This window comes from Globicephala melas, chromosome 1 (genome assembly GCF_963455315.2).
Source record: "Globicephala melas chromosome 1, mGloMel1.2, whole genome shotgun sequence".
Classification (NCBI taxonomy): Eukaryota; Metazoa; Chordata; class Mammalia; order Artiodactyla; family Delphinidae; genus Globicephala; species Globicephala melas.
Window position 1 is genome coordinate 67,358,217 of NC_083314.1, and position 121,896 is coordinate 67,480,112.

The 121,896-nt window shown below is 44.4% G+C and overlaps 1 protein-coding gene across 2 annotated transcripts; it reads left to right on the forward strand.

Moving 5' to 3' along the window:
• The first annotated feature begins 13,777 nt into the window (after positions 1-13,777).
• Positions 13,778-116,834, forward strand: RXRG (retinoid X receptor gamma). Of its 2 annotated transcripts, none has more exons than XM_060286201.1 (10): positions 13,778-13,825; positions 89,167-89,414; positions 97,573-97,717; positions 99,885-100,064; positions 105,873-106,033; positions 106,150-106,279; positions 107,579-107,711; positions 108,893-108,984; positions 110,251-110,356; positions 116,627-116,834. In XM_060286201.1, the coding sequence occupies exons 2-10, from the start codon at positions 89,196-89,198 to the stop codon at positions 116,772-116,774; spliced, it is 1,314 nt and encodes a 437-aa protein (XP_060142184.1). In that variant the 5' UTR covers positions 13,778-13,825; positions 89,167-89,195; the 3' UTR covers positions 116,775-116,834. The 2 variants fall into 2 exon arrangements, with proteins under 2 accessions (XP_060142184.1, XP_030704103.1); XM_030848243.2 differs by lacking the exon at positions 13,778-13,825 and adding an exon at positions 72,611-73,015.
• Positions 116,835-121,896: the final 5,062 nt, after the last annotated feature.

The window sequence follows — 121,896 nt, forward strand, 5'->3', positions numbered from 1 at the left end:
AGGCAAACCTTCAACTACATTTTCTCCTTTCCTTAATAGTTTTATTTTTTATGCTAAATTCTTTAATCCATCTGAGATTTATTTTGTTTTATGGCATCAGGTGAAGGGTCTAGATGACGTTATTCCCAAATAGTTTTCCTACCACCATTTATTGCTTGACCAAAGGCAAATAACTTAACCTCTTTTAACTTCCATTTCTTTATTTAGAGAGGATAAGATAAATCCTACCTTGAAGGGTTAGGTTGAAGAAAAAAATGAGGTCATGGATATGAAAGCATTCTATAAATGCTATAGAAATGTTGTTTTTTCCAGTCGTTTTAAGAAAATAATGCGTGAATGAATGCTTGCTTGTTTGGTGTAGTCTTGTCCCAGTGCCCTTATGAAAACAATATCCCCACAGGGCTAGCTCCCTAGATCCCAACAAACCCAAGACTACTTGGACCCACAGAAAGGTTTCATTATGCCACAGCTGAGTTCAATGTAAGCTGTTTATAGTAAGGCCAGCTCAAGAGCACATATGTTTAGGGGTCAGGTGGGAAGGGGTGAGATTGGGGTGGTGATCAATCAGGGAAAGTGGCCAATGCCTTGCATGAGTTGACAGTATCTGATGAGGGAAAGCACTTGGTTATTCTTCTCTGAAGTCGTAAGGGCCACAGAGAGGGTGGCATTTCAGGAATTCCTTAAATGATAGGAGACACATGGCTTGGCATGGTGAGAGGGAGGGTTTTCCAGGCGTGCCATGCTGTCTTGGAGTTGGCTAGTAGAAGTTAGGCTCAGAAGCGTGAGTTGGACGGTGCTATCTTGGCCTGGCCACGACTTCAACTCTTCATTGAGACAGGAAGAGAGATGTCTTATTTCTCATCAGAGAAAGAGATGCAAAAGAAGTTTTCTGGCAGATAGAACCAATTCTTAACCACTGAGGAAAGAATAGCTGTAGACCTAATATTATAAAAAAGTCTCTCAAAATGTAACCATTTCACCTCTGAAGCCAAATTATTAATATTTCCTGACTTTTTTTCTTCTTTCCTCTCTTTTAAAATCTATTATTGTGATTAAAATGTGTTTAATAGGGAAGAGCTACAGAAAGTCTGGAATTTGATGAAATCCCTAAAAGCATACTGTCCTTAAGAAATGGTGGGGATTTCCCTGGCGGCACAGTGGTTAAGAATCTGCCTGCCAATGCAGGGGACACGGGTTCGATCCCTGGTCTGGGAAGATCCCACATGCTGAGGAGCAACTAAACCCGTGCGCCACAACTACTGAGCCTGCGCTTTAGAGTCCGTGAGCCATGACTACTGAGCCCGCGCGCCACAACTACTGAAGCCCACATGCCTAGAGCCTGTGCTCCACAACAAGAGAAGCCACTGCTATGAGAAGCCCGTGCACTGCAACAAAGAGTAACTCCTGCTTGCCACAACTAGAGAAAGCCCGCGCAGCAACGAAGACCCAACGCAGCCAAAGATAAATAAATAAATAAAATTATATTAAAAAAAAAAAGAAATGGTGGAAGATAGAGAAGTATGGAAGAAAAAAAATGAGATAAAAATATGTTCTTTGAAATTAGGTATTATATCTCCTTCATTCTTTAGTGATTTAGGGAGTTTAGTATAAAGAGTAGGACATAGTGGGTGTACAATTTATACTGGTTGGTTGAATTAGGTAAAGCACAGACTAGGGAAATAGCCTTTGGTTAACCAAGAGTTAACATGGTGCTCTTGAAGAGTCGTTGGTGGTGGTTGCGTTATGTAATACTATGCATTCCCTGCTAAGTGCACATTTCCTGTTCAGGACATGGATTTGACGGGGCCTCTTAAATGTAGGTGACTTGGACAGCTCTTTTTAGTGGGGAAAAATGAAGATAATTTGGTCTGGCTTTGGAACCTACTTTTTCCTTGTTCCTCATCACAGGGCCTTCATCCTAGCCAGGCAAGTCTATTCATTATTCTCTAAATCTAAATAGGTGGTGCAGATCCCGCCTCTTCGCCTGCATTTACGCTGTTGCTTCAAGACCAAATTCTAGCTTCTTTTGTAAAGCTGCCTTGAAAACCCTTCCAACTTTCCTCCTTTTTAGAGTAATCTCTCTCTATCTGAATTTTTCCCTTAACTATTGTGTCTATGTAACTCATTTGGTATTCATATACCCTAATGTTAATTAGTGTTTTATATACATATATTTACATCTCCAAGTAGATAATATATTTCTTGTTGTCTGAGACCTAGTTTTATATTTCCTTATTAACTTACCCCAACCCCCCACAATAGTGCCCAGTACAAATCTGGACCCATACCAGGTACCCAAAGGTTACTTGATAATGCGATGATTTCAGAGGATTCCATGAAGCTCATTTCCAGGTAAATCATGGCATCTTACTCTCTTTGTGATGCTAATAAGGCAGAAACAAAGACAATGCTGGATTTAGCCTTAGCACACTGAGAGTACTTTCAAGGGGAACAAAATAGTTGCTGTGAGGGTAGAAAAGCAGCTGGTCAGTGTTCCTCCTCTAGAATTCTACTGCCAAAACTAGCTCTATGAATGCAAAATCAACCGAAGCTTGACCCTGTCCTCTTTGCACAGGCTAAGTGTGGGAGACAATAAGGACATTGATGACTATGAGACAGTGTGGTAAATATTATGATAGGGACATGAATAGGGGACGTGAGAGCCCAGAGAAAGGGCATTAAAATGAGCCTGGGTTAGGTGGTCAGGGAAGACTTCCTGGAGGAGACAGTGGTTGACCTGAATTTAGACACCGAAGAGAGGGAGGAAGAGATTTTGTTGACCATCACAGCCCAAGTCAGGAAAGGGTGTTTGGAGAAATGTAAAAGAGAACTTTTCTAAGATAAAGTTATTTTACAAAGAAGCACTGGGAAATCAAGGGATTTAATTACAACTGCCTCACGAGCATGATTTGAAAAGGAGTGGGAGGCTCATGGAAACCTTAATTGCTGAGAAAAGTTAAGAGGAGAAATATGACAGAACTAATGGGTCTGTATGTATGTCATGTCTGATTTGTCATTTTTCTAGACAGGCACTCTGCCTCCTGCCTTCTTCTCAGTTAGAGAAAAAAAGATCCTTCAGCTAGTAAGGTAGAGATATCATTTAGGATGCAGAAATGGGACCTGGAAATATTCCTTACTCCTTTTAGGGAAGAAAAGGTCCATCTCAGGTTACCTGATTGTTAAGAAAAATAATGTGTTTGTTCAGCGATAATAATGTGTGAGGTGCCTGAAAGAGGCCTGAATCAGGCTGAATAATTTCTTCCTTCCTTTAGAAAATAAAAAACAGCTTGCTTGGTTTCTCTTCCAATTTATTCTTGTGGTCTTCCATTCCTTTGGAAATTTAGGAGGATGCTTATTTTATGAGCTTTTGTAGACCAACCCTTCTATATTCAGAGAGGGTGTCCTTGTGTGCATTAAGCTGGATCTTTAAGATTAATGCAATATGCAGGAAAATGTGATAAATGATACAGCATTAGCAGATTTTTGTTTGTAAAGTGGCTGCATATTGAAGGCATCTGAAAAAATTGTAACTCACATCATGGTCAGAGCATAACCGACAGATGCCAAGGCAGAGAAATGGTGAATTGAGAAGGATGGAACTGCACCCAGCCTCCTGGTTTGTCCACACAGGGATTGATAGAGAGAGGGCAGGATTTAAGGATGAAGTTCTTATAACTCTTATAAAGTTGCTAGAAGGAAAAAATCTGTTGGTATACACAAAAGAGAATCAATGTGGCTGAGAAAAGAAGAGGTTCCATACACAGGTAGAGGATAGATTAGACCATTTTCAAGGTTCTGTCCAACTCAGACTTTGATCTCATGACTCTCTGAATCAGGACTCAATGAGATGTTTTTCATAGGCTCTACTATCTCATAGACCAAGGGAGTCCTTGGGGGTGTATATATATATATATATTTTTTAAAATATATATATATATATTTCTTATATATACATTTTTCTTTTCCCCCTGAGCTTTAATTATTCTCACTTGTGCAGCACTTTACAGTTTGTGGGAGCCTCATTTCACAGACTCTATTGGTTATCTATTGCCACATGATGCTGTGTAACAAACAACCATGAAATCTCAGTGGCATACAAAAATAAGTGTTTACTGCTCACATGTCTGGAGGTTTGCTAGGTGGCGCTGCTGATCTTGGCTAAGCTTGCTCATATAGCTGGAGGTCAGCTGTCTCTTAGTTGATGTAGGATGGCTTCAGCTGAAATGACTTGGATGCCTCAGGCCTGATCCATGTCTCCTATCTTCCTTCAAGCTAACCCAGATACGTTCTCATGGTGATGAAAGAGGTGGTAGGACTTCTCTGGTGGTGCAGTGGTTAAGAATCCACCTGCCAATGCAGGGGACACAGGTTCAAGCCCCCGTCTGGGAAGATCCCACATGCCACAGAGCAACTAAGCCCGTGCGCCACAACTACTGAGCCTGCGCTCTAGAGCCTGTGAGCCAAAACTACTGAAGCCTGTGCTCTGCAACAAGAGAAGCCACCGCAATGAGAAGCCCGCGCACCGCAACGAAGAGTAGCACCCACTCGCCGCAACTAGAGAAAGCCCACACGCAGCAACGAAGACCCAATGCAGCCAAAAATAAATAAATAAATTAATAAATTAAAAAAAGAAGAAAGAGGTGATAGAGGAGGCATAAGAGAGTAGGCAGAAACATGCAAAGCCTCCTATACTGGCCAAAAGAAGTCACGTGGATGTCAGTGCCAAGGTGTGGGGAAATGTACTCCACTCCTTTTGTTGGAGGAACTGTAGAGTCATCTGGCAAAGGGTGTAGATACATGGAAGGGAAAAGCATTGGTGAGATTACAGCAATCTAACACACAGATAATTGCCTTGCTTAATTCTCATAGTGTAATCCGAAGATTGGTACTACTGTCCCTTCCTTTATAGATTAAAAAAACGGACACCAAGAAGGTAAAAGATTTTCTGAGGCCACATGACTGATTGGTAGCATCTCAGAAGCTGAAATATTGGTCTTTGGATTACAAATACAAGGCACTTTCCATTGTACTGTACCATGTTGACTTAAGAGCACGAATCCTAGGAGTTTTGTCAGGAACTCCCAAGAGGTAGATTGGTAAAGTAATGCATGTGACCCTCAATGTTGTATGAGTTGGAGAATACACAAAATTTTACTTATTTATTCTGATAGTCCTATTTCTGAAATTCCCAGCAGTTGTATAAAATATAATATTTTCACATAATATATCAATCCAAGGAATTCGCTAGTTATCTAAAAATTAGTTTATTTGTAGCTAGGTAGTTACTTAATGTATATTTGTCAGGGTAGACTAAATGCTGTGACACATACTCCTAAATCTTAGTAATGGAGAACAATAAAAGTTTATTTCTTGCTCATTGTCCAGAGCTCAGGGACATGGCCACACCTAACAGCAAGGGAGGCTGGAAAATATAGTTTAGCTCTGTGGAGAAAAGAGGATATTGAAAAACTCTTAGTAAGACCCAAAGGAATGGACCATAGTATAGGTAAGTTTTTCAGGGAGACTAAGAGGTATGTATTAGGTGATAGAGGGTATAGGGCAAAGGAAGATGGAAGAGAAGAGCTTGAAACTCTATCCAAGGAAATCGTAGACCCTTGAGTCTAAGACATTAGGCATAATATACTCTCTACTCAAGAGGCAGGATGATCATTATGAATTATGAATTTAGGAACTTAAACCTGATTACGTCACTCCTCTGCTTAAAAACCTTCAGTGTCTACCCTAAAAATAAATGTTTAATATGGGTTACACAGTCTTCCAAAATGTATCCTCTGCCTGTCTGTCCAATCTCATCTACTGTACTTTCCCATTCACTCTTTTTACTTAGCTGTAATAGTCTGTTTTATTTGCCCCAAATGTGAGGATCTCTCCTCACCTCTTGCCATTAATCATGCTATTTCTTCCATCTCCTCAGAACCCCCTTTTGTGAAACACTTCTCACTCTTTCTTTTTCTGACTAAGACCTACTCATTCTTCAGTTCCTAGCCTGAAAATTACACCTTCATGGTAGCTAAAGATCAGTCTAAAATTAAGACACCAAACCACAGATCCAAGAAGCTCAGAGAACACCAAGCAGGATAAATACCAAAATACACAGAAACACATACCTAGGCATATCATTCAAACTGCTGAAAGCCAAAGGTGGGAGATATTCTTGAAGGCAGCTAAGGAGAAAAGATACACTGCATTTAGAGGAACAAACGTATGAGTTAAAGCAGACTTCTTGTCAGAAACTATTCAAGCCTGAAGACAATGGAGTAGCATTTTTATTTATTTATTTTTTTGCGGTACGTGGGCCTCTCACTGTTGTGGCCTCTCCTGTTGCGGAGCACAGGCTCCGGACGTGCAGGCTCAGCGGCCATGGCTCACGGGCCCAGTTGCTCCACGGCATGTGGGATCTTCCCGGACCGGGGCATGAAGCCATGTCCCCTGCATCAGCAGGCAGACTCTCAACCACTGTGCCACCAGGGAAGCCCAATGGAGTAGTATTTTTAAAGCACTGAAAGAAAAATGTTGTCAGCCCAGAATTCCATATCCAGCAAAAACATTTTTCCAAACTGAGGGAGAAATAAACGTCTTATAACACAAATAAAAACAAAGAATTTACTTCGAGCAGACCTAGAACTACAAGAAATGTTAAAAGAAGTTCTTCTGGTATCAATAAAAATGATACCAGACAGAATCTTGGATCTATACAAAGAAATGAAGCACTGAAAATGGAATGAATGAAGATAAATTTAAAGGCACTATTACTTTGAATATTTTTCTACCTTGCTTTCTCTTCTTCTGGGATTCCAGTTACATGCATATTAGACTGATATTGTCCCACAGTTCTTGGGTGCTCTATTCTGTTTTTTTTTTTTTTAACCCACTCTTTATTTTTCTCTCGGGTTTCAGTTTGTGTTGTTTCCATTGACCTATCTTCAAATTGACTTATTCTTTCCTTGGCTGTTTGAAATCTGTTGATGAGCCCATTGAAGGCATTTTTTATCTCTGCTACCGTGTTTTTCATTCTAGCATTTCCATTTGATTCTTCCTTATGGTTTCTCTCTCTTTATAGAAATTACTCATCTCATCATGCATATTTCCCACCTTTTCCACTATGGAGAAGAGCCTGTGAGAGTGTGTATAATCCTCCTTTGTCTGTGTTTCCAGGGGTTCTATATTTCTTGTCAGCCTAAAGCCAGGCTTTAGCAAAGTGTTGAAAGTTTTAGTTGAATTATTCTTATCTGGGTCTAGTGGTGTTTGCTCCAAATTATCAAGTGCTCGTGTTTATCTCTTTTGGGAGATGCCTGTAGTTTACTTAAATTTTGGGTTAGTTCGTCGCCCATCAGTCCCAGCTTTCTGATGGGTTCAAGAAAAGTTGTGGATTTGTAGATTGTCCAACATTTTTTTCTTTTTGGTGTAAGGAGTGATTTTTTCCCCCAGTTTTCTACATCCTAAGTGGGAAGCTTCTTAAAAATATTATCAATTTTTTCCATTTTACAAAGGTGTTGAACAGTATTTCCCTTAGTGTCATTCCCAGACCATCTGTATCAGAATGGTAAGTTTATTAAAAATGCTGATTCTGAAGCCAAACTCTAGGCTTATAAATCTGAAAATTTAAAGGGTATTTATCTTATCAAGTTCCCCAGGTGATGCTTATGCATCTTAAAGTTTGAGATTGTTGGATTCAAAGTCAGCAGCAAACATTCATTAGCACTTATGATGTACCAGGCACTTTTTCAAAGACTGTCCTATTTATATCTCACAGCAAACCTATGACATGGGCACTTTGATTATCCTCTTTCCAGACCATGCTACTGGGTCTCAAAGAGGTAAATTAACGTGTCCAGGGTAGCACAGCTAGGATGTGGAAGGGGCCAGATTCAAACTCAGATGGTCTGATTCTAAACACTAAGATCTTTTAAAAATTGAGATATAATTTGCATCTCCATCTTATTAAATGTACAACCAGTGGGTTTTAGTATATTCACAAGATTATGTAGCCATCACTGCTATCTAATTCTAATTCCACATTTTATTATCATTCCCCCTCCCCCGCAAAGAAACCCCATACCTACTAGCAGTCATGCCCCATTTCCTCCTCCCTCCGTCCCTGGCAACTACTAATTTACTTCCTGTCTTTGTGGATTTGTCTATTTGGGACATTTCATGTAAATGCAATCATACAGTATCTGGCCTTTTGTGTCTGCCTTCTTTCACTTAGTAAAGCCAGATCTTAACCACTATGTCAGAAACTTAGAAACGGGCTTTTTGTCGCTTAGACAAAAAGGACTAACACCTGTCAGCTTGCTAGTGCAGGAGGAGACAGGATAACCATGAAAACAAAGACAAGCATTCCATTCAATGTAATAAAAGCTTATTGAAGACCCCGGGTGTGCCGGGCCACACGATGTGCCCCTCGAGGGGAGGTTTCGCGCGGGGAGCGGAGTTTCTGGGCTGCGGTGTGGAGTGGGGAGCGGGGGGTCCATTGCCTGGTTCTGCTCAGGGTGCGTTTCTCCATCCTATTCCCGCCCCAGGTCCGCCGCGTTACGGCCGGGCTCCATGCTTCCCGCGGGAGGCCGAGGAGCGGGGGAAGCTGGCGAGCGGCGGGAAGGGATGGGAGGACACGATGGTCCTCACGGAGCATCGTACCAGCGTGTCTGAGCTCCACGCCGCGCAGAGGCGCCAGAGCTCCCGGTGCAGGCGAACCCGGCCAAAGCGTGGAGGGCCAGCTGGCAGAGGGGGCGCTGCTGAGCCCGGACGCCGCAGCGCGGAGCTCGCGGCGGAAATTAAGAAGGGCTCCCGCGCGATCTCAAATTCCCGGAACCTCAAGAGGGGATAGAGGAGCTGAAGAAGTAATACTTCTTTTAAGGAGGCTTGGGCAGGCGTTCTCACGCTGAGCCTTTAGTCCCTGGTGATGTTAGAGCATTGATCGTGGGGCAAGGCCAAACGTCAGGTATGTGGCTGAAGGCATGGTTACTTCCCCTCCAGAAATGACGGTTCGGTGGTGAGCAACCCTTTACAAGGCATTGCAAAAGTTCGTGGATTTGCTTTGTTTCCTGAAAGGGGAAGTAAAGTGAGTTTAAGAAAACACAAAAAACTTATCGAGTACTTCCCATGAGCAAAGCACAGGGCTGGATACTCTTAGTATTGGTGCATGTCAGAATTGCCCCTTGAGTGACATAAAAATAAATTTCTGGCTTTCACTCCCAGAGATTCTGATTCTGGGGTCTGAACAGGGCCCCATGTCCTATATTTCTAATAGGCATCCTCAGGTGATCATGATGTAACTGGTCGGGGACAGGCTGGCAAGCACAGCTGGAGGATGATACTTCTCAACTTTTAATGTGCATATGAATCACCTGAGGATCTGGTTAACATTCAGAATCTAATTCATCCAGCAGGTCTGGGATGGGGCCAGAGAGTCTGCAGTTCTAATCACGTCCCAGGTGGTACTGACGTGCTCTTCTGGGGACCACCTTTGCGTGGCAAGGCTGTAGGGACTATAAGGTCAAGGATAAAAAGCCCTGGTTTCCGCGTAAGGAGCTTACTGTGGCCCTCAGAGAGACCTGCATACAGCTGCCTCTAAGTCAAGGCGAAGCGGGCTGTCCCAATAAAGACCAAGATATGCTATGGATGGAGAGCCCTCCCACCTGTGCTTCAGGGCATGTTCATGAGGAGATATCCAGGTAAAATGGTGTATGCAGTATCTGATCAACTGTTTAGCAAGATAGGAAAGTATATTACATATCTGACACATATTTCCATCCCAAATGGTTAATATCTTCAGAAAAAATATTGATCCTAAAGAGGTAAGGCCTAATTTTCCAGAACATTCACTGATGTGGAAAACCTCATTTCCTGATAACGCTGGGTAAATCTGTGTTTTGTAGGGGGCTCCATATGTTGTCGGTGCTCGTGAATTGTTCAGTTTTATTATCCTCATTAACAGGGATAATGCTTTGCTTTTTAACAATCATGATCACCATCTGGAGCCTGGAAAACCACAGTCTGAGGCTCACGTAGAAAGAGGAGACCGTCCTGACTGGGTCCCAGCCCAATTATTTCCCCACTGCCCCAGCGCTGTGTTTGTCCAATTGCTTGGCTGCCAGGTACACGAGAACCATACAGACAGATGTGATGTTAGTTCCGGTTCGAGAGAAAACAGAAACCCAGCAAAACAGAACAAAACTCAGAGAGTGCAGGGAACATTGGCTCTGACTTCACTGTCTAATCTCATTCTATCTGAACAAATATTCATAAAGCAGCTTTCCACGTGTGTTCCCCTCACAGCACTGGTGACCCCTAACTTGGCTGTTGGCATGTGACAGGTGGACTGATGTGACTGTCATTGCTCTCCCAGCTCTTGGGGTGAATTGGGTTTGAGCCCCTGAGCGTCTTCTCTTTGTGCTTCGCAGAGAAAGATTGCCTTGTCAGGAGGAGGTGGATAGTCCTCCAAAGCTGCCTGGTAACCATAGCAACCACGCACACCTGCCCTGGTGGGTTCTTTAAGGCACCTCTCCAGACCTTTCCCAGACTGATCTTTTCAAGCTCTCCCAGCCTGTAACAAAGCAGCATTCTGAGACCATCACAGCCCTAACATGTAGGGGCAGTTCAGGAGTACTGATCTGCCTGCTTTTTCCTGGTACCTAAACAATCATCACCTCGTGCGTTTAGCAGAGGATCTGGAAGAACTGGGAAAGTGATGAGGGAAACATAAGCCAAAGCCTACTAAAGAAATAAAAGAACTGCTTTAATCACTAAAATCAGGAGAAGATAAAATGCTCATGTTCGAGAATCACTCAACCCACTGTAAGAAATTATGCCTAAAAGTTTGCTCAGGGATGGCAGGTAGGCAGTTTAGCCAGAGATATTTTTCTAGAGAAGGCAAGTTTCTAAGGGTGGAAAGGGGCAAAGCTTGATGGCGACGAAAAAGGGAATGTTAATAGTTCCTTCTGGGGGGTTATGTATTTTTCCAGGGGCATGGAATGGGGGGGAGGGTACTGTGAGGAAGAGTGAATGGAACGGGGCATTGGAGCCAGATGGCTGAGGTTTGCAGCCCTAATCCATCATTAGAAACTCGGCCAATTCCAGAGTAGGCAGACAACAAAACAGAAACCAGGCTTCCCCAGGTTCTGTCCTCCCTGCACTTTCCAGCCTTTCTTCCCACCCTGCACCCCCATTACCCTCCATGGCAGCCTTTTCCTTGCATGTAACTTCTAAAACAGCGGTGCCTTTCCATCAATTGCTTCCAGATTGAAAAGAGGTCGAGACCTGATGCTGACTTTGCATTGATGCTTAAAGCACTATTGGGGATCAGCCAGACCAAGTATTTGTGGTTTCTTGACCATTTCTCTGCTGACATGTAAACACAGTGAAAGTTTACACTAAAAATGTGGGAGTATTCTAGCTGACCTTCACTTCACCTCCCCCTGCCATCTCCTACACATTCGGGTTTAGCAGTGACCATGGAGCAAACTGTTATGGCTTAAGTATAAGGAATGTTTTACCACAGAGGGTGTAAATAGTGATGTTTCCAGTCCCCGTTACTAAGATGGAAAGGGTAGAAATACGCAGTCTGGTTTGCACTACTTGTTCTCTGGGGGATGTACACATCACATTAGACCTCCCTCAGTTGCATTTGGTCCTGATTGTGTGAGATATAATCCTGTCTTCTCTAGGTGGAAGGGGACTGTGATACTTTCTCATGGATCCCATGTAACTGTTCTGTTACTTATTGGGTGACTTTGAACACTTCACTTAGCATCTCTAGGCCCTGGTTTCCTCAGCTCTAAAATGAGAGGATTCGGGATGGAAGGAATTAGACTAAATGTTATTAACATCCCTTCTAGTTCTAACCCTCGATGACTTTCTTGGTTGCTAGGCAAGGATCAAGTTCTAATCATAGAAATGCTTGTGAGCCCTTTCAGTCACAGATATTAGCTCCATCCTCTGTTGCTCTGGGTGAAAGGTGATATAAATTCTTGGTAGGAACCATGGGCACATGTCTAGTTGCATCCCTGGGATGTGCAAGGCCTCAAAGTACCCATGACGTAGCATGAGGGGCAGCAAAGGAGTTCCCTGAGAGCAAGGATGATTTATATCAGATAAAGTGTAGCTATATAATGGGAAATTTAAAATAACTGTCTTAAAGCAGTGGTTCTCCAATGTTTCTGGGCCAGCAACATCAGCATCACTTGGGAGCCTATTAGAAATGTAAATTCTGGGCTTCCCTGGTGGCGCAGTGGTTGAGAGTCCGCCTGCCGATGCAGGGGACACGGGCTCGTGCCCCGGTCCGGGAAGATCGTACATGCTGCAGAGTGGCTGGGCCCGTGAGCCATGGCCGCTGAGCCTGCGCGTCCGGAGCCTGTGCTCCGCAACGGGAGAGGCCACAACAGTGAGAGGCCCGCATACTGCAAAAAAAAAAAAAAAAAGAAATGTAAATTCTTAGGCCTCACGCACACGTGAAGAATCAGAAACTGGGGCCCAGCAATCTATGGTCTAACCAGCTCTTCAGGTGATTCTGATGCATGCTGGATTTTTAAAAATTAACTAATTGATTAATTAATTAATTTTTTGGCTGTGTTGGGTCTTCGTTTCTGTGCGAGGGCTTTCTCTAGTTGCGGTGAGCGGGGGCCACTCTTCATCGCAGTGCACGTGCCTCTCACTGTCGTGGCCTCTCCTGTTGCAGAGCACAGGCTCTGGACGCGCAGGCTCAGTAGTTGTGGCTCACGGGCCTAGTTGCTCCACGGCATGTGGGATCTTCCCAGACCGAGGCTCGAACCCGTGTCCCCTGCATTGGCAGGCAGATTCTCAACCACCGCACCACCAGGGAAGCCCCTGCATGCTGAATTTTCATAACCCCTGGCCTAAACACACAAGGATGATTCTATCATGGAAAAAGAGGTCTGGAGGAAGGCCACCTTGGGCCGATAGAATGTCACCAGAAACAGAAATTGATCATCCACCTACTTTCCCAGACTTGGCTCTGAATCACTTTGGCTTTTCTTAGAAAATAACTTGCACTCTCCAAGCAAAAATACCCAATGGCCATTATGGATGTTTAGTACTATTTGGTCCACCTACTGAAAAGAATTTGGTTCACCTATTGTCATTTTGAGCAATGACACCATTGTTGCGCTAAATGCTTGCTAAGGTGAGGTACCACTCACATAGATATAGTCTTTGGTGTGTTTATTTAAAAATTAGCCTCATTAATTCATGTGTCTTACCAATACAATAATTTTATAAGGCCGTATCTTATGATCCTTTAGTATCCCCCTCATAACAGATTGCTGATCACTGAGTAAGCTTTCAGTAACCAATGATTGAATTAAACTGATGACTTCATAAGAGACCAAGGCAAGACACAGTTTGGGAAAGGTGAAATCAAGAATCAGACTCTTATCTGGATAACTAGGTCAGTGTAGACAGCAATTCAAGATATTTAGAATATCAAGCATTCGGTTCTCAATGGTAGATTTTTAAAAAATAATATCTTGGGTTGTATTGATTTGAGCACTGCACTGGGAGCTGAGATCCAAATTTTAGTCCTAGCCTTGCCTTTCGAAGTAGACTGGTCAATTAACTAATTTTGCATCTCATTTTCCTTGCTTTATAGGGAAGGAGTTTTTACAAAGACTGGACAAGAGGAGCTCGTCCATGAATCTATCTTTCTGCTCCTGAGGGAATATGTATGCAGGACTTTCCTTTAGGAGAGAATCCGTGCATCAGGTACCTATACCCTCGACTCCATACCCCATCAGATGAAACTGCTTTCCATCAGTCTGTGTGACTCTGTGGGTGGAAGAATCATCGGGTGAGTCTGAGGTCAGAGAATGACACATTGAGTTTTCATTTCTAATCCAACTGAGAAGTCTTGGTGGTTTAGAAAATTGAAATGACTTTCTTTCATTTTCACATGTAGCTGTGGTTTCCAAGAGAAAATATCAATGTTTCTGACCAATTCTTAATTCACAAAAAGTAGAAGGATCATGCCTATTTGCTTTGCCCCGTACCATGGAGCAGACTAGAGAAAGCCTGTTGGTGCAAGCAGAAAGTAAAGCCACTTCTAGATCAGACCTCCTGGCTGCCGACAATCAGGTGAAACCAACAGCCTTTAATGAACTCCTCCCAGGGATGGTGCAAGGTGCTCCAGACAATTACCAGGTGGTGTAGCTGACACTGCAGGTGGTCTTCCCAGCATTCATTCCTTCTTCTTCCCAACCAACAGAAATGTATCACTGAGAGCAGCAATGTGCCCAGTTAAAAACACTTCCTAGCTTTCCTTGCACCTATGTGTAGCCTGTGACCACACTCTAGTCATTGATATCCAACTGTAACCTTTGCATGGATCTCCAGGAGGGCTATTTAAAGATAGCTGATTCAGCTGGGAGTGGTGCCCATTTTTATCCTTCTTGCTTTTCTCTTTCCTGCTGCCTGGAATTTGAATGTGGTATCTGGAGCTTCAGTGGTCATCCTGGACCATAAGTGTGGAAGCCACACACTGAGAATGATGGAGCAGGAAGTGGGAAGGAATCCTAGCTCCGGTTGATTTCATATCAATCCTAGTCTGCATCCCCACAGACCTCTTTTACATGGGAGGATAACTTTTTTTGTGTTTAAGTCTCAGTTATTTGGGGCTTTCCATTATATGCTGCTACATCTAATCCCAGTTGTTAAAGGTGGTCCATGTTCTCAGGAGACTTCATGCCTCTGGGTGCAGTGTAGTCTGGCACATTCAGGTAAGTTCATGTGGTCCCTACCATAGAGTTTATCAGTCTCCGGGCAGAGTCACAGGGGACTGGAGCTGATGGCTGGGATTATAAAAAGGCTCAGCAGGTATTTTGATGATTAGGATTTGAGGCATCCTTAGCACACATGAGATGTTAATAGTGACCTGGTTTAGTTCCTCCCATCCCACCTGCCCCTCTACATTTTGGGCCCAAATTCAGAATCTGGTACATGTGAAAAGGAGAACTCAGAGCAATCCCAGGGTTTGTTCTGGGACCTGGAAGGAAACCTTGGACCACGGAATCAACAGCTCTGCTTTAATCATGAAGTGGAGACAGGACTACATGGGTGATAATCTCTCAGAAGTGACTTTGTACTTGTTTGGATTTCAACTGCTGAATGTAGCCCAAGGAACTTGGTTCAGACTTGGCTCTTAGGATCTGAGTGTTCTGTTTGCACATATACAGGAAGTTTTAATTAGCTGCACCAGGCTCAACTGAAGTTAACCATGGATCCTAGCTTATAATTCCAACTAAGCATGTGGTTGTTTTCTCTTGAATTTACATGCACTGAAATTCACCTTTTGGAGTATAAAGTTTTATGGATCATAACACATGATAAAGTCTTGTAATAACCACCCCAGATAGGATACCGAGCAACTGCAACCTCTCAGTGAATTCCCTCAGGCTACATATAGTTGTTTTTTTTTTTTAAAAAAAAAAACAGCTTAGTTAAGGTATATCACATACCATACATTTAAAGTGTGCAATGTAATGGCTTTTCACAGATATGTGCAACCATCACTAGTCAATTTTAGAACATTTTCATAACCACAAAGAGATCCCCCCTTACCCTTTATATCATCCACCTATCCTTCCATCTTTCCCAGCCCTAAGCAACCACTAATCTACTTTCTGTTTCTATAGGTTTGCCTGTTCTGGACATTTCATATAAATGGAATCATATGACATGTTGTCTATTGTGACTGGCTTCTGCTTTTTAGCATAGTGTTTTTAAGGCTTGTCCACGCTGTGGCACATATCACTACTTCACTCCTTTTTATGGCCAAATAGTATTCCACTGTATGGAAATACCACATTTTGTATATCTATTCATTCACTAGTTAATGGACATTTGGATTTTTTCCACTTTTTGGTTATTGTGAATAGTGCTGCACTTGGTATGAGTTTTTATTTGAACACCTGTCTTCAATGCTTTTGGGTAAGTAGGCAGGGCAGGAATTGATGTGTCATACAGTACTTTTATGTTTAATTTTTTGAGGAATCACCAAATTGTTTTCCATAGTGGCTGAGCCATTTTACATTCTCACCAGTCATAGAGTACTAATTTGTCCATATCCTCACCAACTCTCGTTACTTTCTATTTTTTGCTTATCACTGTCCTAGTGGGAATAAAGTTACATGGTAGTGTTTTTTTTTTTTTTTTTTTTTTTGGCTGTAGTATTCTCATAGCCTAAGTGGAAATGTGGAGATTTTGGTCCTGTTTTTTGCCTTTAGTTGATCCAAACAACTGAAGTGAAACATAGACTTTTAGAATAAGAGCTATAAAGGGGGGTTGGCAGAGAAAATAAATCAAAAAGATTTGTCTAATAAATCAAAAAGAATTGTCTAATAAACACAATACGAGGAAGAGCAAAATGTTATGAAAATCATGGGTCCAGTGTACACTTTAGTCAATACATATTACTTGTTACTATTGTGTGCCAGGCTCTGTGCTAGGCAGTGCGGGCTAAAAACTAGTTAAACAGGAATAGAGCCTTCTTACTGAATGGAAGGGGTACAGAGAGGAGGGGTCCTTCACACAGTCAGGGTATCAGGAAGTCTTCCTGGAGGTACAGGGATGAAAAGCAAAGAAATTCTCATCAGGTAATACGGGACACTAGAAGTATTTGGGGAAAAAAACTATGCTGGAATATCTGGGAAATATGCTCTGGATGGCCTATTTTTCTGAGGCCTTTAGGTTACAGTCTTGATTAGAGTCTGATTTCTTTTATTTCCCAATTTGCAGTTGGTGGGTGTAATTCTTTCTTGAGGAAAATAAATCATAGCTAAGACTTTTGTAAATACTGCTAGCTTTTGATTATTTGCACTAATTAAAGGGGAACATATAATTCAGGATGGCAACAATCTAAACAGAGTTTATATTGACTTTGGAATATGTTTCTTCTGTCGATTCCCAGATGTTTCTGTGCCTGATGTTCTCAGAATGTACACATCCAACTAAATCATGAAGCCCTAGGAAATGGAGTCTGTAGACTTTCAGGATGATGCATTGTCCTAAGCAGGACACTTCTCTTTTGAAATCGCTTCTGGTTCACACCTTTCTTGTGGTGGGATAGAATTGTCTGGGTTTTAGGTTTTCTGTCTCTTGATTTTTGCTAAACAAGAAGAATAATTCTGAAACCTTTTGATGTACTTTAGAGGTGGCAAAGATCCTCAGAGTTTACCTATGCTGCCCATTCACTCTTGGTACCATAAAAAATTTTGCCCAATTCTTGGGAGGCAAATAAGCTCTTCTGATAAGATCAATTCTTTTGGTGAGACTCTGTAGCTTTTAAAATCAGCACAAATAATGTTAATTCATGACCCAAATAGCCTAGATATCATCATAAAATACATACAAACATATAATAGACCAGATTTTAGATGACATTTCATTTTTTATATATATATATTTTTTTCAGATTAGTTTCCTTTATAGGTTATTACAAAATATTAAGTACAGTTCCCTGTGGTATACAGCAGGTCCTTATTAGTTATCTATTTTATATATAGTAGTGTGTATATGTTAAGCCCAAACTCCTAATTTATCCCTCCTCCTTAGATGAGGGGCCAAAATGGAGAAAAGACTCTAATCCCAAATAAGTAATATTATCAATTGGTCAAAGTAAGAAACAGACTCGCATAAGTACAGTAAAACTTGAAACTCATTCGGGCCAATTATGGGGAATTAGCAACAAGTCTTTATCAAATTTTTTTAAAGTTTTGGAAAATAAAGATATTTGAGTATGTGGTTTGAATGAATGATAAAAAGTAATTTGTAATGAGCACATCAGTTATATATTTGTTGTCTATTGCTATATGGCAAATTATTCCCAAACTTAATGGCTTAAAATAACAATAAATATTTATTACCCTACACGGTTTCTGTAAATGGATTAGGTGAGTGGTTCTGGCTCAGGGACTCTCATGAGACTGCAGTCAAGATGTCAGCTGAGTCTGCAGTCATCTGAAGGCTTGACTAGGGCTGGCAAGTCTGCTTCCAAGATGGCACACTCACGTGGCTGGAAAGTTGGTGCCTCAATCCCTCCCAGTGGAATTCTCCATAGATCTGCTTGAGTGTCCTCACAGCATGGCAGCTAGCCCCTCTCAGAACAAGCATCCAAGAGAGTAAGGCAGAAGCAGCAGTGTTCTTTATGACCTAGTGTAGGAAGTCACACATTATCAATTATGCCTTATTTTAGTGGCCACACTGACCAACCCTGATGCCACGTAGGAAAGGGCTACACAAGGGGGTGAATACCAGGATGTGGGATCACTGAGAGTCATCTTGGAGGCTGACTACCACAAGTTAGTAATACATAAATTGCAAATGAATCATTTTAAAAGGAAGAATTGGATTGAACACCTTTCTATTCTAGAATCAACATCTGACTACAACTGTTATTAAAAAGAATCTAAATGAGTGAAGCCAAATTATGAATTTGAGCTCTTTTAGGGAGGAAGCCTTATGACCAGCATTAAGATGGCTCATTAGCCCAGGGTTGTGGAAGACCATCTAATAATCAGTTTGATGCTACTCTTAGCCATTGTGAACATAGAGCCCTGGGGTCTTGGTACTCTCCCCAGATTCTTTGAAATACAGGCCTTCAACAGCTACTCCATGTCAGCTCTTATGTTATCTCCATGAGGCTACTCATCTCACCTGGCTTGAACAGTGGTTTCCAGCCATTTCCCCCAGTTGACTGATGATGTTCCCTAATGTCAGATGCTACACACTCTTATGGGCAATCGTCAGATCACTGGCTGTTAACCCATTCTTCCTTTTAACTCAAGAAACACATTGGAATACCAGTGCGTGAGAGAAGGGTTATTGTAGGGAGAGACTCAGCTTTGTTCTAATTTATATCATAGATAAAGCATGCATATGAATAGACAAGACATTTGCAAACTTTAGCACATTAACTATTACTAGTAACAAATACCTTGCAGGATGCTAGCGTCTTTACCCTGAGATTGAGGGCCTCAGTGAGGAGGCTAGCTTGGTGAGTCCAAGTTTGAAACCTGGGCTGGCCAATTAGGTCTTCCCTGTTTCATGGCAGGCTTGCAAACATATGCCACTAATTGTAAGATAAAATCGGTAAGAGTATCCGTGTGATTGGCTCCTGTCCTTTTAGACAGATCGGCTGCCCCCAGCAAATAGAATGTGTGAAGTCTTTAAAGTCCAGCTGTGGAGATTGGCTTTCCACCACCAGAATTCTTTTCAGACTTTCTCCTGTTTTCCCGTTTTAACTCACAGTTTTTCTTCTCATATCCCTCGTTCTCCATCCAACACTGTTTTTTTTGTTTTTCTTTATTTGGTACCTTGGCTCTGCTATGCACCAGGCCTCTGTGCTCCAATGATTGGTGTAGACGTGTCTGTTGAATTCACCCTCTGGATCTGGGCAACCTTGGCTGTGCTGTGCTGAAGCACTGCTGTCTTCCCACTGCCCCTTGGTATGAGTCTATCCCTTCAGCCCCAGTGGCTATGGTAGGGATTACACACCCGTTATTCCACACTGGAGGAAAACAAGTCAATGACCATTAGGTGGGACCATTATTGTAATTTTAATTCGTAATTATAAGAGGTAACATTTGTCCCTTAGAGGTTTTTCTATTTCTTTCTTAATAAATGAGTGTTTATTTATTTATTTATTATTTTTTTAACATCTTTACTGGAGTATAATTGCTTTACAATGGTGTGTTAGTTTTTGCTGTATAACAAAGTGAATCAGCTATACATATACATATATCTCTATATCTCCTCCCTCTTGCCTCTCCCTCCCACCCTCCCTATCCCACCCCTCTAGGTGGTCACAGAGCACTGAGTTGATCTCCCTGTGCTATGCGGCTGCTTCCCACTAGCTATCTTAAATGAGAGTATTTAATATGTGGTGAGTTTTCCTTCTCCCATTTAACAAATGAGAAAACCAAGTCTGAGAGAAGGAAGGCCACACAGTTACTGAGCTATGGGGACAGGATTGGAATGTCAGCCTTCTGACTCTTGGTCTGAGGCGTTTTCATTCTGCTACAAATGGTAGTGAAAAATGTCAGAATGGAGATCTACAGACCAAGAATAATTAGTGGATTATTTGATGGGAGTGCATAATGATAAATCTTTTAAGAAAAACTGGACTTTTTTTTTTAAAAGAAAATGTGCAGTGACTTTCACCATAATGATCTAATAGCAGTCTTCAAGTGTTAGAAAATTAAATGCAACTTAGCAAGTTGGATGGAAGGGCAGTGGCAGAAGTATCAGAATTACAGGGTATTTAGAAAGAAGTGCAGTTGTAGTACTCTCTCTTTATGTATCTATTTCAAAGTATAAATAGTGAAGAGCTAAACTGCTAAGAGTGTTTTTATTCTTCAAGTATTTATTGCAAACGTACTGTGGACAAGGCATTTGCCTTGACATGTGAAACCCTGTAGCATCCATATTTTGTAGAACAGTGAAGCCTGAAGGATCCTTTGAGGACTCCCCCAAGAAATGCTCTAGGAAACATTTTTGTATTTAACATGGAGATGTTATGGAGAACATTGTGGGCCATATCATGCTGGATCCCTTTTTAATGACAGAAATATCTTTTAGATCTCAGTATGTTGAAGAACTTCTTGGAAACTGTATATCTCAGAGCCTATTGTGTTTCCTTCTTTGACTTTGTCTTATGGTTTGCATTTCTGTGTCTGGTCTTTACCCCAAAAAGGAAAGGATTCTTTTATCTTACAGAATAAGATAAAAGTAAGGTAGAAGTAAGATTCTGTGTCTTACAGAATTGCTTGGTTTTTATTTCATCTTTGCTCTGATTTTCATCACCTATGTATGTGTATTCTGTGGTTGTACATATTCCTGAAGTGACCCTGAAGTGAACAGGATGCACTTAAAAATTAACTTGGGGAGATATAATAACTTTACCAATATCTACAAAGGGAGTTTTAACAAATGGATGCTATTTATGTTTTGTTTAATGATACTCATTTGCTTAGAAACAATGTGTTATGAATAAAAGAGTGAGTATAAATAGAAAAAAAGAAGAGGATCCAGATCTGGCTGGTGATTTCCCACAGGCTACATTTCCAGTCGGTGGCCAAGTGGAGATCCAGCGAAAGAGCTATGATTCTGCTCTTGGAAGCCCCTCAGTGCTAAGGAATTGTCGAGGCTTCCCAAAAGGCTGGCTGATTGATTGATCTCATGAGGTTACTCAGTATAATTAATGCTTTCATTTAGCATTTTTTTCTGGATTGGAGGAGTATGTGGGGAAGAAGAGAAGGTTCTACCAAGAGTTTTCTCTAGACCCATGATTCTCAATGTGTGGTCCGACACCATCACTATCATCTGAGAATGTGCAAGAAATGTAAGTCCTTTGGCTCCACACAGAACTACTTAATCAGAAACTCTGGGAGTGTGGCCCAGCAGTCTGTGTTTTCATAGGACCTCTAGATGATTCTTCATGCTCAGGTTTGAGAATTTCTGGTTTGTAGAGGCAAAGAGCATGAACTCTGGAGTCAGACTTCCTTTGCTAGAATCCTGGCACTACCACTTATTAGCTGTGTGGCTCTGGGCAAATTGCTCGATCTCTCTGTGCTTTAGTTTCCCCATCTGTAAAATGGACATAATTATAGTACCACCTTCAGAAAGTTGTTATAAAGTTTAAATTAGTGTCTATACTTAGAATAGTACCTGACACATAATAAAAGCTCAATAAATGTTAGCCGTTATTCTCAGGAGACATGTTGTCATGGAAAAATGGGGGGGATTTCTCTCTCCAGCCCTTCTTTCCATGAGAACCCCATGAATCTTTCTAGTGCAGGCTTCCCTGAGGAGCAGCTATAGGCTGGAGTTGCTGGGATAGGGTCGAATGGAGGTATGTTCAAAGCCCTATTTACATGTATCATAAATGTTGCCCTAGAGACAGCCCTGAATTATGGACAACTTAGCTGTCCTTCTTAGCGTTGGTAAGGTCAGTCCTTGACCTGTGGGGCAGAGACTTGATTCCTCAGTTGGTTTTGGGGAGCAACCCTAAGTGTCTAGGGGAACACAAAGATACTGTGAAACTCACACAACAATCTCAAAATAAAATAATCTAAAATTAACTTTAAATATTTAAAAAGAAATTCTATCTTCATTGGATTCTCAAAAATTATGCATATGGGGGAAGAGTCCAGACAGAACCAAATGGCTGTTTGATGTTAACCCCCCTCTAAAGTTTGGGGATGACTGGTGCAACATTGAAATGGATTGTTTCCCCCAACTTTGCTACAGACACACTCATCAACACAGCCTTGAGACCCAGTTTCCAGCTGAGGTAGGCAACCCTGAGATTCCCCTTCTTCCAAGGTCGGAAACTTGCCCAAGATGAGATGCAGCTTGACTGAATTAAACTGTTGTCAATAAGATGAAAAACACCAGATCGATTGGGGTTTTTCTTTTGGCAGCACCAACAGCCAAGCTGTCTCATCTGTATGGCTGATCCACTCAATCATGCAAAAGTAGCTGCTGACATGACCAGAAAAGAGTGATTTGTTTGGGGAAAATGGTTGGAATTGGAACGAGCCGGGATTAAGCTCAGGAGCCCCGAGGTTCCATGCTACGCCTTAGCGGCCTCAGGGATCAGGCAGCTTCCTTTCCTATTCCTAGTAGGAAGAATGGAGGAGAGGACACAACCAGAACAGGCTGGGTCAAGGTCTTTGGAGCCAATACATATTTTTGGCTGAATGTGGAGAGTAGCGTGCAGCATGCAAACTGGTGTTGTGGAAACCAACCTGAGAGTCTAGCATCCTTCTCTCCTCACGCTGCAAGCCTGAGGAACTTCAGAGGCCAACGAGAATGAATTCTAGAGCTCTGTCCTTGGTCTAACAGCCCAAGTGGGAGCATGTGCTGTGGGGATACAGCCCAGCATCCTCCATGTGTTCCTTCCCCGAGGACCAAGTGCTTTTCTAATCTCAGTGCATTTGCCTCCCAGCCCATCCCTCCCACCTCACCATCTCCCCTCATTGAACTTCCCAGTGAATTAGCTTGTTGCTTTGACAACAGTTGGGAAGAGAGGGTGGGGGAGGGTGAAGTGGTGGACTGGAAAATACCGCATCATTCTGGGGCAGGACTGAAGCTGAGACCCAGACAGGAGCATAGCCAGGATGAGACGTTAGCTTGAGGGCTGCAAACAGCAAAGGAGGATGATTTGCCCTGATACGGAGGGGCTTTTCTTACTCCTTCACCTGCCTCTTACAAGCCTCTAGGACTCTGCAAATAATGGATTTATCTCGGGGGATTGAGCTGGTGTCTCGCCAAGAGAAAAGCATATTGATGGCAACAGGTTGAAGCCTCCAGTCGTGGCAAAATTTACGACAGGGGCTTATCAGCCTGAAAGAGGCAGAATGAGGGAGGCCTGGGCGGTGTCTCTCCCCTCTGGAATTTCTGCTTGATCCTTTTGCTACATGAAAAATGAAGTGTGGTGGAGTAGTGGGAAGACCTTGCTACGCTTGGATGATCACATAGATTTAGATATGGAGCCTTGTTTCAGAGCCTAAGAAATACCCGGGCAATACCAGTTAAAGAGTGTAGAGATAAACAATAGGCAACTCCTATAAAAAGGGCAAACATCTGACTTCAGATAACATGTTTCCTTTCTGAGCTGAATTGCCTAGAGTTGAACGAGGGTCAGATTCGCATTCACTTATGTCTCCTTAGCTCAGCTCATAACTTTCCCTGTTTTCTCCCCAGGGTGTATTAAAAACAGAGCTGCTTCCCATGAATGTGATGGTTCCCATTCAGAACTCTGTCACGACTTTGTCTTTTCTCTATCATCTTGAAGGGAAAAATATCTTCCATAGTTTCAAGGTCAACTGCGAGCTATTTGGGTTTGGAAATGAAATGAAGCCCTTGGAAAGCTTATCCCCCTCTTCACTCATATTTTGCTGACGTTTAATAAGACTCAGTCATGCTCCAGCCTGGGGTCAGAGGTCAGGCAGCCATAAACCTGCACAGGGAATTTTATTAGGGCAGTTACTTTTTATCTTTCACTCTCTCTTTTTTTATGCTACAGAAGGAAAGGATTAAAAAAAAGTTGTTTGCTTTTGCTTTGCGTTTTGTTTTTGTGGCTCTTTGGAGCTAGGCTTCTGGCCTGGAGGAGGACCTGGAAATGAATGTGTAAATACCGATGACCTATATGCCTGGCCCACCATCCTGCTTCTTTCATTTTCAGACTCAGCAGCTGGAGTCCCTAACTCCTCAGGGGCAGGCCTAGCCTCACCTTAAGCTTTGAGGTTGATTTTATTCCAGTCCTGACTCGGAATCCAGTGTCCCTTGCTGCTGTCTGATCATGTTCTGACCTACGCTCTCAGTCCCAAACTGGTCCTAATGACCTGCTTTAGTCCTCTTCCCGTTTGGTCTCTCTGTAGCACAGGCCCTACTGTCCATCGCCTGTCCCTCCTTTGGTTTCCAGGCAACCACTTGTTTCCTGGCTCTCTTCCCACTTCTCCTCAAGTCTTCGCAGCCTCCTTGGCAGGCTCTCCTCTGCTGTCCCCTGAAATGTTGACTTTTCCTAGGATTCTCTCATTTGTCTTTTTCTCTTCTCTGGATAATCTTATTTACACCTGTGACCTTAATCACCAAGTCTAGGCCATGGACTCCCAAACATTGCTACTAAGCTCCAGATGTATTTCCAGGACTTTCTGGCCATATCTCCTTGTATGTTCCCTGGTAGCTGAAACTTAACACATTCCTAAAGAACTCATTCTCTTCCCCCTCAAAGTAGATCTTATAGTCTTGCTTTTGATTGGTGGATTACTATCCATCTAGTTCCTCAAGTAAAACATCTCAGAGTCATCCTTGGCTACTTCTTTTCCCACATTCACCATGTCCAATCAATCATATGTTCTGATGTTTTTACTGCAGAAATTTTTCTTGAATCCTGCTTCTCATTTCCATTTTCCATATCCACTGCTGCTACTTTGGTCTAAATTCTCATCCTGCTTCACCTGTAAAAAATTATAATTCGCAAACAAGCATAAGCTCAACAAATATTAGTCGAAAAAAATGAATGAATGAATAATCTATCTAGACCCAGACAGACAACTGTTAATGCTAAATGACACACTTTATGGAAAGCATACTTGGCACAACGATCGGCACATAGTAGGAACTCAGTAAATATGAGTAATTATATGTAAGAAATATTTGAAAGCATGGACTTTGAACCCGGGCTGCCTGGGTTCCAATCCCAGTTCCACATTATACATTTCTCATGTATGTGATCTCTGTGTCTCCATTTTTTCATTTGTAAAATGTGGATGATTACAATAAGGCTATTGTGAGGATTAAATGATTTAATTTATGTAAAGCTTTTCGAACAGTGTCTAGCCTATGGTAAATGCCCAATATGTTAGTTGTTACTATTATATTTTTATTGGTTTCCTACCTCTTGTCTTTCATAAGTCAAATGTTGGGCTTTATTAAAGGAAATGTGCATTGTATGTGGTCTCATGTATGGCATTCTAAAATTACATAGAGGAAAAATCATCACCTCATTTTCACCCAGTAAAAATCATATCTGTCTGCTATGAAATTCATAAATACTGAATCACAGTCTTTTATGTTTTTCTTTTTGCCGTACGTGGGCCTCTCACTGCTGTGACCTCTCCCGCTGCGGAGCACAGGCTCCGGACGTGCAGGCTCAGCGGCCATGGCTCACGGGCCCAGCCGCCCCGCGGCATGTGGGATCTTCCCGGACCGGGGCATGAACTCGTGTGCCCTGCATCGGCAGGCGGACTCTCAACCACTGCAACACCGGGGAAGCCCTGAATCACAGTCTTTTTGTAGCATTTTATTATAGCTCTTTAGGGTGACCCACTGTCCTGGTTTGCCTGGGATTGAGGGGCTTTCCAGGATAGGAGACTTACAGTGCTAAAACTAGATCAGTCTGGGGCAAACCAGGTCAGTTGGCCATCCTGTTCTTTATTTTGAATAGAGTTCCTTTTCTGAAGATCAGCTTCCAAATATGATTCCTCAAGTACATTTCAGAAGTGAAAACGAAATGCATAAATCAAGGTGATGGACTTGAATGTATGGTTGGGAATATGACTGGAGAGCCCTCACGTACCATCTTCTATTCTTACCCATCAAAATGTCCATGTCCTGGGCATTTCTGGGGCACATGATGGCCCTTTCGTAGTGGCGAAAAGGATGGCTTCTGGTTTCTAGCTTTGTTCTTAAAGACTGCAGCTCTCTTCAGCTTAGTCTCTGTACTGAGGATCAAACTGAAAGCCTATTCCTCATGCCCCAAGCCTTGTTCTCGCCAGAAGGACTGCAGGGGCTAGGAGGCCCTGGTGGCAGCTGACCAGTTCTGAGCACGGACATTGCATTGACAGCCCAGGTTGCAGAGAATTGAACGGGGCTGTTACCCTCCACCAAGTCGTGAATGGCTTTTGCCTGCTACACTCCGCAGGGCCCTCCTCCTGTGTCTTTAAATTCCAGTCTCTGTCTTCCCTCATTGGTACCAGATTTATATTCATAGAAAATAAAATCAATTCGCATTATTTCCTCACCCAAGTCTGTTAGTTCTGGAGGTCTGTAAGAGCAGTTCCAAATCCTTAGCTGGGTCTTTCAGGCCTTTCGTAGCCTGGCTCCCAGCTACTCTCCAGCCCCTTCTCCTCACACTTCCTGGGTGACCATTCAGTATCCAGCATTCACCACCATTCCTCCAAGACCACCTCGCCTTTTGGATTAGTCTGCTTGAGCTACTAGAACAAAATACCAAAGACTGGGTGGCTTAAACAACAGACATTTATTTCTCACATTTCAGGAGGCTGGGAAGTCCAAGATCTAGTTACAAGGAGACTCGTTTCCTGGTGAGACCTCTCTTCCTGGCTTGCAGATGGCTGCCTTGTCATTGTGTCTTCACATGGTGGAGAGAGAGTGCTCTGGTATCTCTTTCTCTTCTGAGAATGACACTAATCCCATGGGGAGAGCCCCACCTTCATGATCTCATCTAAACCTATAAGAGCTCGCCCCCTCAGTAAACCCTTCTTTGGCTCCCCTCTGGGTGCCTGCAGCACTTTGTCCATTGCTACTTTGTATGAGAACATGTTTACATGTCCATCTCTCCCTGACGTCTTTGAGTGTCTTGAGGGACTGGACTTCCAGTGTCTTCTTTGAAGTCGCTGTGTCTAGTACAGGTGTGGTGTACGGTCTGTTGAATGACTGAATAGCAGCAGCAACAAAGCCACAACCACAGCAACAACATTTAACCTTGATTGGGAGCATTTATTCTGTGCTGAGTGCTCTGCTAAATGCTCTGCAGGCCTCATCAATCTTCATCCTCATCTCAGTCCTTTAAGGAAAGTGAATTTACTATCCCCATTTTACAAGGACGTTAAGTGTTAATTTGGTCAGGAACTGGAGTTCATCTTTACTCTGTCTAGGCAGCAAGAGCTTATGAGGCTCAGACATATCGTTAACTGGATTTTTTTTTTAAGCTTTAAAATACTTAAGTATTTATCAATCTATTCTAACATGTTGGAGACTCCCATGTATTAAGAATGGATGTGCTGGCCACAAGTTCAGTGGAACCCCTAAGGCAACCTCCAAAAAACCCTATTATATAACATTTTCTTAACCTGATGTCCCTTTTTGTTTGTATCTGAAAGTTATAAAACTGTTTTTCTTTTGCAAGATTCTCGGTTACGGTGTTTAACAAAGCCACATTGGCCTTGCCCTAGTACGTATGAATCAGGCTTAAGTGCCATTCGAGGCTGCGTCTCTTACTTGTTTCCCAGGCAATTTTCACGTTAGGTTTAGCAGATGCCTCTGCTTTGTGCTGTACGCCTGTTTTGGTGCACAATTTGAAGTGAGAAAATCACTTAGTGAAAAATGAAGCCAGCCAACAAAATCAGGCTCCGAACATTTCTATTAGAGGGACAGATTTGGTGATGGTTGCATCATTCTAGATAACTATAAAGATAATAAAAAGAACTGTAATTTCTCGAGAACCTCCTGTGTTCCAGCATTCACACTGCCATAATCCTCACAATAGTCCTATAAAGTCAGTGGACTTTCCCCATCCTAGAGAGGAAGAAACTGAGGATCAGAAAGTTGCATCACTTGCTCAAGTGAGAGGACTTGGGAATTGAACCGAGGTTAGTCTTATATCAAGTCCCACGCTCTTCACCATGAGCTACATAGCCAGACAGCAGTGAGCTACACAGTGTAGCTGCACAGCTGGACAGTGCCAACAGCACAGTGTCTGCAGGCGTCCAACACTCTAATCCAGCTTGTAAAATCACCAGCCTGTGTTCCCCTAATGTGACCTAGTGTGCATTCCTGGCCTCTGTATTTCTAGGGAGGGTTTCATATCCTTCTAGGGAGGGTTACCAGGGTGGGCCTGTCTTGGAAGTAAGACGTGCTCACTCTTCTGTAGGGTTGGAGATTCTTTTGGACGTTTTCCCTGGGCAGAGGCAGTGTGCGGCTAGGGTAAGGACATAGTGGGTGACAGCTGGCATAGTAGCTTGATAGCAGGGACACCCACTGATCTGCTTAGTGGGACATATTTAAACCTGTCCCTGACCTTTCCCCAGGCACTCTGCCTCCATCTTATCTTGTTTCTACTTCTGGTGCGAAGGATCTAGACCAATTTAATGATGAATAATGACAAAACCCAAGAAATATTCTTATTAAGTCTTATTTTTATCTTGAAAATGGGGAGTATGTGGGCAGGAAGAAGCTCTAGGCAAATCCCATATAAAGACCCAGGTGGCCCTCCTCACTCGTTCACACACAGAAAATCTTGGTGGAAAGATTTTACAAAGCTGGAGTGAACTTGAAGATACATAATTCTCTAAGCTGTAAAATTCACTCTGCTAGAATCAGTCTAATCCCTTGAACCAAAGAGCAAACCTTTTGCCAGATGTGGTTTTCCATTGTCATTTCAACCTTCAGGTGGGTAAACAATTGTTTATAAATTTTAATATCGAGAAGCTATGTCTCCATAAGCCCAAAGGAAGTGCAGGTCAGAGCAATTAACTGGACAATTCAGTCTCCAAAACTGGATCTTTCCTGCCCAGAGTGTCTAGACATAACTACATTTATCCTGGTTTTACTTTTGTAGTTTATCAGTGTCCAGAAATTTGGTTTAGTTCAGAATTTTATTTACTTGCTTTTTGAAGCTGGCCTTGAATTAGCGCTTCCTTCATTTTTTTTTTCTCTCCCATTGGTGTGTTCTCCACAGCTGGAATCAGGGGCTGGAGAGTGTTGAAATGCTGGAGCCATCCATCGTGGGTTTCCAGGATGGCTCTGGCCGTGGGAGCACAGTGACCCTGGGAGGCTGAGATGGACTCAGTTCTCCTGACATAACGTGGCTGGAGGAGCCCCAGCTCTGGAATTTTATCATGTTCCTTCACGCTGGGGGTTCAGCCAACCCATGGGAAATTAGACTTGGGCGGGGCCACCTGGCAACAAATCCAAACTGAAATAGGAATTGGCTCTTTAAGTTCGACTGTGAAAATGTACGTGGGCCCACAGCCCAGATGCCTAAAGGACATTGGAAAGGGTGGAAGTGGAATCAAGAAGACTTTTAGCCACACACTGAAAACAACCCTTATTCAACTGGCAGTGCGTTATGCGCACTGAGACTGGACTATGGGAAGGACCATTGAACGCCTTCTCAGGCCCATAAATAATGTCACAGGCACAGCACGTCCAGGAGGTTATTTTGAAAGCTGTTTTAGATTTTTTTGCTTGATTGATAGATATATTCATTTTCTTTTCTTAAGTCTTTTTTTTTTAACATCTTTTTGTATTTATTTTTTATTTATTTATTTTGGCTGTGTTGTGTCTTCATTGCTGCACGCAGGCTTTCTCTGGTTGGGGTGAGCTGGGGCTACTTTTCATTGCGGTGTGCGGGCTTCTCATTGCGGTGGCTTCTCTTGCTGAGGAGCGCGGGCTCTAGGCGCGTGGGCTCGGTAGTTGTGGCGCATGAGCTTAGTTGCTCCGTGGCATGTGGGATCTTCCCGGGCCAGGGCTCGAACCCGTGTCCCTGCATTGGCAGGCGGATTCTTAACCACTGCGCCACGAGGGAAGCTCTAACATCTTTACTGGAGTATAATTGCTTTACAATGGTGTGTTAGTTTCTGCTTTATAACAAAGTGAATCAGCTATACATATACATATATCCCCATATCCCCTCCCTCTTGCGTCTCCCTCCCATCCTCCCTATCCCACCCTTCTAGGTGGTCACAAAGCACCGAGCTGATCTCCCTGTGTTATGCGGCTGCTTCCCACTAGCTATGTATTTTACATTTGGTAGTGTATATATAAGTCCATGCCACTCTCTCGCTTCGTCCCAGCTTACCCTTCCCCCTCCCTGTGCCCTCAAGTCCATTCTCTACGTCTGTGTCTTTATTCCTGTCCTGCCCCTAGGTTCTTCAGAACCATTTTTTTAAAATTTTAGATTCCATATATATGTGTTAGCATACGGTATTTATTTTCCTCTTTCTGACTTACTTCAATCTGTATGACATACTCTAGGGCCATCCACCTCACTACAGATAATTTCATTTCTTTTTATGGCTGAGTAATATTCCATTGTGTATATGTGCCACACCTTCTTTATCGGAATGGTGGCCTTTTGATGAGGCAAAGTAGCTAGCTTTGAGTGTGCTTGTAGGATGTATCAGTCATTGATTACTTACCTCTTCTAATAGCTCAGACACTCCTGGAAGTGAGGCCTCTTAAGCCCAAGAAAAGGCTGGAGCTAGAAAGGGGGTGCCGGGATCACCTATTGCAGTGGTTCTCAACTTGGTCCCATACTGGAATCACATGGGGATATTATAGAAATGCTGGTGCCTGGGCCCCATTCCAGACCAATGAAATCAGAACGTCTGGGGGAGCCACCCTGACATGGATATGTTCTAACACCTTCCTAAGCGTTCTGCTGTGCAGCCGAGGGTGAGAAACACTGAGCTAGATGAATTTTACATATGAAGAACTCGAGGCCCAGAGACACGGAATATCTTGCCCGAATCCTGTAGCTAGTGTCAAAACCAGATTCTTATTTAGCCCTCTTATGTCACAGTAAGTTGTTCCTCTTTATTGTGGTTTCACCATAAATTAAAAGCACACTTCAAAATGTAAGTTTTCAAAATGTCAAGTACTTTTAAGGAATGGATTTCATTTTAAAGCAAAGAATAATTGAATCGCCAATGCACTGATGCTTTTCTATGAGATCGCTTGACAGGTGTGACTCTTCATTGTATTTGGAGCCAGTGAGTCAAACGCTGGCTCCTTGGCTGCTTCTCCATTGTGGGCCCAGAACGCCGGCCTTCTGTTTCTTCCCCAGAAATCTTGCAACTCCTTTGATTCCCTTTGTTAATAGAAAACACTGTCCACAGACCTCTAGCTGGCGATACATATCTACCAGAGAAACATTTCCCATAGAACTCACTTCATTTGGGGACCATGCATCCAGGAGAGCTGTCATTTCTGGCCAAAGGCACATCCAGACACATGTGCCATCGTTACAAGACATCTGCTTACCAACTAAATGACTGCGCTGGACGTTAGCAGCCAGCCCTGGGAACGTACTGTTTTTTTGTCCAGCCCACCATATTTGCCACATTGCAATGAAAATTCATAACCAGGCTTACCAACGATACCATTTAATCACATTTCATAGATAAGATTTCATGGTGTTCTAGTTTCTATACGAAAAGTTTGAATTTCTTCTTGTGTTAAAAAATGGAACAATCTATGATGTAAATTTCAAGGCATTTGGAGAAATTGCCTTATCTAGACTAGTCCTCTCAACGGTGGCCACATCAGACACACCTGGGAGATTTAAAAAAAGTGTCATTTGGGCCCCACCCCAGAGACCCTGATATAATTAGTCTGCACTGGGGCCAAAGCATGAACATTTTCAAATGAAGCTCCGCTGAGGCTCATGTACTGCTTGGGTTGAGAACCACTGCCCCTGATTATAAAAGAGGGCTCTGAGCTCTGAATTTTTCTCTGTGGCCTTAGAGCTATAGCAGTCTCATCTCATTTTATTTATACAACAAATTTATGCATAAGAGGGAAGATGATTTTGAACTACTTTCCCTAGGTTTCTTTTCCTCTAATAGTTCATATACTTTTTTCTTCACCTTTACAACCTCATTATGGCTAACGCAGAGATTTATCACCCCTGGGAAGGAGAGGGTGAGTACTGCCAAGAACGGTGATTTGCAACCCTAGATGCCCTTTAGAACTACCTGGGAAACTTTAAAAAATTGCTGGTGCCTGGGATCCACTCCAAACTAGTTAAATCAGAATTTTGGGGGATGGGCCCAGGGAATACTATAAAAGTATGTGAGGCATAATAGTTTTTCGTTATGCAGCTAAGGTTGAGAATGATGACTCCGGTAAGAAATGCATGACGTGTCAACTGAAAATGAGATTCTTATTTCTTAGAATCTTTCATATTCTAACCTAAACTTTTGAAATCCAGGGGAAAGTGTCTACTTACCTGTAATTGGAAGAGATGGAGGTTAGTTTTATTATTGATGATATGATTTTATGATTTAACCAGTAAATATTTATTGAACAACTACTCTATGCAAGGAAACTGCGATTACAAACACCCCCTCCCCTCACCTGGGAACTTTTTGTTTGTTTACTTTGGGTCAGAAAGGAGTTGAGGGTGGATGTATGTGTCTGGGTCCCAGCATGAGAGAAACGGCACACTCAAACTGGATAACTGAGTAGGATTTCATAAAGGGACTCTTTATCGTTGATATGGGCAGGGTTTAGGGAAAGCAACCAGAAAAGGTGCAGTCTCCTTGGGCTGGCTGGTAACAGTGGAAGCTGTCATCCTTCCCAGGCCTGCAGGGGCTGGTCAGAGTAGCTGTACTGGGAGGGCTGCCTGACAAAGGCAGTGAAATTTTCAAGAGCAGCAGGTCTCATAGGAACCCTTTCCATAGGAGATAATTCTAGTTAATTCCTGTCTCATGTAGCCAATAGTTCTAAGTAATACAGAAACTGGTACTGGGAGTGAGGAGACACAAATGACAGAGCCTACATTTTGAGACTGGATCCATGGAGTAGGAAGTGATGTGGTACACCTACTCCTGGCTTGGAAAGCTGGTAATCCAGTAATTTAACCATGACTGCCTCAATCTCAGGACTCAGCCTACTAGGCTCACCAGGGCTCGAGCTTCTAGCAGCAGCATAGGAAATGTTGACATCATTCACTCATTCATTCATTCATACATTTATTCATTCTATTAAATCAAGAAATACTAAGTGGCTATCAAGTGCCAGGCACTGTTCCAGGCACTGTTAGAGGCTGGCTTCTTACAACAGGGTCTAGAGCAGCAATGGAGAAGCAGCAAAGGATCCTGTGTTTGAGTCAGCTGGTCCCAAGCACAATAACCATTCATGCCTGTCGGGAGACCACAGAGAGGAGCATCAGTGTATTTGTGATTAGATCACCACCTTGAATCCATTGCTTTTTTTCTTTTTTTGCGGTACGCGGGCCTCTCACTGCTGTGGCCTCTCCCGTTGCAGAGCACAGGCTCCGGACGCGCAGGCTCAGCGGCCATGGCTCACGGGCCCAGCTGCTCCGCGGCCTGTGGGATCTTCCCGGACCGGGGCACGAACCCGTGTCCCCTGCATCGGCAGGCGGACTCTCAACCACTGCACCACCAGGGAAGCCCTGAATCCATTTCTTAAAGGTACTTTGTAAACTTGCTTTTTTTTTTTAGCATTTATAAAATAGTTATTTATTCATTTGTTTATTTTGGCTGTGCCGGGTCTTAGTTGCCGCATGCTGACTTCTTTGTTCTGGCGTGCAGACTCTTAGCTGTGGCATGCATGCGGGATCTAGTTCCACAGCCGGGGAGGGATTGAACCCGAGCCCCCTGCATTGGGAGTGTGGAGTCTTACCCACTGGACCACCAGGGAAGTCCCTAAACTAACACTTTGAATTATGCTTTTCATTTATGGTAAAACCACAATAAAGAGAAGGAACTTCATGTGTGGGGTAACAGTGCTAAGTAAGAATTTAGTTTTGACGTTAACTAGCCACAGGGCACCTGACGTTATTTTGGAAATTTCCTTTTTTATTTTCCTAGATGTAGAGATGTGACTTGGGCACTGTCACAGGAAAGACACCACTGAAGAAATTTAGGAGAGGAAAAAGTCCTCTCCTTACAGCCAGGGATGGTCTCCAGAATAAGGAAAAGATCTTAGTTCATTCAAATATGCATTTATTGGATGCCTATCGTGTGCAGATGCAGGGATAGGTGGCAGGGATCCCCAAATAATGCCAGAATCCTTGTCCTTACGGAGACTGGGGTTTCATGGAGATTCAAGTGAGCATAGAGAGGTAAATAAATAGTGACACCATTTACATGGAGGTTGTGGAGTCATCCTTTTGGAATCTCTTGAAAGTGGCTCAGTTGTTTTAAAGAAAAGGAATTGACTACCTGCCAAGTTCTATCCTGAGCATTTGTGATGGTGTACTTTTTGTGCATATGTTCACATCCATGCATGCTTGCACACTCATTCTTCATATAGAAAGAATTCTCTCCTGAGATTAGGTGGGGAGGAAGGAGGGAAAACCGCTAGCTTTTTTCCTAACGTTTTCCTGGTGAAACATAAGCAGAAATCCAAGACAGCACAGCCTGTGAAGGAAGGAAAATTCATCAGGTCTAAACTATCTGCTCTTTTCCGGCTTCAAGCTGACATCAGCAGGATGTGGGGTTTCAGGATGAGTCCTAGAGTCCAGTGAGATGAATTAAACTTCACGACTCCTTGGAACAGGGACCTCTTTTTATGTAAGTTTCCCAACGTCCTTTGGGGGAGCCTGGAAACATACGGGTTTAGCATCTGGGGTTTCTTGTTAGGTTGGCCTTGCTTTGCTAACATCCAGGACTTTTGCCGAAATCTTTGAAGACCGAAAGTTAACCAAAATCCCAGGAGGAAGCAAGTGTCAGAGAACATTCGGAAGCCTAAGAGGTTAATATACTCCTCTCTGCCTCTGTCATAATGAACATGCTTTCAGTCCTGACTTTTGCTAAGTGACCTTTAGCTGAGATGTCAGGGTCTGTTGTTCTTATGTTTGGCAGCCATGGAGATTCATCTGAACAGAGCAACAGTTACAGTTTCAAGGGGTAGGTTAGTTGGCTGAAGCTAGTTTTTAGGAGGGGGGAACAGTATCATGGTGTAGATGCCCCAGTAGCAGGTGTCTTATTGTTCAACCTCACTGGGAACCAGAGACTGAGGTCCCAGAGGGAGGAACAGGGCAGAGGGACTGAAGTCCCTCATTTGTTTAGGGACATTGCAGAGTTGCCTTTTGAGGAGATATTTGAAAGACATCGGAAAGGAGTAGGGATAGACCCCTTTATAACCTGGGGGTTTGGTATTATATCATTTCCTACATACACAAGGGTATCTCATGACTGTGGGTGGATACCCCCTAAATACAGCAAGCTTTCTTTCTGAGTGTACCCATGGCAACTTTGGGGTGTTAAAGTGGCCCCAGAGGCAAGGGGAGATGAACAGTGACCACCCCTTTCAAGGTCATCCTGGCACCTCTAACCCTCCCGTTGTCAAGCCTCTAAACTTGTTCTGTTTCTGACCTGTGTCCTGAACTTCAGGTGACCTATATTTAGATTATGTAAAAAAAGGTTAAAAAGCAAATGGCCTTTTTGCGCTAAGGTCAGAGTTCAGGCCTGCTTGATAATGGTGCTTTGATCTCCAGGACGCTGCCTGTCGAGATCTATGGTGTCTGTCAACTAACTTCGCCCTGCACTTGACCTTTTGCTTGCCTGGACCTGTGGTTACTGCCAAGATTCTGATCTCTCAGTATGTCATCTCTGGCAAAAAAAAAAAAAAAAAAATCCCCCAATCCTGAGATTCAGATATTCCAGATTCTGTTCTGTCCTCTTACAAAGGTATTTAATATGAAGGCCTTTTAAAATTGAAAAAAACAAACAAACAAAAAAACAGAGGGCAAAGAACTGCTTTTAAGAGGAAATTTCAAACAAATTATAGGATCAATGACGTAGGACTCAGTAAGAGAAGTTTGTTTGGCTAGAGTCTTATAGAAGACACTTGGAATCACAACTGAATTCTAATAGATGAGGGTGAAACAGAGATTATTTGCTGCAGCTCCCTGTTTCGGGGCAGGTGACCCTCCAGCGATCAAAGACAGATGCTTATCTCCTGTCCTCTTGAGAATTTCTGAGTGCGCTTTCCTTTGATTTGCTCATTTTGATATTTTATCACCCTGGCAGCCAAAAAGTGCTTCCTCATGTCCAGCTGGAATCTTTGCTACTTAATTTAAAAACCTATTTTTCATCCCTTGTCAATTTGGGTTCTTTTTTATGGATCCCTTCCAGATGTGCACATGGTTTTCACAATGTGGTAAACCCACTTGGACACAATACTCTCCTAAGGGTCTGACTCTCCCCAGGATGTTGGAACCACTGGACTAGGAATCAGGAAGACCCTAGTCCCCTGCCTGCCAAGAACCCACGGTTTGACCTTGGACAAGTCATTTTCCCTGACTGGGCCTCGTGTTCCTCATTTCTAAAGTGAGGGGATCAGACCACACGATTTCTAGGATTTCTTCCAGCTCTGACGGTTGTGTTCAATAATTTTGCTAAAAAAAATATCATGTCTCAAGCAATGAATCTGTGCTTAGCATGTAATAGATACACAATAAATATTTGTCAAACAGAATTAAATCATAGGGGTTTCCAGTGAAGGTTTCTCTTAGCAGTCACTAAACTTTTTAATCACCTGGATGCCCTGTCTCTCCCAGGAGGGATGTCTTTTGTAAAAGTAAGAACCAGAGCAGCTTTCTTCATAAAGTGTTGCGGGGACCTGGCGTAGGAATAGTCAATATTCTCAGGCTCCACAGACAACCAGGCCCAACCTGTTTCTAGTCACTTCTTTGCTGTCATAGCCAATCTATTAAAATGCCTCTGTGATTCCAGAAAAAAAGGAAGTGTCCATGAGGAAGAGGTTATAAATACATCCAATTATAAATATATCCCATTAAAAATAGATATCAACAAGGAGCTCCAGACACAGTTGGGCTCAATAAACTGAGCTGAGGGAGAAAAAGTAGCCTATTATCCAGAAAGCAATCATACTTTCTTAAATGATTCCTTAGTAATATCTTTGGGGTTGCATATGGCTCTTAATTAGCTACTACATAGTGTAGGGTGGCCAGAGAGGGATTCGGCTTGGAAAGTCCAGTAAAAATAGAATTAGGACTTAATAAATATTTTTCTTCTCTATGTCACAGGACTTACTCAGAAACCCCAGTGAAGCATTAGGGGTGACTGTGTTCCTGGAAGGACCAAGATGACTTTTGAAAGAGAGAATGCGGTTCATGCCTGGTCTTTAAAAGCTCCAGGGGAACCCCTTGTGGGTGTGGTAGAAGGAACCCTGGACCTGGAATCAGAGGGCCTGGGCTTCCCACCTGGGCCCAGCATGTCCTAACTGGGTGACCTTGGGGAAACCAATGAACTTCTAAAGCTCAGGTCTGCATTATTAAGTGAGGTGATAGATGAGAAAGCATCTGGAATGTGGGAAGAACTCAAACGTTTGTTTTTTGTAATGACTGTCTGGGGTCAGGACTGATATAGCAACAAAGCAGCAATGACACAAGGCATGTGCTGCAGCTGAGAACCTCCTAGGACACCTCATTCGGACCACGTGATGAGGGCCTTTCCTCACTGTATTAGTTTGCTGGGGCTGCCATGACAAAACATCACAGACCGGGTGGCCCAAACAGCAGAAACCTATTTTCTCGCAGCTCTAGAGGCTGAAAGTCCAAGATGAAGGTGCTGGCAGGGTTGGTTTTCCTCTGAGGGCTCTGCACGTGGCTTGCACATGGCTGCCTCTTGCTGCCTCTTCCTGTGGTCCTCTCCCTGGGCACATGCATTCCTGGTGTCTCTCTGTGGGTCCTAATCTCCTCTTCCTATAAGGACATGGGTCAGGTTGGATTAGAGCCCACCCCAACAGGCTCATTTTAATGTATTCATCTCTTTAAAGGCCCTGTCTCCACAGTCACATTCTGAGGTACTGGGGTTGGGACTTCAACATAGGAATTTGGCAGGAAGGGAGGCAAAATTCAGTCTACAACACCCAGGAACTCACTGAGCCTCCATGAGGAGCTCAAGTCACATGGCCACATGGGTCTTTGCCATCTAGCTCCCCAATGAGATTCTATGCTCAAGATCAATCCTCCCTCCTCCCCTCTCTCCCTTCCTTCTTCTTGGGAGGAAAACTCAAGCTAACACCTCTGTTTTGACAAGTGAATACTTCTCCTTTTCAGAGATTCTTCACCTGTGTCTGCTCAGGTTTATAAGCAAGAACACTGAAGTCTCTGGGTTCTTTGATGAGTCCCTGGGCATCGGGGGGGGGGGGGACTCTTAAAATGACCCTATACAATGGTTTCTTATTGCTAAAGCCCATGCTGTCAGCTGGCCTGTGTAAGGCCGTGAGACAGAATGCCAGAGCCACACCTCTAGGGGACCGAATGGGGCTCCCCCCCCTGTATGCTTTCTCATTTCTTCCCTCAGCACACCTCCTACATTGTGAGTCATCCCAAACTCCATACACCCAGCCAGCTGTTTGGAACACAAGAAATAACCACAGCCAGAGGATCTTGGGCCCAAACTCTCCTCTCTCTCTCTCTTACTCTCTCTCTATCTCCATTTTATTGCTCATTTCCCAAGTAACTTCCCCCACTGCCCCCCATTCTCAATCTTACCCCTTTCAAGGCTTAATTTGGGAATCTGGTCTGGAGACAATACGGGTCTTTATCAGTCAATGTTTGACCTATCAAAAAATGAGCATTACCAAACTAACAGTTCTATCAAAGCCCTTAGGCCCAATCATGTTCGTCTTTTTGTAATTCTTGCCTAGAGTATTAGCTTCTCATGAATGGGACCATATTGTACCCTCCATGACCCTTAGTACAATGCCTTACACATAAGAATAGCCAAAACACTTTTGTAAGAAAGCAATGAAACTTTTAGGCATAATATTACCCTCTGAGAGGTTTAGGCCTACAGCAGCTTTAAAGAAACTACTGTATAGCACAGGGAACTCTACTCGATACTCTGTAATGACCTATATGGGATTCGAATCTAAAGAAGAGTGGATACATGTGTATGTATAACTGATTCACCTTGCTGTACAGCAGACACTAACACAACATTGTAAATCAACTATACTCCGATAAAAATTAATTAAAAGAAAAAGAAACTTGGTAAGCCCCTCAGTGGGCTTACTAAACCATGAGTTGGAGTGTGCTTCCAGTACGGGGTGGGGAGGTGTTAGTTATTTCAGTGATGTAATTTGAATCCCTAAGCTTAGCCATAGGTGTTGTTTATTTAAAAAAAGACAAAGAAACAAACAGCAAGTATGACTTCTTTTGATACAAAAATATAAAGCAGAAAATCATAAAAAGTAGTTTTCATAGACATGAATGCCTAGGTAAAATGCAGCACCTTATTAACAAAATATAATTTTGCCATGTTTATGCGTTAAAAAACTTTTCCCCGGGCTTCCCTGGTGGCGCAGCGGTTGAGAGTCCGCCTGCCGATGCAGGGGACGTGGGTTCGTGCCCCAGTCCGGGAGGATCCCACGTGCCGCGGAGTGGCTGGGCCTGTGAGCCATGACCGCTGAGCCTGCGCGTCCGGAGCCTGTGCTCTGCAACTGGAGAGGCCACAACAGTGAGAGGCCCACGTACCAAAAAAATAGAATATTCTTCTTCTTCCCAACAATGTAACAGATGCTAGCAAGTTTGTTGGACATTCTGGGAAATTTCAGTACAGTGACCTAACAATAGCATTTCTCTTAGTAGCTGAAGGTGAACTTTGAGGAACCTGCAGCTTTGTAGGCTGCCTGAATTAAAGAGATACTGTCCCCCAGAACAGCTTTTTGGAACAATATTTTAAAGGGAAGGAAGAACAATAATGTAAGCATATATTTAAAACTCAAAGCAAAACCTGTGAAGCATATACTATTATTTCCCCTACTTAATAGATGAGAAAACAACTCAGAGACATTAGATAACCTGCCAAGGCCCCACAGCTCGGAAGCAGTGAAGTGATGACTAGAAACTAGGAAACTCCCTGCTCCGGAACTTGTGCGCTTTCCCTCAAATTGTTTTAGGGCAGTAGAACAGCCATATCTACAGCTCCAGAGGGTACAATCACAATACAGCTGTCGTCATGATGACCTGTCAGCACATAGCCGACCTTCCTTTCCCAGCATTCTCAGTGAAGATTCAAGCCACTTCTCTTCTAAACATAAAGGCACCTTTACTAGAGAGTCCAGGGCTTCTGTAGATCAGAAGTTCTCGAAGTCCAAGACTAACAGCAGCACCTAGGAGTTTGCTATAATGCAAACTACTTGGCCTCAGATTACACCTACTGAATCAGAAGCTCTGGGGTTAAGCCCATCCGTCTGTGTTTAACAAGCCTTCTGGGGAATCCTGATGCACTCTGAAGTTTGAGAACCGCTGCTGTACTGAAGTATTTTTACAGTTGAAATCAGGTTAAAATGAACATTAGTAGAAGATTAATGAGAAAAGTCAAAAAAAAAAAAAAAAAAGGTCAAAAAGAAAAAAAAAAGAAGTAGATAGGTAAGAAGTTACAAAAAGCAAGGGAGGAAAGCCAGGATAAACCCTGTGGTGCTAGATTAGAGTCAGCATATCAGTATAAACTCATAGTAATTTAAATATGTATATAAGCAGATAGATAGAACTAATTATAGGTTTGAGTGTATACATGGGTTAGTATACATAAATATATATTCTAGCTCTGCCTACTGAGAGGGCCTAGATGCAGTGACACCCCTATAGCAGCAAGCACACCAAAGGCCGGGTTTTGTCTTCTAATTACCGTTATCCAATGAAAGAAATTTAGGGCCATTTGGAGAAATGACAGATTCTGGGTAGAGTAGGAAAAAAAAAATCTAGATAAGCCCAGAGCATCTTGTCGTTTTAGAAATTAAAGAAGTGCTAAGAAAAAAAAAAAGCATATGTCAAAAAGACACAGAAGCCAACCTGAAAGAGCTCCAGTGGCCATATCTGGAACAATTTAAGCAACAAAATAAATATCAATAGTATTGGATTATGACCCAAAGAATAAAATAAATATCCATGAATCCATACTGATCTAAATAGATAATTGAATAAATAAATGGGGGAGAAGAGACAAGTATTCCTTACAGAAGACTTCTAAATAATTTATATAGACACTTCCCCCGCAGGAAGTGGAGCTTGAATCCCCTTCCCTTGAGTGTGGACTAGACTTAGTGATTCATTTCCAAAGAATGAAGTATGGAAAGGGACTAATAGTAACTCTGTGGAGAAATCTGGCAGACACCATCTTAACTAGTGATGTCATGTGGGTATCACGTGTCTCTGATATGATAATGAGAAGGCCCCACACCTCTGTGGTATTGTTTCCAAAACACACAGCCCCAATCTAGGCATGAAAACCCATCAGACAGAATCACATTGGGGGATATTCTACAAAATATCTGACCAATACTCCTCAAAAGTGTTAAGGTCATGAAGAACAAAGAACAACTGAGAAACTGTCACAGACCAGTAGAAACTAAGGGGATGTGATGACCAAATACAATGTGATACCTTGGGTTGGATCCTGGAATGGAAAAAGATTGTAAGTGAAAAAGCTGGTAAAATCCAAGTAAAGTTGTACTGTGATAATAGTGTTATTCCAATACTAATTTCTTGGTTTTGATAAATGCACCAGGTTATGTAAGATGTTAATATTGAGAGGGGCCAAGTGAAGGGTATACAGGAACTCCCTGTATTATCTTTGGAATATTTTTGTAAGTCTAAAATTATTCCAGAATAAAAATGTTTGAAAAAATAAAGATAACTTGGTGAAGACATATGGTGTAAGGCCCCCAAATTAAGGTCCAATATTATGTGCTGCCTTGACATCAGGTGAAACTGGTAGGGTCTCAAATGGCCTAACTGCAAGTTTCCCTCCCCACTCTGCTACCACAGATAAGGTCTCCTACCCAAATAACCCTCCTTATCCAATGGATTGGGTACAATTCCTGCTTACCCTTGAGTAGCTGGTCTTAGTTTCCTGCCAGCTTTTGGAATTATTAAAACAGGCAATTGCATCCTCCTGTGGGAAGCAGGGGGCACCTCATCCTCTTGACACTACAAAGCTTGCATCCTATAGCGTGCTCACTCTGTTCCTGATTGCAACTCCTGTGTGGTCCTTTGTGGCATGTGGTGTCCTCCCTTCCCAGACTGTGAGTATATGTGATCAATAAACTATCTCATTTGCCCAGTATCAGTTGTCATATGTTCGGTCATCCCTGTAACCTAGGGTGGACTCCCTGCCTTACCAACAGGGTAAATGAGAGGAGATTATAATAAGATGTGTAACTCCTCACCGTGTATGCCCCATGTGCTACAGGGTTCTGTCTCCCCAGAGCTACTCTCTGGGTTGGAGTTTATCTCCTCTTGCTCAGGGTTAGGAGATCTGGGCAGGGAAAGGATAACATGGTGAAAAGCAGAGATGAGGAGGAGGAATATGATGATGAGGAGACAAAGGAAGAAAAACCAGGGAAAGAGGAAAAGGAAGAGATAACATATGTCTAAGGCTCCACCCAGGGCTCAGGATATGCCCACGGAGATTTGGAGGCTTTAGGTCAGAATTGACTGCCTGGCCATGCAATGGGCATTGTGTTGGATGTCACAAGCTTGTGACCTGGCTACCATCCCACCACGTAACTATATGGTCTTGGACAAGTCCTCCAAGTACTCTGAGTCTAGATATTCTCTCTCTTTTTTTTTTTTTAGAGTTATTTATTATTTATTTATTTATTTATGGCTGCATGGGGTCTTAGTTGCGGCACACGGGATCTTTGTTGAGGCGTGTGGGATCGTTCGTTGCGGCACGCGGGCTCTTCGTTGCAGCCCTCGGCCTTCTCTCTAGTTGTGGCATGTGGGTTTTCTCTTCTCTAGTTGTGGCTCACAGGCTCCAGGACCCTTGGGCTCTGTAGTTGTGGTGCACGGGTTCCAGGGCATGTGGACTCTCTAGTTTGTGGTGCACAGGCTCTGGTTGAGGCACGTGAGCCCAATGGTTGTGGCACGCAGGTTTAGTTGCCCCGCGACATGTGGGATCTTAGTTCCCTGACCAGGGATCAAAGAGGTGTCCCCTGCATTGTAAGGCAGATTCTTTACCACTGGACCACAAGGGAAGTCCTGGGTCTAGATATTCTTAACCACAAATGAGACTAATGGGACCTGTGTGCCCTATACTCATCAAACTGGATGAGACTCTAATGTAATGTTCTATGTGAGTGTGCAAAAAGTGTAAAATCATTTTACATTTTATAAACATACTGAGCACATTACTTTAGGAAGTAGGGGGATTATTAGAGAGTATAGGTGTAAGGATGAAAAGGTATGGCTTCTGCTCTCATGAAAGTTTTAACCCAGTAGAAAGTTCCAACACACCCAGAGATAACAACAGTTCCCACACTCATAGGTTACATGGGGGAGGTGTAAACAAAATGCTGTAACAGGGAAGATTTGACCAGGGAGTTGGCAGAGATTCCATGGAGGAGGCATGAGATTTGCACTTGGCCTTGAAGCATGAGTCATCACAAAATATTACATGGAGTGATGGTGGTGTGTTTGGAATCAAAAACTGGTTCAAATACTAGTGTCTATACTTACTAGTTCTGTGACTGTAGGCAAGTTCAAAGCTTTCTGAGCCTTAGTTGCCTTGTCTTCAAAAAGGGGATAATGATATCTATAGTTGTGATAAGAATTAAATGGAGAATATAAGGGAAAGTGCTCCACAGAGTGCCTGCCACATAGTAGGTGCTCAGTTAGCGTTGGCTGAGTCTGAAGCATTTATTGTCCTAAGGCTGGGACCACGTTTCGCTGGGCAGGGGTTGGATCCAAGGAGTGGATAGGAACTTGACCAGCCCCTGGTGATTTCCAAGACACCAACAGCCTTAGTCTGAAAATGCTTCCACAAGGCTGCTTCCTTCCAGTTGGGGACCCAGTGATTCTAGCGTGAAGCTGGTGGATAAACCCTTCTCTTGGGCCATCCACTCTGGGGGCTGGGTAACTGAAGTGGGCATTGATTCTGTGGCCTGGAAGTTATTGTCAAGGATACCCAAGCTGACTTGGGTGGCTTCCTACCTCAACATCTCCACTTGGACATCTAACAGACATCTAAACTCAGTACATCCAGACCCGAGCTCTTGATCTCCAAAACCCACCTGCTCTACCCTCGGGTTATGGCATCTTCATTCTTCCTGTTGCTCAGGCCCAAATCTTGCAAGTTGCCTTGACTCTTCTGTTCTTCTCACAGCTCCCATCCCCCCATCCAACCTCTCAGGAAATCCTATTGACTCTACCTTTAGAATACAGCCAGTATCAACCACTTATTACCACCTCCACTGCCACCCCCTGGTTGGAGACTCCACCACGTTTCACCTGTATTACTGCAGCAGCCTAACCAGTCTCACAGCTTTTGCTCTTGCCAACCCCACTCCCAACCCATACAGTCTATCCCCAGTAGGGCAGCCGGAGTGATACTGCTAAAAATTAGATCCTTTCAGTCCTCTGCTTAAAATTCTTCAAATGCCCCCATTTCACTCAGAGTAAAGGTTAGGGTCCCTACAATGTCCTACAAGACTCTTTGTGAGCCCAGGATCCTGTTCCCTCTCTGACTTCACCTCCTACTACCCCCCACCCCCCTTGCCCTCTGCTGCAGCCACAGAGGCCTCCTCCTGTTCCGTAGGGCCTTTGCTCTGGTTGTCTCCTCTGCTTGGAAAGACTTTCCTCCAGATAGCTCTATGCTAACTCCCTCATTCCTTAAAATCTTTGCTCAAATGTCAACTTCTCAACGAAGTTTGTGACAATCCTATTTAAAATAGGAACGGCACACCTCCCCGTCTTCCCCCAGTGTGCTCCATCCCCGTTACCCTGCAACACTCTTTTCTCACGTAGCACTCATCACCCATCCTACCTCTTCATGTGCTTCTTGATTATGTCCATTTCTGCTTTTTCTGTCTCCCTTTACCGAATACAAGCCAAAAGAAGGCAGTTGGGTTCACTGAGGTACCTAGGCACCTAGAACACTCTGTGGTTGCTGATAAGTGTTCATTTGCTGTTCTCATCCTCGGCCCCTCTCTGCTGCTGGATGGGGCAAGTCTACTGACCTAGGAGCTCATCAGTGGCCTGGGTTGCAGCCCCGGCTTCCCTTTAGGATGGCTGAGTTAGGTTTCAGGAGTGAACTGACTTTCTGAAATTCTCAAGCGGAAGTTGGAGGCTCAGCCTACCACAGACCTCAGGTGAGCTGACTCCAAATGAATCTTTCACTTTTCTGAGGCTCCCAGGTTGAGAGAGATTTGAGGAGGTTGGAGAAGCAAGAAAGGGCTCCTGAGTGGGGCGGTGGCTTAGGTATCCCTGTTTGCCCCGAGTCATGAGTTCATCATCTCTGGAGGATGTGCCCAGGGTTAGCTGTCTCTTTTCAAAACCCCGCCCTCCAAACATGCCCACCAGTTGGATGCGCTTCACGTGGGCATCTCTGATGACTCACTAGCTGAGTGGGGCGGGGGAGGATTTCAGACGTCAGAGTTGAGCTCGTCTGTGGATGGGTCTGGACTCTGAGTTGAGCACGGAGGAAAGGGAGAGCACCATGGGCAGGGAGGTGAGAGCTCTGGGGCCCCCTCCCCCCTACTTCTTAGCCATGGATTTTCCATCTGTTCAAAGGGAACAGTAAACCCTGCCCGTCTCCCTTCCAGCATCTGAGGATCAAGTCAAATAATGTATATGAAAGTGTTCCGAAAATAATAAAGAGCTTTGTCATGGTAAAAAATTGTTTTTATTCCAAATGATAAGTCAGGGTGAGATTTCTAAGAAGTCATTTGTGTGGGCTGTTCTTTTAAATCCTGGTTTTTTGTTTTGTTTTATTTTTAAATAAAAAGCAAATCCTGGCCTGTCCTATCAACGAAGAGTGGAAGCGTGCTGTTCAGAGCACGGCATCACCCATCTCTCTGTGGCTCAGCCCTTCTCTCCCGAAGCAGCTTTTTGCCCTCAGGTGGGACGTGCTGCTCGGCTGAGCCCCCTCCAGCTGGCGCGACCCCTTGCATGGTTTGGGATGGGGCTGTCACCTCGCTGAAACTGGCATCCATGCCTCTTGGTCATGAGGGTGAAACCACTTGCCTCCAGAGCTTCACTGGCACCATTAGGGGTTAGAGGGAAGTTGGGTTAACAGTTTGTTCAGGATCTGAATGGGCAGCAGTAGAAAAAAGAGGAAGGTAACTCGTATTTGTAAGACTTCTCTGCTGAGCCATGGTTACTTCAAGCCTCGCATCACACCTGTGTCTCTCTAAGGTATTATTATTTTTATTTTAAAAAGGAGAAAACTGATGCTCAGAGAGGTTAATAACCTGTCGCAGGCCACACAGCTTAGTAGGTGTTTAGTCAACTTTGGTTTCTTTTCTTTCCTTTTCTCAGTAAATAGCATGTTGTCAGTCTCAGTGTCAGGAAGATAAAGGCTCTGGTTTAACCTCTAAGAAATCTCCTACGATGACATGAAGGTCAGAACATGCACATATCACGAAGAAGCTCCTACACTATAAACACCTTTCCTTCAGAAAAAGAAAGATCAGTGGGTGGCGAGGAGGGGCAGGGGCTGGTGACCTTTTAATCTGAAGCAGCAGAACAAATGCCCTGCTTCCACCTAATGAATTGGTTTGGAGGTGTCCTCTGCCCCAGCAGCTGGACACCTGGGATCCTCAGGCCATGGGACAAATCTGGGCTGTACCCACCTGACAACAGAAGAGCTGCAGAGCTGTGGGCATTTCTGGGGACAGCAGCCTGGTCTTGCCCTCCCCCTGTGCCCACCCCTGTCTTCCCAGTGCTTAGTGACCACCAGACTTTCCCCACCTGGGTCTGTTTTGGTCATGGTCAGCACAGTGGCCCCTGAGGCAGCTATGAAAGCTGTGGCCTTTCTCACCCAGTGCTGGCACAAGGAAGATGGACATGGGTGTGAGTATGGGGGTGGGAGAGAATGTGCATTAAAAAAAATATTTTTGGAGAGAAGGAAAATGGGAGAAGACAGAACAGAAAAGAGAGGTAAAGGCAAAGGCGGAAGGGAGGACAAAGGGGGAAAGGCGAGGAAGGAGGAGAGAAATGTTGGAACAGAGGAGTTTTTTGTTTGTTTTTGTTTGTTTGGTATTTTTTTAATCTGAGAAAGGTTTGAACTGATAGAAAGGAGCCAGTTGAGAGGTAGAGTTTGAAAAGACAGAAACACAGACTGAAGAAAGGCTGTTCACTGGAGCAGAGTGCAGTCTGAGCACCCTTCCCAGTTTGTCCAGGACGAAGGGGTCTCCTGGGCTGTGGGAAGAGGCACACAGAAGAAGGACTTCTCCTGGGACGTCCAGTGGGCCTGGCCAGGCAGTGGCAAAGAGTCGCTTTGCTGGAGAGGAAGGCCAAGTTACTAAGAGCTCACCGCTACATGCGTTCCAAAGCCTTTCAGATGCTGAAACCAGACCGTAACGCGTGTCACCTCCACCTCCCACAAAAGCACGTTCTCCAGGCTGGTGATGTGAAGCTGGAAGTGACCTAACCTTGCTCGTTTGCCTCATATGTAAAACAAGGACGGTGGGTAGGATGATGTCTGAGGATCCTTCCAGCCCCTGTTGAGCATTGTGAGGCAAGGTATGTAAGTGGCTTCAGGCCCCTGAACACTGGGGCCTCCAGGGGAAAATCTTCAGGCTGGGCTGCTTCTGGCTGTCAATGGAAGCCTCTCTCCAATTCTGTCGTGGAGGGCGTGGCTTTGGGACAGTGGGTCCTCACGTGAGGGTAAATGGAGCAGTGAGTGGGTACGTAGAGGCTTGTCCTCCCTCAAGGGTCCCTGCCTCCCAAGCGTGGTCTGGGTTAGCCAGGCACTGGCGCAGCAGCCATCCATCTGTGTGGGGCTCAGTGATTTCATCAGCAGAACCATGTGGCAGGGCCTCCAAGTGACAACAGCAGGAAATGAGGGGGAGAAGGGGGCTGCTGAACTGATCAGATTTCTCAATTATTTCTCTACACTAACCAGCTTGGGCTGAGCGAGCACCTGGGGCTCTTTAGTTTGGGGGTGGAGAGGAGGTCCCAAGAGAGATACTATTGGCCATCCTTCAATTTGGGCAGGTGGGGACCCGAGTGATTAATGCACAGATAAGAAACAGATGTAACTTTATTTTCCAAGCTGGTGGTGCAGGTCATGACAATTACATGAGTTTTTTTCAAAAAGAATCAAAGTGAGAAAAAATAAGATGCATGGGTCTGCGGTAGTGTTCATGGGTGTTGTACGTTGGGGGAGGTGACTGAAATCCCAAATCGATAAGGTAATTGAGTTATTTCCGTCAAGTGTTTAAAGCTATTACTTTAAGTGGACACAGGGTCGTTGGCTGTGTTTCCTGTAATCAGCTTTGGACTCATTGGGCATATTGATCTCCTCCAGCGCTATTTGGTGTTCGTAAAACACCAGCGGAAGTCTTCCCCTTCTCCTCCCCTCCTCTCCTTCCCAAGGCTTCTGAAAAGCAAAAACACACTTCTCTCTGCTGGCTGGGCGGCAAGTTTTCCACTCCACGTCACCATCATTTGTTCTAAAAGCAAAATGCAATTTTCTGAGACTCTTTACACTTCTGTGCACACGCACACACACGCACGCATGCACACACACAGCCTCTGTGCTTAACAATGTGCTTTTTAATCTAGAAAAGGAGCAGAGACAACACATCCACTATAGTCCTGCAATATCCTAGGGCAGGGGAACCATTCCCAGCCCAGCGAGAGACATTGTCCCCATTGAGGCGCCTCTCCAGCTCTGGGCGGCTCACAATCCCAACCTTTGTCACCACCAGAGAATCGCGGCCTGTACCCGTCCCCTCAGACTCCACCCTGCTGGCCCCCAAAGGTCACTGACAGTGATGTCACGGAAAAGCTTGTGGTCAAGAGAGTCTGTCTTTGGAAGGAGGGCTGGAAACTGTGGGCCCATCCCCCGTCCACCCAAACCCCAGATGCTGGCCCTGGAGAATTTCTGCAGCTTGGAAGCAGTGCACTGGGGGAAGCACTCCGTCCAGGCCTGAGTGGCCGGAGTGGGAGAGCCCACTGAGAGGGCTGGGCGCTCTGCCATCTTCTCCGCTCTCCACGTGAGGCACCCAGGCAGGCAATGGAGGACTGAGCAAGGACCTCGATCCCCGCCCCTTGGACCTCCAGCCCCTAATCTACTCTAACCCTCTTCTTGCACAGCTGGATTTGGCACCGCTCCTTTGTGTTCCTTTGCCTTTTGGATTCCCCCTCCTTTCCTTCGTATCATCAGCAGAACTGACATACACAGATACACCTGTACCCACACACACCACCCTGATCGTCCCCATAAACTCACTCTGTAAGTGTCAGCCTCAGTCAACTCAGGCCAGAGAATCCAAGGAAAGCCCCACTGGAGATGTCCCAGAAGTGCGGTTAACTGGAGTCTGCATACATCTCCCTGAAAGTTTGGGGACACAGGACTCACAGGTGCTCTTGGGGAATATAGAGAGGACCCCAAAGAAAGCAACAAAATTGATATTAAAATTGCATTTGCTGGGCTCTGTCTGTGTGTCCTAAGTATTTCACATACATTATCTCCTATGATATTTTCAGCCACGCCAGGAAGGAGGTGCTTCTGTTGCATTTTAGTGCTGAAGAGGCTGAGCCACAGTGGTGACCTGTGACCTTCTGAGTCCCAACCTGTGACATTTTCCCTAACCTCCATCCCCACTGTCTTCCCATAACACTCTGCGCCTCTAACTTTGCATTCCAAGTCTGACCAGAGCTACATTTTAGAAAGATCCTGAACTGGTGGCATGGAGACGTGTTGGATGAGAGGCTAAAGGCTGGGAGAATGTGAGAAATCCACTGCAACCGTGCCAGAGAGAGAGGAACTATGGCGGTGAAGGAAAGAAGGGTTCTGCTGGGTGTGGGGAAGGAGTCTGGACGTTGAGACCACCAGACGTGGAGCTGAGTTTGACTCCAGAGTCAGATTAGGGGAGGTCAGCACCTGCCCAAGGCAGGATTGGGGAAAGTTTTGCCTCACAGCAGGGGACTTTCCTAGAAGACCTTTAGAAGACCCTTTCAACCCTTTAACCGGTTCCGTTATAGCAGTGGCATTCTTTGGGTTGCTCAGAAGGCAGAAGCTCTAAAAATAGAAAGCCTTATTATTACTGATTAAATTTCTTTCCACCTACAGAATTTTCTGAAAGTAATAAGAAAAGGAAGCCTGAGTCTGTGCGGAAGGGTTCAGGGAGCAGAGATGTATTGAGAGGTGATGAGAGAAGAGGGAGGGTGGAAAGAATGTGAGGCCAGGCAGGTAAGGAGTAGGTGAAGGTAAAAACATCACTGAGTGAACACACTGATGGCTGAAGGGACCTTTCAGCAGGCATCGGTGTCCAAGAGGGGTATTAATTGAGTTTTTATCGAGGCCACTGCCTCGGCTAAAGGAGGACAGGGGCCAAGGGTTGCAGGGATTTTGAGCCTGCCTCTGCTTCAGGGCGATGCATGAATGTCCCCACAGCTCTAAAAGGTGTGCGGCTTCTAACCCCTTCACTCTTCTGCCTCCCGATGCATGTCAGTCTCCTAAAAATTCTGAGAAGGGCACCCATGGTGATTAAGCATCTATAAAGTCATATACAGAGACGAGTTCAAAGAAGAGAAATGGAAAATACTATATTTGTACATTTAAATTATTTTTTTTTAAAAGATGATCTCTCCAATTGAATCAGCATCAGCTGATTCAGCTGGATTCACCCGATGTAGCTCTGCCTTAGAATAATTGAGAATGATGTGAACTCCTCTCTCTTATGACGTGAACAGTCCGAGTCCATGTGTTTCCTGTATCTTCTCCCATATGACTTGGTTCAGCGTCCTGGATGCCCTCCTGTGTTGTCCCTGCAGGAGTGTTCTCATCAGCATGGAAAACACCAGGCCTTCGAAGTCAGGCTAGAAAGCTGGCTTTTCTCTTAGATGGCTCGGGCTACTGGCCTCTTAAATGGAATTATTCCAAACTGCCATTTACTCATAGGTAAAAAATGATTGGATAACGGCATTTTCACATGGTTTGACATAATCATTCCTTTGAGTTTCATATTTTCCAAAATGGAGGTGATAAAGGAGTTGTTGTTTAATGAGTATAGAGTTTCAGTTTTACAAGATGGAAAGAGTTCTGGAGATTGGTTGCCCCAAAATATGAATGTACCATTAAAAAACAAAGTTCCACAGAGTAAGTTTTAAAGACCTTATTGGCTTTATTCAGTGATTCATGAATCAGGCAGCATATCCAATTTAGCGAATAGAAAGGAGCTCTGGGGAACTCAGAAATGAAAGATTTTTATAGGAGGAAGGGAGCAGGGACAGGGAAGTTATACTAGGCAGAAAGCAGACTGGTTACTTTCCCTACAGGGCATGGCAGGGGTTCATAAGGCATATTACCTACCTAATGCTAATCAGGTTGGCTGGTTTAAGATTCCATTTCTGGGAGAGTGGAGACTGTAATCGAGTTAAGTCTGGGTTTGGTGACATGGGGCTTAGCATAAGCAACTCCATTTTGGGCCTGTTTTGTTTTTAATAGTACTTAACACGGCTGGGCTGTACCCTTAAGAATTGTTAAAGTGGTATATTTTGTTATGTGTATTTCACCACAATAAAAACAAGAGATAGTAAAGTCTGTCTCACCTGACAGTGGTGAAGATGGGACTAAGAGGATGTGTGTACAGTGCTTTGCACAATTCCTGGCACATGGTAGACACTCAGCTCAATAAATGTTAACTTTTATTAGTAGTATTAGTATTAATAGTTTATAGTGGGGCTTCCCTGGTGGTGCAGTCGTTAAGAATCTACCTGCCAATGCAACGGACGTGTGTTCGAGCCCTGGTCTGGGAAGATCCCACACGCTGCGGAGCCACTAAGCTCGTGAGTCACAACTGCTGAGCCTGCGCTCTAGAGCCTGCGAGCCACAGCTACTGAGCCCATGCGCCACAACTACTGAAGCCCGCATGCCTAGAGCCCATGCTCCACAACAAGAGAAGCCACTGCAGTGAGAAGCCCACACACCACAACCCAGAGTAGCTCCTGCTTGCAGCAACTAGAGAAGGGCCAAGCACAACAACGAAGACCCAATGCAGCCAAAAAGTAAAAAAAAAAAAAAAGTTTGTTGTTACCAACATTGGTATTCTCTTTCCCCAAGCTAAAATCAAATTGTCCCTCTAGTACTTTGGGAAGGAGAAAGCTATAGGGGATGATTACCTAATGGAATCTCCAAAATATTCATTATTGGCATTAGGGTTTCCCTTAAGCTGGAATCTGAATCTCTTTATAATAGTAACAGCTTAGGAAGAACACTCTTTGACATAAATCACAGCAAGATCTTTTTTGACCCACCTCCTAGAGTAATGGAAATAAAAACAAAAATAAACAAATGGGACCTAATGAAACTTAAAAGCTTTTGCACAGCAAAGGAAACTATAAATAAGATGAAAAGACAGCCCTCAGAATGGGAGAAACTATTTGCAAATGAAGCAACAGACAAAGGATTAATCTCTAAAAAATATAAACAGCTTATGCAGCTCAATAATAAAAAAACAAACAACCTAATCAAAAAATGGGCCGAAGACCTAAATAGACATTTCTCCAAAGAAGAGATACAGATGGCCAAGAGGCACATGAAAAGCTGCTTAACATCACTAATTATTAGAGAAATGCAAATCAAAACTACAATGAGGTATCACCTCACACCAGTTAGAATGGGCATCATCAGAAAATCTACAAACAACAAATGCTGGAGAGGATGTGGAGAAGAGGGAACCCTCTTGCACTGTTGGTGGGAATGTAAATTGATACAGCCACTGAAGAGAACAGTATGGAGGTTCCTTAAAAAACTAAAAATAGAATTACCATATGACCCAGCAATCCCACTACTGGGCATATACCCAGAGAAAACCATAATTCAAAAAGACACATGCACTGCAATGTTTATTGCAGCACTACTTACAATAGCCAGGTCACGGAAGCAACCTAAATGCCCATTGACTGAGGAATGGATAAAGAAGTTGTGGTACATATATACAATGGAATATTACTCAGCCATAAAAAGGAACAAAATTGGGTCATTTGTAGAGATGTGGATGGACCTAGAGACTGTCATACAGAGTGAAGTAAGTCAGAAAGAGAAAAACAAATATCGTATATTAACGCATATGTGTGGAATCTAGAAAGATGGTACAGATGAACTGGTTTGCAGGGCAGAAATAGAGACACAGATGTAGAGAACAAACGTATGGACACCAAGGGGGGAAACTGGGGTGGGTGGTGGTGGTGGTGGGATGAATTGGGAGATTGGGATTGACATGTATACACTAATATGTATAAAACAGATAACTAATAAGAACCTGCTGTGTAAAAAAATAAAATACATTTAAAAAATAAAAATAAATAAATAAAATAAAATAATGTTGAAAAACAAACAAACAAAAATAGTAACAGCTGACACTCATTTTAACCTAAATGAGCTCATCTAAGCCACAGAAAACTCTAGGGAATGGGTGTAGTTATTTTCATCACTTGCCTGAAGTGACACAACTAGTAAGTGACAGTCCAGATGAGACCGTCTGCAATTTTGACCACTAAGTTGTACGGCCTACACCCAGCCCACCATTGCTTTATAGAGTCTCTAGCTTAGAGCCACTTTACATGATTGGTTCCTCTTTAGCTGTGGCCAACTAAAATCCTTAGGTCTTATTCTCTGAAATGCAGCCATCATCTCAGATTTGCAAGACGTTTGTATTTCAGATGTAAGAAGGGCACAGCTGGGAAGGGTGCCCACTTTGGGAGGAGTCTGGAGGTGCTCCCTAGGTGGCCCGTTACTCATAAGACTGCTCTGTTCAATGTGCCTTCCCCGAGAGCTCTGAGCTTGACTCTCTCACCCCAGAAGTTCTATTCATTTAGTTTTGCAAGTTCTTCACCCACTAATTAATTAATATAATATATGCACAGAGTAATAACCACTCGAGCAACATAGAACAACAGAAAATGAAAAGTAAGTGTCCTGTCCCTCTCCCTCACCTATGCCTATGTTTAGTTACTTCTGTTTCTAGTTCTTCTGGTGGTTATTTCCAAACTTTAAATGCTTTTACGTCTTTTTCTTGTTTTTCAGCTTGAAATAGTGTTTACTGATTTTTCACTTAAAAGAGGAAGAATATAACTCATTTGCAGTAATTGTATTTCTCCTCCAAATTTTGCTTTTTTGTTGTTCTTTACTTATGTAATTTTAAATTACAAATTGAAATTTTTGTTTTTAAAAGATTATATTTCATGATACCTTAATTTCAGACAATATTTTCTGATTCTGCACTGTAAAATAAGGACTTCACCACCCTCCACGTTCTAACTTCTGTCAGTGTTTTATCACTTTTACGTTGCTGGCATGAAATATTTACATTCTGGTATGTAACCACCATTAGGTCCTCTGTGTTTTGCTTATATGTTGATTTCATAGATTGAAAATCAATGAATATTTACATTATTATTATGTAATTATTATTTTCTTCAGAACCAAGCAATGTGATTAGGCCCATGGAAAAGATGCAATTCTATTGTTGAAGTAATTGAACAAGGAGGCATTAGACCGAGGTGACTCTAATGCTTTGGTGGTCTACTAAGCAAACCAAAGTCCGAGCCAGAGTCAATTCCTGTAAGTGTGCTTGTATCTGAGAAAATGAAATTCAAGGACAACAATCACCATTAACTGGGCTTTTCCAAATAAAGCAACTGTTAGCCAGTCGAATCATTTTCTTGCTTTGCTTCTGTGTCTGCTCTGTAAAAGCCTTTCCCATAGTTCCTGTCGGCCCTGCATCCCTAACCATTCTCAGTTTAGCACTGCCGCATCCAAACTGATATTTCCTCGGATAAACTCTTCAAAAATTTAACGTGCCTCAGTTTACCTTTTTAACACTATGTTGCTAAAATTCCTCCATTCAAAGGAGACCGATCCCAGAATCACTGTCAGATGAATTCTGTTTTCGTACATTCTATCCATGCTCAGAATCATAACATTTTCATTTTTGTATATTTGGATTGTGACTTTCTTCTACACCTCTTTCCTAATTTTATTTTTCCTGGCATTTCTAACTACCTTTCTTTCTTCTTGTTCACAAAATGGTGATACTCTTTTACCTTCTCAATAAGACCATTCAGCTTCTAATTCCAATGACTTGTTAGAGGACATTTCCTTGATTCTTAAAGATATTCTCAAAGTTCTGTCCTCCTTTCCTAATGTGCTTCATTACCTTCTAGGCCCTCTAAAGAACTGTCGCTCTAGGATTTCAATCCATTTCACATTTTACTTCCACTCTTTCTGGGTCCCATGCTCTCCACTCTTAGATTTCTGTTTTGCTTGCCTAGAGTGCACTTTGAAATGATTGTTACAGAAGGGTGCATTGGAAGCCAGCTTTCTGGGCCTTTGTTTGTCTCACCACCCCTACCCCTAGTTCCTAATTTGTTTGGCTAGAATTCTAGGTTTAAGATGATTTTTCTCTCTGCTTTGACCTCTAGTATACAGTTTTACTGATGACAATCTGATATGTGTTGTTTTATAAGTAACCAGTTTTATTTTTGCCTAAACTATTAGGATCATTTTTGTCCTTGGTGTTTCTAAACTTTAACTGGGATCTATTTGAGTGGTGGACCTAGTTTGTAGTTTTTGTAAGCTCCAGGCATCTGTCCTCTTTTCTTTCTTTCTTATATTATTTTCTCCCTTCCATTTTCTCTGTATTCATTTTCTGGAGCTCTCATCAAATGGATGGTTCACTTACTGGATTGAGCGTGTAAGTCTTTTAACTTTTCTCTGATATTTTCCATCTCTTTATCTTTTTTTAAAATTGATTAATTAATTAATTAATTAACTTTTGGCTGCACTGGGTCTTCATTGCTGCATGCAGGCTTTCTCTAGTTGCGGCGAGCGGGGGCTACTCTTCGTTACAGTGCGCAGGCTTCTCATTATGGTGGCTTCTCTTGTTGCGGAGCACAGGCTCTAGGTGCATGGGCTTCAGTAGTTGTGGCTCACGGGCTGATAGAGCACAGGCTCAGCAGTTGTGGTGCACGGGCTTAGTTGCTCTGTGGCATGTGGGATCTTCCTGGACCAGGGCTCGAACCCATGTCCCCTGCATTGGCAGGCGGATTCTTTTTTTTTTAAACATCTTTATTGGAGTATAATTGCTTTACAATGGTGTGTTAGTTTCTGCTTTATAACAAAGTGAAGCAGCTATACATATACATATATCCTCATATCACTTCCCTCTTGCATCTCCGACTGTGCCACCAGTCCCTGTCTTTTTTTTAATCTATGCGCTAGAAAATTTCTTTGAATTTGTCTTCCAGCTACTCTATTGATCTTTTCTCTTTAACAATTGTGCCTTTAATTTCCAATAACTGTTTCTTGCTCTGTGAAGGTTTTATTTTTATAAGAACTATTTTTGTTTTATGAATGTAACATCTCCCTGAATCTCTCTGAACACACTAGTTAGAATTGTTTTAAAAGTTGTTTTCTATCTTGTTTCCTCTGGGGTTTTTAATTTATCAAGCTTCTTTTGTGATGCTGATTTTTTTCAAATACTTAGTGATTCTTGGAAGTCTACTCATATTTTTTGAATGAAAGAGTAAATGTATTAATTTCTGAAGCCAGCACGAATTTCCTTTTTGGGTGTAGAGTCCTGCTTTCTTATCAGGTCTCTTTCCGAAACAGAAGGCAATTAAGGTCAGAGACAAAGTGCCTGCCCCCATGTTAGTTATCCTCTTAGGGATGCAAACATCACATACATAATGCGATAAATAAATATAAATTTTTGATAATATTTGATGAGAATAACAGGGCTTTATGAGGGAGCACACCTGGGAGATCTAATTTAGATTGAAGTTTTAGGGAAGGCTTTTCTGAGGATGTAACTTCCATACTGGGCTCTGAAATGTGGATTGGAGTTGCCAGGCAGAGTGGATATTAGAGCCTTCCAAGCAGAGGGAATGGCATGTTTAATGGCCCTGGAGGCAGGAAAGGGTATGGCATGTTTCAAGCACTGAAGGGAAACCCGTGTATCTACGACACAGTGATCAAGGGCAAGAATCCATGAGTTTAGAGTAAAGAAGTAGCCAGGGGCTGGATCATGGCACCTTGAAGGTCAAGTTATAGGTTATTTTTCAGTGCAATGATAAATCATTGAAAGAGTTTAAGCATGGGAGTAATATGATCAGACTTATGTTAATAAAAACATTCTGGCTGTAGTGTGGCTAATGGAATGGAGAGGGTAACAGTGGAAGAAGGGGAAGAAGAAGAACAGGGGAAGAACAGGGAACAGGGGAAGAAGAAGAAGTTAGGACATTTTTGTAGTGGTCCAGGCAGAAGAAGACGGTAGATCATCATGGGTACATTAGAGATGAGGAGAAAAACTGACAGGATTAGATGGTAGAGGAGATATACAGAGCAAGGGGGAAGCAGATTCATGGATGACTCAGACTTCTGGCATGAGCAAAGTAGTAGATAGAGATGCCATTTGGGGATGAAAGACCCTGGAAGACAAGCAGATTTGGAGGTAAGATCATGAATTTAATTGGGTTATGTCAGGTGTGAGATGTCCAGTAGGCTTCTGAACACTTGAATCTAGAGAGAATGGTGCCACGGAGGCCAAAGGAGCATGCTTCAAGAAGGAAAGAGAAAGGTCAGCGTGGTGAATGCTGTCATGCTGGCCAGAAACAGTAGCTGAGACCTATTAATTCAAATTTGAAACAAAGAGATTTTTGATGACTTTGGAAAGAGTGGTCTTATTAGAGGGGTGGCCAGACTATGTGGGTTGAGAAGCAAGTGAAGGAGAGCAAACGGACGGTGTGGGAGTGGAAGAGGGATGCTTAGATAACACCTTGGAGAGACTGGCTGTGAAGCGGAAGAGAGGACAGAAGCTAAAGAGAAGTGCAGCATAATAGTGTTTCCACATCAGTGTTATCCATTAGACTGTGAGCTCTAGAAGGGCAGGGACCATTTCTCTTTATATTTCTTTCTGTTCTCTGGCCCAGTAGTGGAACATGGTAGCTGATCCAACCAATCTATGAGAATATACAAAGTCTTAGAGAGACTTTCTAAAGAGAACCATTCTAAAACAACCTAAGTGTCCATCAACAGATGAATGAATAAAGAAGATGTGGTATATATATATATATATATATATATATATATATATATATATATATATATAATGGAATACTACTCAGCCATAAAAAAGAATGAAATTTTGCCATTTGCAGCAACATAGATGGACTTGGAGGCATTATGTTAAGTGAGATAAGTCAGACAGAGAAAGATAAATACTGTATAATAACACTTATATGTGGAATCTAAAAAATACAACAGACTAGTGTATATAACATAAAAGAAGTAGACGCAGATATAGAGAACAAACTAGTGGTCACCAGTGTGGAGGAGAGGCAACTTAGGGGTAGAGGAGTGGGAGGTACAAACTATTGGGTGTAAGATAGGCTCAAGGATGTATTGTACAACACGGGGAATATAGCTAATATTTTGTAATATGTGTAAATGGAAAGTAACCTTTAAAAATTACATAAAAAACAATTTTAAAAAAGGAGAACCATTCTAATGTTCCATGGCAGGCAGAGCTGGCTCAACACTTAGCCCCCAGTGCTGTTGCTGAGACTGATCAGAGGTCCACATTAACGACAGACTGTTGACAGCTATGACTTGTGTAAATTGTCTTTATCACCCTGGTCTCTTGGGGGTTAAGCTGCTGAAGGTTCTACTTGGGAAAGATTAAAAGGATCCAGTGGGACTTCTGAGTAACCCCAGGTACTGGTTTTAGAGTTGAACTGTCCTCTCAAGAGAAGAACAGCCATAGATCCTCCTTATTTTTACTGAGTACCTACTATGCAATGATCACTGTGCCATGTGTTTTTACGTGTTCTCTCACCTTTTCACAACTCTCTCATTTTCACAGCTATCATTTACATTTCATAGATGAGAGCATGAAGCCTCAGAGAGAGTAAGTATATCTCCTAAGGTCATATATGTGTTGTAAATAGCAGAGTTAGGATTTGAACCCAGGTCTTCTGATTTCACAAGACACACACTTTATAAAGGCATGTGGAAAATCAACAGGATACAAGAGGAACAAGATGGGTTTTAATGGTCCAAGAATCTTGATGATGTGTCTTTTCAGTGACTCAGGGGACATGAAAAGCAGATGATAATTAAATGATCACAGGTTGGGGGGGTGTCGAAGGGAGAGGAGGGGGAGGGGCAGCTGAAGAGATTGATTCATTAATGGGATGAGACAGTCTAATGTAATTCAGGTGAGGGGACCCCTGAGAGGCTATGCCAAAGGGATGCTCATAAAATGTTGGGTTTGGGCTCAACCCTTGTGGATTTTTTAGGGAGGTAAGCATTCCAGGCTTCTTTTATTTGTTCTGTCATTCCTTAGCTATTTGCCTTATGAAATAAAATGTATGGAGGAAAGGGGCTGTGATTTGTGACATATCAACGGCAAAAACAAATAATTCCGAAGACTAAAGAATATTGTTGTTCAAAATTTTAAAATATTTAAATTATTTTTCTCATTGTAAATGTAATAGGTAATAGGTAAAGGTAATAGAGAACTTGTAAAATATTGAGAGGTATGCAGAAGAAAATAGAAATGGTCTTAAAATACTATGCCCTGGAGTTAATCATTGTTCAAATTCTGCTCTGTTCCAGGCTAAAGAATATTTTTGAAAAAATCCAAAGCTCCTTTAAATTCACATAAAATCTTTAAAGGAATCATAGGCAGTTCCTTCTTTTTCCCACAGGCACATTTGATCTTACACTAATGGAAGAAGGGAAAAGTCTAGTTTTTCTTAAAAATCCATAGAAAAGGAATGTTCTTAGCCAGCCATGGTACTACATTCCAGTGGACCCCACATCCTACTAGCCAGGGAGCTCTTTCAGTTTCCTAATCTAAATCCTGGCTAGTGGCAAGCTTGGCCCAGAACCCAAGATATTGGACTCCCTGGCAGAAGATAGTGTGGGTAAAGTATCCAATCCAACGTCTCATTAGGCATGAATTAGACAACTCATTAGGCATGAATCCCCTTCTTTGCCCATCTAATATGCTTTCCATTGCATTGGCAGCCTTCCATGCTGTGCAGTGTGTCCTCAGGTGGACAGGGTAATCAAGTTTGATGGTATGGACTTCAGCATTGGCACTGAACTTCTATTCACAGTGTACAAACTTTCTGGCTCTCCACATTGGTAGGACTCATGGAGAACATCAACAACCAAGAGGTCATGCCAAGTGGAGTTATAAGAGAATTTCTTAAAACCATCCATTGGAGAATACAAAAAAAAACATTGCATTTCTAATTTTTTGGTAAAATCACTCCAAATCTGGTTTTATCTAGATTTTTGCATATGCCTGTATCTTTTTAAAAACATGTCAGGGCTACCAGCTTAAGCACACAGGGGGATCCTAAATTGCAATAGCAGCAGGAAATCGAAAGATGCTCAAGATGCCCTTCAGCTAGCAGGGCCCAAACAAGAGAGGCTGCCTGAGAGGCAGGAACCACCGGTACTGTTTGTTCGTTCCCTCTGGTGCCTACTCTGTGTCTATCCATGTTTGCATTTTCCTCCACCCCCATCCTGTGTATATCCCCACCCCCTTTTTGCAACTGCAGGCTCCCTATTCTTACCAAAAGGTGCTCTTCTTCTCCAGATCATGTAATGCCCGTTACCATAGCACCCAGTACTTCACATTATTAAAACGATCTCTTTATTAGGAAGCCCGCTCCTCCCAGGAAGCCAGGCGCCTCGGAGCCCATTTGACAAGATGATGAACCTGTGTCTTGGGAGGCTTAGGGATCTGTCAGGGGGCAGGACAGAGAGGCCCAGAGAGCTCGGACCTCACACCCCACTCCTGGGTTGTACCTCGCTGCCTAGAGACGCTCCCAGCCATGTCTCATTTTGTTGCCTTTTCCTTTTCATCATGCACTCATAATAATTATACATGTTATCACATGTCACATTTTACAAAAGGCTTTCAAACACATCCCTTCTTTCAATCCTCACAATATCCCTGTGAACTAAGAATTCTGTGTTCATTTTTAAAGGCTGAGGGTACTGGAAACTGACATTCAGAATGGTCTGACTGTTCAAGGTCGTACAGACACTCAGGGGCAAAGCAAGAACTCAAAACCTGACCCTCTGCTGTCCCTACAACTATTTCACTTACAGTGGATAAACAGGCAGATACACAGATAAACAGGCAAATAATTCTATACCTCTGCAGAAGGGATGCTCAATAATTATTTGTTGATTTTTTGGACTACTGTGTCTGCTTTTGAATCAAATGTGATGTTACTGACCCACCATCACTTGCTTCCTTTCGTTTCCCTTCCTTCCCTTCCTTTCCCTTCCCTTCTTTATCCCCTTTCCTTCCTCTTTCTTTCCCTCTTTCTTTCCTGGCACATACTATGAAAAAGACACAGTTGAAAGTGTTGGTGGAGGACAAAGAGTCTCCTTCATCGACTGTATTCTTAGCCAGTGAAGGGGGGATGAGACGTGTTATACACACAAGCTGTCATCCAGCGTGGCGTGTTATAATCGCCGTTCATCTATTTATTGCCTACCACCTATGGCCCAGGATTCACTGATGAATAAAAGAGACGTGGGCCTTGCCCTCATGGAGCTTCTGTCCATGGAGGGAGGCAGGTGTTAAACAAACAGTACACAATTTTTATTTATTTATTTTTTTTGCGGTACGCGGGCCTCTCACTGTTGTGGCCTCTCCCGTTGTGGAGCACAGGCTCCAGACGTGCAGGCTCAGCAGCCATGGCTCACGGGCCCAGCCGCTCTGCGGCATGTGGGATCTTCCCGGACCGGGGCACAAACCCGTGTCCCCTGCATCGGCAGGCAGACTCTCAACCACTGCGCCACCAGGGAAGCCCCCAGTACACAATTATTTAATAATAACTGTGATATGTGCTGGGGAGGAAGAATGGGTGCACAACAAGAGCATAGAAACGAGGCTCTGACCTTGGCTGGGTGGAAGGATTGGGGGGTGAAACACAGAAAGCTTCCTAAAGAAAAGAATTTGATCCAAAGAGGTGGGGTGACATGCCTTGCCCCCTGGCCCCCCTCTGCCCCAGAAGGAAACTGAGGTCCTGGCCTCATCACAGCTAGGCCAAGTCTGTGGTGGAGGCCGAGGAGACAGTGTGGATTAAAAAGGTGGAAATAAAGGGCATGAGCGATGGGTTTTCAGTAGCAGCACGTTCAGTGGTATCAGTCGGTGGGAATGCTTCACATTGAGAAAATCCAAAGGGACCGAGCTCGTTGTGGATCAGAACCGGGAGGTTCTCAGTGATGGGAGGTAAGGGTGGGAGTTTCAAGGGCAGGGAGAGAGAGAAAGAGATGCAGAGAGACAGACAGAGAGAAGAGAGGGGGAGACTACGAGCTGGGGAGGATCAGAAAGAGGTGGCATTTAGGATAAAGTAGGATTCAGATAAAGGGGATAAGCAGTAGGGACGATGGCGTTGCAGAGGGTGAAGCAGCCAGAGCAGAAGGGGGAACAAAGGAACGTGCAAGGCGTGTTTGGGGAAAGAGTAAGCTGCGCACTTTTCCAGAGTCTGGAATGTGCTCAGTCAAGGGGAATCTGAGGGCTTGGGGAAGTGGGAGGGGACCCAGTGCAGATACCTCTGTGGGCAAAGGGGAGCCATTAAGAGTGTTTGGTTTAAAAAAAAAAAAAGAGTGTTTGGTTTGAGGAGTCACATCAGCATTGCGCATTAGGAGGATTAATCTGCCAGGAGTGCACAGGATGGATGGACAGGGAGGGAGGAAGGTGGCAGCTGCCCCTCCACCTCACTCACGGCGTCTTCCTGGTCTACCGCTGGCAAACTGATCAATAAATGGAAGTTTTAAACCAGTCCTCTGCCAGCCCTCCAATGGAAAGAGGGTGATTCATTTTTAGCACTCATCATGATTGCTTTTCTTAATTACCAGTCATGATGGATCCCTCCCTGAAGCATTGAAAGGGTATATCCCTGCCCCTCAAACAGCTGGGGAAATAATGGATGTTCAAGAACTACTTGTTGGATTTATTGAATTTCCTCCCTTTTTGATTTCACTTGTGGTGGCCTGAAGTCCTCGGGAGATATTTTTACCTGCCAGGATGTTAAGGGGAAGTCCTCTCTGCCGCCGCTGCCTTCTCCATCTCTGATTTCACAATCTTCCCAATCTTGGCTGGCTGAGGCCGGCGAAGGGCTAGGCCCAGTGCATCACCACAGGCCAAGGGGAGAGGGGGTGATAGCAGCTCACACACAGTTCTTGACTCGGCGTCAGAAAGGCTCCAGTCCCTAAATATCTGTGCCCCGGTCTGCTGATGTGTCTGAAATTCCACCTTGAGAGTCACTGATGTTTGGGCGATTTCAGAAATAGCGTTGCACCCTTAACAGCTGCTAATGGGTGAAGTCATAGGGGGCCAGCAAAGCCTTCCTCTCGGCATGCCACTGCATCGGCAAACTGCTTCTAGATCTGCCCCCAATCCCTGCCAACCCTTCAGTTCCTCTAGGTCAGTCTGTCTAACTGGAGATCTTCTGGGATTGTCCTTGCCAGGCGGTACCTCTTTACTCGGCCCTCGGTATACTAAACGCTTCGAACTATTTCTTGTCTCTCGGGCTCATTTCTCCCAACTAAGTCTTTTCAAAACCTGTGGCTGCAGGCCAGCCCCATCTCATTCCCACCTGACCACCATACTCAACCCATTTTTCAGAACCTTCACCTGACCAGACGCTGGGCTTGCTGTTTGCCAGGGATAGAAGTTTGGACAGTTCAAGGATTGCATCTCCAAGGTGAAGTGAAACGTAGTGGAAAAAGCACAAAACTTAGAGTCAAAAGAATTGGTTTCCGAGCTTGATTCCACTACTTAATAACTGTGCCTTTAGGCAATCAGTTAGGTCGTGACAAGGCCTCCATGCTGGCCTGCGGAGGAACCAGGAGGGGCCAGTGAATAATCTCAAATACTGAAAAGTGGCATACATACCCAGTTAAGATTTGGCCTTCTCTAGACACCACTCTGTAAGGCTGTGATTCTCCAATTTCACTGCTCATACGACTCACCTGTGGATCTTGTTAAAGAGACACCGGTCCAGGCCACAGAGATTCCGATTCAGAGGATCCAGGCAGGACCCAGAAGCCTCAGTGTTTAAAAGGCCCCGCACATGAGTCTGATGCAGATGTGCCTGGACTCTCTGAACAACGCTGCTGCAGGCGGAACGTCTCAGACCCCAGCTTCATGGGTGTCCCACGGTTTATACTAGCAAAACCTGGCACTACTATCTCCTCTAAGGCTAATATGATACACTAAATACACCAATTACTCAAACTCTGTCTGATATTGCTAAACGTTCTGACTTTCAAGACCTTCCCTGTGCCACACCCCAGTATCCCCCCTGCCTCCCACCCCCAATCAACTATCTCTCTGTCTTCAGCTATTTCTATTCGCTTTTGCTACTGGACAGAGTTACCTGAATGCTGGTGGTTAAGGCAGCTCTCACACAATTCCTTCTGAAACTAAATTCCTTTTGGATTTTTGGGAACAGCTGCCTGGAAATGGAGGTGGTTATACAGTGTTTGGCTTTTGGCAGTTAGAGGCCTATGTCTCTGCTGGACACAAAGTCAAAAGGCCTTCCCCATTATGGAGAAAATCATTACGGCAAGATACATTCTCATGTCTTAATATCCAACATTCTTTCTGGCTGCAACCCCCTTGGGTTTTGCTTTTAACAGTATTTCGTGCCTGTTTGTAAATAAGCTATAAAAGCATGTTGTAGACTCTCAGGTGTTATACACATGGGAAATTTCAGTACTATTGCTTATATAATTGCAAGATCTTGCTATGATACAAATGCCTGAGATCAGAACAAGGTCAGTTTCGCCTAAATCCTCCTTTGCTGCGTCTACATGCTTTGCTCAGTGGATCTCTGGAGAGGGCAAAATAGTGGTTTTTACTGCCATATAAAGCATATGCCCAAGCACTCCTAACTGAAAACCCAGTCAAATATAACAGACACTTGCCCTTCTGTAAATATAGCTCTACAAGTGGTGGGGCCTTTGAGCTGCGCTGAGGTTAATGGTGAGCTTCCTAACATCCCTGTCTGCCCCGCCCTGCTCAGCTGCCAGCAATGAGCGTCTGCCTCAAGCAGTCACTGGATGGTATATTTAGAGCCTCTTCCCCAAGAGTAAGTGGGATCTGAAAATAGACTGCTTGGCCTGTGTGCGATTGGGTTGCAGCCTCCAGCTCTACACCTGAATACATGTAGGCCGTAGCCAGGTCCACACACATGGGTTCAATAGAATTCAAGCGACAGTGACCTGGTCTCGGGGGCTGGGCTCTGCCTCAGTGCTTTTCCTCCCTCGCAGGGACTTGAACAGGCCTTTCTGAGGTCTAGGGCTGACATCCACCTCTTTGGCTGGGACTCCTTGGATCTGGACCCAGTCTGGATTAGAGTGTCCCATATTCGCATGGCCGGCCTTTCTCTCTGGAAGGGACCAGATGTTTCCCTCTGGTCTCAGCCCTATTCTTCTCTCAGCATGATCACAGTTGTTCTGTATCCTGAGAGCTCCCATGTGCTTTGCAGCTGTGGTTGAGTTGTTTATGACAGGGAGGGTTTTATGATCGTCATTTGACTGGGAACCAAGAGATGGAGGCATCTCTATAAATGTTCCTTCTACCTTGAAATTTTTATGACAATGTTATTTAGTTTGGAGTTAAGGGTCGTTATAAGTTACCCTTAAACTCTCGGCTCATAGCTCCATGAGAGCAGAGACAAAGCCTGTTCTGTTCATAGTTGCAATCTCAGCATCCATTCAATAAGCATTTATTGAGTCCTTAATGTGTACAAAGCAAAATGCTAGATTCTTTGATAATATAAAGATGAATAAGAGGGTCTCCCTATACTGAGGAAGAAGATTCCAGTTTAACAACTAGTTATGACAAAGGGAAATTCAACTAGTGCAGTAATAAATATTTAAGCAAGTTTTTTTTGGAAAGCAATGGAAGTACTATTTGTAAAGGAAGATTGACAGAGGAACCGGCCTTTAGATAGTGTCTTTAACGAGTAAGATTTTGACAGCAGACGGGGTGGGGTGTGAGCATGTCATGCTGAGAACACAGTGCCAGCAAACCTCAAGTCAGTATATGCAAGTCTATGCAGCAGATGGCCTCAGCCACCACATCTCCTGCTAAGCAAGAGCTTCTTGGGTTCATAAGCCCCAGTTGGATATACTAGCAGATGGGCAAAGTGGATCTTATTGGTTCCTTGGAACTATCTTGGGAAGTGCTTTCTCATTTTCTGCTGATGGGTCCTTCTTAGCCTCTTGTTGTAGAAAGCTTCTCTTTCCTTAAGTCAATAGTTCCCAAACTCATCTGCGTGTTAGAATCTCCTGGGATTCTTTGAAAGGTTCCAAAACACAGACCACAGCCCCAGACCAAGTGAATAATCCTGGAGGTAGACAAAAGTATCTGTAATTTTTTAAGCTTCCTGGCTGATTCTAATGCACAGACAAGTTTGGAAATCCCTTCCTTAAGGCACACTTAACTCAGTCAGCTGGTTTTGCCAGTGACTGGAGCAGTTAGCTACAATACAAATGTGACTGGTTGCAAAGCCACGATGACACCTTGTAGATATAGTGCATGCTTTTGGACACATCATGGAAATGTCCCAATTTTTTATGATAACTGAGACAGTTCTAATTTAAAGCTAATCGGCACTCTTTCTGAATTAGGTACTTCATTTCTGTCTTCAGAGGATCTCAGTCACCAAGACTGATGTACTGTTCTAATGCCAGTATGGAGCCTGTCCACATGTGAGTCTGTGATTCCAGAAAAAAAGAGCTCATTAAAATGACATTTGGGCTGTAAAGACTGTTGGGACTTAGGAACACTCATCTCCTCTCGTCCAGTGCCCTGGAGTTGACATCAGGAGATCTCAGCCTAGTCAATGAACTTAGTCATTTGCTAATCATGCATTTACCAGATTTCTATTATGTGTTAGACTCTGTTGTAAAGACAGCTGGGGCTACAAAAATGACTCAGACCAAGTTGACAGTTATTTAAGCTCTGCTGTCTAGTAAGACAGGTTTTCAGTTGCACTCATGATTATAATAACACAAGGAGTTAATAATAATGTCGAGTGACACAAGAGTGGTCCCAACCATAGAACACGGGAGTCTAGGAGAGAGAGTGGTTCAGACAGAGAGCCACATAAAAGGCCTCATGAGAATGGCCTTGGGGAATGGGTGTTATTTGGACAGAGAGCAGAAAGAGGGGAAGGCTATTCTGAGCAGAGGAGCAGAGCGAAGATGGATTGCTGGGGTGGCACCATGCGAAAATGGCAAGTCATCTGAATTTGACCAGCATGTGAAGGAGAGACAAAGCCAGGAAGGTTGTCAGCAGTACACAGTTGACATTGAATTGTGGGTGAGACAGTGGAACGATGGAACTCTTCTAAAGGGGAGACCTGAACATTTTTATTCCTCAACTTCTTGAATGCACTAAGCTCACTTCCTCCTCAGGGTTCTTAGAGCCTCTGTTCCCTCTGTCTGGTACACCTTCCCCCCAACTTCTCTTTTCTCCCCTCGGCTGAATCCTACTCATCCTTCAGATCTGAGTATAACTGTCATTTTCTCAGAGAAGTCTGCCCTGGCCTTTCAATTGAAATCAGATTCCCCTGCTATAGTCTCTCATCTCATCTAATTATTTTCCTTCCTTGTACTTAACTTGGGTTATAATGATATATTTATGTCTGTGACCATTTGTTTGATATCCATCTCTTCCATCCGACTGCATAAGCTCCATGAGGTCAGGGACTTTATCTATCTTGTCCCTTAGAGTATCCCCAGTAACTGACAGGCAAAAAGATCTCGAGAAGTGTTGGCTAAATGATAAGTGAATGAATGAGTGACAGCAAAGAGAGAAAACAATATAAATAGAAACCCCCCTTACATACACACACACACAAAACAAAAACATGTCATTAATAAGAGAAGGATCATGGTCTGGTGCAAGATACATTGGCTAGGACTTAGAGTTGGGGGCCTGGTTTTTACGCTCATTTCTGCCACTACCTAACTGTGAGACCACATCCAACATGCAATTTGTTAGAGTAGCTATTTTTCCTTCTCTGCGGTCACAGCCTTGGTCTCAAATTCCTCATTTATAAAATTGTGATAATACAGCCTGCCCTATTTATCTTCAATATTGGTAAAAGCACTTGAACTTAATATACCGTCATGTAGGTAAAGTACTACACAAATATAAAAATATTAATCCACAGCATCAGTGTGGAGATATTTGCGTCTAAATTGTATATCTAATGTCTATTGGCAATTCGCAAATAAGTGACTTCAGTTTTTCATTCATGTTTGCTGCAAAAATTATTTTCTATCACCATTGGTCAAAAGTAAAAAAAAAAAAAAGTTAAGACCAGTGGTAAAGCTATATCATTTCATTACCAGAGTGACTATGAGATATTATGTCGAGTCTGTGTTGAACATACTAGTGAAAACACATGCCCTTTACATTTACTCAAAGGCACTAATGGCTTTCATAAAAGCAGAATGTATCATTTAAGGGGAATAAATAATTAGCCTTGACAAGAAGTAAGCTCAGGATTCTATGAATGAATTAGCCAATTCCCACTATGGATACTGAGTATTTGGTTTTTAATATTACATCCTAATGAAAATTGAGGACCAGCTGGAGACACTGCAGGGACTGAGACACAGGGTTGTCTGGGAAGGGCTTAAGTTAGGATAAAGTTGTTATATCAACAATGGTCTTAAACAAGGCACAGTGGTGCCAAGCAAAAAATGTGGATTAGAAAGAAAAGCCACATTTGTATTTTTTGTACTTTAGGCTTAGTATTTTATGGCTTGTTATGGAATGTTAAACCATATGGAAGGTATCCCACAAGGACAGCAGGCTGGGATATTTTGGGTCTAATCATATCAAGCATTTTTTAATGCAAAACTATTTATTGAGCATCTATTGTGTGTTCTAACGTTTATGTGAGAAAATTTTATGTGGGGAAACAGTTGGGAGAAGGTAAACGGTCATGAACAACGAACCAGAAGTTGGAATGAACATGTTGTGCTCCCACAGTGAATGAGCAAATTAGCAAGAGCAGAAGGGACCATTGGAGAAAGGGAAGAAAGAAAAGCAAGAAAATATTACTTCCTTGCTTGTATAGAACTTTATAATATGAAACAAACAAACAGACCTAACCCCAAACCAACCCAAAATGTATGCACAATTCTCATCACATTTGATCCACCAAACAAAAACCAAATGCAGAAACCTCAGTGAGGTCGGGGGTATGGGTGTTTGCCCCAGAGAGTAAATGAGCTTGCCCAAGGGCACACAGCTGAATAGCGGGGTGGGGGGGGGACGCCTCACATTACTCTCCCAGAGCACTTTCCTCTGTAGGGCTCAAAAGATAGGATGAGATGCGATGGTGAAGCCTTTCCACGCCAGGCTAAGGAATTTAGTCTTTATTCTGTGAGGAAAATAAGTAGACAGTACACCTAATTTAGCACAAGGAGAAGAAAGCAGAGTTCACCACAAACCACCAACAGGTCATCTTGACATGGACCTTGGACAAGGCTCTATAGAGAGCTTTCTAAAGGATGGTTTTTGAGTGCTTGGAAGAACCCTTGCCAGCACTGGTTCACCGGAAAGCCAATTATGTTTGAGCATCTCATTTTCTCTTCTGACAGGAGTACCATAGAAAATTTAGTTTGTACTTCAATAAGACACTTGTTTCAGATACCACTCTGGAGAAAATGGGCAATTACAGGATGGGTGGTGGATTAATTTGCATTGAATTTTTTTCCACTTTATTTCTTTTAATTTTTTTGATTTATTATTCTTTTATTGAAGTATAGTTGATCTACAATTTTGTGTTAGGTTCAAGTGTACAGTAAAGTAAGTCAGTTATATATATATGTGTATATATGTATACATATAAATATACATATATACATTTATTCTTTTTTAGATTCTTTTCTATTATAGGTTATTATAAGGTATTGAGTATAGTTCCATGTGCTATACAGTAGGTCCTTTTTGGTTATCTATTTTATGTATAGTAGTGTGTATATGTTGTAATTTGCAGTGAATTTTAAAGGTGAAGGGGATTTTAGAACTCATCTAAACTACTCCATCCTTTTAAAAATGAGAAAAAGGAAACACGGGGTAAATCGACTTGCTTTAAGTTATATCATCATCAACATCATCAAAAGCTTACACATACTGAACACTTACTATGTATCTGGCACATTCTAAGTGATTAATATGTATTGGCTTCTTTAATCCTCACAACAAACCTATGTGGTAACAGAGGCTCAGGGAGATTCAGTAACTTGCCAATATCATGAGGTTATAAGCAATGGACCTGGGATTTGCCAGCAAGGCTGGCTTCTGAGTTGGGGCTTTCTCTTTAGGTACACCCTCTCCAGGACATAAAACTAGAAAGTGGGAGAACAAAGTGTCACTGGTACTAATGAATGGACTTTCTGGTGGTATGCTATAAGACGTCCTTGCTATGTCGTTTTCAACATTTTTACCCACAAGTTGGATAAAATATGGAAAGCAGTTCATCAGATCTTCAGAAGTCGTGATATGGGGAGAGGAATAAAAAATACACTGGACAAAAGAAGCAGGATCTCAAAAAATACGGGCTGATGAATGAATCTAAATGTTTTCATTTCAGAGGAATATAGGAAGATATTGCGTGTTGACTCCCAAACCAATTGCCCAAGAATGGGTTGGAGAATATGCATAAAAGAGAATACAACTTGGGGTGTGGGATTTATCAATTCCAACATGAATAAGCATGGGGGGCTGACCAGAAGCTAATGCAAGGAAGCAAATGACATTCTGTGTGTATTTTGCACTGGTCACGTCCATGCTGGTTCTCAGCTGATGCTATGAGACCAGTGACTAGCCAGGCGAGCTCCAGTCACCGAGACTTTTCACAGTGACGGCCTGATCTTTCTTCCTCCTTCCTGACCTGCTTTTGCTCTGGCGTCCATCTTGGCCTCTTCCCCCATTGTCATCCTGACTTTGTTCCTGCCTCTTGCCCTTTATTCTCAGTTTTTGTTCTGGGTTCTCCTAGCATGTGAATCTTGGGGTATTTTTCCCCATGGGGACCTGATTTGACTGCCTCTCTGACTATCAGCCATGCTGCATCAGGAGAAAACCTCTCATCTTTGTTTCAGCCTCTCAGAGCTTAGTCCATGACTCTGACCCCTGGAGGGCGTGCTGATAGCACTCCCATTGCCCTGCCAGTACATACAGCACAAGAAGATTTGGACCATATCTGGAGTATTGTATCCAAGTCTGGCCTACCCCCTTCCCTACCATAAGGGAATCTCTGTAAATTGAAGTATATTCATAGAAAAAGGATAGGCTGTGAATAGTCTTGAACAGTTGGTGATATGTGGAATGAATAAAAGAGGCCAGAATGCCCGGAGAAGGTAGACTATGGGCTTGGGAGAGTTATCTCTGACTTTGCAGAAGATCCTACTGTGAAAGACTGCACAGGTTTCTCTGTGTGGCTCCAAGGAGTAGCCTAGAACCTGTGGGCAGAAGTGGCGGGGAGGAGACAGATTTCAGCTTAATAAAAAAACTTTCTCATGGTAAGAGCTGTCCAGAAATGGAATAGAATGAAATGGTAGTGAGCTCCCCATTATTGGAGGTATTCAAGTATAGGTGGAGCAGTGGCTTGTCAGGAAAGCTGTATAGTAGATCCAAACATCAAAGGGATGCTTAGGCTTTTTCATCTGTGGGTTGGTTGCACCCAAGAGTCTCTGTGCCACTGAGGACTCAATGGTGCTTTTTGAACAGGTGGCCTGATGACAGTGGTATGTAAGGTAAATGCATCTGTCCAGTGAAATATCAGAGAAGGACCACCCCATTTGTCTTTCCTACCTGTATATTTTCTGTGTCAGCGAGCTCTGGCTTCTAACTGCCTTTGTCAAGCTTCTACCTTTAGAGCACAGACAAATGCTTCCGGCCACCAGAACAGGAGGGGCCCACCCCAGATCTAAGGGCCACTCTCGTTTAGTTTTCCAAAGCTGAGGATGGCCTCTCACACTTGGCCAATCTTGTGTTTATGAAAGGGCTCTGTTCTCTCTTGGCCCCTATCCCCACCGCCTTTCCCAGATCAAATACCAAGTGCATTGGATAGATAGAAGCCGCAGTGAGAAAATGCATTTTAATAAAACCCCATTGATTTTGGGGGCTGCAAGTAAAGAAAAGGCACCTAAAGAGTCACACCCCCCCACACTCCCCCGCCCGGCCACTTCCCCCTCCTCTGTCCTGACCTACTCTGGGGCGGTCACACATCGATTGGCTTCCCAGATAATAGATTGTGCCACCACCGGTGGGGACCTCTGGGGACCAGCCGGAAGGTGGAAGAGTCGCACGCAGCAGCCCAGCCCCGACTTAATCAAACTAGCAACAGGATCTCCAGCGGCAGCGCGGCGGTGGCAGTGTGGCAGTGGCGGCAGCGGCGGCGGTATTATGCGTGATTACTGACAGGCACCAGCTGCTGCCGCCACCGCCGGCTCAACGCACGATGTGGACTCTCAGATCGAGAGGCAGATTCCTGACTAATCCCAGAGGGCTGGCCCAGCCCGAGCTGCCCGGGCTGGTAGGAAGCGATGACCACTCTTGCTAGCCCAAGTTGAAGGGAGCCCGGCTGCGCTCGGGAGCCGGGAGAGGCCGAGCGATTGAGCAGACGCGCCCGGGAGGATTATGAACTGAAGAGTCAACATGTACGGAAATTATTCTCACTTCATGAAGTTTCCCACAGGCTTCGGAGGTGGGTATTTCACATGGCTTCACCGTGGGGACCGTCTGGAGAGACGGAGCGGAGATGGGGAGATCCGGATAACTGGATTAGGGTTGAAGTAGGAGGGCATATATGTTTATAGGCATATATAGTGTGTTTCCGTGTGAGTGTGTGAGTGTGTGTGTGTGCATGAGAGAGGGACAGGGGCCGGGAGAGGGAGGGAGCGAGAGAGGGGGAGAGAATGGTCCGTAGGTGAGGATCTGTTTGTACATCAGAATGAGTGAACGGATGGGAGGATATGGGGATATTCTAAGGAGAGCCTCAACCCACATGCTTGGGAATATGTCTGAGACAAAGGTAGACTAAGTGCATTGTTATAACCCGGTGTGTTTGCGTGGGTGTGAAGAGTGGAAAAGGTAGGGGAAATTACTAGGAGGTACCTATTATCCAACTTGCCATGCGGAAAAAAAAAATGTGACTAAAAAGGTTTTGCCTATATTAAGGGTCCCTGGGATACTTCATAACAAGGGACTGATTGTTTTATTTAAAAGCAGATTTCCTTAGAATTGCATTTTTAAAAAAAGAAAACATAGCACTTTAATTTGCCACCCCGTTCTCCTTCCTCTGTTTTCTCCCCTTTTGATTTGCTAATAGCCTCTTGACCCCTCCCCTGCCGCTGCCCCCAATTCCATTTCCAGGGTCGCTGCCATCAGTCGGAATCTGGGAGTGGGTGGAGGGTCTGGGTGGTCCAGGTCCTCATAGCAGAAAACAGGCGAGCTGGAGCTCCAAGTTGCCAAGCCAGGCAGCGCAGCTGGGCGGCACTTCCCGGGGGCTGCCTTCACACCCAGGCACTTTGGTCCCAAGGCTCCTTCCATTCGGTGACAGAAGCAGTACAGTCGCACAGCTTTGGATACGTGGAAACAACAGCTGACCAACTGGCCTCTCACTTGGCAGCTGGTGGCATATAGGTCGGGTTCTTGGGAGCCAAAGGGGAGAGCTTTGGCCCTGCGTATGCTGGCAGGCAAGACAAAGCAGAAACTCTTGTCAGGTCTTGAGAACTGAAAAGTCCCTGCTCTCCCCACCTCCTGTGGGTCATAGGCCATTCATCTGAAGGCTTGGGGGAAAGCTCGCCTACCCCTCTGGGCAGTCCCCTCTATACGGTGTGGTGGGACAAGGCCAGTGGATGGGGTCCCTGTCCTGGAGTCATTAAGCCAGGGGGTTTGCTGATTCATTTGGGGTACATTGGGTGGTTTTGTGGGCCAAGCATGGAGTTAGGCGCTGGTAATACAGATGTGCGTGAGATGTAGTCTCTACTATTTGGACCGGGCAAGCTTGTTATTACCCAGACAGATTGTAATACTGCATGGCATGTGCCCTATCTGTTGCAGGAGGAGGTTGCCACTTGGACACAGCGGGTGGGGGGCCATGGACACACATCCTGGAGGTGGTAATGCTGAAGCTCTTGGGGCCAGTCTTGTGACATGACCCGTTGAGAGTGGTGGCCAAGGCTGTGACCTGGACATCTGATCTCCAGTTTACAGTTGGGTCCTGGGTGTGAAAAGCCTTTTCAGCTCCCATCTTGGTCCCATTCACAACCGAGAAGTACTTTTTCCTTTTCCCTCTGAGTTCAGTTGTCTGAAGAACATGCTTATCCATGAAATTCTTGGGACCCCTGAGGTCTGTGAGGTTATGGCTTCATGACTGCCAAGGAGACCCTCTGCGACAGTTGGGGTGAATAAAAGGATTGAAGGTGGACAAATGTAGGGAGAGAAAGTCTGGAGAAAGAAGATCTAGTCCAGAATTCGCTGGGGGCTGCTGGCTGGAATCTTGGGACGGTAACCTCCTAAGGGACCTCAAAGAGCATCTTAGCCCTCTTATATTATAGATGTGTAAACTGAGGCCTCAATAAAGGCAGGAATAGTTTAAGGTTATGTGGAGTTGAGGGGGAGAGCCCTTCCGGAAAAGCCCCTCACACACACACACAGAAAGAGAGAGAGAGAGAGAGAGAGAGAGAGAGAGAGACAGAACTGAGTTTGGTTTCTAGGTTTTCACTTACTAGCTGTGTGACCTTAGGCAAGTTATTGAACCTCTCTAAGCCTCGTCTCTAAAACGAAGTTTAACATCCCATCCTCAGATCATGGATGTGAGCATTAAACGTGCAAATGCTTGAAAAAGCAGCTATAGAGTGTTGTCTGTATATGTGGTATTTAGTAAAAGTTAATATTTTCATCCCCTCCATTTTGTTCAAGTACTAAAATGCAAATTAATCTAAAAATCAAACATTACTGTAGAATAATGAATTAGGAATCTGGGGAAATAAAATTGAATCCATGAAGACCCACATACGTTGCTGGTTTAAATTTTCATAATTGTGAGAGCTCTGGTATTTAGTGTAATTAGGTTTCAGATAAAAGGAAACACAATTGGCTGGACCATGGAAGAAGTAGGCTGATATAACGTGAGGGGTGGGAGGAGAAAGGATAATCTAGGCTGTTGAAACATCTCCCCCTGATGCTTCTTTTCCTCCCCATTCCTGAGGGAGGAGAACAATTATTTTGTATAGTTCTGCTGAGGTTTTCCATTTTGTTTGCTTTTGCCAGCTAAGAGGCAGAAACACTGAGCAAAGGACAGGGACCCCTTGAAAATGGAGGTCTTCATGAGAACTTGCAGTGGTGAGGGAGGGAGGGAAGGAAGGAGGAGGACCCACCCATAGGCACTGGGGAAACCTGAGGATGAGAGCAGAAATTACCTGCAGCCTCTCACCACCTTTGCCCAAACGCAGCGAGTTGTGCCACACATATGAAGTGATCTAGTGTATAACCCCTGCCCTTTTACATATTAGCAAATGGAACCACAGAGGGCTCCTGGGATTTGTGAGGAGCTCTAGGGAAGCAATGTCACCCTTGGGAACAACACCTGAGGTTTGCATCTGGGCTGTGCTTACCAGATATCAGGCCTTCCCCCCATCTGTGGACAAGACACTGGTCAAAGTGGCCACAGAGTGGGGACTAGTTGGGTTGCAGCAGCCCCACCAGCGTGCCCACTCTCCCAACTCTGGGCCCTGCCATGTGATGAGGTGAGAGCCCTTTTCTTCTCCTTTTCTGCCAAGTCCTGGCTTTGCCAGCTGCCCAGTAAGAGATTTGTTTGCCTGGATGAGACAGTTGCTGCCTCTAAGAAGATGGCAAAACAAAGCCTGTAATCCCCCCTGTCCAATTGTGCGGTAATCCTCAGGGTGAGAAGGAGATCAGGGGAGAGAGGACTTCTCTTGTTTCATTTAACAAGCACGCAGTAGCGCTTACAGCTACCATTGTAAACACTTCACTAGTATTATCTTATTTAATCCTCATGACAACACAGTGAGTAGGTACTATTACTAATAGTATCACATTCCTTTTATCAGCGAGGAAACTGAGGCATTTCAAAGTGCAGTAACTTCTTTTAAGGTCCCATAGCTGGAAAATGGCGCAGCCAAGGCTTTGAATGCAGGGAGTCTGGCTCCAGAGTCCAGGACGTGCTGAGTTGCCTCTCACGGCTTCTGTGGGCCACAGACTTGCTGCAGGAAGCTAAGGCCGCAGTGCCCGCCTTGAGGGGGTGAAGAGCCCTAAGCCAGTCACGGTACTGCCCAATGGTTGCAGACACAGTAGCCTGGCCTTGAGGAATAAAGCGCAGGATAGGTTAGCAGTCACTCAAGAGCAATGGTGGCCTCTGGACAATTAACTGCTGGCTTCTTCTGGGGCCCTACTGATTTGCAAGAGTCCTGCCCTACAGACTCTGACCATCTGTGTAGAATACTCCCCTTCTCACCTAAGAATAACCATAGAGGAAGGGTTGAGTTGGAGGTGCGTGTGTGTGTGTGTGTGTGTGTGTGTGTGTGTGTGTGTGTGTGTGTGGAGGGCAATATGAGGATGTGGGAGGAGGGTGTGTATGTATGTGCGCGCGCCAGAACATATTTTTCCCCTCCAACAAATGTGTGGGTGGCTAATAGGGACCTACCATGGATGTAAGTGGTTAGGGTTTATGTAGGAAGGAATAACTGTTTACGACATTTAGGAAGGAACATATTCAGTATAAACTATCTTCTGAAACATTTACAATCTTACCAAGAGATAGAGAGCCGAATAGCAACTGGGGGAAGAAATTATGCAAAGGGTAATCAAACTTCTCCACCTCTTCCTTCCCTTCATTATGTAGCTTCTGTATCTGCAGAGAATTTAGCCACCAGAGTTGGGTGGCTGGGATGCCAGGGCTCCCAGAGGAAGCTGCTATTTTCTCCTCTTATTTGAAAGTAGAAAACACAGAGGCCCAGGGAATCTAAGAAGTGAACGTTCTAGAATGCCTGGGTTTGGGTGGCTTTCATGAGATTGACCCAGGTCTTGGTTCAGTGATTTTCTCAAAAGAGTGAAAATAATAGCTGACGTTTATTAGACACCTTCCATGTGCCAAGCCCTCTTCCAAGGGCATTACATGCCCCGTCTCATTTAATATTCTCAAGGACCCTAGGAGGTAAGGTACCATTGTTATCCCTGTCCCCATTTTTACTGACAGAAACGTCGAGCCACAAGGAAGTTGGGTAACCTGCCCAAGATCACCCAGCTGGTAAGGAGTGGACCCAGGACCCAAATCCGGGCAGATGTCAGGAGTGTTGCGCTTAACCCTACACTGTGCATATCGCTGGCTGCTTGCTGGGGAAGGCAGAGGGGGTGGGAAGGGTGGAGAGGAGGTGGAGGGGGGCGGGTGTGTGGAGTCCCAGATCCACCCCAAATGGGTGAATTATGTATAAGAACAACAATTAACATATTCAGTTCTTACTCTGTGCTCTTCACAACTTATTTAGGGATCATAATGCTTTTTCTTGAATATGCATACTTGCAGCAAATGAATAAAATGACAGGGGTGGGGGCAGGGGACTGAGCCATCAAAGGTGCTAATAAGACAAAGGTCAAAAAAATTTCCAGGGCTTCCCTGGTGGCGCAGTGGTTGAGAGTCTGCCTGCCAATGCAGGGGACACGGGTTCATTCCCCGGTCTGGGAAGATCCCACATGCCACGGAGCGGCTGGCCCGTGAGCCATGGCCGCTGAGCCTGCGCGTCCGGAGCCTGTGCAATTTCCAGGTGAACCTCACTTGATTTTAATACATGGAACTTGATTTTGTATTTTAGGGGGAGGTTGGCAAACTTCTCCTCTACAGGGCCAGATGGTAAACATTTTAGTCTTGGCTGGCTATAGTGTCTTCCACAACTGCTCAGATCTGTTGTGATGGGGAAGCAGCTGTGGTCAAACGCATAAGCTAATGCACAGGGATGTGCCCTGTTGAGTATGTTTGCCAACCCCTAGGGGATCATTCCAGAGAAGTTTCATTACTGTTTCTGATTGTCCCCCAGTTAGCGTGATTAACAGCACTACCTCTAAATAACTTCCCTGCACCCCTTCCCTTCCCTGCAAGAGCTGAATCTTTTTTTTTTTTTAACATCTTTATTGGGGTATAATTGCTTTACAATGGTGTGTTAGTTTCTGCTGTATAACAAAGTGAATCAGTTTTACATATACATATGTTCCCATATCTCTTCCCTCTTGCATCTGCCACCCTCCCACCCTCCCTATCCCACCCCTCCAGGCGGTCACAAAGCACGGAGCTGATATCCCTGTGCTATGCGGCTGCTTCCCACTAGCTATCTATTTTACGTTTGGTAGTGTATATATGTCCATGTCACTCTCTCACTTTGTCACAGCTCACCCTTCCCCCTCCCCATATCCTCAAGTCCATTCTCCAGTAGGTCTGTGTCTTTATTCCTGTCTTACCCCTATGTTCTTCATGACATTTTTTTCCTTAAATTCCATATATATGTGTTAGCATACGGTATTTGTCTTTTTCTTTCTGACTTACTTCACTCTGTATGACAGACTCTAGGTCTATCCACCTCATTACAAATAGCTCAGTTTCGTTTATTTTTATGGCTGAGTAATATTCCATTGTATATATGTGCCACATCTTCTTTATCCATTCATCCGATGATGGGCACTTAGGTTGTTTCCATCTCCGGGCTATTGTAAATAGAGCTGCAATGAACATTTTGGTACATGACTCTTTTTGAATCATGGTTTTCTCAGGGTATATGCCCAGTAGTGGGATTGCTGGGTCAATCTTTAAAGCTAGAAAAAGGACTTGCTGCTCATCCGTTCTGACCCCTCAGTTACAGATGAGGACACTTGGGAAAGAAGGTGGAGCTTGCCCAGGACCTGTGGCTGTTTACGGTCTTCAAACTGGGTTCCCCTGAGCCCCCTCGGGAGCCAGCTGGGGTGGCAGAAAGAAGAGTAGAGGGAAGCTAAGCCACAGAGAGCCCTCCCCCAACACTTTGGTAAAATAACAGTACTACCAACTACACAGGGTCAGGGTTAACTTTCCACAGTATAGGGGTTCAATAAAATAAAGCCTGGATAATTGTAAACACACAGTAAAAGTTCATTTCTCTTTCCTACTTCAGAAAAGTTGGAGACTATGGTAGTAAGTTCAGCTAAAATTTTGTATGTAGGTTTTTCTTAGAGGAGGTATGCCTGTTCTTAAAATGTCAGACTGTGCAGTAGGAGAGGCTGACAAAATGAAGTAAAGAAGCCATCGATTCTGTGCCAGTTACAGAAAATTGTATTTTAACGAGTTATTCCAGGGCAGACACTCATGAGATCCAGCAGAAACAGAGCAGTGACCTGGGACCTCCCATCCCTATAATCTTCAGGATACCTTCGCCCCAGGCCAGTGTTCTTAACGAGTCATGTTCCCCTGAGTTTCCCCAATTTCAGTTTGCATACCCTGGGGCCCTTGGCTCCCTTATCAGATACTGTAACTGAGAAAGGGGTGAGGGAGAGAGCAAGCGATTCTAGGTTGAAGACCAAACTCAAATTCCTGATGGGATTTCAGAATTCAGCATCTGAACCTAAAAAATGGAAAAGCTTGTGATCTTTGGTTAAAAAAGCATTTACTAAAAGAGGAGCGGCAAAGAAAGTGTTTAATAAATATGTTGGGCTGTTTCTTCTAGGCTGGTTGCCTGAGTTTCATTTCTGTGACTCAGTATCTCTTTTGTCCCTCCTTCGGCTGGTCACTAGTGTCATGAGGAAGCAGTCCCTTGGAAGGCTTGGGGCTCACGGTACCTATGTTTTCTCAGCCCCAGTGACATGGGGAGCAGAGCAAAGGTTAGAGATCTTCAGGAGGGAAAGTATATCCAGACTGCTCCGGGAATGCCTGTCAATCATTCATTTAGCACACCTTGTCTCAGCATCTGGCTTGTGCAAGAATTGTGTGGGACACCGAGAACTAAGACCCATCCTCTGCCCTGAAGGAGTATATAAACCAGTTACAAGCTCTGAAGTCTGCAGAACAGTTAGAGATGAATTATTCCTGGAAACGTTTCTTGGGGCTGAAGTTAAGTGAATAGATTCAAGGAATTTAGGTACCTGGAACCTGAGAACAAATAATACCATGTCCATTACCCAATGGTAACATTGCACTAGGGATATGGTTTGCTGTATTTTAAGACAACTGCTGTCTTTAGAAGACAGTCCATATTGAGAGGCTAAGGAGAGCATATATGTACAAGAAGCCTATATAGACAGAGAAAGGGATTGAGGTCATGGATTCAAGAGCTGGGTGTGGGCAGAACTGGTGTTCAAGGACTTCAGGAACAAGGGGTGAGAGGGAGGCACCCTCAGCAAATGCCTGGAGCACTTTCTGGCATTTGTCTTGGTGGATGGGCTGGTACATGGTGTATCAGTGCATGGAACTTGTTTAAAGGGTTAGACAGCCTGTCCTGGTTGGTGGAGACCCTGCTCCAGTACCCTCTGGTGCCTCGAATGTGTTAGGGATGGCACAATATCCATCTGTACCAGAGAAGTTCAAATTTGGTCCTGGGTGGGAAGGCTGGTTTGCAGGCCAAATGCCGTTAATTACGTGTAGGAAGGTTGACAGAAATAATGCTAGACTCAGATTCTAGGTCTCTAGTAATTCACAATAAGCACTTGAAAATGTCACTTTATCATTCTGAACCTCAGTTTTCTAATCTGCCTAATGGGGATAATTTCTGCCCTTCCAACTCTTCTGAGTCAGTTTGAAGCTTGAATGGAACAGACAGTGGCCTCCAAGGGACTGCTATATCCGTAGTGTCTAGCACAGAGCCTGGCACACAGTAGGCGCTCAACAAATATTTTTTGACTGACGGAACCAATAACTGATATGGAAATACACAGCAGATAATTATAAAGAGTTTTATGAATGTAAGGCAGTATGTAGTGGATGGAATAAGCTTGGACCTGGGAGCAGAAGACCCAGTGTTTTTGTCCTGTGTGGCCTCGACCTAGTCATGCAACTTCTCTGGGATTAGTTTCTCTTCTATAAAATAAGGTGGTTCTTCAAGTCCTGAAAGTCTGGTTTCTACCCCAAAACAATATGGCCTTATTAATTTATGACAGAATTAATTTGGAATGGTGATTAAACTGATCATGGCAGGAGCTAGTTTGTATTTGCTCATTCATGAAAAAATAACAAAAAAGGTTTGTTAAGCAACTAAGATTGTAGAAGTGTTGAGCCTCTTTACGTTACATCGTTTTTCGAGCAATTTAAAAAGCAAGCATAGTAGGAACCCCATTAGCATATTAACGGAGTGTTAATTACAAAAGAGTCTTTTAAAGCAGATTTTATAAAATCCCCACTTAATAACCATTAGCTTGTGGTACTTGAAGAACAAACTCTTCACGTGTGTTACTTAGAAGTATTAAAATCGTAATTTAAAAGTAATCTGCCAACTTGTCATGAATTTAGACTGATTTTTCTCTCAATTGATCCAAATGAGTGAGGTTTTGCTATAATTATATATAATGCTGGTAATAATGAGGCTGATTATTAATCTTTGCCTGCTTTTCACTACCTCCATCATTACAGGTTTTAGGGGAGGGGGTGGGGTGGAGGGAGAAGGGAGGGATGGAGGGGGGAGTGGAGGATGCCAATCTCCCCCTCCCCCTTCTCCAGGCACTAGAAGAAGGAACCTCCAGCCCCTACCCTGAACAGCCAGCCAGCTCTCCTTTGGGGACTGCAGGAATCAGGCAGAGCTACCCTGTGTGAGCCCAGAAAGGCTGGCCAGTTGGCCAGGGCTGCACACAGCCGTGTCAGCCTATCAGCTGCTGTGTTCTCTTATTCCTGCTGAGAGGCCAAGGGGGCTGAGCCTCGGGGGCAGAAGGAATGCCTCTTCTCCCACAGCTCGCTAGCCACTTCCATCACGTTTCTTCATTTTCCCCATCAAGAAAGCCAGAAAGGACATTGGTAGCAGAGAAAGCTTCCTGTTAAGAGATACAGCCTCTACTTCTTCTCACTCCCTGAGAACTAATATCTTGGTGTCCACATCTGTTAAAATGTGGAGCTCAGTGCCTGTAAAATACCTTCCCATCCGGTCTCAGGGTGGCCGTGCGGCTCTGATGTGTGTGTGAAAGGGTTTTGAAAATGCCACAGCAGTTTAAATATAAGAAACGCATATTAGACAGCCCCTGGCATCTGAGTATCCCTTCTGTGGAAGAAAGAGGGAGGAAAAGGTTAGGCTGAGCTGGGACCCCTGATGAAGGAAACCAGAGCTTGCGTTTGATGTGAGAGGCTGGAGGCAGATGGGAAGTGTTCTAGTCAGAAAGTGCCAGGTCATCTACAGACCACTATGTATAAAATAGATCACTAATAAGGACCTGCTGTATAGCGCAGGGAACTCTACTCAATACTCTGTAATGACCTGTATGGGAAAAGGATCGAAAAAAGAGGGGATATATGTATATGTACAACGGATTCACTTTGCTATACACCTGAAACTAACACAACATTGTAAGTCAACTATACTCCAATAAAAATTAAAAAAAAAAAAAAGAAAGTACCAGGTCAAAGTCCTGAGAGAGGCCATGAGTCGGGTTAGGAAGGGCAGAGTTGGGGACAGAAATTGGGTCCAGGGAGGCTTGATGGAAGAGTGGTCCTGAGTAACTGCGATAAGTAGCTGCACAGCTAGTATAGTATATGGTGGGGCTGGGATTAAAATCCAGGTCTGCTGCTTTTCCCCTAGAATCGAATGCCACTTGTATAATTTACTAGCCATGTTCTCTTGGGCAAGTTATTTAATTTCTCTGTCCCCCAGTTTTTGCATTTGTACAATTGAGATGAGAGTTGGTAACCTCAAAGGAATTTGTAGGGATGAGATGAGTCAATATCTGTAAAGTGTTTAGAACCATGTCTGGCTCATGGCAATTGCTTAATAAATATTATCTGTTGTTGTTACTTAGTAGAGGAGATAAAATTTAAGTGTCAGTTAAGTGTCTTCATACAGCAGACCCTGGCCTACCTCTCTTGCAGCCTGTCTGTGTATTACAAGCCAAGCTGGGAAAGGCTGTGTGAGCAAGTTTCCCTTCAACTAGGAAGAACAGGCCAGGTTTCTGAATATTCTATGATTCTTAGGCTTATGTACTACATTCCTCCATTGGAGAAAAGGAGGCAGATCGGGTGTGAGATTGTGCCCACCGTGACAGAGAGTAGAGTGGGGTAGGGCCCTGTGATGTTCCCTGGACTTCAAATGGAGAGTTCTGACTCTTAGAAATAGCAAGTTTTTGCCTCTGTCCCCTTCCCTGTGGATGGGTATTAACCATTATCAATGATTCATCATAAGTTTCCATTCCATCCTGAAGCTGGGACAGTGAATTCTCTACCCAGGTACAGCAGGAAAAGGGTGGAGCACCAAGCCATTTGTTCTCTTGTCTAGCCAATTAGAAAGACTCATGCTTAACATTTTACGTTTATTGGCTGAGGATAAGGTTGCCAAGCAACTTCCTTGCCTTGGTAAGAATTCTGTAGTTCTAAGTACCTGGGCTTCTCTTTCTCAATAAGTACCCCCTCAACACACACATGCAATTTGTTGTCTAGAGATTGCAGGGATTTTGGATTTGGTAAACCATCAGGGACATAGATTTCTTATGCAAATAATTTCTATTGATGAACTCTATATATAGTTGTATACACTAATTAACCAAAAAATCTATTCCATTCATTGATTAGGCAACAAATATTTTTTGAGCATCTAGCATGTTCCAGGCACGGTGCTAGATACCACAATGATAATCGTGGTGAAATTTAAAATATGTGACAGGCAGTAGGTCACCAGGTACTCAGAATGGAAGTTAGCATGGAGGATATCTTTGTGCTGGGATGGATTCTGGGGAGATCTCGAGGGTCCTAGGGGAAGGGTTGGGGTGGCTGGGATAATGGAGGGGCACTCTGTGCTCAAAGGAGTGACTAATACTATAAACAACTGGTATGTATGTACTAGTGTATGGTAGAGACAATCCTTAACACAGCACTTACTATTGACATGGCTTGGGTTAAACCCTTTACTTACATAATCTTCTACAATGGTATTCAAGCCAGACTCAGGTCTCCCTCACCACTTTTACAGTATGGTAAGTAATTGCAGCTGCTACCACTGGGCCAGTCGTCTCAGATGCTCTTAGCAGCCCTGAGATAGGTATGCATGTCTCCATTTATGGCTGAGGAAACTGTGGATGAGAGAGGTCCAGTTCCTGGCTCAACTTAATGTGACTGGAAAGTGGTACAACCTCAATCCAACCTAGGACTTTTGGGCTTCAGAGGCTTGTAATCCACATAGACTGCACCCCTAATGCCCATACAATGCACACACAGGCTTCGGAAATCAATAGAGTGTATGCACCCTGCAGATTTCCAAAGAGCTTTGCTTCCTGGTGACACCAGCAGCATCTCAAAGTGCAGTCTGGAATCCCAAACAGCCTGAAGGGCTAACATGGTCCAGCTGATGATGACAGGGGCCCCTTAGCAAGTGGTCCAGACTCAGACCATTGCAGACCACCACCTGCACTTCTTTTAGATGCCAGTGAGCCATGTGCTACCTACCTCAATGTGCATGGAGCAGCATTGGAAGGGATCTTAGAAGCCATTGTGTGCTGACTCCTTACCGGGGAGAATAAGGCCCGGGAATACGAAAGGCGCTTCTTCAGTCACCAGGAGAGAAGAGAAGCCCCTGAGAAAGTCCTCTCCCATCAGATGAGTTAATTTCTATAAAAATCATGGCTATGCTAAGAGAGTGAACTCTGCAGAGTACGGATTTTGTGTATTTCCTGGGCATCTGACAGTGGGCATGGTGTGAGAGGCTGACAGGGATCAGGAGGGTGTGTGGTCAGGGAGCGAGCAAGGCTGATGGGCTGCAGAGGCTGGAGAACTGGGCTCCCAGCCTCTGCAGAGGAGCCAGGGAGAAGCATTAGAGAAAAACTTGACTTCGGATTTGGACTAGAACCCAGGTTTCTGGAAAACTTGTGCTAGCTGTAATTCCCACATGGCTATGAAAAAAAAAGGAGTGAGAGTGAAAGAGACTGATAAAAATGTCATGGACAGGTATGCTTTAGAGTCTATTTGGGAGAATGGATTAATTTTCCATTGAGAAACACTTTTGTCATTATAGGCATTGTTTTCCACCTTTTCTAAAAGCAAGGCTGTTATTTCTAAGAAACGCTGGGTCATTGTGAGAGGCAAAGAACCAAAATGCATTTGTGTAAGATGTATTTGTCTTTTGGAATTTTACTTTAAAAAATACGGTTATAAAGTAGCCCATCTCTTCTGGGTCTTTGACTCAACAGAAACAAACCACATTTTAAAGGCCATTGTAAATCAAACTTTAACTGTGTTTAATTCTATCTCAGCAATATACCATTGTCATCACTGAGTAGTCAAGCCATATTCTGATTGTCTTAATTTATATTATTATTAAATATAATAAAAACAATGTACTTTTAAATCTCTCTCACATACCATTTTATTCTGGAAGCAATTTGTGAATTTCCCCAAGTCCATATTTTTATATTTTGCACAGTTCATGTTTCTTAAACATCATACCTTTGCATACTATTTTCATGATATCGAACATGTGTTCTTGTACTTAGAAGTGTTCTGAGGTCAATTTACTTTTCTTTTGAAAACTTAAATAGCAATTTTGAGGAACATCATTTTATATAAAAAACGGAAGCAAAGTCACTTGCTGTAAATAGGAGGCAGTGAAAATGAATATAAAACTATTAATATTTTCAAAAGGTTTGCCTACATACCGCTTAAAACACGACCTAAAATGTCCCTTACCACTGGTGTTGCAGTTTCCACACCTTGGGAACTCTCAGGTTGATGAATGTGTGAAGGAAAATCTTGTTCCCGTCTGTCCCATAGCTCTGAGCCTGGTGTAAGGTACTGGGCTTTACCTTGGGGATATAGAAATGAAAGGCATAGTTTCTGAGATCCAATTAAAACAGAATATGCAGGGCCCTTTGGTCCATTTTTGGAAAGCCGACGCTGGAAGGGAAAGTCGGTTTCCCTCAGACGGCTTGGCTGTGGGGAAGGACAGCTGTCATCCCTGCCGAGTTCACGGCTCCTTGCCCATCAAGTCGGGCTGGCTCCTAACTCACCTGTCACATGTTATCTTAGTAACAGGCTCAAGGTGTACATTGGCCTCTTTAAATGTCACAGACTTCCAGCGCCCCAGAAGAGTCTAAAATTGTTCTTTCTAATCAGTGACCGTCTGGGAAGATTTTTGTTTTTTCTGTCTTGAGTTCTTGGAAGGTGCCCCCTTCTCTCTTCTTCAGATGAACTTTCAGCATGAGATCATTTCATAATTGAGTTACCTTGTACTTTGTGATATGATGGCTCTCTGAATCATCTCTGCTATCCTTGACAGAGCACACAGGAGAGAGCGCGGGCTTCAGATTGACAGTTTGAATCCAGGCTCTGCTGCTTGTTTCCCGGCTAATGCCGGTACAGTGCTAGTGGTGAGGATACATAAACAGACACTTTTTTCCCCTCTCAATTTAGTGGAAAATACAAGGAAATACACAAGCTGTTACTTACAAAACAGAAAAGGGCATTAAACCAGAGTAGGAATACCAGGGAAGACTTCCTGGAGGAGGTGATACTTGAGTTAGACCTTGAAAGATGAATCAGAACTTGCTAGACAAAGGAAGTGGGGGTAAGTCATCCCGGAACTGGGAGCAGCATGGGGGTGAGACTGAGCCTAAGTGGTCTCATCTGTAAAAGGTTGAGATGAGGGGCTTCCCTGGTGGCACAGTGGTTGAGAGTCCGCCTGCTGATGCAGGGGACATGGGTTCGTGCCCCGGTCTGGGAAGATCCCACATGCCACGGAGCGGCTGGGCCCGTGAGCCATGGCCGCTGAGCCTGCGCGTCCGGAGCCTGTGCTCCGCAACGGGAGAGGCCACAACAGTGAGAGGCCCGCATACCGCAAAAAAAAACACACACACACACAAAAAAAAAACAAAAAAAGGCTCAGATGATACTCATAGGCCTATTATCAGGATAAAATGAGTTAATGTATGGAAATTGCCTATTCAGGACACATAAGAAGTGTCTCACTTGTTCATTTAAACCCCTTTACCACTACTCTGTGGACCCAGAGCATTTGGTTCACCTCAGTTGTGGTACTTAAAAGATCATGATTGGGATTCATCTGTTTATGAGACAAGACACCCAATAGGCTGAAACTCTTAGGTGGAATCACTAGAAGGGCACAGGCTCCTCAGACATGGGAGTGACCGTCCTCTCCATAAGTAGACCTTAACTAAGTTAGCAGATGCTCCAAGGGCAACTCCAGGTTGACATTTTTCTAGTGGGACATTTATGGTTAAGAATAGCTGCACAGTTATACCTCTGATGCCCCACGCTTCCCTCCAGAATGTGAAGAGAGTACCTCCCTCCCTAAATTCTGTTCCTAATACTATGCTCAGTGCTACTGAGGTCTCCGAAAGGCTTAAGACATGCAGTGCCTTCTCTGCATGTAGAAGGCACTCAAGAGATATTCCTTGAACCAACAGTGAACCACCTAAGGTCAGGCACGTGACTTACTCCCTTCACCATCCTATCTGCCTGGCGTGGTGTTGGGCTCCAGTAGGAAGGGGAGAGAATTGGATGGTTTCTCCAGCAAACCATGCTTACTGACCATCTCTCCCCTTAATCCTCTCATGTCCCATCCACGAGGACAGCATGGGTGCTGTGGTGGGGCCTAACACATGGTTCCTTTGAATCTGTTCTTGCAATGCCAGCCACACAGGGCAGTGGCGCTGTGATTTAGGGTGGGCTTCTCTGTTATTTTCCCAGTCTCTCCTCTGCTGTTGCAGACGCTCAGGCTCACAGCTCCTCTCTTCTGGAGAGAACGTTCCATGCCAAGCTCCTGAGATGACAGTGGGGCACCCTTCTTTTCTTTCATCTTGAGTTGCAGCTAAACTTGGGCTCAACTTATCTGGGGAAAATGGTACCAGGTACCATCTGCCCAGAGCCCATTTCATAGACACTTGTGGCCGCAGCTCCCTATCCCCAGAGGCAGAAGCACTCTGGGCAGTCCTGGCTGCGCTTCCTGGGCCTCTGTGGCCATTGAGCCATGCCCAAGCATCCTGAGTCTTCTTCCCTGAGCACTGATTAACCTTCCAAGAGATCGGCAGGACAGGAACCTTATGGGCATAAAGCTGCAAAAGCTACTGGCCGTCAAGGGCATGATAACAGTCTCTGCCTTCCCCGTGGTCATTACGGAATGTGTTCCCGACGGCAGGAGCCGTGTTCCCTTCGGTTCTGAATCCCTAGCACCTGGTGTAGTTCCTGCACCTTAATAGATGCTCATTACATATGAATGAATGAATTTCTCCCGACTTTATAGGTTCAGCCCTGCCCCAGTTCTCAGAGCAATAGGAATTTGAGGCAGGGAATTCTGGAGCAGCCTGGACACCTGCTCACTCCATCCCCCAACTGGGGGTTTGGTATTGACTCACCTTCCCTGTCTGGCTGGCTCAGGTCACAGTCACCCAGGCCCGGGGACATGTGGGCTATGCCCCTGTGGCCCTGGCTGTTGATCTGACACAATTCAAGGTGAATGTCATGTGGTGCACCAGAGGACTGGCACATCAATGAGTATTTCAGCAGGCCCTTTCCCCTCTCTGCTCTTTGCTTGCCTTTATTCTACCAGCTGCGGGAGTTCACAGGTGTGCAGGTGTGGCTGGAAGGAGGGGAAGGATATAGGAAACAAAAGGAGGGGGCTCTGTCCTAGTGTGCCATCCCTGTGTTCTCATAGCCTCTCATCACCTTTGATCTTCTCCTTACAGGCTCCCCCGGCCACTCTGGCTCCACGTCCATGAGCCCGTCGGCAGCCTTGTCCACAGGGAAGCCCATGGACAGCCACCCCAGCTACACTGACACCCCAGTGAGTGCCCCACGGACTCTGAGTGCAGTGGGGACCCCCCTCAATGCCCTGGGCTCTCCATATCGAGTCATCACTTCTGCCATGGGCCCACCCTCAGGAGCTCTTGCAGCCCCTCCAGGAATCAATTTGGTTGCCCCGCCCAGCTCTCAGGTAGGTGTCTGTCTGTCCTCTCCAGCGTCTTTCCAGACATCCTAAATAGTTTCATCCTGGCACAGAGGCAGCACTCGGCAGGTGCTTAGTGCATGCTTGCAAAGGGATTGGGTTGTCTCTGCAGACTTCTCTCCTGCAGGGCCTTCATTGAGTGTGCCCTCAGGCAGAGCAGCCCCAGAGAACTGATGATGCCTCATGGTCCAGAAAACTGTGGCTGAAAGGGAGCCACCCCTGTGGTTTCAATGGTTCAGCCCTGGCTGTGATTTCAGTGTCTCTCAGGCCTGTTTGTCTTCCATGGGGTGGACCCCCTTGATTCTTCTCAATACTGGGTATTTTTCGAGTCAGTGAAGTGCCCAGTGCTCTATGACATGCTATAGGGCAGCAGTCCCCAACCTTTTTGGCACTAGGGACAGGTTTCGTGGAAGACAATTTTTACACGGATCGGGGGGTGGGAGGGGTGGGGAACGGGGGGATGGTTCAGCGGTAATGGGAGCAGTGGGGAGCGGCAGATGAAGCTTTACTCACTCGCCCACCGCTCACCTCCTGCTGTGCGGCCAGGTTCCTAACAGGCAGTGGACCGGTACCAGTCTGGGGCCCCACCGGATGAGGACCCCTGCTATAGGGGATACCGAAATGATCAGGATGTGGTCTTTGCTCTCCAGGAGCTTACGGTTGAGAGGGCAAATAGGCAGATGTGGCACACGGATAAATAGGCAAACAGGCAGACTGTGTTACCTACATGCTATCTCTGAGATAGAGGTAAAGATTATGGAGACTCGGGGGAAAAAAAACAACCCTCACTTTAATTCCTAGTGCCTTTTGCTACAAGAGAGGCAAGGATGTATATCCATGGTAGATACTACATTGTTGCTCTGAGGAAGCTACAGGATGGCCAGATGCTGTGTACTTCCTTCTAGCAATGTCACACTGAGATTATCAACCTTCCCTTCTTGTAGTGGTCAGTTATTGCTGTAATGATGCTGCATGACAAACAATCCCCATATTGCCACGGTATACAAAAACACACGTTTTTTTCTTACTCACAAGTTTATGTGTTGGCTAGGAAGGCTCTGTTTCAGATGGTGGGTGAGCTGGGCTAGGCTGCAGCCTGGGTGCAGGTCAGCTCCTCATGCCCCAGACTAAAGAAGCGGCAGCTTCTTGGGGCATGCTTTTCTCAAGGTATCTCCCAGGAATGCGAAAGTCTAAACCAAATCAGGAAAATACAGTGAAGTCTCTGCTCACATCATGTCCATTAATATCCCATTGGCCTAAGAAAATTGTGTGACCAACTCCAACATTGGTGGGACAGGGGAATAGTTTGTGCCTGTTTCATTGGGAGGAACTACAAAGACACAATGCAAAGGATATGAAGAATTAGGAGCAATGATCTTATCTACCAGACTCTCCTCTCTCCCTGTTCTGGTATCTCACTATTGGGCCAGGGTCCCTCAAGACATCTAGCAGCAGAATTAGTAGGTCCTGTAGCCTCCTTTGAATTTGTAGTTCTAGGAAGAGGCAGGACTCCCACTGTGTTAGCATTTCTTACTGCTACAAAGAGAACTTCAGAGACTATCCCTAGAGTGCCTTCCAAGACATTTCATGTGCTCAGAGTCTGAAAGCAAAGCCATGTGGAGTCATAGAATTTTACAGCCGGTAAGGACTTCAGTAATTTTTTCATCTATGGATTAGAGAATCTGGAGAAGACCTTAGCGATCATCTAGTGTAGGGATTGCAGGAGCCAGGGGCCAGGCAGGTAACACAGGTAGGTGAATGAGCCTGGTGCGGTCTGTACAAAGCTGCCCTCATACCCTGAAGCCGTTCAAATTCAAAGACTTTAAGTACTCCACGGGCCAAGCAGAGTACTTCTGTGGGTCCCATTTGGCCAGCACTTTGAACCCCAATTTGTAATCTAATGGCTCTCACCTGTAGGATCTTTTTCAGAGTACACATTTCTCCCTTATCCCATATTTTGGCCCTTGTGTGGGTTGTAAAACTCCCACAGAGGATTCTAACTGCCCCACCCCTGCCCAGCTGAGAACCACTAGTTCTAAGTCCTTCAGCCCACATAGGCTCAGTGGGCTCAGGTGATGTGTCCAACCTCACACCACCAGTCACAGCAGAGCCAGGGTTACGCCCCAGATCTCCACATCCCCACTCAATCTTTATGATGCTGCGTTTGCCCACTGCTGTCTTGTATTCTGACTTAACCAGTGACCCCAGGATCTTCCTGTTGGCTGCCAAGGATTAAAAGATGAATAATCGGTGCTCCCAAGGAGTCTTGTGGGGGATGTGCCACATCACGCAGATAAATTGCCACGTTGTACGTGCTGTCGAAGGTGTAGGGGCAGAACCGAAGGGAGCATAGGAAAGGGCCCTGTGAACTTCCGGTTGTGTGTTCCAGATGTCAACCACTCGGATGAGTGGGGACCAGACAGTGGTGGGGAGGGACATGGCTCTATGCCACCCTCACCCACTGTCATCGGCAGAGCGGCTGATGCCATACCCTTTAGAATGTGGGACTTGAAGAGATTGGTTTATTCATTTTCATTCATGTGAACAGATGCCAGGAAGGCAGGTCAAAGTCAATAGGTTAGAGACAGAAAGAGAGGTGGAAGTTCTGGGACAAAAGTGAAATTTTGCAAAGGACATTCACATTCATTCAAATAACTATTTAGCAGGATCTACTCCGTATCAGGCACTATGTGATACCGCCCTAGGTTCTGGGGCAAAGCACTAAATAAGCCTGTACTTTCATGGCAATTACACTGTAGCAGGCAAGACAGACAAAAACGAAATGAATACACCAGGTAGTTTCAAATGGCAATCATTGTATCAGGAAGAAATAAGACAGGGTGAGGTAATGACCAGTGTCAGGGCTTGTGGGTGGGGAAGGGGCAGGGCACCGGCCCTCCAAGCCTGCTTTTAGCCACCACACTCCAGTCTAATTGAGCCAAACCTGGCCAATAAATTCAGCTTCACAGCCATGTGAGTGGCAGGGCCGCTATTCCTGGACCATATGTCTGTACAGAGGGATTGGGGTTGAAAGGTCAGCTGAAAGCTTTGGTCCTGGCCAACTGGGCTGTGTGCAGAGGCCAAGGCCAAGTTTGGCTTTGGGAGCTATATTAAGCTTGCCAGCACTGGTGAAGCTGAGCGGCGTTGGGGCTTGGGTTCTGGAGCCACACGGCAGTGACACTTTGCCCAATTAACTAGATAACACATGATATCTAGTGCTCTTAGTGTTAGCCACGGTGAGCTGGACTCTGGACACTCTGGATAGACGATTCCTATGCATCCTGCCTTTCTTGCCCAGGATTGAGGCTGAGTGGGACTTGTCCGGGAAACATGTGCCTTGTGTGACCTGGGTCTAGGGTAAGTGCAATTTGAGGGTGAAGGGAAGCGCTCAGTGTGGGGGCAGCGGGGGGGGGGGTGTCTCGTTCTGTGCTCTGTCTTCCCGGTGTTTGAGCTTCTTTTTTTTTTTAACTCTTGTTGGATTTTCAGTCTTGAGGAATAAAGAGAAATGAACTGATACTCTGGAGGCAGGAACTGGGTAAACTTTTGCAAACCACTTTAACTTATATTTATCTCAGTTCCCTTTCCTCTATTGTGGGGTAACACATTTTGCCCTGATTACCCTACAGGGATTTTTTATGAATATCAAAGGAGAGGTGGATTTGAAAAATCACTGCTTAAGCACTTATGATACTCTATGGCAATAAGGTGGTGTTATTAATATTATTATTATACCTAGGTGCTATATCATACACCTAGGTGATATATATTATGCAACTGTGTGATCATAGGTTCAGGCATGTGTACTTTGTTGTTGAAAGGTTCTAGAGAAGTTCATTTCAATGATCATTCATTGCACTAAGCACTGGAGATCTAAAAAATGTTTAAGACTCAGTCCCTTCCCTGGGGAGTATCTAAGTGGAGTGAACAATTTCCCAAAACACCAAATATATAATTGAGAAGATATTTATGCAGCTTTCAGACAGAATGATCTAGATCACGTTTTTCTGAGTGTGTGTGTGTGTCTGTGTGTGTGTTTAATGCTGCATTTGTTAAGTGTGATATCTGTTGGCTCGACCCCGAAGCAGGCCCTACCTTTGGAAGGCTCCCGCCTCTTTCTCCTCTCCTGACCCAGCTGCCTGACCTGGGTTCTGTCCCTGATAATTCCTGCCCAGGTAGTGCTTGATAACCAAATTATTATCCTTTCAGATGCTTGCATTTTTACAGAGAATACTTTGATAATAAGAATTGCAAATGTTAGAGCTAGAACAGACCTTAAAGATCATCTGTTTAATGATTTTTTAAAAAGCCATAAAGTCTTTCTTTCAAGTGAAAGTATGTTTGGAAGCCATTACATGTCAAATAAAAACAGGTCTGGTGAACTAGAGGTGGGAGATATGAAGCCTTCTTACTCAACCTTGCCACCCCCCGCCATACACACTCTCTGAGCTCAAAAACCACTGCTGTAGTCTGTGGATGAGGAAACAGCTTCTCTAAATGAAGTCACCCAGTCAAGATCACACAGCAAGGAAGTGGCAGGTCCAGGCTCTGTACTCTTTTAGACAAAGACCCTCACTCGGTTAAAGAAAGGCCACTCTAAGGAGACCACTCATTGGAAGAGGTGCGCCTGCCTGCAGCCTGCTTGTCTGGCCACGTATCTGCCTTGAGTGGAATAACTTGGGCTGAAAGCCGCTCAGAAATGTGGCTCCCAATGTTCTGTGATGGCTCCAGGGCATCTAGGATGCATTCAGTCCGTGGCTGAGAGGACTGCAAATGGAAGACAGGCCAGCCAAGTGTGTTCCTCTCAGGAGCAGCCGGCCGCCTGGTACATCCCAGCTCTAAAGTGCTCACTTCAGCAGAGCTGCTTCTAATGGAACAAGACAGCTGGGGCCGCAGCACTGGGGACCATGCAGCTAATGGGTTTGAGCTCCGGGGGCCACCTTCGATCTCATCTACCATTGCTCAGATCCCACGCAAACCCCAAGCCAGCAAAGAGGCTGATGGAGATGAGGGCATCAACTCACCTGTCCCAGCCACTGCCTCCTAATGCCAGCCCAACTCAGGAAGAGAGGGGGTGTCGGAGAGAGGCTTCCAGGAGAGAGTGGCCAGAAGCAAGTTGGTTCCTCTGGGTGCTCATTGCCAATGAGGTGGGGCAGGAAGCAGTCAGGGCAGGAGCGGTCTGGGAAGCTCCTGCCACACAAGACAGACAATGTGGGGAAGGAGGAATGATGACCTGAGATCCAAGAGCCCGGGGTTCCAGCTCCAACCTGTTAGATCTGGGAAGGCACCTAACATGGTACCTGGGCAGGGGCAATAGGCTTGGTGTCTCTCTCCTTCAGTCTTTCCCCATGCTGCTGCCTCATACTTTGAGGACCTTTTTTCTCTGCTGTAAACCTCATGGCTCCTCATTGCCTCTCAGATTAGATCCACTCTCCTTAGCCAGGCAATCAAGTACAGCCCACCTTCCAGCCTTGTCTCCCATCCATCCACCGGACACAAATACCTGGGCTTCCCTTCAGGCCTTTGTTGGTCAAAACTTTTTGTCCATCACTGGCCCATCCAAATCCTACCCGTTTTTTAACTTTTTTAACATCTTTATTGGAGTATAATTGCTTTACAATGGTGTGTTAGTTTCTGCTTTATAACAAAGTGAATCAGCTATACGTATACATATATCCCCATATCCCCTCCCTCTTGCCTCTCCCTCCCTCCCTCCCCATCCCATCCCGCTAGGTGGTCACAAAGCACCATGCTGATCTCCCTGTGCTCCCCGTTTTTTAAAGCTGTCAAGTCCCAGCTCAAATGCTCCTTCCTTCAGGACATCTTCCCTAATCTCACTTGCTTTCTTAAATTATCCCAACCAGCTTTTAATCTCAGGAATGGTCAGTTTCTTGAGTTAGTGCCTGTGTCTTCTTCCTTTTTGTATCCCAGGATTTCTGAATGAACTTAAGAATAAACCACTTTACAGCTGAATTTCCTCATCTGAAAAATAGGAAAACCTCATAGGGTTGTCGTAAGGATTAAAATAGCTAATTAGCGCTGAGCAAACTTTCCTTGGACGGTAGCACCTACAGTAGCAAGAACAATAATTACTGTTCTGTGATTGCTGTGGGCTGGAGGTGGTGGATCTGGTCCTGTTGGAGATGGGAGTGGGAGAGGAAGGTGGGTGAGGGCCTCCTGAGCCCGAGGTGACGGTGTCCTCCTCCTTATTCCCATGACCTTTCTTATCCATCTGAGGATTTGCAGACAAAGTCATGGTTAGCTAGAGGGCTCTTTTTTTGGGGGTCATCTCTTTCATGGGGTGGAACTAAGTGCTAATAACTATTTCCTTGAGGCACTCAGAATTCCTAGCCCATACTGGCCCTCAGGCCACTTTTGCATGTGGGGCTCTGGAATTAATTTTTTCCAAAGCTCCCAGGTGTACATCTGGGGTTGAGTACCACTGTATTACACCAAAACAAAACAAAATACTGAATATAAGACTTAGAAGTCTTGCCTTAGCCTTGTATAAAAAGGAGGGAGCAGGGGGAGGGGGGAGGAGAAAGAGGAAGAGGAGGGAGAATTCTCTCACCATGGACGTGTTTTCATGCCTCCTATGAATGAATTTTTAAAAATTCCTGGTGACTTTGATTTCAAAGCAAGGCCTTGAAAGCTGTCTTTTCTTTTTTGCATCCCTTGCAGCATTTAACCCAGAGCCTTTGCCCACCTCCTATGCTCAATAAATATTTGCTTAGTGAATTGAAAAGCTAGTAAATTTAGAAGGAACCTAACTCAGGCTCTGTTGTATTTTAGCTTTTATTGATCATTCCTTCTGTCCCAAAGGCCTTGAATAGAGAAGAAAATCCTACCCTTGGTTCAGTTTGGGAATTACAGTCACTTCAGTTAGGCAAAAGTCACATAGACCATGCAGAAGCCAGTGGACCTTCCCTTAAACCCCCAGATATTCACCAGGTGCCTCTACCGGGCACTTAACTCCCACTTACTCAGCACCACTTTTGTTTGAACTTACTTGGAAGTGTTCTTTGTTTGGGGGCACGTTCCGACTCCTCAGTGAGATTTTCATCATTTTTGAGGAATGACACACAGACCTCCGTTTCATATCTCCCTTCACAGTGCCTAGAACATTGACCTGTACCCATGGGTACAGAAACACTGCTGATTGGATAACTGGCTTGTATTTATTTAACTTTTCTTTGAGGAATACAAGACACGTAGAGGCAGCTTCTCAGTCATGTCCCTAAGAGCACCAGGAGACAAGGAAGGGGTGGCGGTGAGGAGTTAATGTTAACTTGTGATAAGGGGTGAAGAAAGGGATACACACATGTTCGTTTATTCAGCCATTCAGTTCTATCAACTCCCTACCACATGCTGGGTTCACGTCAGGCACCCGGAAGACAAGGCAGATGGTCTCTGGCTCTAAAGATTTTATATTTTCATGGAAAGATATTTGTTCCTTAGAGACAAGTTCAAGAACATGATCCGGGACTTTTAACCTAATTTTTGGTGCTATTGCAATGATTTGGGCATTTGGCTTACCATCCTCGGTAGGCTTGTTGAGATGACCACTACACGTATCGTCTCTTCCACGTTACTGTGAACGTCTTAAGAGTGTGCATTTTATTTACCTTTGTATCCCAGAGCCTGGCACAGTGCCTGACATGGTGAGTGCTTGTGAATGACTGTTGGTTCACTAAACGGATGGATTTGCATATTTTCCTTGGTTCTCTCCTAGTCTAAGTCTTTTGCCTGAGGGCCATAGCTCCCCTTGGAATACTGCTGAATAGGCAGGATGTAGTTAATAAAAAATTAAAAAATACACAGAGGACTTGTCCTAAGTGTGCTGTTCAGTGTGGATTTCTAGCTCAAATAAAACATGAGTAAAATGAGTAAAAGCTGAGAGCTCTGATGTAGATGTGTTGTGATTTTCGGTTTAGGTTTTGGCATTTAGAAATGACTTCGTTCCTCTATGCTACTCTTTTTCTCCCTTAAATTCACATCCCTCATAGGCAATTTTAGATACTCTGTACTTGGAAACTACTTCTCGAAATAGAACCCACTTTTTTTCCCTCAAGGATGGCCTTATTGCTTTCTGCCTCAGGGATTGGGTTTACCCTGGCTCTGTGTTTTATTGTATTTTTTTCTCTCGCAGCTAAATGTGGTCAACAGTGTCAGCATTTCAGAGGACATCAAACCCTTACCAGGGCTTCCTGGCATTGGAAACATGAACTACCCATCCACTAGCCCTGGATCTCTGGTTAAACACATCTGTGCCATCTGTGGGGACAGATCCTCAGGTATGTACAGAAGCAGACACTCCTCCCAAGTGCCCCATGCAATGGGGATACCAGAGAAGACACCTCTTCCATTGCCCACTTGGCTCCTTTGTACCCAACGAGAGAAAAAGGGTCTTTGAGGATGGTCCAGCTTGGGGCCCAGGCTGTAAATTTCTGTCACCACAGCCTTAATGAATTTAAAGCATAATTTCATGTGGTGAGATTAGATTTATAGAAAACATTTCAAAAGCCCTTCCCTGGAGTTACTGTGTTGCGTGTGTATCTGGGATAGAGAAGCTGTCGTAATGAGCAAGTATCTCAAGCTAGAGTCTCTTTAATTTTTAAAAAAATATTTTTTTATAATTCTAAAAATAATATCCCAACACAGGAAATGTGGGAGAACTAGAAAAGTACCAGTGAAAACAAAGAGCTATCTATAGTGTTCCTAACAAAATAAACCCTTTGATATTTTAGCGAATTTCCTTCTACAACATTCTAGATTTTTAACATGTTTCCATAGGTGGAAATAAGTGTGTTTTCACTGATTTTATCTTCTTTGATCCTTTTCCATTTTTGCCCAAATTATTTCTTTCCTGACTTGTTTCCCTACCTCTCCATCATTCCTGCCTCCCCACTCCCCATCTCAACAATTTTGATGAATTTTGAATCTCTGATTTGATGAATGAGGAAGATTCTTTTCTATAGTTGTCTATGACGGCTGACAATATTTTCTCATCTTTTTATGGTCACCAAAGTCCCTGCAAAATGTGACTCCACTGAAAGTTCCAGGTGCCTGGAACTTAGCTACACAGCTGATGTTTGCTTGTTCTCAAAAAGTTGTTTCCAAATCATGCAGACTTGACCATTGCCATAGCAACTTAATTCCAGCCCCGCTGATAGAGAGTTTTTTCTGCTATGATTTAATTGAAAGTTGGGCAGTTCTTTCATATATGGAAGAACCACGGGAATGACAAATTGGTCCCATGTTTCTTAAAGACAAATACTTCAGAGCTGAGAGCATTAGGTTCTTTGAGCCCAAGATAAATCCTGTATTTATTATGAGTTCAGGAAATTAGTGTAGTCAACTGATTAGGCACAGACTAAACTTCATCAAGCAGGCTATCTCTAGCCACCATTGCATCTTAGAGTGGCTTCCTCTGAAATGTAAGCTCCTGGGATGCAGTTATTTACACTGGCTAGTTCTCAGGGACTTCAAGTTCACTTCGATATCAGCCTAAATACAACCAAATTAGAACGTCATGTCAGGTCTATAACTAAACAGCATCACATGTCATACTCAAGAATCAGACATAAATATGTTTTGAATGATCTATTTCATTATATTTTTCAAGTCCCACAATTCCAGTCCATTGAGCATAGCTGCATGGTGTGTAGTATTGGGAAGATTTCTACTTAGAAAGAGTATGGTGATTGATTCTTGATGCCTATGTGGGCATGGGTATGGTGGCTCTCCTGACCAAATTAGCCATCTCTGGCTGGAGTCCTGGAAAACTGGATGCATGGAACAGGTAATAAGGGCAATGAAACATGTAACAGATTATTCTGGATCAAGCAAAACTACCTTCCATCAGATCTTTATGTCACATCTCAAGATTATATGTCATATTATGCCATAAAGATCATAGCCAGTTTATTCCTCCAATAGGCAGTAGTATATAAAAAATTTATAACTCAGGTTCTTGTTCATAGTTTATGATAGAGGATAATACTTTTAAGTGAGATTCCTAAGTCCTTGGGCTTCAATTATGGGGAAATATGTGTGAAGCTGAGGTTCTTTTCCTGCTAGATAACACGTAACAAGCATAAATATTTTTATTTCTTATGTATACTGATGTCTTAAATGAAGGCAGAACATTTTGCTTAACTAAACATAAGAGTTGCCCTATTCAATAAATGTAAGCAAGATCTTAGGTCAGGACTTTTCTAATAATGCTCTCTGGAATTGGTGACTCCAGAGAGTCGCTTCCAGAGGGTAGACACGAGGAAGGGCATATTTACTCTGCCTTGGTTTGGTTCCTGTCATCAAGCCTGCATTCCCTGCTTTGCTTTCTGTCCCATTGCCTAGGTGATGCGCCAGTTTCCTAGGCGAGAGCCAAGGGGTTCTTTTGCATGAAAGACCCAAATAAACACAAGAATAACTTATGGAATGTCCTTTTCTTGTGACCAGGAAAGCACTACGGTGTGTACAGTTGTGAAGGCTGCAAAGGGTTCTTCAAGAGAACCATAAGGAAAGACCTCATCTACACGTGTCGGGATAATAAAGACTGCCTCATTGACAAGCGTCAGCGCAACCGCTGCCAGTACTGTCGCTATCAGAAGTGCCTTGTCATGGGCATGAAGAGGGAAGGTGAGGTTCCCCACTACCCCTCCCTCCACTCGGGGGAGAGCAGTTTGCATATAAATGATGGAAACAAGTGCAGGACATAGGAAAGGGTCCTGCTAGGCTGGACTATGTGGAAGAAGTTTGAAGCGGAGCGGGGAATGACTTTGGGTACCATGATTTCTCGGGTATTTCAGTTGAATGCTTCCTGCCCTGGTAAGTGTGTACCCCCGAGCAAAGATAGCAAGAGCATCTTCCTCCTCCATGTTCACCTATCCTCTCCTGGACCTCAGATGATGGTCCAAACTGGACCCTCTCCCTTGCTCTTCCAATAGCCAGACAGCATCAGAACTGAGGTCTCGGGGTCGCTGTATGCTGCCCTGTAATGGGACATCAGTCTGACCTTCTGGGCAGAGCTGACTTCTCCCCTCTAATCCTCACTCTGGGGAAGCTTGCTGGTTTGATTAATCTCTCTGGGCTTTTATAACCTTGGTCTGCTACAAATCCTCTGAGATTGGTGTATTCCAAAGTCGTTGGGGATTATTGGCATTACCAATAATCAGACTTTGCCTTCTCATTCAGAGAGATCGTCATCACGCGTTTTTAAATGTTACATCTTTCAAACTTACGGTGTGGGTGAGCTGGGTTGCTGTAGAAAAAAAAAAATCTGAAAGTGCTTTGTGTTTATGTACAGATCAAAAAGTCTTTCTGTTAAGTAATACAAATAACCTGAATTGGGCAGTTAATTAGCTGGTGAACTCAAGCAAGTACAGGGTGTAAATGGTGAATCTTAATAGATTTCAGAGAAAGGAGGTCCTGCCTCTCTCTCTAGGAAATGGGAACAAGGCGTTTAGCCACTCCCAGGTGGCTTCTTATTCTTGAAGAACTTCTTTTCTGTGAGGAGGGGGGAGGCTGACTAAAAGGACCAATGAAGAAAAAGTTTGAGCCCCTTCTAAGAGAGAATGCTACCAAGAAGGAAAAAAAAAATGATATTCCTAGCATGTTTGAGATGGAGGTGGCCCTTGAGAATAACTTAATAACCCTAACCATTGTACAGCCAAGGAAACAGGCTTGGACTGATGGAGTGAGTTTTCCAAGGTCCCCAAGGTAGGTGATGAACAGAGACTAGGACCGCTTACTCCCAGATCAGAATCTCAAATTGACAGACCCCCAAATCTGTCCTCCTAACCTGTTCATCACACGGTCCTCCCCATTTTAGGAAATAGCCATTTTTCAGTTGCTCAGACCAAAAGCCATTGGACACCTCTTTTTCTTTCATACACCACATTCAATGGGTGAGGAAATCTTCTCTCTTTCTCAAAAGATGTTCAGAATCTTTCCATGTCTACTATTTTTACTGTTATCACCAAGCCACCACTCTTTTTAGTAATAATACAAATAGCCTCCTGAGAAGTTTCTCTGCTTCCGTCTTTATCTTCCTTCGGTCTCTCCTTATCAAAGCAACCTGAGTAAGGCTTTGAACAAGTGGGTCAGGTGAAGCCTTTCCTTCACCAAAACCCTCTGATGCCTTCCCTTCTTACTCAGAAAAGAAAGGCAAAATTCTGGTCATGACTTCAAGGTCATACATAGTCTGGCTGCCCCATGTCTCTCTGCTCCAGCCTTCCTAGTGTCTTTGCTGGGCCATCAGGGGTGCTCTCACTTTAGGGCCTTTGCACTTACTGTTCTGTCTGCTTGGACTGCCCTCTTCCCAGGTACCTGCATGACTCACTTCTCCTCCTTCGTACCTTTACCTGATTGTCAACTTCTTGATAAAGCTTTGCCTGACTACACTGTCTCAGATTGCCCCAAACACCCTCATACTTCCCAGTCTCTTTCCCACAGCACTTACCACTATCTAACGTACTTTAAACTTTTGTCTGCTGTCTGTCTCCAAGAACGCAGGGATATTTTTCCTGCCTTTTGTCCCCCCAAGGCTATATCACCAGTGACTAGCACATAGTAGACATTTAAGAAAAAACTGTTGAGAGAATGGATGAGTGATTTAAACTAAATATCGGAATCATAAGTTTTAGTAATGCAGGAGCTTCTAAAAAGGATTCATTCACTCAGTCATTCATTCATCAAGTATGACTTGAGTGACTACTTCATGCTTGTGTCATACTTGCTGTAGAGGGGTCAACAATTTTCTAGACTGGAGCATGTGATGTGAAAAATCAGCTGGTAGAGACTGTCTCCTCTTCACTGGGATAGAATTGATACTCTTTGTAGCTTCCACCACTCTGATAGTCAAAACATAAAATTAATGCCCCCAAAGTGTGTCTCTCATCAGCATAGAGCATGATTGCTGCAGATTGCAAATCACTTGTACTCGATTCTCCTGCCTCACAGTCTAATTCTGATTCTCAAAACTCAACCTGAGGGCTTCCCTGGTGGCGCAGTGGTTGAGAGTCTGCCTGCCGATGCAGGGGACACGAGTTCATGCTCCAGTCCGGGAGGATCCCACATGCCGCGCAGCGGCTGCGCCCGTGAGCCACGGCCACTGAGCCTGCGCGTCCGGAGCGTGCACTCCGCAACGGGAGAGGCCACAAGAGTGAGAGGCCGCGTACCGCAAAAAAAACCAAAACAAAACAAAACAAAAAAACCCACTCAACCTGAATATTTCTGGCTCAATTAGGGTCAGAGTGGTTCACAGAGCAAATGATGGGAAGCGTGGTTCTTTATTTTAAGTCAAACAGGGACATGTGGATTGTAAGAGCATGGGCAGTGCTTCTTTTAAAACTAGTATTATTTATGATTCTTTCATAGCAAGTAGGGTCCAGTTTTGGTTCCTGCATTAAAAAAAACAAATAATGTGGAGCAACAGGAATGATGAAAAGCTGAGGAATAAAGATTAGGAAGGGGAAAGGGGCTCTCTGAGAAATTGCTAAAGGAATTGATACTATTCGCCCTGACAAAGAGAAGGCAAAAAACGAATCAGTTCCTCATCTCACTATATCGAGGGTTACTTTTAAAAAGTTACTGGACAGCCTTTCCTTCTCCACTATCATTTCTGGCCTTCATTTACAGAATTTGGGGCTCAGTTCAGGCACTTTCTTGAGGACAAGACTAATAAAATCCTGGAACAGATAACTGAGTGATACTATGGAATTTACATTCCTAGAGAGTTGGACAGACAGAGAGAGATGAAATTGGGGTGGGCTCAGAATTCACCTGCCTAAAACCAGGGTACATAATGGTGAAGCTGGAGTGGACATAAAGCTGGAGTGTCTGATGTAACACAGTCATTTCCTGAAAGAAGAAGCAGAGGTTCTGAGAGGCTAGGGGTCTTGCCTAAGCTTACATGGCAAGCTAATGGCAGAGTGGGTGTATCACTGGGACCCTCTGACTTCCAGGCCACCAAACGATCCTCAGGGGTTCTGGGGAAGTCTATTTCCATAATTTTGGATCATATAATGTGGTTTGGGTAGTAAGAGAATGGATTATTTTTGAGGCAATTTGTGGTCGGCACTTGACATTCCTGTGGGTCTATTAATCCAACCAGCCCAGAGCCTTGGAGTCAGGGGTAAGCTCAGGAGGCAGCCAGCCTGGGTCTACATGCTGGCTTCACCACTTCCTAGCTCTGTGACCTCAGGCAGGTTACCTAACTTCTCTGTGGTTCATAGCATTTCAGAGGGTTCTTGTGGGCGTTAATTATGAAAAGTGTTGGGCATAATTCTGACACAGAGAAAGGGCTCCATACATTTTGGCTATTTTAATACATCACAATAAATGTATGTTGGACTAATGGAAAATCCTGTTTTAGGTCCCACTGGCCCCTCAACGTACCCTGATGTACTGAGTAGCTGTAGCTCAAAATGCGCCATAGAAGATTTGCTTCAACAACAGATACATGACTCCTCATTGACGACAGTAAGATTTATGTCACAAAAAGGAGAACTGAATAGCAAAGGATCACTCAGTGAATTGCAAAATTGGAATTAGAATCTAATTCCCTGAAGCCAAGATTATTTTCTTTGGAGCGTGAAGGTTATTTTCCTCTACAAATCTGTAGAAGAAATCAATTGAGGGCCACAAGAGGAATTTGGTTTGCTTTCCCCCATCTTTTCAAATCAAGACAAATAGATGCCCATTAACCTACCTTTAAAAAAAATTAATACAAGAAGCATTCAACTTTAACCAGCAAATCCAACTGATGATAAAAACACATATGAGAGTTTCTGTATGTTGTCAGTGAATGAAGGCTAACCAAATGGACAGAAAGAAAGGATGAGGGGAAAAGAGAAACAGGGAGAGGGAGGAAGAGGCCAACAGCAGGGATAGAGAGAGGACCAGAGCAGAGCCCGAGAGTGTCAAGAGAGGCCAAGGGGAGGGGAAATGCTACTTTTCAAAAAACTTTAAAATAATTGTTTCGTTTAATCTTCATCAAACAATCTCAGGTAAGTACTATAATCCCCACTGTACATATAAGGAAACTGAGGCTTTGTAAGCTGAGTACCATGTCCGACGTTCCTATCTAGGAAGCGGTCGGGCCCATTTTGAAAAAGATTTCTTTGACTCCAAGGTACATGATTTTTGCTCTTCTCGTATTTTGTCCTCTCTGCTCTTTTTCTCGTCCATTTCTTCTTTTTCTTACTCTCCTGCTTTAATCTCTCTTTCCTTTCTTCCTTTACTCCTTCCTTCCTACCCTCCCTCCCTCTCAACCCCTGAATATCATTCTCATCTTGAGGTTTCTTGGTGTGTCTCTATTAGAGACAGTGATGTATCAGCCAGATTTGTGCTGTCAGACCCTTCTCTGACCTACTTTGAGAGATCAATAATATCACTTGCGTGACAAACTAGATGTCCAGCATCCAGTCCCAGTTCATTCCCCAGCCTTGTGGCTCAGAGAGTAGGAGGAGCCTTGGAAAGTGGACAAAGGGGAGGAAAGGAGAGGAGATGAGACGTAGAAGTTGCTCGTGGAATAGCTGTCACCGAGGTCCCTCTGGGCCACTGCTTAGAGGATAATTTTCTCGATTCTTGGGATTTAGAAAATGTGTGCCAATACTGAATTCTGCTTATCGCTACTGGGAATAAGAAGATGGAAACTGAAGCTTTCGAGAGGATGGAAACTAACCCCATAGAGACTGTTCTCCCAGTGAAGAGCACAGAATTGGGAAAGGGGTCTGCCTGACATTCTAATGTATAGACCCAGAGGGTTCTTTGATGAAAACCCTAAACTTGGGGAATCTGAGAAAATTCTAGCCTCCACCTTTGCCTGTGTACCCTTCCCCACCCCCCAAATCAGCTGCTGATTCTGAAATGTCATCTAGGTGACATTATTCCACCCTTTCACTTACTAAATACCCACATGGCTCCCTGAAGATCTTCCCTGACAAGTCAGATCAGGTGATGCTGTGTTCAGGCCGGTGCACTAGGGGCAGACCTAATGGGACGTGAATGCCAAGAATGATGCGCAGGATCTGACAGAGGGAATTTTTAGAGTAATGTGCTCGTTACCTAACTACTGCATGCTCCCGGTTTATTAGAGATAGCAGGTGGAGGAAGGATAGGGGAGACAGCATGCAAGGAGACAGTGGCTCATTAAAAGAAAGGGCAGAATTGGAGGTTATTAAAGCTTAAAAGGCACATTTAGAGTGGTCACCATAATGAACTGGAAAGACTATGGACTGAAAAAACCCATAGTTTGGCACAGGCATAAGAAAACAGCTCAGCTCTGCTTTCTTGGTTTCATCTGTTAACATGACAGCATCTCTGATTCATTGCCACCATGATGCCCATTTTACAGAGGAGGAAAATGAGGCTTAGGGATGTAATTAACCTTCCCACAGTTGTCCTGGGCATATGGTAACGTCTGCACGTCCTTGTCCCTGCCAGCTGTGCAAGAAGAAAGGCAGAGAAGCCGGGAGCGGGCTGAGAGTGAGGCAGAATGTGCCAGTAGCGGCCATGAAGATATGCCCGTGGAGAGGATTCTGGAGGCTGAACTTGCTGTTGAACCAAAGACAGAATCCTACGGTGACATGAACATGGAGAATTCGGTAGGTGGTCTTAGATCTCCATCCATATCCTATTTCTTGGAGGGGGCTGGAGATGGGGAAGGAGTATGTTTGAGTCCTAGAACCTGTCCGTTCAGAGTACTTTGTTCCTTTTTTAGACAAATGACCCTGTCACCAACATATGCCATGCTGCTGACAAGCAGCTCTTTACTCTCGTTGAATGGGCCAAGCGTATTCCCCACTTCTCTGACCTCACCTTGGAGGACCAGGTCATTCTGCTCCGGGCAGGTAAGGGATACCAGGGCTCCTTTCTTCTTGGGTTGCCATTTTGAAATTACCCTTGGGATCCTAAAACAAGTGACCTGATGGAGCCGTAACCCATCCAAGCTGTGCACCTTGCTGAGACAGGATAACCCTATCCGAGGTTGTTCTTTTTTATATTATTGGTAAGCTCTGAAATTTGGATGGCCCGCCCCCAAAACTTTCATTTCCAAATGAAACACTGTTAATGGAGGAGTAAGACTCTTTTTCTTTTTTTTAATATTTAAATTTTCTCTTTTATACTTAATGAAATTTTTATTAGTTTCTACATGCATTTTATTATCAGAGAAAAATAACTTTTAAACACACACATAATTAAAAAAACAAGGCAGGTTTACAAGAAGGTGAGAATTTTCTATTTAATGAGATTTTTCTGTCCATTGGTTCTCTTAAACTGCTTCCTAGAATCCTTTTAGTGACCAAGAAAGGCTCTTTTTCCATGCAAATTTTATGCAGCCTTTATAATTTGCATTTAATCTTCAAAGACAGTTAAACAATTGTTATTCAAGACAATCTGAAGCTGTGCCTCATTAACTATTATGAAATTGGAAAATAGAGATATTCCCATTTCACAGGTGAAATAGGGGAAGCCAAAGATTTTTGCTCAGGCTTTTACTAGAAAGATTCCAGGGTCCCTTCCTATTTTAAGATTCTACATGCTATCATCTCTCTAGCCTCCCATTTCTGGGACACTGTGCAGTTGACACAGGCCAAATCTCCTCTTTGTCATGGAGCCAGCAGGGACATTTCATGAAGATTCGCTGAGCCTGGGGAGCCAGTCCACTTATTTCATCCCTATTAGATAATGAGCGATCCCTGAGTGTCGATGGAAAGCTACATGCCGTGCTGGGTGCTACTAAACAACGCCTAAGAAGTAAAACCAGCTTGTCATGTCCTGGGGGCAGACACTGCAGGGTATACTCGCTTTATCTACCATGGCAGCTAACACAGTGACCGTTACCGTTAAGTGTTCAATGCATATTTGTTGATGGACTGGAGGGAAAAAAAGAGTCCTTGCCCTCAAGCTGCCATTCTGCGCTGCATTGGAGAGACTGTGGGGGAGGAGCAGACCCACGAGTCAGGGGACCCCAGTCTTACCCTTTGTTCCCTCACTAATTAGTGGTGTCGTCTGGAACTAGTTTTTGACCTCCCTGGATTTCTGGTTCTGCTTTTATTCCAAAGGATAACAGTACATGCCTTGGGTGATTATCAATGAAGCAAGGGTGTGGTCAGGTTTCCCTCAAGGCCTCCTTCTTATTCTTGCAGGGTGGAATGAATTGCTGATCGCCTCCTTTTCCCACCGCTCCGTTTCTGTGCAGGATGGCATCCTTCTGGCCACGGGTTTACACGTCCACCGGAGCAGTGCCCACAGTGCTGGGGTTGGCTCCATCTTTGACAGGTGGCTCTATTCTATTTCCGGCGCTTGTATGTGTGTGTGTGTACACATGTGTGCATGTGTGTGTGTGTACCTGTGGGTCGTGCTGGGATGTAGGATGGACAGCCCAATCAGCTGTACTGGCTGGAAGCAGAGACCATTCAGCACATGAAAACATAAACCTGGGGAATGAGAAAGGGATTAAAAGAAACGGTTATCCAAGGAGATGGGGTCAGTCAGAGGCCAACAGAGTTGCTGGCAGATGAAAGACCCTATTATCCCTAAAGGTTTCCAGGGAAGAGACTGTATTGTTGACATTACCTAGTAAGGTGGGAGTGGGGAGTTTGAACTGCTTATCCAAGGGGGCCTGGATGGGAATGAGGGTTTAGGATCTGACTTTAGGAATCTGGGAAAGATGAGCTGAGGTTTTTGCTGGTCTCTGCATCAGGCTCTCTGGGGGAATCCTGCTATAAGAGCAACAGCCTGAGTCTGGGGTTCTGTGCCTTAAATGGTTCTAAAGGAAAATTAAGCCAGGTGATTTAAAGAGATGAGAGATGAATGGGCGGGTGAAAGGACGGAGAACTGGGAAAGGAAGAGTAAGATTGAAAATAGTCTCTCTGTCCAATGCCAGGGCCCTGTGGTCCCTTCCGAACCCCACCATAAATGGTCTTCCAGGGCCATGCGCATGTCCATCTAAGATGTCCCTACTCCTTCCCTGCCTTTTCCCACAACATGTTCCACATGGAGACTATCATGGTCTTCAGTTGACTCAGCCCTCTTGATGGTGTCTAGAAATTTCTGCCCTGTCACGGAACGCCGTCCTTTGCGGTGTTCTTCCAGACATGCGATGCCCTCACCCTGCTTTGCCCGTTGCATTTCTGCCAATTCCCAAATCCTCTAGGCTGCCTTTCCAGCTCCCTCTCTGTGTTCACTGCCTCATCCTCGGTGTTCCCTGGGACTTTGATCATGCCAGTTATTGGCTTTGTGTTGCTGCTACGTATTGCTTCTGTGTCTGTTTCTTTAATGAAACTGTGAGCTCTTTGAGATCAGGGACTGTATCTTATTCATCTCTGTGCCCCTAGTACCTGGCGCATCTACTGGAAAATGGGGTGGGTACACAATAAATATTGGTTGCATTCATTTTATCAGCCCTTGGCCTGGTATTCATGATTTTCTCGTCACCTGCCATTGTTTCCTGTGAACAGAGTTCTGACTGAGCTGGTCTCCAAAATGAAAGACATGCAGATGGATAAGTCGGAGCTGGGGTGCCTACGAGCCATCGTGCTCTTTAACCCAGGTGAGTGCGTCGTGCTTAGCTCTCCTCCATTGTCGGCCCCCAGTGCTCTGATGTTCTCTAGTCTTCTAGCTCAGCAGAGACAGATAAGGGAGGGCCAGGAGACCTATCCTGGGGAGGACAAGGAGTCAACTCTTCATGGCCTCTGCTCCTCGAGCCATCTTGAAAAGGGTCTCAAATGGACGTGGAGTGTGCATGTTTGGGGGCAAGTGGGGAGGACGAGAGATGCCAGAGGGTTAGGGTAGTAGCAAAGAAGGCGGTAAAAAGTGGTCGGGTTCTACATATATTTTTAGACAGAGCCAATGGGATTTGCTGATAGGGTGTGACAGAAAGAGAGGTATTAAATATAATTCTTAGAATTTTTCATTTTGTTTTCTTGAACACTTGGAAAAACAGAGGTTTCATTTACTGAAATGGCGGTTCAAAGGGTGGGTGGCTAGGAATCAGGACTTTGGACATGAGAATCTGAGATGGATAGTAAATGTCCAAGAGTGGCTCTCCCGGAAGCAATTGTTTATGTGAGTCTGGAGTTCAGAGAAGAGGCAGGACCGGAGATGTACATTTGAGAGCTATCAGCCTAGACCTGGCATGCAAGGCTCTGAGACCGAGAGAAAAGTAGAGGCATTGCAGAGCAGAGGGCTGAGGGCTAAGCCCTGGGGCATGATGTTATTTAGAGGTTGCAGAGAGAAGGACGAGCCAGCAAAGAAGCCTGAGAGGGGGCAGTGAGTGAGACAGGGAAGAACCAAAGAGTAGTGTCCTGGGGGGCCCAGGGAGGAAAAGCATTTCAAGAAGGAGGAAGAGATCAGCTTCTTCAGATGCTGCTGTGGGTCAAGAAAGATGAGTATTCAGAATTGCATAGTAATTGATGCACATGCTTCATCTCCTGAATTAGGTGGTCTGTTACTTGATACAGGATGTGGGTCTGTCCGGTTTTTGTACCCCATCTCTTTATTCAGTCCATGCTTAGCACACAGTAAGCACTCAATAAATGTGTGAAGGTAGTATTCCTAGAATGGCCCGGATAAAAGAAAACTCTCCTCCTTGCAGTCAGCCGTGCGTACCTTTGCTCCAAGAGTTTATTGGGTAGATTGGGCACAGGAAGGAGGTGTGAGGGCACAAAGGGCTGGCTTTGTGTATTTCACAGTGTCCCCCATCCAGCGTGTCTCTCGTAACTCTGCAGGACGTGGCCTGTGTGAATGGGGACAGACTCTGTAGAAGGGTGTCCCGCAGAGGTGTGTAAGGAGAGGTTGAATCAACTGTCTTTTTCAGATGCCAAGGGTCTGTCCAACCCCTCTGAGGTGGAGACTCTGCGAGAGAAGGTTTATGCCACCCTCGAGGCCTACACCAAGCAGAAGTACCCGGAACAACCAGGCAGGTGAGGGAGTCCTGGAAGAATGGTAACAACTGCAGCAACCCTTCTGATCTGACATTAATGAATGGCGACATGCAGCAGGCACTGTCTAGATTTTTTCACAACCGTCTCAAAGCTACTCAGACACTGGCTCCGTGAAACCGGAGGTCTCGCCCGTCTTGTTCACCCACTGTTCACCACTTTGGCATCAGAGCCTAACAATTAGTATTCATCTTTAAATGTTGAATGAACACCCCAGTGAACGAACGATGGTGGGAATCCTTAGCTCCAATTTCTAAAGAGGCCCCAAGGCTCAGAAAGGAAACTTGCCCAGAGTCACAGAGCTGGTGCACGGTGGGGCAGGTTGGGAACCCACGTTTGTCTGATTTCGAAGAGCTTGTGCTTTTCAGTGTGACTGCATTGCTTTCTGCTTTGCCTTCATGGAAGCCCCCCTGCAGTAAAAGGTACGGGCTTTGGTAGCCAGGAGAGGTGACCGCTGGCCCCGAGGGTGCCGTCTGTCGCCTCTGGCAAGGTCCTGGGTCTGGGCTTCTTGTCTGAAAAGGAAGATATCGGTCAGAGGATCTCTGAGGCCATCTACCCGTATTCCTGAGTGGTTAAAAAAGTTCTTTTCCCAAATGTTTCCCCCAGGTACAGCTGAATAAAATTTTCCTCCTCCACTAACTCTAGTTAAAAAGAGAGAATATGATCCTCAAACCTCACAGAAAATGGGAAATGAAACTTGAAAAAAACTTCTTTAAAGGCATGAGTTTGTGTTTAGGATTAATTACCTATGCTCCCAGTTCTCACTGATGACTTTTATTCGTCTGTGGAGTCTAATTTCCATTAGCCCATTTTTCCTGGGTCATAAGCCACTATCTCTCAGTTGCCCGGAAGAGGCTGAGCTCATTTCTTATCACAGGCCATGAATGCATCTGTGTGAGTGGGGTCCAGCCAGTTAATACAATAAATGTGCAGGCCTTGTGTCTTATGGAGACTAAGCTGTGACAACAGACTTCCCAAATGTCAATGGTTGAACACAAGTTTATTTCTTCCTCGCAAATCAGTCCTGGATGGGTAATCAGTCTAGTGTGGTGACTTTCTTCCACACCATCGCTCGGGGACCCAGGCTCCTTCCTTCCTGGGGTTCCACCATGTCACCGAGTCTCATTGTGTTTTTTTTGTTTTTTTTTTTTTTTTTGCGGTACGCGGGCCTCTCACTGCTGTGGCCTCTCCCGCTGCGGAGCACAGGCTCCGGACGCGCAGGCTCAGCGGCCATGGCTCACGGGCCCAGCCGCTCCGCGGCATGTGGGATCTTCCCGGACTGGGGCACGAACCCCTGCATTGGCAGGCGGACTCTCAACCACTGTGTCACCAGGGAAGCCCTCTCATTGTGTTTTGGATGCTGATGGTGGAAGGGAAAGAGGAGAGGGAGCGCAGAGGTGAGGCTATATGGGCAACACATTGATCTGGAAAGGGTACCCCCTCCCTTTACTCACTTCCATTGGCTAAAACTTGGTCACATGGACCAGCTAGCCAAGAAGGAGACTGGAGAATGTGTGCAGCTGGATGCCAAGGAAGAAGGGAAGAATGGATTTTGATAGGCACCTGGCAGTCTCTCCTACATCTGAAGTGGGTGAGGTTGAAAGAGCCCTACCCAACCAGCAGGGCCTGGCTGCCAGCATCAGCTCAGCTTCTGGCCAGTGAGAGCTGACTGAAAGCCCTGTGCTGGATGACATCCACTGAATCTCCCAGCTGTAAGGCAGCGTTACTCGTGTGTGTGTGTGTGTGTGTGTGTGTGTGTGTGTGTGTGTGTCTGTGTCTGTGTCTGTGTCTGTGTGCACATATCGTGTGCAGGGCATTAGGACTAGGAAGGCTCACATTCATCCTTTTCCTGGACTTGACTCTAGGTAGTACTGTTTACCTCTTTAAAAAACAAAACTCCTAGGGCTTCCCTGGTGGTGCAGTGGTTGAGAGTCTGCCTGCCGATGCAGGGGACACGGGTTCGCGCCCCGGTCCGGGAAGATCCCACATACCGCGGAGCGGCTGAGCCTGTGAGCCATGGCCGCTGAGCCTGCGCATCCGGAGCCTGTGCTCCGCCACGGGAGAGGCTGCAACAGTGAGAGGCCCGCGTACCGCAAAAAAAAAAAAAAAAAAAAAAAACCAGAACTCTTTTCTATCTTATTATAAAAGCCAAGCATGCTTTGGTAGGAAATAAGGAAAATGTTTTTAAATAAATAGGGTAATATAAACTGATTGTAAATTTGGGAGGTATATTTTTTTCTAGCAGCTTTGTGTATCAATGTATGTATACATAGAAATGTATATTTACAGATCTGAAATCATATGGTTTGGCGTATTATTTTGCTCCATTAGCTATTTTAGACATTTTATCAGATATTGAAAAGTATAAAATTCTTATTTTCAATGAGTCTGTAATATTTCACAGGATGGGTGTATCCTAAGGTATCTAGTCATCGTTCTGTGGTTGACATTTAGATTGTTTCTAATGAATAACACTTTAAAAACTCTGGAACTTGCCTGTTTTCCCAGGAAGGGGACAGCCAGGGGCCTGGGCGGCCCCCAGGCACTAGGCAGAGATGCCAACACTTGTTGCCTGGCCCAGGGCAGGGCCTGGGCGTTCAGGGAGGGAGTGCAGGGACTGGGTCCCTGCATGTCCCTTGGGTGCATCCAGTACAGCCTGGACAGTGGGTGACCACCCGGATGCTGAGCAGGTCCATCAGGGATGTCACTTGGCTCAACCAGGTGGGCAAGTGTGCCGAAGGCTGGTCACCTCTGGTTTGCAGAAAGTGGTTGAAGGGGTCCCTGGTGGCACACAAGCCCTGTCAAGGCCGTTTTCTTGGTGGTGGAGGGCTGCCACTCCGTGGAGACTTTTCAGAAGTACACCTCACAGGGGCGAGTTCTGCTTCCTCTAGCCAGAAGCAGACATCAAAACTCAGGAGGGGGCGGAGTTTGCAGGAACCTTCTTTCTCTCACACAGCAGATGCCTTCAAAGGCTGTGAGTGCCCCTTGTTGCCAAACATGTGAGCGAGGAATGCGACCCTGTGGCTGTGGCTATTAGGGGGTGTGTTTATTTCTACATCCTGATCTTAGCTCCCAAACCTGGGACAGACAGCAAAGACAGCAGTCTTGTGGTTAACATTTTTTAAAAAATTATTTTATTGAAGTATAGTTGATTTACAATGTGTCCATTTCTGCTGTGAAGCACAGTGATTGTTATATATCTATATATATACATTCTTTTTCATATTCTTTTTTTTATAGTTTATCACAGGGTGTTGAATATAGTTTCCTGTGCTATACGGTAGGCCCTTGTTGTTTATCCATACTATATATAATAGTCTGTGTCTAGAATGGTTAGCATTTTACACATTGTAAAACTTTGGCATTTTTAGAGTAAAAAAAATACATTTTCAGAGCTAATGTCAGCCTAACTTCACACTTTATAAAGAAGCCGTTTTCTTTGCCTAATTACAGAAACCTCTTTCGTGGCAGAGCCTTGACCAGGAGCTCAGCCTCCTTGTTCTTATCTAACGGTGATACCATTCAGATGCACTCAGAGGCTTCCTTTTTTTTTTTTTTGCCACATCGAGAGGCCTGTGGGATCTTAGTTCCCTGACCAGGGATCAAACCTGTGCTCCCTGCAGTGAAAACGCACAACCCTAACCACTGGACCGCCAGGGAAGTCCCACTCAGAGGCTTTCTAATCAAATGTTTTGAAGGTGTGTGTTGGCCTTGGTATAGACCTTTAATTTTTCCATGTAGGGAGGTAATTCTTACCTTTTTAGGTGGTGCCACTCTGTTCTTCTTATATTGCCACATTTCCTTAAAACTCCTTTCGGCATGCATATAGACCTAGACGCATTTTCGAGGAGTATTAAAACTCCAATTTGAAAACTTCTCGTGAAATAATGTTGTGACGTCCAGTGAAGATCCGGCCCAACTGGAGGTTGCTGATTTAAGGCCACCGTGACTAACAAGATTTCGATTCCTGTACTTTTTATTGGAAATTGTGAGTAGAGTTATTTGATTTCCAGTCATTATCAGTAATAACATTAAAAATAAGCTTCATTGGCAAAAAGAATTTTGAGAGATGAAGAGAGACCACAGAAGCATGTTGGAAATGTGGCAGATTGAGGAGCCTGAAAAGGGCCCTGTATGTGTGAGGCTAATTCCTTCACACACTAGTCTCTTTCCCTTTGGTGAGCCTTACAACTAAGGTCCTTAATTATAGGGGTGTGTGTGTGTGTGTGTGTGTGTGTGTGTGTGTACACATGCATTTGTGTGTGTGGGTGTACCAGTGTGTGAGGGCAGGTGAGAATGGAGGAGAATGTGTGTGTATACTTTTACATGTGTGAATATGTGCAAGCTCATGTGTGTGAGGGTGTATAAGAGTGTGAGTGAATGTGTGTGCACAAGTGTGTGTATGTGTGAGAGTGGTGAGGGTGTGTGTGTGCACATGTGTGGGAGGCATATGTGAGTGTGTGTGTATGCATGGGTGTGTGTATTATCTCTACAGACTGGGGGCCCCTCAGGGGTGAAGGCTACTATTTTCTGTCTCTCTCCCTTCCTAACTGAAAGGTAAGCACGTCCATGTTGCTGCAAATGGCATTATTTCATTATTGTTTATGGTTGAGTAATATTCCAGTGTGTGTGTGTGTGTGTGTATACACACACCCTCCACATCTTTTTTTTTTTTTTTTTGTGGTACGCGGGCCTCTCATGGTTGTGGCCTCTCCTGTTGCGGAGCACAGGCTCTGCACGCGCAGGCTCAGGGGCCATGGCTCACGGGCCCAGCCGCTCCACGGCATGTGGGATCTTCCCGGACCGGGGCACGAACCCATGTCCCCTGCATCGGCAGGCAGACTCTCAACCAGTGCACCACCAGGGAAACCTCCCCACATGTTTTTTATCCATTCGTCTGCTGATGGACATTTAGGTTGCTTCCATGACCTGGCTATTGTAAACAGTGCTGCAGTGAACACTGGGGTGCATGAATCTTTTTGAATTAGAATTTCCTCCAGATATACGCCCAGGAGTGGGATTGCTGGATCGTATGGTAGCTCTACTTTTAGTTTTTTAAGGAACCTGCGTACTAGTCTCCATAGTGGCTAGAGATTATCATACTAAGTGAAGTAAATCAGACAGAGAAAGACAAATATATGACACTGATTATATGTGGAATCTAAAAAATTGATATAAATGAACTTATTTACAAAACAGAAATAGACTCACAGACATAGAAAAGAAATTATGGTTACCAAAGGTGAAAGGGGGCGGAGGGATAAATTAGAAGTTTGGGATTCAAATATACACACTACTATATATAAAATATACAACCAACAAGGACCACTATATAGCACAGGGAACTATATTCAATATCTTGTAATAACCTATAATGGAAAAGGATCTAAAAAAGCATATATATATATATATATATATATATATATATATATATATAGGAGTCACTTTGCTATACACCTGAAACTAACACAACATTGTAAATCAACTATATTTCAATAAAAATTTTCAAAAAATTTAAAAAAGAAAGTCACACTTAGGCAAAAAAAATTAAAAAACAAAACAAAATAAAAGTAAGCACAGACTACGAAGCTGATGTACAAAGTGGTTATAAACGGGTAACAGAAATGTGGTAACTGAGGCACATTGAGGTCACATTGCTTAAAGTAAGTGTGGTATGAGGGAAAGCATAGTCTGGCGAGGAGCTGAGAACTGCTGGTCCTGAGAGTGGGGGGCTCTTCTTGGATCCCAGAACCTATCTCACTGCCTGGTGCGTGGTTTGTACACAAACACGTTCAGCCAGTGGCGAGAGCCCCTGTGGATTCTGCACATCCGCCGCGCTGTGCCGTTCTAAATGCTTTGGCAAATCTTCCCAGGAATCCCCAGGCACAGAGAGTGTAAGGAGCACCAGCTGGTTAGGGTTGGAGATGTGAGTCAGCATCAGCAGGCTAGCTCTTCCTCTCGCCCACCACGAATGGGGGTGCTGAGGGCGATACTGGGATGTGGTCACAGAATTCAAGAGATTCTCAAGAGGTCACAGGATCCAACTTCCACCTTTAAGAAGCATAACAAGACCTCTAGCCTATTTCTGAAGCTCTCCAGAATTAGAGATTCTCCAACTGCCTTAGTCTCCCCAACCAGGCTCTTTCTTCTAATCACAGATTGGTCAAGAAGACCCAATGAGCTGCCCCAGGCCAGCAGCTGCCCCGTGCATGCTGGCTCCCCAGTCCTTAATGTCTCCTTGCTTCTCCGCAGGTTTGCCAAGCTCTTGCTGCGCCTCCCAGCCTTGCGCTCCATCGGCTTGAAGTGCCTGGAGCACCTCTTCTTCTTCAAGCTCATCGGGGACACACCCATTGACACCTTCCTAATGGAGATGCTGGAGACCCCACTGCAGATCACCTGAGCCTCACCAGCCACAGCCTCCTACACAGGACTAGTCAGGGCAGGTGCGTGTGGACCACCCCCCTGCACACGTTCCTCCGCCCCCCACCCCCAACCCTTCCTGTTCCCCAAACGTGATGCTTATAATAAAGAAACCTTTCTACACATGCGACTCTTATAGGTGGAGTTTTGTATAGATGTTAACGGTAACCCTTCTTTGCTATTTAAGGGGCTGGGGATCTTTCTGGAAGTTCTTGGGAAAACTAACCAAGCCTCTGTACATATAATTAGTTTAAATTATTTTTTCACTTGCATTGGAAAGCCAATGACCAAATAATAAAGTAATATGTGTGATATTGGCACTGCATGGAGCATGGGGTGAATTATTGTGCAGCAGGGCAGTTATCTCAGATGTGGGAGGAAAGGTATGGGGGGTTAGGAATGGGGGATGAGGCTGGGGTCCTGCACCAATAAATCCCACAGTTAGATACCCCATGTCTAAGCTGGGCACAGCTAACTTTGCCCCAGGGTAGCCCCTGGAGAGATTGGGAAGAAACATTGTCTTTCAGAGCCAGCTTGGATTTTTGTTTGTTTGTTTGTTTTTTGCTCTTTTCCTCCTAAGAATAATGAGTACTAACAGCCTTGTCCTGACTGGGGGTAATGGAGTATAAGGGCAAGAGTAGATGCTCTTTTTTTTTAAATTTTTATTTTATATTGGAGCATAGTTGATTAACAATGTTGTGTTAGTTTCAGGTGTACAGCAAAGTGATTCAGTTATACATACACATGTATCTCTTCTTCTTCAAATTCTTTTCCTATTTAGGTTAGAGAAGATGTGCTATTGATGGGGGAAGACACGGGTCCTGGGAGTTGGTGGGAGGTGGTAATGGATTTTGGTAATGGTAAAGAAATGGATTTTCTATCCTTAACTAGCAACAATAACAAAAAGACCAGAGTGCACCAAATTTGTTTTCCATCATTATCTGACTATATGTAGCCTGTTCTTAACAACTTACTGACCAGAGACGTATTAATATGTCTTTTGTTAACCAAACGTTGTTGACTGGAGTGTTTCAATATTCACTTACATAACAAATTGCTGGCCACAGGCATTAGTTTCTGCAAAAATCCCCCAGTCAATAATGTGTTAAAAGGGGAAGAGAGAGGGCTTCCCTGGTGGCACAGTGGTTGGGAGTCCGCCTGCCGATGCAGGGGACGCGGGTTCGTGCTCCGGTCCGGGAAGGTCCCACATGCCGCGGAGCGGCTGGGCCCATGAGCCATGGCCGCTGAGCCTGAGCCTCCGGAGCCTGTGCTCCGCAACGGGAGAGGCCGCAACGGTGAGAGGCCCGCGTACCGCAAAGAAAAAAAAAAAGGGGAGGGGGGAAGAGAGAAAAGCTCTTCCAGCTTCTAGCCTATGATCACCTAGTGTCTTAGAGCCCTGCTGTCTGCTGGACAGTGAGCTCCTTGAGGGTAGAAACGGTGTCTAAGTGACATCACAACCAGCCTATACAGCCCATCTTGTTCAAGTCACCTTCCTGCCATCTGCAGAAACAGGACTTAATGGATACACAATTCTATGCCCCTTAGGGTAGAGTATACAACCTGAACAGCTGCACATGGCTTACCTTCTTCATACCACCAGAACTTGACCTGGGGTCTGGCATGCAGTAGGCACATAGTAAAAGTGTGTTGTTGAATTGGGTTCCACACAACTAGAAAGAATTCCCTAAAGGTTTCTGTGATGGCAGATGCGTCATTCCGCGGCAGCAAGTTCTCCTCTCAGAAAAACCCCAGGGCTAACTCTCCAGTCCAAATATATTCAACAGTGATCATGCAATTTTTGAGAAATAAAAATTGCGTTATTCCTGGGAAAGAAAAGTTTAGGGATCCTTTAGACTTGGACATTAAGCAATGGAATTAAAATCAATTATGCTGTTTTTTTCCTTTTGTTTTTCATCTGCATTTATTTGTGAACCATGATGAAAATGATTGGGGTGGGAGGAGACTAGAATTTAATGCTGGGCTCCCTGACCTCTTCCCTCTGCCAGCATAACTCACTGGACACCTTCAGCTGCCTTATAGGTAACATGGGGCTTCCATGGAAACCCATCATGCCCCAGGTGTGGTAACCCGAGTTCCATTCCAATATTTGATCCCTTCCTCACTGAACCCTAGCTCTTGCCTGGAGTAAAATTCAGGCTGATGAATGCCCAGCAGGGCGTCTGAACATAGATCATGTGGTGTCTCCTGGAATTGTTGCCACAGAACCCGCTGAGCTAGGCAGGAGCTGGGCAGGCATCTCTCCCCAGGCTGGTCCCATGACATTCGGGGTCCCTAAGGCCACCTCCTTCCTGACCTGGTCCCCCTCACATCCCAGGATGAGCAACTGAGTGAATGTTCAATATCCTTGAAGGCTCTGAACCACAGCGGCCATGAGAAGCTTCTAGAGCCTACACCCCTGAAGAGAGAACTTCCTCATTCAGCTCACGTCACCAACTAGAGGAGTCGGCTCGTGGAGAGAACAGATTGTCCCAACAATGCTGATTAATGTTACCTGAGACTCACAGCCCCATACTCCCCAGGCTGACTTACACAGATAACAAAAGCAGGGGAGTCAGTCTTGTGTTCCCAAGAGTTCTCATGGAGCCGGGACCCAAGGCTCCAGGGTGAAGAGTATGGATTCTGGACACAGCCAGCCAGAGCCTGGCTCCTGGATCCACCTGCTGGAGGTCTTGTGTTTGGGGGGAAGTTGTTTCACCTTTCTGGCTCTTCTTTCTTTCCCTTATTTGCAAACATCAGATAATAATACCCACCTCATAAGGATAAAAGGTAAAAAGATGCAGGAAGCCCAGTGTAAGAGCATGTATGTACCTTGGCATGAGACATACTTGAGTTGGAGTCCTGACTTTGCCATTCGTCGTGGACATCAGTCTTGCCAGGCCTCAATGACCTGATCTGTAAATTGGGATAATTATACTCTTTGCCCTAGGATTCTTGCCAAGATGATACAGATAATGTGTGCAAAGCTTTTATCACAGTATCTGCCATAGAAGATGGGCAAAAGTATTAGTGAATTTTCTTCTGAAGTGTAGTTAAAACTTAATCTCTGGTTCTGAGATTACAGAACATTCTATTCCACATTCTGGTCAGTATCATCCAACGTACTGGGCAAAGAATCAAACCATTCTGGTTTCTAGTTTTGGTTTAACACCTGTATTCTAGTTTGTATCTTCATCAGCAAAATGGGACTAAAGTTCCACTTACCTATCAGTGCTGACACTACACATCACATGGGAGAGCCTTGTGTGAGCTGCGAAGGCGACACAAGTGGAAGAGGTTTGGAAACTGTAGAGACTATGTTCTGAGTTACACGCTGGAAACTAGTTTAGGATGTTGCCGTGGTTATAAACAAGGGCTCTGGAGTCAGCCCAGCGGCTTCCGTTAAAATCCCATCTCTGATCACTGAGTGACCTTCGGCACATGACTTAACCTCCTGGAACTTAGTCTTTGCAAACTTAGACTTTGGAAATTGGGAATAATAATATTACCTCCTCATGGGGCTTATTGAGAGACTTAAGTGAGGGGATCTATGAGACACACAGCACATGGTCGGCTCTCAATTAATTTCAGCTACAGTACCTATTATGACCGATCCAGATATTTTCTACAGGATTCCTGCTCTGAAAAGAAAGTCCTAGACCCCATGGAAAACCCCCTCTCCACGTCTCTCCTCCGCACACTTATTCTTCAGCCTGATGGCCCTCCATATTAGCCTCCTTCTCTGTGTTTACACTTCATCAGTGAAACACAGTCCCCTACCTTCCTCAGATGGAGGCTGTGGAAACGAGTGAGATGATGTAATGTATGTAATGTTGTACATTATAAGGGATTATTAAAAAGGTGTTACTTGCACAGCAAGCATTTCTTGGCCTTGGCCACTCCTGTTCATATCATTCAGTGAAACTAATCAAATGATATTTGATGATAATCTTATGTTACTTCCTTGCTCAAAAACTTTCAATGACTTCTTTTTTTCTGTTAGGCACTAGTTCTCATCAGGAGGCAATTTTGCTACCTCCCTGCCCCCCAGGGGATGGGAGGTTTAGCAATGTCTGAAGAGATTGTCACAACGGTGGGGGGGGGGAGATCTATTGGGTAGATGCCAGGGATGCTGCTAAACATCTATGACACATGGGGCAGCCCCCTACAACAAAGAACTATCAGCCCCAAAATGTCAGTCGTGCTGACAGTGGGACTCTGCCCTCAGGTATCACTAATGGAACAGAAAACTGAATGGAATTTTCCTATTGTTTTACAATTTTGGCTCAAGCCCCAAGGTGAGGCCAGGAGGTCCCCTCAGAGTCTAAAGAGGAACTACTAGATGCTTCCACACAGGACTTATTAAGATAGATGAGCTGATGTATGCTATTTGTGGGAATGCAAATTGGTGCAGCCACTGTGGAAAACAGTATGGAGGTTCCTCAAAAATTTAAAGATAGAACTACCATATGACCCAGCAATTCCACTCCTGGGTATATATCCGTAAAAAACAAAAACACTAATTTGAAAAGATATATGCACCCCAGTGTTCATGGCAGCATTATTTACAACAGCCAAGGTATGGAAGCAACCCAAGTGTCCATGAACGGATGAATGGTTAAAGAAGGTGTGGTATATATACAATGGAATACTACTGGCCATACAAAGGAATGAAATTTTGCATATGAAGCAACATGGATGGACTTGGAGGGCACTATGCTAAGTGAAATAAGTCAGACAGAAAAAGACAAATATTGTATGATATCACTTACATGTGGAATCTAAAATAAAACAAACTAGTGGATATAACAAAAAAGGAGCAGACTCACAGATATAGGGAACAAACTAGTGGCTACCAGTGGCTGTGGCAGGGAGCGGGGCAATACAGGGGTAAGGGATTAAGAGATGCAAACTATCGGGTATAAAATAAGCTACAAATATTAATTGTACAGCACAGGGAATAGAGCCAATATTTTACAATAACTATAAATGGAGTATAACCTTTAAAATTCGTGAAACACTATATTTTACACATGTAACTTACATAATATTGTACAGCAACTATACTTTCATAAAAGAAAAAAAATGTTGAGCTGATTCTGTGA

Excerpts from the sequence above, each read along its gene's own strand:
- RXRG (XM_030848243.2), top strand. The coding sequence starts at position 72,967 with ATGTACGGAAATTATTCTCACTTCATGAAGTTTCCCACAGGCTTCGGA. Across the intron at positions 89,415-97,572 it reads TTGCCCCGCCCAGCTCTCAG|CTAAATGTGGTCAACAGTGT; the intron begins GTAGGTGTCTGT and ends TTTCTCTCGCAG. Across the intron at positions 97,718-99,884 it reads CTGTGGGGACAGATCCTCAG|GAAAGCACTACGGTGTGTAC; the intron begins GTATGTACAGAA and ends TCTTGTGACCAG.